At 33.2% G+C, this 138,319-nt stretch overlaps 18 protein-coding genes and 1 long non-coding RNA gene across 34 annotated transcripts in view; 10 read left to right on the top strand and 9 right to left on the bottom strand.

Moving 5' to 3' along the window:
- LOC100796737 (peroxidase 17) overlaps positions 1-3,298 on the bottom strand; it is a 3,455-nt gene extending 157 nt beyond the window's left edge. Inside the window, exons 1-3 of the mRNA XM_003540503.5 lie at positions 2,804-3,298; positions 2,545-2,736; positions 1-490 (exon numbers count right to left, since the gene is read on the bottom strand). The exon at positions 1-490 is cut by the window's left edge and continues 157 nt beyond it. Of these exons, the coding sequence (XP_003540551.1) occupies positions 1-490; positions 2,545-2,736; positions 2,804-3,010 (889 nt within the window). The 5' untranslated portion in view covers positions 3,011-3,298. The remainder of the gene's footprint in view (positions 491-2,544; positions 2,737-2,803) is intronic.
- Positions 3,299-8,684: 5,386 nt separating this feature from the next.
- On the top strand, positions 8,685-14,557 carry LOC100795340 (ethylene receptor). Of its 4 annotated transcripts, none has more exons than XM_006592921.4 (7): positions 8,685-8,815; positions 10,539-11,486; positions 12,504-12,872; positions 12,981-13,247; positions 13,348-13,472; positions 13,634-13,831; positions 13,984-14,557. In XM_006592921.4, the coding sequence occupies exons 2-7, from the start codon at positions 10,581-10,583 to the stop codon at positions 14,336-14,338; spliced, it is 2,220 nt and encodes a 739-aa protein (XP_006592984.1). In that variant the 5' UTR covers positions 8,685-8,815; positions 10,539-10,580; the 3' UTR covers positions 14,339-14,557. The 4 variants fall into 4 exon arrangements, with proteins under 4 accessions (XP_006592984.1, XP_006592983.1, XP_040863614.1 ...); XM_006592920.4 differs by lacking the exon at positions 8,685-8,815 and adding an exon at positions 8,835-8,968; XM_041007680.1 differs by lacking the exon at positions 8,685-8,815 and having other exon boundaries at positions 8,994-11,486; positions 13,634-13,677; positions 13,768-13,831.
- Positions 14,558-18,135: 3,578 nt separating this feature from the next.
- Positions 18,136-24,521, top strand: LOC100794290 (eukaryotic translation initiation factor 2D). Of its 2 annotated transcripts, none has more exons than XM_003540499.5 (8): positions 18,136-18,407; positions 18,476-18,587; positions 18,663-18,853; positions 19,194-19,288; positions 19,374-19,799; positions 20,353-20,461; positions 21,978-22,623; positions 24,134-24,521. In XM_003540499.5, the coding sequence occupies exons 1-8, from the start codon at positions 18,273-18,275 to the stop codon at positions 24,253-24,255; spliced, it is 1,836 nt and encodes a 611-aa protein (XP_003540547.1). In that variant the 5' UTR covers positions 18,136-18,272; the 3' UTR covers positions 24,256-24,521. The 2 variants fall into 2 exon arrangements, with proteins under 2 accessions (XP_003540547.1, XP_006592982.1); XM_006592919.3 differs by having other exon boundaries at positions 18,265-18,407; positions 18,489-18,587.
- A 574-nt stretch (positions 24,522-25,095) lies between these two features.
- On the top strand, positions 25,096-29,684 carry LOC102666833 (uncharacterized). The gene is made up of 12 exons (XM_006592918.3): positions 25,096-25,238; positions 25,329-25,415; positions 25,782-25,915; positions 26,449-26,507; positions 26,580-26,634; positions 27,308-27,358; positions 27,649-27,688; positions 28,207-28,247; positions 28,314-28,418; positions 28,658-28,705; positions 28,957-29,076; positions 29,282-29,684. Exons 1-12 carry the CDS (start codon positions 25,190-25,192, stop codon positions 29,342-29,344), a joined length of 852 nt encoding a protein of 283 aa, XP_006592981.1. The 5' UTR covers positions 25,096-25,189; the 3' UTR covers positions 29,345-29,684.
- A 3,465-nt stretch (positions 29,685-33,149) lies between these two features.
- On the top strand, positions 33,150-35,508 carry LOC121173231 (transcription factor DUO1). Its single transcript, XM_041007678.1, has 3 exons — positions 33,150-33,345; positions 33,651-33,879; positions 34,519-35,508. Exons 1-3 carry the CDS (start codon positions 33,155-33,157, stop codon positions 35,005-35,007), a joined length of 909 nt encoding a protein of 302 aa, XP_040863612.1. The 5' UTR covers positions 33,150-33,154; the 3' UTR covers positions 35,008-35,508.
- Positions 35,509-35,604: 96 nt separating this feature from the next.
- Positions 35,605-41,332, bottom strand: LOC100794806 (uncharacterized Rho GTPase-activating protein At5g61530). Of its 5 annotated transcripts, none has more exons than XM_003540500.5 (10): positions 41,207-41,332; positions 40,803-40,923; positions 39,878-40,140; positions 39,289-39,351; positions 39,186-39,204; positions 38,815-38,913; positions 38,645-38,722; positions 38,315-38,559; positions 36,913-37,078; positions 35,605-36,184 (listed from the first exon to the last, which is right to left on the bottom strand). In XM_003540500.5, exons 2-10 carry the CDS (start codon positions 40,861-40,863, stop codon positions 36,039-36,041), a joined length of 1,140 nt encoding a protein of 379 aa, XP_003540548.1. In that variant the 5' UTR covers positions 40,864-40,923; positions 41,207-41,332; the 3' UTR covers positions 35,605-36,038. The 5 variants fall into 5 exon arrangements, with proteins under 5 accessions (XP_003540548.1, XP_006592979.1, XP_040863610.1 ...); XM_006592916.3 differs by having other exon boundaries at positions 41,153-41,212; XM_041007676.1 differs by having other exon boundaries at positions 39,186-39,351; positions 41,153-41,209.
- Positions 41,333-47,085: 5,753 nt separating this feature from the next.
- On the top strand, positions 47,086-50,124 carry LOC100804522 (cation/H(+) antiporter 1). Its single transcript, XM_006593244.4, has 3 exons — positions 47,086-47,238; positions 47,367-48,363; positions 48,712-50,124. The coding sequence occupies exons 1-3, from the start codon at positions 47,086-47,088 to the stop codon at positions 49,899-49,901; spliced, it is 2,340 nt and encodes a 779-aa protein (XP_006593307.1). The 3' UTR covers positions 49,902-50,124.
- An 897-nt stretch (positions 50,125-51,021) lies between these two features.
- LOC100793768 (quinone oxidoreductase 1) lies at positions 51,022-55,648 on the top strand. Its single transcript, XM_003540498.5, has 5 exons — positions 51,022-51,287; positions 51,365-51,506; positions 52,495-52,721; positions 53,789-54,046; positions 55,195-55,648. The coding sequence occupies exons 1-5, from the start codon at positions 51,090-51,092 to the stop codon at positions 55,498-55,500; spliced, it is 1,131 nt and encodes a 376-aa protein (XP_003540546.1). The 5' UTR covers positions 51,022-51,089; the 3' UTR covers positions 55,501-55,648.
- Positions 55,649-57,356: 1,708 nt separating this feature from the next.
- On the top strand, positions 57,357-59,456 carry LOC102666371 (uncharacterized). Its single transcript, XR_001383989.3, has 3 exons — positions 57,357-57,529; positions 57,622-57,746; positions 58,966-59,456. It is a non-coding gene; the product is annotated as an uncharacterized lncRNA (long non-coding RNA).
- Positions 59,457-62,501: 3,045 nt separating this feature from the next.
- On the top strand, positions 62,502-63,738 carry IPK2 (inositol polyphosphate 6-/3-/5-kinase). Its single transcript, NM_001250522.2, has one exon. The coding sequence runs from the start codon at positions 62,612-62,614 to the stop codon at positions 63,449-63,451; it is 840 nt and encodes a 279-aa protein (NP_001237451.1). The 5' UTR covers positions 62,502-62,611; the 3' UTR covers positions 63,452-63,738.
- Positions 63,739-79,143: 15,405 nt separating this feature from the next.
- Positions 79,144-81,518, top strand: LOC100793230 (RING finger domain-containing protein). 4 transcript variants are annotated; one of them, XM_006592914.3, is made up of 2 exons: positions 79,144-79,368; positions 80,048-81,517. In XM_006592914.3, exons 1-2 carry the CDS (start codon positions 79,366-79,368, stop codon positions 81,254-81,256), a joined length of 1,212 nt encoding a protein of 403 aa, XP_006592977.2. In that variant the 5' UTR covers positions 79,144-79,365; the 3' UTR covers positions 81,257-81,517. The 4 variants fall into 4 exon arrangements, with proteins under 4 accessions (XP_006592977.2, XP_014620611.1, XP_014620610.1 ...); XM_014765125.2 differs by having other exon boundaries at positions 80,023-81,517; XM_014765124.2 differs by having other exon boundaries at positions 79,976-81,517.
- A 1,475-nt stretch (positions 81,519-82,993) lies between these two features.
- Positions 82,994-87,064, bottom strand: LOC100792707 (splicing factor 3B subunit 4). Its single transcript, XM_003540496.4, has 9 exons — positions 86,877-87,064; positions 86,756-86,804; positions 86,593-86,681; positions 86,463-86,519; positions 85,702-85,764; positions 85,543-85,608; positions 85,202-85,288; positions 83,797-83,890; positions 82,994-83,687 (listed from the first exon to the last, which is right to left on the bottom strand). The coding sequence occupies exons 1-9, from the start codon at positions 86,979-86,981 to the stop codon at positions 83,203-83,205; spliced, it is 1,095 nt and encodes a 364-aa protein (XP_003540544.1). The 5' UTR covers positions 86,982-87,064; the 3' UTR covers positions 82,994-83,202.
- Positions 87,065-88,244: 1,180 nt separating this feature from the next.
- Positions 88,245-91,989, bottom strand: LOC100792174 (60S ribosomal protein L3). The gene is made up of 6 exons (NM_001378561.1): positions 91,934-91,989; positions 91,698-91,800; positions 90,302-90,412; positions 89,397-89,701; positions 88,774-89,183; positions 88,245-88,691 (listed from the first exon to the last, which is right to left on the bottom strand). Exons 2-6 carry the CDS (start codon positions 91,780-91,782, stop codon positions 88,433-88,435), a joined length of 1,170 nt encoding a protein of 389 aa, NP_001365490.1. The 5' UTR covers positions 91,783-91,800; positions 91,934-91,989; the 3' UTR covers positions 88,245-88,432.
- Positions 91,990-94,204: 2,215 nt separating this feature from the next.
- On the bottom strand, positions 94,205-95,766 carry LOC121173230 (zeaxanthin epoxidase, chloroplastic-like). 2 transcript variants are annotated; one of them, XR_005887663.1, is made up of 3 exons: positions 94,727-95,762; positions 94,570-94,637; positions 94,205-94,465 (listed from the first exon to the last, which is right to left on the bottom strand). XR_005887663.1 is itself a non-coding variant. In XM_041007675.1 (3 exons), exons 1-3 carry the CDS (start codon positions 94,817-94,819, stop codon positions 94,388-94,390), a joined length of 246 nt encoding a protein of 81 aa, XP_040863609.1. In that variant the 5' UTR covers positions 94,820-95,766; the 3' UTR covers positions 94,205-94,387. The 2 variants fall into 2 exon arrangements, 1 of the variants encoding a protein (XP_040863609.1); XM_041007675.1 differs by having other exon boundaries at positions 94,563-94,637; positions 94,727-95,766.
- On the bottom strand, positions 95,763-98,729 carry LOC100803998 (zeaxanthin epoxidase, chloroplastic). Its single transcript, XM_041007674.1, has 3 exons — positions 97,967-98,729; positions 96,899-96,999; positions 95,763-96,801 (listed from the first exon to the last, which is right to left on the bottom strand). The coding sequence occupies exon 3, from the start codon at positions 96,294-96,296 to the stop codon at positions 95,763-95,765; it is 534 nt and encodes a 177-aa protein (XP_040863608.1). The 5' UTR covers positions 96,297-96,801; positions 96,899-96,999; positions 97,967-98,729.
- A 1,468-nt stretch (positions 98,730-100,197) lies between these two features.
- Positions 100,198-107,118, bottom strand: LOC100791651 (protein EMSY-LIKE 3). 2 transcript variants are annotated; one of them, XR_001383988.3, is made up of 11 exons: positions 106,792-107,118; positions 105,796-106,010; positions 105,595-105,704; positions 105,210-105,465; positions 104,897-105,103; positions 104,745-104,813; positions 103,144-103,386; positions 102,666-102,734; positions 102,494-102,557; positions 100,838-100,917; positions 100,382-100,524 (listed from the first exon to the last, which is right to left on the bottom strand). XR_001383988.3 is itself a non-coding variant. In XM_003540494.5 (10 exons), the coding sequence occupies exons 1-10, from the start codon at positions 106,817-106,819 to the stop codon at positions 100,475-100,477; spliced, it is 1,311 nt and encodes a 436-aa protein (XP_003540542.1). In that variant the 5' UTR covers positions 106,820-107,118; the 3' UTR covers positions 100,198-100,474. The 2 variants fall into 2 exon arrangements, 1 of the variants encoding a protein (XP_003540542.1); XM_003540494.5 differs by lacking the exon at positions 100,838-100,917 and having other exon boundaries at positions 100,198-100,524.
- A 4,954-nt stretch (positions 107,119-112,072) lies between these two features.
- On the bottom strand, positions 112,073-114,912 carry LOC100802928 (G-type lectin S-receptor-like serine/threonine-protein kinase LECRK3). Its single transcript, XM_003539608.4, has 2 exons — positions 114,052-114,912; positions 112,073-113,752 (listed from the first exon to the last, which is right to left on the bottom strand). The coding sequence occupies exons 1-2, from the start codon at positions 114,719-114,721 to the stop codon at positions 112,134-112,136; spliced, it is 2,289 nt and encodes a 762-aa protein (XP_003539656.2). The 5' UTR covers positions 114,722-114,912; the 3' UTR covers positions 112,073-112,133.
- Positions 114,913-124,531: 9,619 nt separating this feature from the next.
- On the bottom strand, positions 124,532-128,709 carry LOC100802408 (disease resistance protein RUN1). Of its 3 annotated transcripts, none has more exons than XM_014765122.3 (5): positions 128,294-128,709; positions 127,604-128,138; positions 126,309-127,410; positions 125,833-126,063; positions 124,532-125,751 (listed from the first exon to the last, which is right to left on the bottom strand). In XM_014765122.3, exons 2-5 carry the CDS (start codon positions 128,095-128,097, stop codon positions 124,579-124,581), a joined length of 3,000 nt encoding a protein of 999 aa, XP_014620608.1. In that variant the 5' UTR covers positions 128,098-128,138; positions 128,294-128,709; the 3' UTR covers positions 124,532-124,578. The 3 variants fall into 3 exon arrangements, with proteins under 3 accessions (XP_014620608.1, XP_003539655.1, XP_014620607.1); XM_003539607.5 differs by having other exon boundaries at positions 125,833-126,108; positions 128,294-128,708; XM_014765121.3 differs by having other exon boundaries at positions 125,833-126,108; positions 127,604-128,133; positions 128,294-128,708.
- A 1,596-nt stretch (positions 128,710-130,305) lies between these two features.
- On the top strand, positions 130,306-134,593 carry LOC100791121 (beta-glucosidase 13). The gene is made up of 13 exons (XM_003540493.5): positions 130,306-130,568; positions 130,676-130,745; positions 131,263-131,321; positions 131,437-131,512; positions 131,695-131,772; positions 131,866-131,953; positions 132,057-132,309; positions 132,433-132,548; positions 133,262-133,476; positions 133,571-133,602; positions 133,793-133,895; positions 134,008-134,104; positions 134,214-134,593. Exons 1-13 carry the CDS (start codon positions 130,443-130,445, stop codon positions 134,380-134,382), a joined length of 1,482 nt encoding a protein of 493 aa, XP_003540541.1. The 5' UTR covers positions 130,306-130,442; the 3' UTR covers positions 134,383-134,593.
- The last annotated feature ends 3,726 nt before the right edge of the window (positions 134,594-138,319 follow it).

Below are 138,319 nucleotides of genomic sequence, written 5' to 3'. Positions count from 1 at the left end.
CTTCCACAAATGCCTTGAAAAACTCAGTTTTGCGTCTACTAAATAACCTCACAAACTCCCTTGTGTGGGGGAATGTGAAGAGTGTTTGATCAGAATTGAGAAAGCCCCTCCTAGCAGCCAAGTCCTTGAAATATTGGTTATCAAAGACGAGAGGCGTGGAATCAAGGTTCCCTGTGACATTTTGGTCAACATCCAGTGGACATAGCCTGTTAAGGTATTGTCTATAGCTAGGGTCAATGGCAGGGTCAGGCCTTCCAGTTCCAGATTGATTGTATAGCCTAAACATGACGGAGAAACAACGACCTTGGCCAATAGAGTGAGATCCTGAGAGTGCTACTAGGTCTTTCACAGTAAGGTTATATTTCTGGAAGAGATCAATAAGAGAGCTTGCGTTGGCTCTTGGGCTTGGCATGATGTTGTTTGAGTCTTCTTGATTAGCACTCAAGCTGTCCAATCTTCCCAACCTCACCTCCCACTCAGGTCCACCTGTCTGCAATGCAAGTAAAAAACATTTAGCATATAGAATTACCACCAAAAGGCTTTTTTTTTTTTTTTATTTTCTGAAAAAAATTCATTTTAATTTTTTAAGATTTAGAAAACATGTATTGAGAAGAAAATACTCAAGGTATCACTGCGTTTTCACTTCTTCAAAATAAGCTCAAAACGATGATTTGTTTTCAGTTTTAATTCTATTTTTGAAAATATTTTTAGAGAAAATATTTTCTAAATTTCAAACAAACATATTTTTACACTTATTTTATGTTTTATTTGAAAATAGAAAACAAAAAACATTCAATCCAAGCATCATCTTTAACATTCTTAAGAAAAATGCTTATGACATTCTCTTTCTAAAACTCTATATTGGTTAAAATTTATTAGAAATCACTATTTTTATTATGTTTTTTATTATGTTTTGTTTCTCATTTAATAATTCTCTCTTAATTTATATTAAATGAAAAGTAAAACCTACCAAAATTAATATTTTCTAATAAATTCTAATCAAATATAGAATTTTCGAGAGAGAGAGTACAACAGCATTCCTCCATTCTTAATTATGAATTAGTTGTTAAAATGAGAAATAATCAAAAGGCTTAATTCCAAATTCAGAATCCCCAAATAAAGAAGACCACTTAACAATCTCAAATATAAATTGATTTAATTATAATGAGTTGTTAATGTTTTAAAAAATTAAACTGTCAATGCATTTAATATGTTAATAATTAATCCATTTAATGATGCAGTAACACCACAATAAATGCTCGTACAAACATTTGCGCTAACATTACATCACATTAAATTCTAAGGGGAAAAAAGTGGTATTTAAAATTGAATTTCGTTCAAATTTGCCATAATACATGTGCAGTGGACCTGGTTGACTCATTAATTGTTTACTTAATCCTTGTGCAATTACACAAAATTACATATGAAAAGAAACCGAAGAATGCTACTACTACATGGCATTAATATATGATTTAAAATAGTATCAGATACACTTTAAATAAATATGAAACTGCATTTAACCTGCATATACTTTCCATTCTTATTATCTACTTTTTTTACTGCCATTCTTATTATCTACTATTCATTTAGAATATTTTTTTTACATAGATTAAAAACTGTAATATATATCCTCGTTTATGTTAAAATTAATTTTAACGTCCTAATATCATCTCTATTATTTATTTTGGTCTAACCTATAATACATTGTATATTTTTTCTTTTAAAGGTAGAAAAATAAAAATAAATGGAAATAGTAATTATGGAAATAATTCTATATTGTCTTAAAGTAATATATTATTTTTACTAAACTTTTTGAAAAGTAAGAAATACATTTAATTTTTCATTTCATGTTTTCTTCACAAAATACTTAAGATACTTATTAAGCTAGGTAGGAATTTTTTAATTTTAGGAGATTCTTACGCAGGCAAGTTGGCTAATTTTGGGGCTAACTCGTGTTCTCTTTTTAGTTGGTGTGGGATCTTGATCCGTCTTTTATTTTGGAAGACTTCTTTCAGAACAGATCATATACCTAGTTGTAGGTTTTGCTAACCCATTTCTTGGTTATTAGTTATTATGAGTTTTGGTCTAATTCCTCCGTGCTTTGTTGGTTTTTTCTCTCTTTTATTTTAATGTTATTCGAGGTGCTGAGTGGTAGTCTAGGGGTGTCAAAATAGTTGGGGTGACTAGCCTATTGCTACTGTCCTTTTGCATTCCAAGCTTCATATAAAAAAATTATTTTATTTTTATATATGTTGCACAGTATTATTAAGTTTAAACAAATAATTTAATTAAAATATATTAATAATATAAAAGGTTTTTTTTATAGCAGTACTTTCTTCTACTTACGCGTTTGTAAGACAAATTTATTAACCTTTATAACAGTGTAAATTTACTTAATATTGTACTTAAAATGTATGATAAAGTTGTCATGTATTTTCTAAGTATGATTAAATTAAAATAGCTAATTTAGAAATTATTTAGTGGTGGAGATAGAGAGAGTGCAATTTAGGGTGAGAAGAAAAGAAATTGAAGGAAGGAAGGAACCAGAGAGACAGCATCTCTAGATGCCATAATTATGATGTCAGCACAGGAAACCACTCCGGGGCAGTCCTTCTCGAGCGCTTCCTTCACTTGATCGACAACTTCATACGATCTCAGCGAATTTATATTTGAGAGGGCCAATTTCTCCCCCAGCATCGTTGGTGTATCATCAAGCAACATAGAACCATCACACCCCTTCACAAAAGAGTAAAAGTAAAATTAAATTAAAGATACTAAATAAAATCAAATTACTAGTACGTACGTTGACAAAGCAATCATGGAACTGGAAGCGCATAACAGAGGCAACACTTCTGGGTTCCCTCATAAGGGCCTTCTTCATCACATCTCGGACTATGAGTTCCGCTTTTGGACATGTTTTTGAGTAAAACCCAGGTCGGAGATCCGACGATGCCACCCAAGCTATGTGCAGAAGAAGGAACATCAGAAACAGGGGCATGGCCATGGTCATGTATAACAAACAAAGATGGCACCTTGTTTTGATTTTCCACACTGGAGTGGAGAGTGATCGGAGGAGAGAGGGTGGCTATATATGGTTACTCACTTTGGAGTTTGGAGGAGGATAAAGTAATTGTTTTTAATTTTAATGAAAAATCATTTTTGGAATATCTACTGACAGGACACGATTACTCACTTTATAGGAATGAAATGATAAATATTTTTTTTGCAACTTGCCCATTTAATTTAAGGCTTTTGCTTCCCTCTCATGACTCATGGGTCATGGCCAGACAGATCCAAAACCCGTGTCCAAATCATGTTGCAGGATGCGTTTTTTCTGGAAGAGTCGGTATCTTATTATTTTTGCAATTTAGTCCTTTTCTTGTTGGGAAACACTAGTAGGATGCGTTTGTTTTCGGGGAAAAAAGTACATCAAAAGGAAGAAAAGGAAAGAAAAAGTGACAAGTTTTAGCTTGCAAGTAGGAGAGAAAATAAAAAATAAAAAGCATAAATACTCACATTTATTTTTGAATTTGTAAATCGCTGATAAATATCTTCTTAAAGAAAATATGAAATTTATTTCTCAAAAATATAAAAAATGTAATAAATATATTCGATTGTCAAATTTCGTCTGTTACTGTTAATAAAATAATTTATGTGACATAAAGAGACGAATTTATCACTAAAATGATTGTTAATGTGGTCATGAGACTAGATTGGACGAAAATATTAGTAAGATATCATTCTTGCACATAAATGTCAATCATTTTTTATTCGACAAAAATGTTAATGTTTTTTATGGGAGGAAAATGTCAATAATTTTGTTTTGAACCTAAATGTCAATACATCTTATATGACCAAAATGTCAATAAATTATTATTAAGGGTAAAATATAATTTTAAGATAAATTTTTATCATTTTTTATCGTTACAAGCATAATATTAAAATAATCACTTATAAAAATATATTGCCAAACATAATTTCAAATAAATATAATAATAACGATAATATTGATTATCAATCATAATTTATCTATCACAATAGAAATTATTCAAAATAAATATTGTAACAATATACCAACCATTACAAATTTTTTCAAATTATAATAATTAGTCACAATCTATTATAAATAAAAGATAAATATATTTCATATTTCACTTCTTCGAATCTTGACTATTTTATCAACGGTGATGGACAAAAGTTAACTTTTGGATATATTTGTCGCACTTTGTACATTTTTTGGGACTAAATTTTATATTTTTATCTTTTAGGAACGTATTTGTCAGCGAATTACACATTCAAGAACAAAAGTGACTATTTACATTATTAAGAGTGGGAAGACGAAAAATCAAAAAAATATTATATGTGACTATTATGTCCATATGTTAACAATTAGAGATGATAAAGTCGTTCCTCTATGCCACATAGATTATTTTATTAACGATGACGAACAAAAGTTAATGACCAAATATATTTATCACACTTTTATACTTTTAAAGATTAAATTTTGTATTTTTATTTTTCAGGAATGCATTTGTTAGTAAATTATACATTTAGGGACAAAAGTAACTATGTACTCAAATAAAAATTATAAAATTTTTCTTTTATCTTGGTTATTTATGTAAAAAGAAAAAAGAAAGAAAAATGTCTTGTACAATAACATAAATATTCCTAATTAAAAAATAAAGTTTGTAAAAATAAAGGTAAATTGATATTTTATTAACACAAAGACAAGCTTTCAACCGTTTTTAATCTAAATTGAACATATCTATAAAGTAATGGGTTTCACACGGTATTTTATGTTTTTTTTTTCTTTCCGACAGTATAAAAAAGGTGAAAAGATTACTTTCTAAAAAATCTCTTTCCATTGGCTTTTTCTGTAAAAGAATATCCAACTTTTGAAGTTTAAAGATATATCAAAGTTTTGACTTCAATAACCTTTGTTGAGAACAATTATTTTTTTTATAGTACTCTCTATAAAATAGTTTTTTTAGTAAAAGAAACATACAAAAATATTGTTGTATACTGCTTTAGAAGCTACTCAAGAAATGTTATACACAGGATAGGTCGAATCTAGTTTTATCTTTTAAGCATATAAGTAGGAGTTGTTTATGGAATTTGAAAACACTTTGAGAAATTTTCTAATAATTTTATATCAAAGATATAATCTTTTTAAAATTAAGTTTCTCAAAATAAAGATGCAAAAGCAACAAATTAAAACTAATAAGAAAGACAAAACACACACATGAACTACGCAGGTTCACCCACAATCTTGGGTTAAATCTAATCTCTACACTTGTAGAATTTTCACTAACACAAGCACCAATCATGATATTGTTTTTTTCTTGAAGCCTTCACAGGCTTCTACACCCATTATTCTCCTAGCCTCTTCAAGTTTCTCCTGAGTATTCTTTTAAAAAACCTTTTTAAATTTCACCTTAGTATTCTTTAAGCCTCTGCAACTTATCTACCTAAACATTTTTTCTAAAAATCTCTCCAGGCTTCAAATCCTTAGTATTACATGCTACTCAACTCACACAACAACTTGTTGTGCTCACACACTACCTTTGAAAGCAATAACCCCATACATCTCTCAGGAAAAAACTCATCAGTAGGCGCTCCTCCTGAGAAGATGTTTATAGACTCCTTATGGCTAGATAGATTTGGCCTTAAACTTCACCAAGATCCATGAAGACGCCACCCAAAATAACACAAATGAGAGCTTGTACAATTTCCCATTATGGGTCATCTCATGAAAGAAGAAAAAGGATAGAAAGAGAACTCTCCATCCAAGGAGTCACAAGCTCAATGAAGAAGAAAGAAAGAACACTTGCCTTGAAGGAAGGCTAGGTCTCATTCTTGAGAGAACTCCTAGTGGGTGGAGGAGAACATGAGAAAATAAGGGTTTTTGTGAAAAGAGGAGAAAAAAAGGGCTTTGAGCTTCATGAAAGGAAAAAGTGAGAATGCCTCCTAAGCCCTAAAAGATTAAAAAAAAAATAGAATGGAAAAGGAAAGTGTGCCCTTATTGGGTATTTATCAAATTCTATAACTTTTATGGTTGGGTCTATATTTGTTGATCATAAACTCTTACCTCTGACTTATCCCTTATATTCACTTACTACACCAATTCACCTTCACTAATATCTTGTGATTTATCCTTTAAACAAGAAGTTACTTTTATATCTCGCCCACAATAACTTTACTTTCCTTATTAGGGAAACCCTAAAAATTACAACTCAAGTATATGTGTAGATATTTATTCTATTTGAATAATTGTATGTTAGTGTTCTTTACAATTAATTGTTTGTAGAGTTATTTTAAAATGATTGATTTTTATGTGAGTTAATTGTCTTGTTTAACAATTGATTAAATTACTTGAGTTCTAAGTTTCTTCAACAATTTAGTACTAGGGAAATTTTACATGTAAATAAATTTTTACAGATAAAATTATAATTTATCAACTAGCATTATATTTTATTTTATGGCTAAAGTTTTATAAAGTTTAATCTCATCACAGTAAAATTAAACAATGTAAAATTACACAATTGAACTCTCTCCAAGTCACACCTTAAGGGACACATGTACTATCACATGAAGAGAGACACTTAGAAATAACTCACTTTCTCCCTCACCACAAACCCATGGCCACCCCTACACCCCACAAACACTCACACTTTTTTTTTACAATTCAAACTTGGTGGGCTATCCATTCTATCAATTATCTCTCATACATTCAGCCACTCTCACCAAAGAGAACAAAAAAACCCATCTACCTTCCTCCATAGCTGGTCTGGTTGTGAGCACAAGAAGGTGGAGAAGCAAAACTTTGTACCTTGCATTCTTGTTGGTGCCAAGTGTTAGAGCAAAAGGAAAGCTTGCCCTCACCTTTCCTCTTCTAATTTTCGGGTGAGATCACCTTGGATAAGTGGGGAGTTCTTTTTTATGGACTCAACCCTTGGTTATATTTGGGAGGAGGTAACCATGGCTGTAATGACCTCCATTTATCTTTCTTTCACAAAATTTTACTTTGAAGAGAAACTAGGTTTTCTAGAAAAAAAAATTGTTTTGGTGAAACTTGTCTTGAGAGCTGCTTGCATGCACATTTTTAATTCTTCTTTTGCTTTCTTTTTCCTTTGGGAGAGTTTCAAATACAAAGGATACTTTGTCCAATTTTTTCAAAACTTTTAGACAAGCTTCAAATTCGAAAATTTGAGCCACAATGAAAGAGACACTGGCTAAAAAATGGAGTTATTTAAACCAGTCTCAATGTTATGAACTTATCTCAAAATCTACCCTTTTTTCATGCAATTGGTGTTGTTTTAATCTAGACAAAATTTTCAACAACTTCTCTTTGCTAAATGAGGTCAAATTAGGCCTATTTGTGACATGCAAGGTAATTGCCCTATTGTGCAAATAAAGTCCGGAAGTGTGTGATTTTCTGTAATTTTGAGTCTACGTGGTTATCCACTTGAAATGGTGTTTGCACTTTATTAAAATAGAGAAAAAATTATTTTTAAGCATGTATATTAAAAAAATCATAGAGGTTACCTTCAAATTTTAAAGGGCAAGACAAAACAGAGTGATTGCTGGAAGGACCATTTGTGAAGTCTAGGAGAATGACTCGAAACAATTTTATTGCGAATGATAGAAAACAAATTAAGCATCCTGAACTTACGTGTCTACTCATATGTAATGTGATATATGCACTATACATCAAGTCAATTTAGTATCACAAGTCCGATCTTTGTTATAAATTAGCCATTTTCTTAGCAAAATGCTTAAGAACCCATCTAGAGTTTCATAAGCTGGATTAGACATTCTATACTATGAATCCTCACTGTCACACATCATCAATCCTCAAAAAATGTGAATTTCCTAACATAGTTCTATAATCCAATTATGACATTCTATAATCCTAATTTTTTCCTATGCACACCCCCTTCTACGCAACAAAAACCAATCCTCAAGACCTAAATATCATGAGTTTGAATAGTGGTTTAGGTTGTAAAAACAACAGTAAGGGACTAGTGTTTTTTTTTTTTTCTCATATGTCTCTTCCTTTAAAGGCAATCCTAATTGAAGCACGTCAGACACTAAATATGGGTGTCTCTCCTCGAAGTGGAGATTTAAACCTTGTTTCACTATGTTGTGAAAGACTAATCCCTTCTCTAAATCCAACCCCATTGGTAGGTACTAGTGTTTTAGTCTCATTATTACTGGTTCTTAATATTTTTAAATTATAAATTATTTTACCACATCTTTAATCCACATAAGTATCACATCATTTGTTCACATTAGTATGAAAATAACACATAATCAACTAAACAATGATCAATAGCCAACGAGACTAAAATTAAGTAATTTTAAAAATTGAATGAAATTAAAAATAAAGAAACTAAAATTAGGAATTAAAAATTATAGGAGGAAAAAAATTTAATTTAGCCTAATTCTAAAATGATTTATAATTGCATATTTTTTTACTAAATTTGGTTTATAATATTTCTATTCTTTAACCAATTTTTTTTTCAATACCTCCCTTTTAGAATAATTAAATTTATTTAAAGATAATTTTTTTTATAGAAATATACTGTTATATATTTTATTAAATTTTGTTTTGTAACAACATTTTTTATATTTTGTTGTCTTGAAAGTTTTGTCGGTTCAACTTTTGATTTGATATTTACAGTATTAATGTAAAATTGAATTAGAGGTGGTGGTGCAGTAAAATTAGAAAAAGGAAAGATATATTTGAGAATTAGGAAAGAGAGGCGAGGCTTGACTGTTTGCGACTTGCAGAGATCTGTCTACATCATATTTGGTAAGCTCCCCTTCCACACAACGCAATTCATTGAACTTGACCGCCATACATACCATAGGAATAAGAATATAATAATCAACTTGCTCTGCTGCTTTTCATTTCTTTTCCTCTCTCTCTCTCTCTGTTCTGCTCTTGTCCTGCTTTTCCATCCATGTGAGTTTCATTCACAACGACTATATTATATTTTATAATTTGCTTTAATTTTCTTAAGGGTTACCACATGTGTTTAAGAGCTAGGTGGTCGATTCAATCTGGATAACCTGTTTGTTGTTCTTAATTGTCCCAAGGGCAAGGTGTGTCCTTCAGAGGGCATCCCTTTTATGCTGAGGAAGACCATTGTTTGAACTCTCTATCTCTTCGTTTACATTCATTGTGGGATAGGATTGCCTTCATGCCTTTTCTATGCACAGGAATACACAACTTTTGTTCCATTTTTCATTCACAGATGGTTCCATGTTGCATTTATGCTCCATTTTAGTTTATGCCAGGAGACTATGTCTGACGTATAAGCTTTATCAAATACATGGGCCCTGCTTCATACATTGTTATGAGTTCTGCACCACATATTTGACTCTACTATATTGCCTTCTTAGGATCTTTGCATATAATGTTCACAACGTTGTTATTGTTGCGTGTTTGTCCTTAGGAATCATTTCTTAATTTATGTCTTGATTTGATATTGTAATAAATTTGAATTATGATCAGATCATAGGTGATAGATGATTTATTAATCTCTAATTTTTCTCCCTGATTGTGGCAGATTTAGTTTCCTCTTTGGGACTAATTCTGTCTATAAACCAGTGGCTGTCATTAAAAAAGAATAAGAGAAATTAAATTTTTCCTTTGCTATTCTTATAGTCATAAATAAGGAAAACAAAGCTTAACAAGTGGTTATCTAGAAGCTCTGAGTGAGTATCGGTGTTATGTCTTAGGCTGCATTTTAAACTAAAAATCCCAACAGTAGCCTAGAGTTGTATTAATTAAAATATATTTGTTTTCATTTCTCATATCTTTCTCTATGTTAAAATGATCTAGAGTTATATTATTCATCATGAATTTGGGCTTATTTTATTGATCATAAATCTTGTGATTCATGATACGATTCGATACATAGGCTTTCCGATACATATTTTGTGTTCCAATTCAACTACCATGATCCTAAGCCTCAAGAAATTCTTTCATTTGGTAAAGCCAAGGAGGTTGAAAGTTTTCAGCAGTGTGAAATATATGCAGTTATATGGTGTATTCAGTTGGTGAGGAATGATTGCATCTTTATGTTTCAGAACTTGTTTTGGAATGAGATTGTCTTCTAGCCTCTATCTTGTTCTCCTGTGGTTCTTTTGAGGGAGTTTTCATTTATCATATGGAGAGAGGCTGGAGAGCTGGACAGCTTTGCTGAATTTTTAATTTGTTTTGGAGGATATTTTATCCTCCCCTTGTTTCAGTTTGTCTTCTCTCATAAAATATCATTTTCTGTTTTAAGAAGACTTGAAACTTTTAATGTAGTATAACCAGTAGTACTCTGTCATGAATCAACTATCCTAAAAGCTTATACTATTAAGTGAACTTGAATGGTTTTATATTGCATCTCTGAAAGGCCCCTCACACAAGAGCCCTTTGGGATTAAAACTTGGATTATGCACAACTTTTCCATCTAGTTTGTTGTTTTCGTCTGTTCCATTCCCTTCTATCTGATGCTTGACTTTTCCATCTTTTGATGTAGTTATGTGAAAAAGGAAAAATTGCCTGAGGTGGTTCAATCACTATGGAATCCTGCAATTGTATTGACCCACAAGTGCCAGCTGATGACTTATTGATGAAATACCAATATATCTCTGATTTCTTCATTGCCCTTGCTTATTTCTCAATCCCTTTGGAGCTTATCTACTTTGTTAAGAAATCAGCAGTATTTCCATATAGATGGGTCCTTGTTCAGTTTGGTGCTTTTATAGTTTTATGTGGAGCAACACATCTAATTAATTTATGGACCTTTAGAATTCATTCAAGAACTGTGGCTGTTGTAATGACCACTGCTAAGGTTTTAACTGCTGTGGTATCATGTGCAACTGCCCTCATGCTGGTACATATTATTCCTGATTTATTAAGTGTTAAAACTAGGGAATTATTTTTGAAGAACAAGGCTGCAGAGCTTGATAGAGAAATGGGCCTGATTCGCACACAAGAAGAAACTGGTCGACATGTTAGGATGTTGACTCATGAGATTAGAAGCACTCTTGATAGACACACAATATTGAAAACGACTCTTGTTGAATTAGGTAGAACTTTGGCACTAGAGGAATGTGCGTTATGGATGCCAACACGAACTGGTTTGGAGCTTCAACTCTCTTACACATTGCGACAGCAGAACCCAGTTGGATACACAGTACCCATTCATCTTCCTGTTATCAATCAAGTATTTAGTAGCAACAGGGCAGTAAAAATTTCACCTAATTGTCCAGTTGCTAGATTACGACCTTATGCTGGAAAATACATGCCTGGGGCAGTAGTAGCTGTTCGAGTTCCTCTCCTACATCTTTCTAATTTCCAAATATATGATTGGCCTGAGGTTTCAACAAGAAGTTATGCTTTGATGGTTTTGATGCTTCCATCAGATAGTGCTAGACAATGGCATGTGCACGAGTTAGAACTGGTTGAGGTAGTTGCTGACCAGGTTAGCAATATTCCATTTTATTCAGTTGCCTTTCTAGCACATTTCATTTCCATCTTACATGTCTTTCTATTAGTCCCAATTATTTTACATAGATATATTTGTCATTCATTACTTTTTAGCTATGTTTCTAGATTTTTGAATTGTGACAAAGTGATTTTTTTTAAAATATTTTTATGTTACTATTTCTAATAGATGAGTGTAAGGTTTTTGATAGATTGTATTTTCATGTATGGTTCTCTGTTCAATGTGTTATGTTTATTCATTTTTATAAATGACTAAATTCTTTCTTTCTTGCAAATATAAAGTGATTTTTGATACATTTATTAAAAAATGAACTTTATTCTGTCTGTTCCATGTAAACAACATAGTTTTGTGAATTGAATTGTAAATTAACTTCCTAAAGATGGATTGCAAGTTGTGTTTGTTTTCTAAATTTAGATGAATGTGTACCACCTTTCAATGTTGAACAGGTATGGTAATTGAACTAATTTTTTTAAATAGCCTAATGTCATTGATTGATTCTGTCATGAGCCAACTCTCCCATAAGCTTTAGCTGTTAGGTGAAGGCATGTTAATGGTTTTCTATTATATTTTTAACACGCCCCTTCTCACGAGCCCTTTGGGCTTGAAGCATGGACAATGCACAGACCCAACTACCTTGTGCCTATTTTTTTATCTTAAATATGATTGCACAGCAAGGATTGAACTCTAGACTACTCATAGTAAAGAGATTCTGATACCATGTAATGAACTAACTCTCCCAAAACCTTTAGCAGTTAGGTGAATACACATGAACGGTTTTATATTATATTTCTAAATTATTCTGTAGCTAACCCAACCTAATTCATTATAAAAAGCTGGTGGTGGCTGTTGATTTAATTATTAAATGATGTTCTATGGCATAGTGAAACATTGGACATAAAAATATGTTTGTGGGAACCATCAGTATTTGTACTGCATTAGTCGATCATTTGAATATACCTTCAAATTACCCATGACAATTGTCTCCTACATTAGGTAGCTGTTGCTCTTTCACATGCTGCAATCTTAGAAGAGTCAATGAGGGCAAGGGATCAGCTCATCGAGCAGAATGTTGCATTAGATCTAGCAAGAAGAGAAGCAGAAACTGCAATTCGTGCTCGTAATGACTTTTTGGCAGTTATGAACCATGAGATGAGAACTCCCATGCATGCAGTTATTGCACTCTCTTCATTACTACAGGAAACAGATTTGACAGCTGAGCAACGACTGATGGTGGAGACAATATTGAAAAGCAGCAATTTGTTGGCTACCCTCATCAATGACGTTTTGGATCTTTCACGGCTTGAAGATGGCAGTCTTCAACTTGAAGCAGCAACATTTAACCTCCATTCTTTGTTCAGAGAGGTGAAATTTCATGCCAAATCCTGATATTTAATCATATTAGTCCGACTTCTAGCTAATGATCTTGAGTTTCTTTAAAAGCTTGATGTTGATCTGTTATCCTGATTGCAGGTCCTTAACTTGATTAAGCCTGTTGCATCTGTTAAAAAGTTATCACTCACTTCACATGTAGCCTCAGATTTGCCAATGTATGCCATTGGTGATGAAAAACGTCTCATGCAAACTATTCTGAATGTTGTTGGTAATGCTGTGAAGTTCTCAAAAGAGGGTTGCATTTCCATCACTGCTTTCGTTGCAAAGCCTGAATCCTTTAGAGATGCTAGAATTCCTGACTTTCTTCCAGTGCCAAGTGATAACCACTTTTATTTGCGAGTACAGGTTTGTTTCTTCAAGCTTAGTTAATAATCTTCTTCCTTGTGGTATTGTGTCCTCTGTTATCTGACTACAATGATGGAATTTAATTTTTTACTCATCATAGGTAAAAGATTCAGGATCAGGAATTAATCCACAAGATATCCCGAAGTTATTCACTAAGTTTGCACAAAACCAATCATTAACAAGAAATCCTGCTGGAAGTGGACTTGGCCTGGCAATTTGTAGGAGGTACTATATTCTTGTATGTTTACTGTCTTAACTAGGATGTGAAGCACAGTTATTTATATGCTATTCCTTGGAACATTGCAAAATTGGAATCAGGTTCTTTTTAGAATTCCTATTTGAGATTTTTCAGTTGATTATGTACTGTTTTCTTAAATTGTGAGCAGGTTCGTAAATCTTATGGAAGGGCATATTTGGGTTGAAAGCGAAGGTATTGGTAAAGGATGTACAGTCACTTTTATTGTAAAACTTGGAATCCCAGACCGATCAAATGAATTTAAGCTACCTTTTGTACCTAAAGTACCAGGAAATCATGGATCTACAAACTTTGCTGGGCTCAAAGTTCTTGTCATGGATGACAATGGGTCAGTTGCATAGGCTTTATTTTTGTACCTTCTGTTCTGATATATGTTTCTATATCATTTACTTACTAAGTAAAACATTAGAATTTTGGGATAGCATACAAAAGCAAACTTAGGTTGTTTACTTATAACTGATTGTGAAACTTGTACTGTAGGGTTAGCAGGACAGTAACAAAAGGACTTCTTATGCATTTAGGATGTGATGTAACAACTGCAAGCTCAAGTGAAGAATGTCTGCGTGTTGTTTCTCTGGAACATGAAGTGGTCTTCATGGATGTTTGTACAGGGTTAGATGGTTATGAACTTGCAGTCCGTATACATGAGAAGTTTACGAAGCATCAAGATAGACCACTGATAGTTGCTCTTACTGGAAACACCAAAAAGGTAACAAAAGAGAACTGTATGAGGGTTGGTATGGATGGCCTTATATTGAAACCTGTTTCTGTTGACAAAATGAGGGGTGTTTTATCAGAACTATTGGAGCGCCGAGTTCTGTTCGAAAGTGTTTAACCTGTTAGATTGTTGTACATAGCTATATCAAATTTGGAGAAGAGCACAAACTTATGAAGCAATGAGGCAATTGACATTAGTTGTCATCCTTTTTGCTGTTTTGAGATCCCGGCAAAAGGAACAACGATTGAGTCTGCGTTGTTAAATAATTTTTTGTGAACACAAGTTCGTATATGTTGTGTATTCTGCATTTTATAGCAGACTTTCGATGTTTTGCAATGGCGGTAAAATTGCATTTATACTGTCCTAGACTGTTTTGATTAATTGATTTAAGTTTAATTACTTGTTAGATCTCTATACCTGTATAGTCTTTGTTTTAGTCTCTACATTCAAAATATTTGGTTTAGCCCCTACGCATATGTACCTCCGTTCCTATGGATAAGACTTTTTTCATTTTAGTTTTTGTCCCTCTTTATAAGATTATCTTCTAAAAATTCAGTGCATTAATTATTTCTATCCTATAATATTCTTAATTAATTGCAATATTCTTTCTCCGAACATTAATTACTCAATGGTGAGAATTAATTAAGTGAAGAGAGAAATGAAGATAATTTTCAAAAAATAATATAAATAATTGATAAATTTAATGTGATTAATTAAATTATTTTTTTATAGGATGTGAATTAGTTAAAATAATTTTATATATAGAGATGGAGATAATCTTGAGAATCAAACTTTTTATTGTATAAAGAGTATTTTAAGAACCTTTGACTAATTACATGCATAGTAATAAAATTGAAGTAATAAATGCATAGTAATAAAATTGAAGTAATAAATACATTAATGATGATAGAGATTAAAGTAATAAAAATATTTTTAAAAAATAAAAGAAGTATCTTTCTTTAATATTAAGAGTAATTTTGAAAAAATATATAAATTTAGGATAAATTTAAAAACACTAACTAAATGGAAGTTATTGTGAACTAATAAAGTTTAACTTGAATAGAATATATGAGTTGTTATAAACATCTTGATACTAAAAAATCTTAGGGGAAAAATATTTAACTTGTTGTAAGATGCAACAAGGAAGAGGATTCTGAGCAAATCTACCGTGATTCATGATGGTCCACGACAAGCAAATCTGGCGGTAGCACCTGCAAGGATTACAATGATCAAGTCAGAATGTGTATGAAAGAATAATGAATGAGTGATGTTATCCATACATGATAAAAATTCTCATATTTATAGTTGTATTTGGCAGGAAAAGTCACTTAATCCATTAGGTTCCCTTGTAAGGTCTTGCGGCCGTGTGCGTTTGGGTATCCAATTACTTGAGTCTGGTTGTTATTCTAATTTCACGTTGAGTGCTGGTGCGGATTTTACCTTTTAAGTTTCATATTCCTTAGGTAGCTTAATTTTAGCTTGGGGTTAATAGGGAAAGTCGACATGATCTCCATAACATAACTATTTTTTTTTTTAAATCGTGATGAATTAGTCAATTTGATTTTATAAAAAGAACTGGATGAAGTATCTTTTGCTTGCCATGTTGAAGTGATGAAATCTCTAATTTTCCATAAATGCAGAAAACTAGCTTACTGTTCTTGTTTCTAACTTTCTAAACTTACATAAATTGATAATCTTGACCTATATTGATTGCTCTAATTACTAATCATCTCTATTTTTCTGTTTATGCTTTATTAACTAACTTAGAGCATATACAATAAGAGCTTAATGGGTTGTTTGAAAAAAAATAGATTATTTTATGTTATATGTGATTTTAAATGGTTTAAAATTGAAAAGAATTATATAAGCAATTATTATTTATGAGTTGTTTAACTTTGTATTAAATATAGAAGAAAGAAATAGAATATTTACAAGTTAAGCAACTTATTAATAAAAACATTCATAGACGAAAAAATTAATTAATTAAAAACTGATGTGACATAAAGGGGATTGCTTATATAAATACCATTGAATATGTTATTAATGATCTTGGCCTAGATTGTTTTAATTTATCTCCCGATTTTAGAAATTTCATATCTCCTCCATGGATGTGATTTTATTTTGTTTTTATATATATATTTTTAGTAAAAAATTTACTATAATTAAAATTTAAATGTTTGCTCAAATATTGTTGAATTCTGTTTCACTCTCAATTCCATCCCATTTTTTCTCTTTACTTTGTAAGTGGGTTTGATTTTAGAGTTTAATAATACTTATGTATTAGTGTCATTTAATCCTAAATTATTATTTTAATTAAATTTAATAATTTTCTTAAAAATTAACAAACTTATTATATATAATTAGGTGTGATCTGATGATTTTATAAAAAATTTTATACTAGTGTATAATTCTTTTTCTCTTGATTTTAACATTTGGAAACTAAATTTCAAAACTATTTGGAAACATCATACATGATTTTAGTATATTTTTAGATGTTTGATTTCATTTTATGAAATTGATTATGCATCTAAAATTAATTCTAAGTTGAAACAATTAAGATAACTTTTGAATAGAATAAAAAAAGTATACATTAAAGTGTTACTATTAATTTACTTTTATTATAAAAATATTATAAAAGTATTAAATTTTCTGCTTATATTATATGATTATGCAAAGGCTGGTTAATGTTGATTCTCTTGCGGTGTCTGGTGATTGGAATTCCATATGGAAACTTAATGTCCCTGCTCCAAGGGTGAAGATGTTTTTGTGGCGTGCTTGTAGAGGATGTCTCCCAACTAGAGTAAACTTACGTAGTCGTGGAGTAGATTGCTCAATAAGGTGATGTAAATGTGTGTGCTGATGAACTTGGAGTGTTGCAGCCACATAAATCTCAAATACAAAATTCTGATGTTGCGTTTGCGGAATTACTTTTCAAAATGATAGACTCAACAGAAGCCATATCAAAGGAGAGAGCTGCTATGGAGCCTATGTTGGAGGAGAATTCGGTTACTGACACCACGGTGGTTCATCATGACGGAGACATGTTTATCCAAGACTGGTCCAAAGCGAAAAATTTAGATCGTGACATAAACCAACCGCAGCAAAGGATACTTCAAGATCGCTGGTCTCCCCCACAAGAAGATAATTTTAAATTTAACATCGATGCTTCCTTTTATTCTGAGGAGAGAACTGCACTGCTATGGGTGCTTGCTTTCGAACAGTTTGGGTAGATTCACAGCTGCAATTTCTTGCAAAATTATTCCATGTCTTGGTGAAGCATAGACTCTTTGGAATGCTTTAAAGTAATAGATGTGATCTTTCAAATGGATAACTGTTCTGGACAGAATAGCTAAGACCTCACCAGATGAGTCATAAACCTTCAATTTAGGTCTTGTGAGGAAATTAATAAGGCAATGGTGTTGCTCCTGCTTCCAGTATCCCATAATTCTCACGTAAACAAACAAATACATTCCAACTAACATTCCACAATCAAAATCCGACACTTTTCAAGACAATGTTCCTGTATTTTTGTATTGATTCATCATTTAAAAAATTATAATGTTAAAAAATGATTTTAAAGAAGGTGAGTATTTTTTATAAATTAAAAGTATAATTATAATTATAATTTTTTAAAAAAATTATTCATCAATCTAATTTAACTATAATATTATTTAATAAATGTAAAAAAATTATTTATATGTTATATAAAATGAGTATTTTTTTTAGACTTAATTTAATTTAGAAGTTTATTAACGAAATTTTGTCGCATATGTTTTCAAATTGTAATATCACAATATACTATTAAATATATTAGTTGTGCTGTTTAATAGGACAAAATTTTGTATAAAAAATAAATTATATGACAAACATGTCACGGCAAATAGAGATGACCAGATTCACTATCATTTTGACAAATACTAAATTTAATTGTGTATTTTCATATGGCATTACATGTTCAGAAACAAAATAAGCAAAGAAAAATAAAAAAACAATGGGGAAAACTTAGCGTGTCCTCTGATGCACAGAAGACAGAAGAGAAGTGAGTGAGAGAATGTTTAAGAAGGCGGTGGAGGCGAAATCTCACCAGAGGTTGTCTGGTGCGGACAGGAAGAAGCTGAGACGAAGCATTAAGCAAAAATTCCAAAGGGTTTCTGATTCCGACTTAGATGCCTTGCTTCCTCCCAAGGTAAATAACTCATCGATTCATTCATGTTTCTTTGTTTTCATATACACACACACTGAAGAATTAAACAGGCTGAGATTACAGTAGCCAAGCTTCAAAACCGCGTCCATGTATATGCTGTGGAGGGAGGCTTTCCAATGTTTTTCGATGTTGATGGCCGCGGCTCAGACATTTTTCCTACAGGTTTTGCTTCCATTTCTTTTTGCTAAAAAATTATGACTGAGTTCTAATAATAATTAGTAAGATGATTGGATGCAGTTTATGCACTGTGGATGGTCCCTGAGCTACTGCCAGTTTTCGTGCTGAAGGGTGGCGAGGTATCCCGGTTCGTTATCGGAGGAGCAGACTTGATGTTCCCTGGTATAATTGTGCCTCCTGATGGTCTTCCTTCCTTTCGGGCTGGGGAACCTTGGGCCGCCAAGGTACCTGGAAATCCTGCTCCCATCGCAGTACGTAACGCACATTGCTTCTTCGTATTGTATCGAGTTTAATTTCTATGCATTGTCAACGTAAAGACAAATTTATATTGTTAACCAATCAGAAACCAATCGTCAGGTTTTTAAGGGAGCTATTGTAAAAGTTAACAAACTTACTATAGATGGCTGTTTGTGGTTGGATTTGATGGCAATATAAAAAATGCTTTACATTGTCAGTGCATGCACTATTTAATATTGGGTCTTGCTAACCAAGGGCACTGGTTAGCATTTGCCTTTAAAATTTGTATTTGTTTCTATCATCAAAATTTCCATAGGTTGCATGTCAGCTCAAAATTCATTGCTTCTCTTGAAGGTTGGGAGTACCACAATGAGCAGCGCTGAAGCATTAAAAGCTGGATTACGTGGAAAGGCACTGAGAATAACTCATTGCTATCGTGATTTGCTTTGGCAAGTTTAGCTAGAGACTGCCTGGTGATCCTTTTATTCAGTACAAGTAAACAAATTGAATCAATCTGCCTCATTGGATTTGCAGGGAAACTGCCGAGGGCCGTTGCGTGCCTAATGCAGGTTTTTTCGAAGATGTTGTCTTTGAGGATCCTTCTTTGTTACAAGCTTCTCATGATTCTGATTTGACTGAGGTTGCTGGTGAGACATCAATTGATCAGCAGAAAAACCCAAAAAGTGATGGATCGGAGGAATCTCTGGATGTAAATGAGTTGCAAACTGATTCTGCCCCTGCATTGGCAACACCAAATGGCGATGAAAATGATACCACAGCTGAAGTAACTGAAGGCGTGGCTGATTTGAAGTTACCGGATACTGTCTCTGCTAATGACCAAGATGACCAACTGACTCTATCAACTGCAGATGTAGATTCCTTGTTAGATAAGTGCCTTCTACAAGCTTTGCACACAACAGTGAAGGACAAAGACCTTCCCTTGCCTGGAAGCACGCTATGGTGGAATTTTCTCCCTCTTTTTCTCTTGGTTGACCTAGTTGAACCATTTGAAATAGATTGGCCAAAGAATCTAGCAAACCATGAATTTCAGTTGACAATTAAGTAGTGTAGCTTAGAGATTTAACAATGGCACCAAAATATGATCTCTGTGGAGTTCACTTTCAATTGGATGAGATCATGAAAACTTGGTAGTGATTTTTCAAGATCTCAATTTTTATTCTGAGCAGGGAATTTAAGCTAAATTTGAAAATTTAGCTCTGGGCATCAGTGCTGAAGAAATAAACAGTGAATATCTATTTGAAAAGATTTTAGCCGAGGGTCAAAAGTGTTAGTGTGTGAAAGAAAACTATTTCAATTAAGTTATAATAAATAACTTTCCATTTAATCAAGTTATTGTCATTTGAGGACAGCATAATATATTTGGTGATTATTCAAGTGCTTTGTCATTTGTATTCAACATTTTTTTCGGACTTAAATTCATTTCAGTTTGTATTAAATAATAATATACCAACTGACTTCAGGAATCTAATAATTATGTTTTTGGGCATTGCAGGTCAAACCATGTATTGCCATGTAGGCCTTCAGGAATCACTTTAAATATCAAGAAATCTTCCTACAAAAAGTTATCAAAGTGGTTACAAGCAAAATCCACCTCTGGCTTGGTTTGTCGGCTACTGCTTTCTTTTTACTTGGATGAGTATAATAGTAATAGAAGCTTGCTGATATTGACTGGAAAATCCTTAAATTGTTAAATGAATTATAAAATTAGAATCTAGAATGTGCCGAAGTAGGTCTCTGCCAGAGTGCATTGCCCTTATGTTTTCTTCTGTCAGGATGCACTCTTTAACGAAGCATTCTGACACTTTTTTTATCTCTTTAGATGAGTAACCTCTTAGCATGTTAGATATGTAAGCTGAGGCACTATGGTAAAGAAATAAGTTTGACAACATTTTTCTGTTGTAGATTTGTTTCATGAAGAATTGGAATGGAGATAGGAGATGCAAATATTAATTGGAAGTATATATAACAATCAGCATTATCCAAATTTATGACCATGAGCAGTGTTATTAATGTTGGATGGCGGAACATGGCAGAAGGCCGAAAATCCGCCATATAAGCATGCCATTGCACCTTATGGTGGGTTTTCCTTCATAAACTGCCTTTGGCGGTTGGCAAAAACTCTGCCACACCATTCCGCCATGGCCGCTATTTAACAACACTGACCATGAGAAAAGATTGGATAGAAAAATGGGGATTCAACATTCTAAATTTTCCTGTCTTACAAGCTTTTTTTTTTGAAGTTTTTGGTGAATGAATTGCTTTTGAAAGGGATCTCTGCTGAAATCAACTCAAGGAATGATTCTCAATTTGGGATGTTTCTTATAATGTTGCCTTTTTAATGTATTCAAGGTTGACTAGGCATTGGAAATTTTCAAGACTATTAATGTAGTTTATTAGGAAAAACCCAAGTCTCAAATACGACCAAGATAGAATATTTAAGTGAGGAGCAACCCTCACCCTATGAGCTAGTTGTTGGGGTTGAGTGGGCCAAAATCCATTTTCTAAGATAGTATCAGAGTCTATCCTAGATCCATTAACGGAACATCCACCAAGTCCAAAAGTGCTTGGATGTGAGGGGGTGTTTTGGGAAAAACTCAAATACCATATCGGCTAGAGATAGTGCCAAGATATAGTATATAAGTGGGGAGCAACCTTCACCCTATGAATTAACTTTTGGGGTTGAGTTAGGTTCAAACCCACATTCTAAGTTGGTATTAGAGCCTATCCTAGATCCATTTAAAGGACCACTAACCTTGTTATCCATGCACCAAGCCTAAAAGTGTTGGGCATAAAGGGTTGTATTGGAAAAAATCCAAATCCCACATTGGCTAGAGATATGACCAAGATAGTATATTTCAGTGAGGGGCAATTAGGCCTAAACCCACATTCTAAGATAGTGAAAGTTTATCCATGTATTCTTGTGAAATAAGTTGCATCATGGGGCAAACACAAGACTAAATTATGCATGATAATTATATGTCTATTTTATCATGAACAAAATGTATTGATGTTTTCAATTTTTACTGTGTGGTCCTTTTGATCATTTGTCTTCTACGAGTAAAACTTTCTGCAATGCTGTTTCTGATTCTTTTTTCATATATATTCATATTTGTACAGATATCAGTGAAAGAAGATAAGCACAAAGAGGAAGTAATGCTATTTTCAGTAAACCGAAAACATGCTGATTATTCATCCTTTAAGCCTGAAAAAAGGCGAGTGGAGAAAAGTGAGCAACACAGTGTTCAGTCTGCCAATGAAATTCGTTCATCCAAAACTCTTGAAGTGGCTGAAATCTACAAGCCAAGTGTACATGTCAATTCCATATTTTCACCTGTAGGAGCTGACACGGGGAAACTTTTTAGTGCTTCTGAAGCTACTGATATTGTCTTCAAATATGTTGAAAAAGAAAATCTTGTGAAACCAACAAATAAATCCGTTGTGGTTCTTGATGTAATATTATGTGATGCACTGTTCAAGGGGGCTATTAAAAAAGGAACAACATATCCTACAGAAATTCACAAGAAGGATTTAGGATCAACATTTGTGAGCCGTATGCAGCCTCACCATGTTGTGACAAGAGGGAATGAATCTGTAGTTTGTAAAGGTGCACTTAAAACAATTCAGTTATTGACAGAACGCCGGCAAGGCAACAAGAAGGTAACCAAACTCTCTGGTATGGAATCTTTTCTTATAGATGCTGAAGCATTGGCATCAGAACTGCAGAAGAAGTTTGCTTGCAGTACCACTGTTGCAGAACTACCAGGTATTTCTTGGTTGCATTGAAATTACAAGTTTTATTTTGGCGTGCGCTTTGTTATCCTCAAGAAATATGGGACTTACGAGCATATGAATGTCTTTGTTCCTAATGTCTGCTACATGTTGTTTTTCTTTGTTTAAACCCAATCTCATATTGTGGTGTCTGATTAATATATCTGCATTCATATAGAATATATGTTTTGATTTTATCTTTCCATGGTTGATAATAGAGAATATAGAACTACATTTTGGTCTCAAAGGTGGAAAGGGAAAGACATCAAATTTCTGTTGTTTAGTCTTCAGCATTCATATAGAATATATATTTTGGTTTTATCTCTCCGTGGTTGATAAAATGCCGATACCTGAAATTATAAAACTACATTTTGGTCTCAAAGGTGGAAAGAGAAAAGATATCAAATCTCTGATGTATAGTCCCCAGCTGTTAGATCTTCTTACTTTTCTTTATGTTGGTCTTGCCTTCTGATAAGTCAGATAGTCATTCTTTTTCACATTAACAAACATTTTAATGGTAATATGTATGAGCTAACATACTAATGAATAATGAGGAAACAAGGAAATAAAGGAATTATACCACCAAAGGATTTATTTATTTATAAAGAAACAAATTGAATTTTGATTAATATGAAAAATATAATTGATTGGGGAACTATTGCAAAGTGCGTTTTCCCTAAAACCTGGTTGTGTGGATTCTCATGTATCATAAATAATATTAAAATCATTGAAGTGGTACGGTCTGTATTTGCTTTGTAATCCCAGGTGGGTATATTTAATTCTATATATTTCATTACTCATTATCATATGGATTCTTGTAAATAAAGAAAAATGACAGTTTGAGGGTATTTATTTTCTGTTGCAAGCCGAAGTTGGCTATTGGAGGGTAGATAGTAAAGGCTCATATGGGAAACTAAACTGATTTAGTAATGGTACTTGTGGGGGGAGCTTATGCAGTAAGTGTGACCACTGACCACTATGATCTCTTTTGAGTTTATAGATCTATTTTGATAAATGTCAGTTTCCTTCTCAATGTAACAAACTCAACACAAAACCAGGGATTAGGCTTGCATGGGAAACTAAGCTGATTTAATATGGTATTTGTGGGGGAGCTTGTGCAGTAAGTGTGACCACTGACCATTATGATCTCTTCTGAGTTCATAGGTCTATTTTGATAAATGTGTCAGTTTCCTTCTGAATGTAACAAACTCAACACAAAACCAGGGATTAGGTTTGCTTGGGTAAAATCTTAATGTTCTTTTATTTGCTCTTACATATTCTTTTCATCCTTCTGTGTTAGCAGAGTAGGAATAAGGTGAACTAACAGCGAGTGTATACATTTCCTTGTTTATTTCATCAAAATTTTGGTTGGAAAATGGATTGGGGAAGATGTGACGACTACACCCTTCAACATTCATGGTTCTGACTTTCTAGTTAAAAATAATAAAATGATACTATAAGTTTATTATATTATCTATCTAAAATTCTAAAGCATTTGTTTGCAGGTAAGAAAGGGCATGAGGTTTTGGTTCAAGGAGGAGTTATCGATGACTTAGCTAGGCATTTGATTGAACAATATGGAGTTCCAAAGAGATACATTGAAGTTCTTGATAAAACCAAGAAATGAGCTACATACAATGTGTGTGTGTGTTTTTTTTATTATGTAACGCTGATGGGAGTGCTTTACTTAGATGCCGAGAGATGTGTATGTTCTGTACTTTTCTTACACTGGTTTATTGGGTTGAGTTGAATATAAAAGGAGTGAGCAATGAAAGGAATGGACAAAGCACAAAATGTTCTTTCCAATTCAAAAAATTGTTGTTTTCAAGTTTATTGTTAAACTCTGAATGGAGGAAATCACCATTCCGATCAGTTGAGGCAGCATTCACACTTTCTCACTATACGAAAGCAATAGACTCTATGATGCATGGATACGATGCGTCATTTCTTAAAAATATAGGATACGCATTTTGATTTCCGTGTTTGGTGATTATTCTATTTTTCTTTTGTTAGAGTTAAAACCTGATGAACTTAACTATCATATTTTAATTATTTGGTAATAGAATAATTGTTTTGTGGGAAAGGAAAATTTTCTACTGGAACCAAAACCTCGCGAGGTTATTAATTATCAATGACTAGTAAACATTTTAAATGAATACATATTTGTAATATAACTATTTACCCTTTTAAATTAACGCAATATATTTTTTTATAGGAACAAATCAAAATAAAGGATGGGTTTGCAATTTTTATATAAAACCTCAGAAGTTGGAATTTTTTTCACAGTAATTGATCAAATTAAAAGTATATTCTCTCTCGAAGTAAATTATACTTGAAAAGTGAGGTCGGAATCATGAAAAAAGTTTTCACTAACTATCATTTTTAATTTGATGATTAATTTCACAATTATGCTAATATATGTGTTAAAAAATAAAAATAAAAATGATTTTCATTAAATAACTTAATCCGAAAATGCTATAAACACCCTTTCCCCTCCAAAAACGCTTATATAAACGGTTTTCTTTTCAGCGCGAAATTCGTTTCTCTGATCGTGGAGGAAGATGGAGGAGTACTTGCAGCACATGAAGGCTCTGCGCTTTCAAATGAACGGTACTTGCGAGTTCATTTCACAGCCTCTTTATTTAAAATTTTCAATCGATCTGAATTCTGAAAACGCAAAATAACTGAACATGAATTCAGATGTGGAGGATGAAGCGGCGAAGATTTCGGTCGAAGAGGAAATGCAATTGACCAACATTCGCACTTTGGAAAACGACTTCCAATTTGGTCAGCTCTTGCCTTTAAGTTTTCATGTTATTTTATTTATTGATTTTAATTTCTATGCACTTTTTCAGTCAATAAAAAATCATTGATGACATGATTTTTAAGCTAACTACTAGTGCATATTAAAATTAAATTTCATTTTAAGGAGATTTAAATTTAAATTTATTCATAAATCATTTATACACATGAATGTATCATTGAATAGAAATTTGTTTTAGTGTGTGATTAAGTATAGATATGTTTATAAGTTGATAAAAGTACGATTGGATGACGGGATAATGTTTTTTTTAGTGTCATTACATACATTATTTACTCTTATTTATAAACTCTGAACTGAAGGACCTATGGCCATGCTTTTTAAATGTGCAGCAAAATCTGGAATTACGAAACTCAATGAAGACACCGAAAAGATGAAGGCGGCAAAGGGTGAGATTTGCTCAAAGATATTGGATAAACAGAAAAGGATTGCCACTTTGGAGTCTGACACAACCAAACTCTCCCAGGTCTAATTCAATTGGTTCCATAGCATGAAACTTTGCATCTGTAATTTCAAACTGACCACTGCAGCTTAAATGTGAATGCATTCGAACACATTTTTTTATAATTGAACTACCTCTTTAGTCTTTTCTCCGTTGTGATCAATGGTCTTGCTCTAGTGGAAAGCGTGATATGTTCATTGTTAATTTGTTATTATTGTACTACTAGTGATAATGTTATGCCTGCATAAATTTTATTTCATCTACATGTTAAGTGATACCCCGTTACACTTGCATGCATTAACTTTGTACACAAAACTCAAATGTGGTTGCTAGAAATGTATACTTGCAACAAAGTAGTAAAAATAATTTTAAATTGAAAGTTGCGCTTTCCAGATTAAGTCTAGAGTTAATGTGGGGATGTGAGGTGAAAACTTGATAAATCTATATGGGGCTTTAGGATTGGTTATGAAGAATTTAGACCTTGTTTCTTGTTTTGACACACACACTCCATATTTGATGCCTTGAGCTGTGTTGTTGTCCTTGATGCTCGATAACAGACTTTGGAGCTTATTCAGCAAGAGAGAGTTGGGTTAGCTGCCAAACTTTCAGAGAAGAGGTAACTGAAGATACTGGGAGAATAATCTTGCACATTTGATGGGTATTCATCTAAATTGTTTTACTCTTTCAGAGCCTACTATAACAAGGTTGCGGAGGACATGAATGCCAAATTACAGAAGCAACAGGTTTGCTTTCATTCTTCTTTGTTTTATTGGTGTGTGACCTTTGGAGCGCAGGCTCAATGCAGGAAGTGATATCTGTGAACAAGAGAACAATTAGCAACAAATGTTGACATCAGAGCGGTTGTTGTGTTTGGGAAATAATTCCATTTGAAATACATACATGTTCTGCATGGAAGAATGGCTTCTCTGTTTTTGACTCAAAATTACACTACACCCCTGAACAAGACAATCAACTACTCTAAATAGAGTTCCATTTGGGTGTTTCAGGTTGTAGGGTGAGGTAAAGTGTGCAAATAAATCAAAAAGTTTTTATTAAATAGAAAATGCACTGCTACACTTCCAATGGAAAACTTTCCACTTCAGCAAAAAAAAAAAAACATTCCATTTTTAATTCATTAAGGCACTAATTAGCATTTTCCTTAATGAAATCATCCCAAAAATATTATTTATTTAATTCAGATTTTATTTCCTATGATTCTTTTGATTCCCATGATGTTAGTTTATTTTTAATTATATTCAAATCCGGAGGGATTACTTTTTATTCACTGAGTAAATCTATTTTTCCAGCATCCTTGTCCCATTAATTCTATCCTGTTACCAGCTCTGCTTTCATTTTTCATGCGCGTTCTTTCATTCAGTTTGTTGCGACTTTGTACTGAAAATAAATCTTTGGCAGGAATGGAACAATTCTAAAAAGATTAGCAGGGAACGGAAAAAGCGTGATTTGGTATGCCTTTTCTTATTCGTACGAATAACTTTAAACCGTTTATCAGGAATACCCATATATATCCTTTAGTTCCTCTGAAAATAAGAGTCCTTCACTCCTTGGTATGCATTTGAAAAAACTTCTTGAGCTTAATTGTTTACTGGGAAATAATATAACTTTGTCCAATAAATTATTGACTAAAAGGAAGAATAAAGCAAAGAAAACTTCCTCTGATTCTCAGGTTTTATTTATTTAATTTATCTACTTTTGTGACAAGTCTTTCCTTGTCACTTCCATTTGAATTTATGCAGGTTACAGAAAAGGCTGCTGGGCAACGAAGTAAAGTTGAAGGCATGGCTCTAAACTTTAGTGTGATGTTTTACACACAGTCTTACTTAAAATGACTCCTTAAACTCTGCCAACGATTTCAGGAGGATCTATTTCTTTGCTTCCATTCATCAAAGCTAAATTAAAAAAAGAGAGTAATAACCATTTCAAATAACTTATCACGAATTTAATAGCAATGAATGATCAATACAATGTTTATGTATTTTAAGAGGCATTTGAGTTATGACTGTCTGTTGCATTGTTGGACTGGTTCCATGAGAATTAAGATAGCATGGCTTGATTTAATTTCTCAAATTGAGAACCAGGGGAATTTGGCACAGCCGTCTGAGTTCAACTAAAATCACCCCGTGAATGCTCACTGTAACAAAATCTGTAATGAGTACCTTGGTTTTGTCAAGGCTGAACACTGAATCAAAAGTCCATTTTTTATTTTTTGCTATTAAACTTGCAGACATTTTATAATCCATTTTGTAAAACTAAATTTGATATCCTAGCTTTCTTTTCATAATTTTAACTTGCAGGGAAGGATGGTGCAGATGGTAACCTTGTCATGGATAACATGGTAGACTACTTTCATCAATGTATATTACATGAAGTTGGAATCTGGTAATTTATCTTTGTTTGACAGGGGAGTGATGTAAGGAAGGATTTAATAATTGAATTGGATAATGCTAAAGCAACCCTTGATGGGATTCTTGCTCTGAAAGCCAAAGTTCTTACAGAGAACAACAAGGTCAGTTATCTGCATCATTTTTAGGTTGTGAAGTATAAATAACTCAAGTTTATGGTTGTTTAAGTTATTTTTGGTTTGTGTAATTTTTTTTATAGCATATAATGAAACATTTCATTCATTCTAGAAACTAAAATTCAGTATAATATGAATGGGAAGATTTAGATCTATAATACACTAATATATTTATATTTTCTGTATACTTTATTTGCTACTTACTATTATTTCTTTTTTGTCTCTAGATAAAACGGGCTATTGAGGATGTGAAGTGCAGAGAAAATGAGTTTAAGGTTGGTTGTTAGTTTGTTATTCTGAAAGAATTATTAAGAATTTTGTGATTATCATAATTTTCCTCTATTAGGATGGTTGAGTGGAAAACATTTCCATTTTATATATATGTATTTCCCTGTATATTGTTTTACATTAGATCTTTGATTGCAAGCTACTTTCTTTTCTCCTCTTAGTTGGACAAGCAATAAATTTGTGGCTTTTAATCAATGATTTTGTAAATTATTTTATTCTAATGAATGAGCTATGCTAGCCTGAGCTAAAAGCAGCAGATATAACTGCTCTTGAAGAGGAATGTACAGCCCTTATTTCAGACAAAGCAGGAGAAGCTGAATACTTGCAATCTCTAGAGAAACAAGTTGAGAAACTCGAGGTAAAATAAGTTAAATCCACAGGAAAATTTTACAAGGTACTTAAAATAGTTATCTGGAAATAGCATGGTGTCGCTATCAAATAGGAATAATCAAGAGACAATATTCAATTAAATTTATCAGTATCTTATATAAAAATCAAACCTATGTTTTAATTTTCCTCTAATTGTTTCCCTTGCACTCATGGATATGCCTCTGATTCTACAGCAAATTCGCCATGTGGTAAAATGTGCTTGTGGAGAGGAATACACAGTTGCAGTAAATATGTAATACTTACAACCATTCAATCCCAAAAGAAACATCTGTACAAAATGAGTTAGAGTTTTATATGGTAACATCCCCCCTCAAATTGATGCTGGTTAATCAAGAAGCATCAATTTGTGAACAAGAAACTGATGAAATTGTCTAGGGAGAGACTTGGTAGACATATCAGCCATTTGCAAAGTTGTGGAAACATGTGAAAGATAAATGACCCAAGTAGTATCTACAACTTGACAAATATAGTGATAATTCACTTCAATATGCTGGTACCATGGTTGATATTGGATGAGTAGCTATTTGAATGGCATTTGGATTTTGGAGACAATATACTGCTTATGTTTTTATGTGATATCAGAGTCTATATGAAATATGTTGTGATACCCTCTATTCTGATATCATATTTATATAATAAAATACATGAAAATATGAAATTACATAAAATAATTTTATTCAATAAACATAAAGGAGTTTACGTGGGTAATAGACTCATATTCACGTTTATCACCAAATTAAAAACTTATCAATTAAGGGTATGAAAACATATTCAGCTCAAAACAAAATCATCCAAAACTCTAGAGAATGAACTAAAGACTCAACATGTGAAACAAAAATGATAAAAATTACATGTCTAGAACTTCATACAATTAATATAGAAACTCATGTTCCAATATCACATCCTATCATAGCATTGTGTCCTAGTTTCTTTTAGAACGAATTTTTTTAAAAGTTATCCACCTAACCATCTGTTTTCATGATCATAAAGTTCGAGATCATCACATGATCCAAACACAAACAGTACACGGGAAATGAGTTATCACATTCATATTCCTAATAGAGAAAAACAAGACAACATATATATACATATCATATAAATGAAATAAAACTTAACTTAAACACAATTCACGTCATCCTATCACTTATCACGTAACATCACATCTCAACACTACTCGTCTAACATATTTTCACATCATTCACGTACTCAAGGATCAAAACACAATATCACTCCACCAATCAATATCAATCAATACACAAGCATTATGCAACAAATATACATGTCAGTGAAAAATCTCGTCAGACACTCAGGCGTACATGACAAGACAAACCACACATTGAAAAGTAAGTAAAGTCACTCTCATTAGGTAAAATCATAGGGAGACCAACTAGGGTCCCGCTGTTTTGCAAGAATGCTCCAACCATGTGGAATTGACATAGGCTTAAAAGAACACTCAAACCAAATGTATTTACCCCCTAAGGCATAGACTTTGAAGAGTCTGCCAGGGTTTCTTCTTCCTGATTCAGCTCCAACTCAAAAAACATTTTAACACACAGACTTTATCTATGAACTGTACAAAACACATGACTTCTTAATTTTTCTCAAAATGATTTTAACTCGTCGCGCCTCAATATGATTAAACTCGTCAGGTTCCCATAGTGAATTTCATCATAATACTCGTTTCGCATTAACTTGTCGCCCTTAAATGATCTTACAGTTGTGTGATTATACGGTTCATAGCTCCCAACTCAATGCACACATGTATCTTACAATTCATCACATATTCAATTTATCACTTACTCAAAATCTCAATCACAATTTCATGATCCCAATATAACAATTTATCACACTAATCTAGTAAATCTTCTCTAAAACGCAAACGAATTATACAAAAATGCTTCTCACAACATGGGGAGTAAAACCCCTAAACAATTTCACATAATCATATCAAAATCAAAATCATATGTTCAAAAACACAAAAAACACCAAGAGCACTCAATTTTATCAATCAATTCGCATCAGGATTTCAATTGACCCGTCAAACACAACAATCTCGTAATTATAATCATACAAAAAGAATTATAATACAATATACATCCTAAAATAAACTCCAATTTGATCGTCTAAAGATCCCTTCATGTGTTCATTCTAACCTCAATTGTGATAAACTTATCCCTTACCTCTAAATAGGATCATGTATGTATTCCGCCACTGATAAGTTCGTGTCTAGCGGTTTTCTAAGATTCTTCAAGCAAACCAAAGTCAAACAACATGACATTATTACTACTCCAAACACACCATAGGAGAAAATATCATTTTTCCTCCCCACAGATATAAAATATTAATAATTAGTATAAAATCATGTTCTAAATTTTTGTTTCTATATATATAATCAGATTATATATGAAGTTATTTTTTATATCTTAACTTTATTTAAAGAAACCAACTACTCTATTCACATAGATTAATAATTTATTTTTGAAGTAAAATAACTTTATTTTCATTTTAAAATATGAAGTTTAATAGATATGTACAATCAACTTAAATGTTTTTACATTATTATTTATTTTATGACTTTTAAGGTGTTATGAATAAAAGTTAATAAATTTATCATACATAATAATTTATAATTGAATAATAGACTAAAAATCCTTTATCTTATCCATTCATATATTATTTATTTAAATTTTTCAATTTTTTTTAATATATATACCTTAAAAGATATATCTATAAGTTAACATTAACAATGAATATTGTCTATACACTCTACTTTATATATATATATATGACAATGCAGAACTTTTTATATTGGTTATCCAAATACAAATTATTATATATAATAATAATAATTTTTATTAAATCTTATCATAATTATCTTAATCGTTACATCTACCATAATTTCTTATTTATTGAGTTGTGAAGACTTTTACACATAAAATTCTTAAAATATTTATTAACATTTTGTTTATCATCACGTTTATCATCATCTTGTTTTGGTGTATAATGATCACATTGAGGTTATAACATATGATCACATTTATACCACCACCTAATCACAAGTAACATATATGATAAATTTATTAATTTTACACTAATTATTTTAAATTTTATACCTATCATAAATTTTGATTGATTGCTAGTATAAAAGAATTTTATACCAAGCACATAAATTAAATTGAAGATATCATTCTTGATATAACTTTGAAAGTAATTATTATAAAAGTATAAAAAAAATCATATATGAAGATTTGTAATTAAATTATATGTATAAAAAAATATTTATATTATATATATATATATATATATATATATATATATATATATATATATATATATATATATATATATATATATATATATATTAAAAAGCTTAATTGGTTAAAGATGATTCATCAGATATTATAAACAACTCAGTGATGATCATTTCTATGTATAAAAATAAATTAACTTTCATATACAATGTAAGGATTTTAACACAATTAATTAATCAATTAAAATTTATTCTTCATATAAAGTTTTAAGTAATTATTAAAATGTTATAATTTTAATTAATTATTATAAAAATATTTTTTTATCACATTTAATAATTTATGATTTGATAATAGTATAAAAAAATTATAATATTGTATTGATGATCAATTTCTGTAGGATTTGTTCTTTAAGTAACATTCTGACCAACAAGTTAATAGTATTTATGAATGGTTTTAACTTAAATTTTAATCTTAATTCAAACGAGAAGAAATGGCGGGTTGTGCATGTTCCCCACTAACCGTCAAAACCGTCAGAAGTGCAAAGTGGGGAGCAACAATCCTCTGCATTGCGTCCACGTAGATCAAAACACAAATCAATCCACCTGCTGCCACGCCACAAACATGAGAAAACAAACATCGTAACGTTTCTCGCGTGCGCAGGTGCATGGCGTACCCATGAGTCTAACCACACAGGAGCAAAAGTACGTACCATCCATTTCAAATTTTCCATAGGAATCGATATATAGATGAAAATGGTGGGTTGAACGAAGGAAGAGGCATATTACTGAAATTGAAATGATGGAAAGAGAGTTACTAGAGATAAAGAAGGGACCATGGAGTAGTGATGAAGATGAGGTGCTGTTGAGACACGTCAGCAAATATGGTCCTCGGGAATGGAGCTCCATTCGATCCAAAGGCTTGTTGTCCAGAACAGGAAAATCTTGTCGCCTTAGATGGGTTAACAAACTTAGACCCAACTTGAAGACGTAATTCATTCATTCTATCTGTCACCTTTTTAATTAATTATGTTTATGTGCAACTAACGCACGTTCATTTTAATTTCTTGTGTTATCCTATGTTGTTGTTTTTTAAGAACATGTGAAGATAATAAATTTAGTACGTATATACTTCGGTTACTATGATAAGATGGTGGGTTGGATCCTCTCTATTTTACTAAATTTATCATTCTAATAAACTAACATTTGTCGATCTGATCGTTGGTGTTTGTACTACTACTACTTCTAATTTTGATTGTTTCTTAATTTTTATAACGAAATATTGTAATGTGTAGAGGATGCAAGTTTACAGCAGAGGAGGAAAGGTTGGTGGTAGAATTGCAGGCACAGTTTGGGAACAAATGGGCCAAAATTGCAACGTATTTGCAAGGGAGAACCGACAATGATGTGAAAAACTTCTGGAGCAGTAGGAGGAAAAGGTTGGAGAGGATGTTGCAGAAGCCACCTACGTCAAAGCCGCACAAAAACAACGGAAAAACTCATATTAATCAAGTGGAAGAAATGGTGAGGTTCATGATTATCCTTTTACTTTCAACATATTGTGTGCCAGCGCAAGTGTCTATACATTCTATACCCTTTACTAGAGACAATGTCTAACATAAAAGGATACCTGAGACCTAGGTTTTAGGGGAGTCCTTACAATTAAGTGGTAGGAGGAAATGGATCCAGTGTTTTGTAACCATTGGATGAAGATCGGATAACTCTATTTTATTTTGATAAATCAAATTTAAAAACACGCTTTTGAAATCTGAATGTATGTTTGGATTAAAGTTTATAAACTTAAGTTTGAATCAAACTGAGTTTGCAAAAACAACCCAAGTCTTCTACATAACTAAGTTTTCAAGTAAATTTTTTTATGTTCAAATGTAATTTTGAAGGTAACCAAACATGTCATCAAAATGAATTTACTCTCTAAACTAAGTTTGAAACTTCCCAATCAGAAAACCAAACATAAACTCATAGTTGTCCAATATTCATTCAACAGTAATTTACAAATAATGGGAAAGTGAAAAATGTTCTATCTTAAAGTTAGATGTCTCAACAATTTTGTTGTAGTAAGTTTTTTTTATATCTTTTAGAAAAGATTAATTAAATACATAAAAGATCACAAATTCATGAACTTGGTGACTATGTCTATTTCAGGTTCCTCCTTGCAGTTCCAATCAGGTGGAGGAAATTCTATCTTACTCTACTTCCTATATGGGAAACACTCAAGTGTTCGAGATGATCAACCTACCAGATTTGATAAAACCAAACTATCAACAATTGGAAAATGATTACCTGAGTGCAGTTGAGGTTGAGGCCACCCCACTTCACACAGTACCATCGTTTGAGTCTTCATTAGGGTACAACTTCCCTCTACTCCCTGAACCTGATCCACTGATGGACTGTCCACTGTTCCCAGAGTGCCAGGACCTTGTTCCTGAGCCCTTTGATCCAATTTTTGTTGACGGGTTCAAGGAGAAAAAATGTTCAGAATGTGTATGCAGCAGCCAGAAGCTTGGGACCAGGTTGCCAACTTTTGGATTGGAAGGAAATTCTCAAAGTGCAAGTTCAAATGGCTTTTTCAAGGACTTCCCGAGCGAGATTTTTGAATACTTTGAGCACATTCCAACCTCGTCAGATCAATGAACTGTTTATTTTTAATTAGACTGTCATGCCCAGTGATATCATTTTGCTCCTAGTTTACATGTACCATCCATCCATTTGATATGTAGTCAATACTAGATTGTTGTAACTCGCGTTTCCAATTTGCCAATGTATGAACTTATATCAGGTTACTTGATTTGATCAAGGAAAAACTCAAGCTGCACAATATCTAATTAGTTGAGAAACTTAATGCCTGCACATTTGAGTATTTCCCATATTTATTATATTTTGTATTTGTATTTTATATATACTTCGTTTTATCAACCAAAAACTAAATAGCAAATTAAAGCTAATCGGTGTTCCTCAGGTTATACCACACATGACATGGAACAGTCTTTAGAATCTTTTATTTCTTTATACTCTCGGTCCTATTGATTTGCAATACGAACAGAATAGCCTTTAAGATCCTCCAGTAATTAGGCACTGGGAGTACACTGAATTCTAAGGTCCTAAGAGTAAAATATAAATTATAAATATCCAAGTTTGAAAGAAAAAAATCATAGCATCTACTTGGGTAGCTCCTCCAATCAAGCTCACTCCACCCCTTTTCGTAGCATTCTTGCAAACAGGGACAAGATATAAATGACAAATTCTACTAGTAGGTGTACCAAGTGACCCTTATATGAATATGAATACATGACTCTACGTAAACTATAAACAAAGATCGCATTATCAATCCAAGCGAAAGACCACAATAACACAGCACATTAGTGACAAGTATTTCTGTAAGCAATACATAATCGGCTAATAGCTGTACAATACTGTCACTGTTTTTACCCCCTTTATGAAGTAAATTGGTCGCTTCCCTATAAGCACAAGACATCCAAAATCAGATAGGGATTATCACTAAAACTGGACCAATAATATCCAACATCTTTCTGCAGCGTGATGATTGTGGATAACTTCAAATATAGCTGCTAATAATGATCTTCATGACTGGATTGGTAAAAAAATTATTCCAAGTCCAATATATCCAAGTCAACCAATAAATACAGGACAAGGAATAAAGCAATTCATTTCCAGACTGTCTCATTTGCATCTGTGAAAATTGCATTATGATGTTCTATGAGCAACTGAACAACCTCAATTGCACCAAAGTCTACTGGCGTGCCATCATCCAAAGGAATAGGAGATGATGCATCTATGGCTTCACCATCATCTGCAGCAAAAGAAACAAGAAAAGAATCCAATCAGCACGAATCCTACAAATCTATAATCTGCATTATTTTCTGCAGACGAAACTTAGGTCATTAATTTTCAATGGTTTCTCTTACGGGGTGTGTGGTAGCCTGGTAGGGAGATTGAGTTTTCCACTATTCTTAGCTTTCTATGTTAGGTGTGAATTTTTAAAAAAGATTTCCAGTAAATTAATATTCCTGGGTGTTTTTTAAAACCATATTTCCCAACAAAACATTCCCAAGGGAGGAAGTGGAAATCCAAGATTTGAAGTTTGGATACCCATGAAACGTTGTCTAACCTTAAGAATATTCAGGCATACCAAACATATTTACAACATTTTCAAAAATTGAGATTCTTAAAGAAACAAGATTACTAGAAATATAAATCCAAGGAACAAAAGAAGACTAACCCATGGTCTTACTCTATCCCTATTCAACTAGTTATCTCTCATGCAATCAACTCCTCTTATTAGGCCTTTTATTGGTCCTCTCTTCACATGGCCAATATAAAAGCTTATGCTTAGTGAAGATTATTGCACATTGAACATTTTGACTTAGAAAATAACCATTGCCCAAGAGACTACATTATGATTTCATGGAATGTCCCACATGGTTATCATCCTTTTGGCCATAGTCAATAATAAATTTATATTTTAAGTTAATTTGGTTATCTTAAAAAATTTACGTGTTTTAGCATCATTTTGCCTACCAGCAAGCATGTCCCAGGCAGTATATGAACCAGGTGGTGGATCCACACTCTTTTTGGAAGGACTTTTCGACATCTGATTCCAATATTGATGATAAAATTCAGGTGTCCGTTCCTTTTGCCACATAATAACAGGTGCCATTTCCATAGCAAGGCACCGAGCATCCATCTAGAGAAAATCAACAATGTTGAGCATGCTACTCAAATCCAATTTGTATGTAGTAACAAGCAAGTAATGACTATGACATTGCTTTTATGGTCACCCAAGTGATGGGAAACCAAAAATAGCAAGCATGAAAATGATCATATTGCAGGGACAGAGGAAAGAAGCTAACTATAACAAAGCAAGGTATGCATCTACGAAAATATTGCTGTTTCCTTTCTACTTTTAGATTAAGAGGAGAAAATAGTGATATTAGCAGAAGAAAAAAATATTAGAAAAGGAGAAAAGAACAAGAAACTGACCACAGCAAATCCTTCAAGAAGTAAGCAAGAAGTACAGAAACATAAATATTTAAGCTCTCCAATCCTTCTCCAAATCATACAACAAAGTCAAACATAACCCTCAGCAGAAAGCCCAAAATAAGCTAGGAAACAATCTTATCCCAAAGAATATAAAAATATAAAATACACTAACTGAAAAGTGAAAAGACTGGCATTTTGCTGTAGCCAAATACACTTCATACTAGCTGATTAAGCACACACCCACAAAGCATTCAGTGCCTCTTTTCCTTATAGAAACTAAAGAGCCAAAAATATGGCCGATTAGAAGCCTCTGATAAATGTTCAATTTTAAAGGCTAGACCTCCTCTTTTAGGCAATACCTTTGATAGACATTCAAAGCCAAAAAGGGTTCCAGAATTTTGCTGACTATTCTTTTTCATATTCTATCTTTTTTCTTTTCTTGTTTTACTATGTGGATAGTTTACCCTGATGATTACTCTTGTTCCATTATGAATAATAAAATTTATCATTCCAATATAAGTATATTGGACAACAGTATGCTCCATTTACCTAGTGAACTATTGAACAATTTATTGACCAAACAACAAAATTAAAAACCAAACTTAAGAATACCCAGAATAAGAATATGAAGGTAAGTTGGGGTCTAAAAACAAATTTTAGAAAATAAAAAAAAAAGGGTTATAGATCGCTAATGAAGAAAAAAAAAAAAAACTCAACTGTCAAAAGCAATGCCTTTTAGTTAAATGCAAGGTTTAATATATGGACACAAATTAAATATCATAAAGGAAATCAACAACTTCAAATGATAATGACGTTAACAAAACAACAAATGAAATGCATAGATTCAATGAACAAATATAAGTGCTCATCAGGCATATGAAACCCAATCTCCCACCCACCCATCCCTACTTCGACTAAACCATGCAGAGAAGACTCCTACCTTATTGAGAAGTGACTTCTGGCTAACACGGAGTAGAAGTGCTGTTATAAACTCCAGAGTCATGTAGTTTACACTGGAAAGCCTCTTGAGTATGTTTCTCATGGAATATATACTGGATCGAGCACCTCTAATCTCATTATAAAGCTCTAATGTGGTTAGTGGCTCAGGAAGGCTAGCAAGATAATATTTTACAAGAGCTGCTACATCAACAGGAGTTGTTCCTTCTGGTACTGAAGCAGTAGAATCTGCAACATGCAATAATAGTAGCAAGTATATCATCATCCAAATATAATAAAAACATACCCATTACTGAAAGAATGATTGAATTACCTTGGTTGTATAGGGAAACCAACTGGTGAATAACCTTTTTATCCCCTTCAGATTTAAAAAGATGTGGCGAGTTCAATCCTGCTCAAATTAAATATAATGAAATTACTATTGGATCAAAATAAAACATAAACTGATCCATGGACGTGGAGCCTTACTCTAGAAACAGCTACCTGAAACTATAAGATAATCTGCACAATTGATTAATATCTGAGGAATAGGTTTGCAGCAATCTTGCCTTTGCACAGTAACCTCAATAGGAACTCCAAATACTGGGGTAAAGATAAGTGAATAATTAAGTACCATTATACAGGCATTAGGCAGGAAACAAATTTTAAATATCAAGTAAAAACCTGCATACAAACAAAGAATGCTACACTGCTATATAACTTAATAATCAACTAATAATTAAAGTATCAAAACGGAATTCATCCCAATATGTCCAGCAGGAACAATGGAAGTAATTCTACATAGCCCGCAAAAGACTGTGGTGTGTATGAAAAGAACTGTTCTCTTTCTCAGTCATGTAGTTTGAGAAACTTACCATCAGTGCTTGCAACTCCCTGCAAAAGAAAATTATAGTAAGAATTTTGCAGATGATGTATAGGGTAAAAAAATAGGTCAAAGTTAAGCCCAATGTCATTTACTTTTTGCCATCTTTCAATATCTGTCAAGATAGTCTTACTTTTTTGTGCTGTTATTTTTGCCACCTGAAACAAATGAACATGATGGTAAATCAGAAAGACAAGTAAAGAATATCAGCATCAAACTGGTGCAGCAAAAATACATTGTGAATGATAATGTGGCATTTGACTAGCAGATAAGATATAGAAAAAGGAAAAGGATACAAGAGACAAAAACCAAAAAAAAAAGAAAAAGAAAAATCCATTTACCAAGTCCAGAATAACAGTCTTAAACAACCTACAACCCAACCACAGGCTATCCAACATACAACTGACAGAATTATATAATCCAGAATCACTTTGGATAAGGCACCTCCTTTACCCAAATAAAATCCCCAGAATAAGACAGTGCTTATTTTTTTTTTTCGTTTCCATTTTTAGTTGATACATTTTTGCTATCATTTCCAAAAATGCCACATAGGGCTCATTCTGTTGCTTGTTTTCAAAATTTTGTGAACAAAATGGAGAAAACTATGAAACCTATTCATTACCCATTTATCCCTTTCTAAAAAGTTATCCATCACAATCTCAAATAATTTATCAACTACATTACCTCTTCAACCTTGGACTTTCCCACAACCACCTTATCCTTTGTCCCTGAGAAGCCTCTCCTCAGGAGTGTACCAGTTGTAGCAGCAGCTGATATGAAACGATCCTGCACAGCATGTCTTGTGGATGGCTGTTGAAGAAGTGCCCACCGACTCTTCACCATCGATCCAACTCGTCCTGCCACTTCAGCCACATTACTCTTTGTATCCTTTGTGACCTCACCAACGAATGTTCCTGCTGACTCCTTCGCTTCTTTAAGCTTGACCCCTACATCAAACTCATATTGGAACAAACAGAGACCGGAAAGGCTTTATTTGGATTAATTTCGCAATAAGCACTTATAGGAAAATAAAATGAATTAAGTTTCTCTCATAAGTTAAAATTAGCTTATGCATAAGCTAATTTATAGAAGTTTATCTCATTTAGCTTCTCCAGAAGCTGATTTAACTCATGCATAAGCTAATTTAACTTATGGGAGAAGCTTAATTCATTTTATCTTCCTATTAATTTCTTTTTTTGTAAGTGCTTATGGAGAATTTTATTCAAAAGAGTAGTGATACTTGGACACTCCATTGACACCTTTCAATTGTCTCTATCCCTCTTCTTGTCACATCAAATACCTATTACATCTATCACTTTTCTATATTGTTTTATTCTCTCTCTAAGTGACTTAAGGTTTTAAAAAACGGTCCGCAACCGTGATTTGGGCCACAACATCAAGGCCTTTTAACCGTCGGTGACCACAATTAGAATCATATCGGCCGCATTTATTTGTGATTTGCTGCGATATCAACAAACACGACGAAACAGCAACGTGACTGTGATCAATATTTAAAACCTCAGCATATTGGGTGTCCTAGAAACATTTCCCTATTCAAACAGTAGCAAAGTAAATAATAAAAAAAAAAAAGAGAAAAGCGCAGCAATACCAGAGGAAGAAAAGAAACCAGCAGCCTTGTCTTGCCACTGAGGTGACATGATTGAAGGCATCGAAGCAGAAGCTAAGAACTAAATCAAACTCAATGGAAAATAATCAGTTTTCACTTGATCCTGCATAAAAGACAAGTTTGGACACGACAGATCATCGATTTGTTGAAAAACAAAATCATCAATCAAACACAAAAATCTTTTATAAATAATTTGGTGAAATTACACCAACAATAAATAGTCTGTGTAGTAAAAGGCAAAGAAGAGAATCGATGAGGCCTCTACTCTAGGGGTTGAAAAAAACGAAAAGCAAACAAGAGAATCTGATGAAAAAAGGAAGAGATCGAAAAACCTTATATATTCCCGTAATGAATTAGAGAGAGAAGAGAATCAGATCAAAGTTTACCTTGCTGCTATTGAGAGAGAGAAGTTTGAGAAAAGACGGCAGCAAAAACAGCTGACAGAGATAGGAATGGGACTGCTCTGACCAAGTCCGAGGATCAACTTAACGTAGCTCCAAACTAGTATAACGGTACTTTTTTTTGTCATATCATATACTTATACTATTCTTTTATCATATAAGATTAATATTTATTTTGTATAACTAATAAATAAATATTTTTGAAATTATATTATAATTAATTTTTTTAACAAATTAATATTTTAAATAAATATATTATATTTTAGATTTACGATAAAAAATTATATTATATGATAGGGTTATTTTTAATTATTAATAATTTTAAAATTATTAAATTAAATTTAAAAATAAAGTTAAAAATGATAGATTAAAAAAGATAAATTGTTAAAAAATTTAAAAATGACCTCTTTAAAAATGTTCTTTTTGAAGAATAACTCTTAAAAGTACTGTTATTTAAAATATAGTTCTTCTTTCTTTGCAAAGTTTTAATATATATATATATATATATATATATATATATCTCGAAGAGGTTAATCGAATTACTTGATTAAATTAACTTGTTATCAATAATCAATATCAAGTATGAATTATCAATTTTTAAATCAATTTGATGAAAAATATATTCATTTCGATGGGGAGAACTTCATCCTTTCTCACTAGAACTTTTATAATTGAAATTATTTATTCTTAAATACTATAAGTTTATATATTCCTAAAAGATAAATTTTTATGATTCTTTTTAGTGAATAAACAGAGACTTCAATATGTTGGTGGCACTTATTTATTGCTAAACATGTACTATAGAACTACTTGATAATAAGTGTGTGTACCACTACGACACGAGCATAAACTACAGATTGAGGAGCATGACATGCATATGCATTCCGTTATAGGGTAATGAGTGAAATCATATATTATAAATCAATTATGAGTAAAACATATTTCTATTTCATGATTGTTAATATATTGGATGAGAATGTGAGAAGTGAATTGATGAGATCTCTATATTGTGAATAATTGATCATGTTACGAACTTGTATTATTCTAGTTTAATTTGATAGAGAATGTGATGTATGTCTAGTAATTAGACGAAAGATGTGTGTCATCAATTGAGAATGCCTTATGGTACCTTAGGGGTATGAGAGGGATTATAGCTTATAATAGTGTTGTAAGGTACTAGTTGGAAAATGATGGTCATGAATAAGAAAACAGCAGAAGGCCAGTAAGTCCTAATTTAATGTAAAAGGAGAGTTGAGGAATGGAATGCCATAAGTTGAGTGTATATATCTTAAAGCTTTAGTAGTCTTAGATCATAGTGGATAACTCTAAGTATAAGAGGAAAGAAATTTGGTAAAGTCTCAGCAAGAATAGTTTAGCCAACTAGAGGGGTTGTGGTAAAAAAGTATCCTAAGATAATAATGAGAGTTAAACTTATAACAGTGGTGAGAATGAGAGAGGAGTCTACGAGAAGTACTACCAATTGAGAGGTGAAGATCCGACCATTTGAATAACTGATTTGGTAGAGACCTGGGAGGGTAAAGCCATGAGATAAATAACATGGTTGCTTGGGTAGAAGAGTCGAATATCTGCAGATTCCTTAGAGCATTCACCAAGACATTATGCCTCATTCCTTTATTTTTTTTTTCAAGATATAGGTGGGAGTGCTTGCTGATGGAGCTCGAGGTCACAAACTGGAAGGACATAGCTTAGTTTCATATGTCCATGCCTTCATGAGAGTATTTGATGTAACTTTCCACAACACCATTATATGTTTTGTAATTGTTGTATTGAGAATTTAAAAGCCGTTAGATTAAGAACCTTTAATCATGTTTATAATATTCACCTAATGAACTCTGATTAGTTTGTTTTAAAATTTACACGTTCCTAAACATTTAGGTGTAGTTACGATAATGCCCTATAGAGTGTAGTATTTCATGGGGTCTTAAGATGTAAACATGTGAGGCATTTTCCAAGAAGGTTTATAAATTCCCACAATAAAGACTTTTGAAGGAGAATCAGAAGTAAAGCCGAAAGATAAAATGAACTTCAAAAGAAAAGCAAAGATATCTTCAAATCTCCAGAGCAAAGTACTTCGTACTTCCTTATGTATGCATCAAGCAATTTTTAGTATAATAAGTGGTAGATTGTGAAACTGCCAAGAAGATATGAGACACTTTGAAAGTGACTCATGAAAGGATTGAACAAGTCAAGGAGTCTATGTTGGAATTTTGTCAAGAGTACCAAATCACTTAAGTAACACATTAATAAGTATGTGTGCGATAAATAGGTAATTAAAAGTAAATTTAAGATGTTGTGTTTTTGATCAAGTCCAGGTAGATTCTTAGCAACTAATTGCTAGTAAGTTTTGATTTAAACTCTTAATAGTTAGTTATTGTGCTAGTTGCTAGAACAAGTCCGTACCTATGAGAATATGACAATGTGTATGTATGTATCCTGCTATAAAGGTTGTTTGATGAATGACAAGGCTATTAGAGCGCAGCAATGGCCTCCTCAACTTTACTCCATTCCTATTCTCCCATCTGTGTTTAGCGTTATTACTTCAAAGTCAAACTGTGATGTACGATTAAATTCCTCTCTAATCACTCCATGGACTTCACCTTCGGGAGTGTTTTATTCGAGAAGCAGGACCTTATCCCCGTGCTTGCTGTTTGGTTTGCCAATATGGTATGCAAAACCTGCAGGTTCCACAGCGAACCTGACAAGCAAAGGAATTGCAGTGTACAATCACAAGGGCCATAGGATGTGGCAACGTCCAGAACATAACACTATTGCCTCAGTATCATGTTGCCTGGTTAGAATCTGGCTAAGCCTAAAAGCTTCAGAGCCCGTCAATCTCACACAAGTTTTTATGATTGGCAGCCAGATGGCAATTTGGTTCTTTACTATGACAAAACTCCAAGACCTGAAGCATACTTTCGGAACGGAATCACAGCTCTACTTTGATGAACCTGGACACATGTACATAAAAATTGATTAGTGAAGTCCTAAACGGTGGATCAGAAGAAGAGTTCTTGTACACGGTCAGAACTGATCCTGATGGGCTTTTCAGACTATATGAAGCACCATGCTCATTTGCTTCACTGTAACTGACATGTATCAGTAAAGTCCAAGAACCATGTTCTTAATTTGGATTCTTAGAATTGCAATTATATATATTTATTATGTTTTATACATATCTAGATTCTTATCTTACAAAATTTAAGAATAATTGTATGGTTGTATTGTATCTATGCTTCATATATAGATGAGAACACAGTTGCTGATAGCCGCAGTTTGGGGCGGTGGAGTGTGGTGCAGCAGTATCCGCAAGATATTTGCCTTTCCTTGACGGCAAGGGGCTGGGGTGTCCGTGCTTCATAAGTTATAACAGCTACTGCATTACCATCAATGGGAAGCCTGAGTGTGAGTGCCCGGATCATTATTCCCCTTTCGAACACGACAATCTCACAGGTTGTAGACCAGATATTCCCCTGCCTAGCTGCAACAAAGACGGGTGGGAGCAGAATAAGGATCTTGTAGATTTCAAAGAGTATCGAAATTTGAACTGACCCCTCTCTGATTATGACAAGTTGGTTGGAATTGCAATGGACAAGGATATGTGTAAACAAAAGTGCCTTGAGGATTGCTTTTGTGCTGTAGCCATATATGGTGAGGGACAATGTTGGAAGAAGAAGTATCCTTTGAGCAATGGAAGGAAGCACCCTAATGTTACTAGAATAGCTCTTGTCAACGTACCTAAAAGAGATTTGGACAAGAGTGGGAGAGAACAAACTACACTTGTGCTTGTCATATCAATAGTGCTTGGGAGCTCAGTTTTCCTCAATGTGCTTCTATTTGTTGCCTTGTTTCATTTTCTACCACAAGAGGCCTTTGATTAATCCAAAATTGTCAGCTACAACCATAAGATATTTTACATACAAGGAGCTTGAAGAAGCAACCACGGGGTTCAAACAAATGTTGGGTCATGGTGCTTTTGGAACGGTATATAGAGGGGTGTTGACATCAGACACAAGCAGGTATGTTGCTGTGAAGAGGCTAGATAAGGAGGTGCCAGAAGGTCAGAAGGAGTTCAAAACAGAAGTGAATGTGATTGGACAAACCCACCACAGGAACTTGGTTAATGTGATGAAGGGGAGCATCCTCTTCTGGTGTATGAGTACATGCGCAATGGCTCCTTGTCTAGCTTTCTCTTTGGGATCTCAAGGCCTCATTGGTACCAAAGAGTGCAAATTGCGTTGGGAATTGCAAGAGATCTCACATATTTGCATGAAAGTGCAGCACTCAGATCATTCATTGTGACATAAAACCTCAAAATATTTATTGAGTCCATGAAGAAGGTTACCCAAATGCTTGAGGGCGTGATAACAGTTTCTGTGCCACCTCGCCCTTCCATGTTCAGTTCATCATTGTTTGAAACTTCATTCACTTTGTAACTACTGTTTCCTATGCTCGCAGTTCTAGGTTATTTCTTTTTTATTTGTCTATCTAAGAATATTTATTTTGTCCTGATATTCTTTGTGGTTTTAGTTCGCATGCTTGATTGAGTTTAATGAGTTTGTAAAAAATGTTTTCTTCAGAAGTATCAGTAGCAGTTGTTGTTGTTGTTGTTTACATAAAAAATCGTTACCTTGTGTTGAATTGTTTAACTTAACCTATAAACTTCTCATTCAATCTTCATCCCAGTCACTTGCATTTTTTATTAGATAAGCTTTCAATCACGTTGATAAATGCTAATTTGGAGGGGAATTATGATTTCTTTCAACAATGACCTATTTCATCATTATTGACTGACCTGTGAAATATGATAAGCTATTAATAGCATTATGCTTTTGTAATGCTATTCAACTACGTTATGAATTATGATTTTCTGGACACACAAATTCAAATTACCCCTTTTTTCCTTATGAAGTGTTAAACAAAAACAATGTACAGATCCTTTTATGCTTCTTTTCAAAATTCTGGGAAATAAAAGTCATTACACTTGGTAGCCGCCACTGCCAGTGAAGAAATCACACTCCCGTTAATTAATTTCTTTACAAACAACCTAGAAAATGATATCAATGCTTAATGTTAATGTCTGAGCTGAATAGATTATTTCTAGGAACCTCAAACACTGGAATAACGCATCACGAGTTGTACTAACAATCTTAAGGTCAAAGTTTAACATGAAAAAGTAGGTCATACTACTAATTACTAAATTTTAATTTTTGTAATCATATGAAAAAAATTCATTTTTGTTTACGTAAAAAAATTGCTATACATTTTGTATTTCAAGATGAAACTCTAATAGTATGATCCAAAAATAAATCCATAAAATTGCCGCAGAAAATACAATTTGTTACTGAATTTATTAATAACTAATAATAGTTGATTCGATCAAGGGCTGTAGTCAATATATTTAAATGGTTTAACGTTGACGATTTTTTCAAGGAACAAACTCAAATTATAAAATATTTTTTATTTTTATTTTACGTCGGGTTCTTTGTGTCTGCTATCGGTTGCAATGCAAGTTATTGCTTTGGTTCTCCAGTTAGTTCTAATTATAATAGATTACTTGATGTAATTTATAATGATCACAGTGGCTAAAGAAATAATTTATTTTGACTTATGTCAAAAATAATAATTAATTGTTAGCATCCGCTAAAGTAAAGGAAGAAAAAGTAAACGGGGCCTATGTTTTGTTACGTGTCTTCTACCAATAATTTAGGATCTGAAACACTGAATTCATCACCCCCCTTATGCAAAAAAATTGTTAGAACATAGAAAAACTCATATCAATTGCTTCTCTAAGTTTGATTCCTATTAAATATTGTTTTGAGTTTTGACAAAACACAGGAAACACAATGGATGCCACTCACTCCATGTTCTGTAACAATGATCTGGTTAACCCCCTAAGCTCAATGGGCATGCAAGTGTCCTGCATTCTTGTTGTGTCACACGTCTTCAACGTTGTGTTTAGGACAGTGGGCCAACCTGGACCAATTGCACAAATTCTGGTAATAATCAATAATCAATCACCTTAATTTTGTTAATGAATAATGATGTTTTTCTTTTTCTTTTTCTAAATTATTTGTATTGAATTGAAGTTTCATTATTAACTCTTGTTGCATTAATTGTTCAACAGGCTGGGTTAGTGCTAGGTCCAATGTCACATATAGAGTATATAAAGGCTACATTCTTTCCTGCCAGTTCAATAAATTACTATGAAGTTGTGAGCTACTTCTGTCGCATACATTTCATGTTTTTATTTGGGTTGGAGATGAATATTCACTACACCATGCGCAATCTACGTATAGTCAGCTTAGTAGCCTGTGGTGGTGCAATAATGGGTGGTGTGTTTGGTCTATCTGTCTCATTTTACTTGCATCAACAGCTAAACACCATTGACAATGCCCCCTTGTATTATTTTTGTATGATCATTATGCTAGTGGTGTCATACACAAGCTCGCCTATGGTGATTCGTTTGGCAGCAGAGTTAAGGTTTGCAGCATCAGATGTGGGGCGAATCGCAGTTTCTTCTGCATTGATAACAGAAATGGGGTGCTTGTTGTTGTTCAATGTGATGGTTAACTGGAGAAAACCAAATCACATTTCTGCTGGTTTCGGTTGCCTTGTAATTACTGCCTTGGTGGTTATCATAAACAGGTACTTAGCCGTTTGGTTAAACACAAGAAATACAAACCAGAAGTACCTCAAGGCTCCTGAGTTGATGCTCATTCTGCTCCTGCTCCTAACTTGCTCAATGATAATAGAAATTTGGGGTTACAACAGTATTATTAGTTGTTTCATCATTGGTTTGTTGTTTCCTAAGGAAGGTAAAACAGCTAGAACATTGCTGCATAAACTTGGTTATTCTATTTACAACTTTGTACTTCCAGTATATTTTGGGTACTTAGGCTTACAGTGTGATCTGATAAATGTCTTCAAGAGCCTGGAGAGGGCAATCAATATGGCCATATTGATATTGTTGAGCATTGGAAGCAAGCTTGGTGGTACTCTTATAGTTTGCCGCTACCTTAAAATTCCTACTAGTGAAGGAATTTTTCTTGGCTTCATATTGAACACTAGAGGTTATGCTGATCTTCTATTCATAGGTGCAGCAGCAAAGCAAGTAATTGTGAGTATATTTCTTGACTTGGTTGAATTAGACAGTATTTGGATAAACTTCTCTCCATAAGTACTTATAGAAGAAGAAAATAAGAAAGTAAATTGAATTAAGTTTATAGCATTAGCTAAAATCAACTTACGCACTTAACTTCTGTAGGAGCTATGTTTGATTAACTTGTCCAACAGTTAAGGTGCATAAGTTGATATTAGCTTATGGAGAAGCTTAATTCATTTTACCTTCTTTTTTTCCTTCGAGTATTTAAGGCAAAGTCAATCCAAACAGATCATTAATCAGAATAGGAATCTCAAATTGGTATACTAACTCAATGGCTCTTGTGTTGATTTACAGACTTTTGATTCAGAGGCGTACAATGTTTTGTTGGTATCAATAGTACTTAACACAATAATATCAGGAGTAATTGTGGCTTTTCTAGTAAGAGGGGAAGAAAAAATGTTTGCAAACAACCATACAGCAATTGAGCCACAGCAAATGGAGGACGAGCTTCGAATTCTGGCTTGTGTGTATGACCCTCGTCAGGTATCTGCCATACTTGCCACAGTACTAGCGATACATGGCTCTAGAGTATCACCATCTACCACTTACTTAATGCACCTAATAGAGCTTGTGAAGAAGATCAAGTCCAACCTGTTATACCATGAGAAAGAAAATGCTGACCTTAGCGACGACGAGGACTATGGAGGCAATGATGTGGTGGAAATTAACAATGCTTTGGATAACTTCACTGCAGAAACAAAGATTCTAGTCCAACAAAGAAGGGCAGTATCTCCTTTCCCATCTTTGTATGAAGATGTGTGCAATGAAGCAGAAGATCTCCAAGTGTCCATAATTCTACTCCCCTTCCACAAGCACCAACGCATTGATGGGAAATTAGAAAGTGGGAAAGAGGGTATAAGGATCACTAACCAGAAGGTGCTAAGACATGCCCCTTGTTCAGTTGGTATCATAGTAGAAAGAGGACTTGCAAGGGTACCAGGCTTCTCACAACTAGTAGCATCTGAAGCCATACAAAATGTTGCAACACTTTTCTTTGGTGGCCCTGACGACCGCGAGGCTATTGCGTGGAGCCTACGCATTTCAGGGAGTCCGCGTGTCAACTTGACAATCATTAGATTTCTGTTGAGTTCCTCATCACAGAATGAAATTATTGAGAGTGGAGAATCTGAGGACAAAGAGATCTTGATGTCATTGTCTGGGGAGGAGACGGTGAATGAGATTGACAACACCTTCATGGTTGATTTCTACAACAGGTACGTGACTTCTGGCCAAATAGGGTATGTGGAGAAGTTTGTGAAGGATGGTGCACAGACAGTGGAATCTCTGAAAGAGATAGGGGACATGTACTCTTTGTTTATAGTAGGAAAAGGTGGTAGAGGACAGAGTTCATTGACAATTGGGATGAGTGACTGGGAAGAGTGTCCAGAACTTGGAACAGTTGGTGATGTCTTGGCCTCTTCAGACTTTGATATTCATGGCTCAGTTTTGATCGTTCAACAACACAGAGATGCCAAGAAAGCCCTATTGCATGCTTAGTTATTGAAGTACAATAAAGTTAGACTTGTTCATATAACTTAGCTTTATGAACATAATGTGTACAAATGGAACAGTTTTTGCTTTTCAACAACAATGTGTTTAAAGAAAAAAATGCTCATCTTTTTTTGTTTAACTCTGTATATTTTTTTTCTTTTTTCTATTAATATTTTTTTATTATTATATTATTAATACAAAATATCTCCATGTTTTATCGATGATTAATCTTCATCTTTCGCTCTCAATCATTTTTTTCTATTTACAAAACTCAAATCAATACACATTAATTAAGAAAATAAGTTCGGTGTCACGGTAAAATTTTAAACAATACACATTAATTTATTTTCTATTTTCTAAACATTATTTTCTTTGTAGAGTATATCCTTTCAACTTGTCATCTCAAACTTGATTTTCTACATTAATTCCTTTATATAGTATATTCTTTTAATCATTAATCATTAGAAAAGTTGGTGAATGGTAAATATTTTTTATTAGTCATTTTCATGGGGAAAAAATAGCTTAAAAGAATGCAAAGTCATTCCTTACTACTTTACATCTTATTTAGTAATTAGTTATGAAATTTTCCAACTGTTCCATCACTGGTACCCTCATGCAATAAATTACTGACACTAAATATTTTTGGAAAACGAAAAAGGTAAAATATGAATTTTTTTATTCTAAAATTCTCAAAATTCAATTTTTAGTCTTTGTTAGGATGGGCATGGCGGGGCCCAAATAAAATTAAGGTGGTTAAAAGATTATATTAGATGGGAGTAAATATTTAATATTTATATGGTAGTGTTTATTTTATTTGTTTAAAATAATGTGATGGTGACACATGGGTAATTAATATTCATTGAATGATATCAATTAGGATTATATAAATGCATTTATGTATGAAAAATTCAAGCAATGAAAAAGAAATATAAAATTTAACTTATTCTCTTCAACTTTTTGATATAGTTTTAATGGTAGATTTTAGGAGCAGTGTAACATATAACTCTCATGAGAGAGTATAAAATTGCTTAGGGTTAGTGCATGACATCTAACTCTTAAAAATTAAAGTTATTGTAAATTGTAAATGAAAATCAAATGGCACAACGTGTTAAGAAAAAAATGGGCCAAAATTTGGCATAGAAAATCCTCGCCACATTTTTGCCCGACAAACAAACAATAGAAAAGCGAAAACAAATGTCATTTTCGAGGTTATTGAGAGTCCAGAATCCTGGTCTCTGTCTACTCTTCAATTATTCCCAACCTCTCACCTCTTCATCTTCTTCTTCCTTACCTTTGACCAGAGACAGAGCAGCACTCACATTCACAACGAAGGTTTCCTATTCATCAGACATGGTGAAGGCAATCAGAGTTCACGAACTCGGTGGCCCTCAAGTAAGTAAATCAATTCATTTCTCTTCTCTTTCACATACTCATCTTTGTTTTACTCATTATTTACAATTGTTGATCAGGTTCTGAAGTGGGAGGATGTGGAAATTGGAGATCCAAAAGAAGGCGAGGTCCGTGTGAGGAACAAAGCCATTGGGGTTAATTTCATTGATGTCTACTTTCGCAAAGGAGTTTACAAAGCCCCTTCTTTTCCCTTCACTCCAGGTTCCCCACTTACATTTCTCACTTTAACTGTAACTAAATTCATGTTGTATTATTGGCTAGACGACCCTTGCCATTGCACAATGCCAATTCCCACTCATTCCGTGTATCCATTTGCTTTCAAACCCTTTATTATGTCACTTTATGGATGCAAGGTAATGTTTTTTTGTAATTGAGATGGATTGATCTTCGCTATCGTGCGTGTCTACCGCTGCTGTTCCTTCTGGACCGACTAATATACTGTACATTTAAGAACAACTAAGGCATGAGGCATCAATACCGTGTTAAGACTTAAGAACCAATTGTCTCAAAGGCTTACACTGTTAAGTGTTAAGCTATGAAGCATGGATTCATGAATTATTTGTGTAATTGTCTCAAAATCTTTTTAAACCAACCTTCTATATTTTTTCAAGTGTATTAGTTGTGTAAATGTGACAGCTTAAGTGTTCAAGCCAACAAAAAGTAATTTTTGAACCAGACACTTAATAAGAAGTGTCAAAAAGGTGTCCAGGTGTGCCGGTGTCAGAAACGTCTCTGACACGGCGACACTTTGAACAAGAGAGATTTTCATGCTTCATAGGTGTTAAGTGAAGCCATGTGATATGAATCAATGACTCTATTACACCTCTTATCAATATATATCAAATGACTCTTCGAAAATTTCACCAAGCTGTTTGAATTCTCTTACTATAATTTAACACTGGTTTTTCATTGCTTCATACATTTTAAGCTCTAGAATTACTTCATCTACTATTGAATACATGCACTGATGATGACTTTCATAACTTTTCATTTAATGTTAATAAGTCTTCATTTTTTTAAACCATTGAATGTAATTGTGATAAATGTTCGAATTAATCTCAGCTATAAATTTTACATTGGAGTGTGTGTCACAGTGGAAAATTTGATTTTGTGTTTTCCAAATGGACAGTAAGTCGAATCCCAATGTAGAATGTGCTGAATTCTTTGCCCCTTTTAATATGGCTGGCAGGTATGGAAGCTGTTGGGGTTGTGACAGCTGTGGGTGCTGGACTCACTGGTAGGCAGGTTGGAGATCTTGTAGCTTATGCAGGTCAACCAATGGGTTCATATGCTGAAGAGCAGATACTTCCTGCAAATAAAGTAGTCCCTGTTCCTTCGTCAATTGACCCAGCTGTTGCAGCATCCATCATTCTCAAGGGCATGACAACTCAGTTTTTGCTTCGGCGCTGTTTCCAGGCAATGTACTATGATGTTACAATCATTTTAGCTGAAGCCATTTGCCTTTTTCTTTTACTTCTGTTAGCATACTAGACTAGACTGATTAGCATATGTAGCAGATGTTAATTAGAACTTAGAATATCGATTTTAGTTATTGAATAACTATTAATTAGCTTTGGGTTATTTAGTTCTCTGTTAGTTCATATATCTAGTCTTTGTTTTGATAAGCTTAGTTGGGCTTATCTGTGGCAATAAGTAATTACTCGTGAAGCATTTTTGTTCCATCTGAATGAGCATATTAAAACAGCTTTTGAGGCCCATGTATACAGTTAAGCAGTTATGGGCTTGGCTTTAAAAGCTAGAAATTGAAGCTATACAAACAATCCTTTGTGAAAGCTTAAAACAGCTATTGCAGTATTTGTTTTCATCCAAGCACTCATCAGTTTATTTTATCTAAAATCTCATGATTGCATTAACTACTTATTGAAGTGATGGTCCAAACTGCGTTTATCATATTTTAGATTGTCTACTCAAATGAATACTTATTTAAGCTTGTTTATCAAGGTAAAATTTTAATGTGGTCATGGTATAAGCATGTCAAGGACCAACTCTCCGAAAAATTTAAGCTGTATGGTATTGGCCCAATCATTGTTTATAACTCTAATATGCTGCCTCACATAAGAGCCCTTGGGCCTGAAATGTAGACGATGAACATACCACATTACCTTGTGTTGATTTAAAATGATGAATAGGGCAGGCAAGGATTGTTAACTCTGGTATTTTGTCAAGGATCAACTATCCTAAAAGCTTAATGGTGGCCCAAGAATGGTTTTATATCTCCAATGTTCAGTAGCTAGTGTTGTCTTCCTCCATCTGCTCTGCTTTCTTCCATTAGTGTTCTTTTTCTTCACTAGAACTTATAGCTTTCTCTGGCCTATTACTTCAGTATCATCTGTTTCTGTAGTGGACTATAGTATATTAACTGGTGAATTCATGCTTTATCCTGAAACCAATGCATTTTCTCATAATTTGTCCCTAGCTTGACAATTAACAGACTCATCACTCATGTACATATCATTTTACAGGTTGAACCCGGTCATACAATTCTTGTCCATGCAGCAGCTGGCGGAGTTGGATCCCTATTGTGTCAGTGGGCAAATGCTCTTGGTGCAACTGTTATAGGAACTGTATCCAATAAAGAGAAGGCAGCTCAAGCCAAGGAGGATGGCTGTCATCATGTTATAATCTACAAAGAAGAGGATTTTGTTGCCCGTGTCAATGAAATTACATCTGGCAATGGAGTTGAAGTAGTCTATGATTCTGTAGGAAAGGATACATTTGAGGTAGTACTTATTCTATGCTATTCTACACCCAAATAAAATTTCAAAATTAGATAATTGGTAATTGAGTGGAAAAATAAAATTATTAGGCTTAAATAGTATTTTAGTCCTTAAAATATACAACCTTGGTTTTAGTCCCTACAAAAGCTTCTTATTGATTTTAATCCCTAAAAAAAATAGCATTTTTTGCCTTTGGTCCTCGTTTGTTTTTAAATTTTTAATCCCTATATTATTTGGTCCATGTTGAATTAGTTCTTATAATATGCTTGTTATATTGACTTTAGTCCCTAAAATATGACATCAATTTTATTTTGCAAGGATTAATTCATCATGGATAATGGACCAAATAGTATATTTATGGGAACTAGAATCAAATAACGAGAACCAAAAGCAAACACTCTTATTTGTAGGGACTAAAACAGAAAATGGTATACACAACGGAGAATAAAAAGCTTTTTGAGCCAAAATTAATATTCTGTCATGAATGGTTGTATGATCCATTGGAAGTTGGTTACTTTTTTATTCTTTACTTGTTTCTTCTGTGATGACAATTGGGCATCTAGAAATATGATCAGGTTTATAAGTTATAATTCAATTTATCCTATATTGATCATTAATTAAAACTAAACATCGACGAACATCAACTAGATCCTAGATATAATGATTATTGTTCCTCATCAACCTATGAACTCATAGATCCTAATGAAGAACTCTACATAAAACTTCTTTCTAATTTAGAAATTCATATGTTGCATTTATCATTTGGTTGCTCAATGACTTTGCAAGTCGTGTGATAATGTGAAAGGAGATAATTGCATTTGTCAAGACTGATTATGATACTTCCTATTAATGGGTAAACTCAGAGGTCAAGACTTGATAGGCTGTGGATTTTTTATTCTATAGATTGGAGACCCAAAGTTTAAGTGTTACTCAGATTAATACAGTGTAAAAGCAAACTTAGCAACTTCATTGATGATTATCAAACTAATTTCTGCCTAATAAAAGCTTTTTGTCAGGATTTTTAGTTTCAATTTAGAAAATCAAACTTTGGGTTACTATATTTCAGGGTTTTTATTTTCATCAAACCAAAATTTAAGAGTGCTATGAGAAAAGTTCTTAATAAGGTCTGTGGTGTGCTGTGATTTGTCCAGGGATCTTTGGCATGCTTGAAGCTTAGGGGCTACATGGTAAGTTTTGGGCAGTCATCTGGTTCACCTGATCCGGTTCCATTATCTTCCCTGGCTGCAAAATCCCTTTTCTTGACTAGGCCTAGTCTAATGCAATATGTTGTCACTCGGGATGAGCTGTTGGAGGCTGCTGGAGAGGTGTTTGCTAACGTTGCTTCTGGTGTGTTGAAGGTCCGTGTTAATCATACTTACCCATTGTCTGAGGCTGCAAAAGCACACGAAGACCTGGAGAATCGAAAGACATCAGGATCTGTTGTGTTGATACCCTAAGACTCTCAGTTGTGTATGTGTTATACACCAAGTCCTTGTTTGCTTCCTCTTGAAAAGAACTCTTTATTATGAATGATATTGCTAATGTATGTTGTTTACCATGAATCATTGTACTTAAATAATGATTTCTCTGTTGACTTTGGTTAAAGAGTACTTTTCTCATCTTAGTATCTTGACATATTTCCTACATAACTATTTGTTTTGTTGTCTTTTTCATATCCTGCATGTTACTGTTATCATTTATCAAATATGAACACAATAAGGTAGCTGCAGCACGTGTTTGTAAATTGTAAATTGTGAATAGTATCTCATACCTAGTGAAATGGCCGTGTGAACTGTAAGATGGTCGACGAAGTTTAGTTTCTAACTGGAAGTGAAATGGAGAGAGAAAGAGAGTTGGAGGTGTAATATAGAAGCAGGGCTCTCCTTGTTCTTGAAGTTCATTGGTGTTGACCCCCCCCATCAATCCAATCTGCATTCGTACTATTTTCTCCACTTTTATAATCCAACTGCCATTTGAGAGCCAAAAAAATCAAAATTATTTAATAGATCGTGAGGTAACAAAGCTAAATGTAGGCATGCAACAGTCTAGAGTAAAATTACCATGGGTCTCAATCTCAAACCGTTATATCAAAAGGTGTGTTTTTACTTTTCGTTAATGTGATCTCATTCAATTAACGAGACATAGGGGGAACTGCCTAGTACAACATAAGTTGCCACAATATGAACAGCCAACACTAACTACTTAGTATATGTTTCACAAACACTTTGCAAACCTGAGAATGACGTTTCTCAATGGATTAGGAGGGTGTCTTTTGTGTTTGGCCATTCGATTTGTATGGGACGCATAATGAACAGCAACTCATAGTCTTAATAGCTATAACGTAAACTACCTTAGTAATCAAGTCATAAATAACATATTTATGTAAAAAAAAAAGAAAGGTGTAACCATGAAAAAGTAATGCTAACTTGCTGCATTTACATGATATAATTTTGTATTTGTTTTCTGATTAAAAAAATCAATGTGTTATTATTAGTGCTATTAAAATTGGCTATATAAGCCACAATATACTCGTGAAATGATTTTCTCATTTTGAATAAATACCATTTTTTAGTTTTATATTTTTTTTCTTTCTTTTCACTCCTTTGAACCATGGATTCTAACAAATAGTGCACACTTTTCTTCTTGAGAAAATTCAAAATTGTCCTAATGAAAATAAGGTTGATTTTTTGTCTATGACTTGAGAAAATTTAAAATCATTTTTTATTATAAAATTTAATCTGACTTAAGTTAAGTATTCACTCTAATAACTTTAGTATTGAAATAAATTTGTGTAATTTTTATTTATTTATATGACATTATAGGACTCATAAATTTAAGATAAGTAATTCCTTTAAGCAATTATGCATAATAAATACTCTTAAGCGCCCACTTTTCATAAAAAAAAATAGTATTATTTATTAATAAATTCCACTATGACCATTTAATATCAGTGCTAAATATGTTTTTATCAATGTAAGTTAGTATTTTTATTTTCCAAGGGTTTAACTCAACCGATTAAGTAAGGATATATGAGTTATTATAAATTCTTTAATAATATTTTCTTGATTCATAGGAATTAAAATTAAAAAAACACAAAACTTAAAATTAACAATAAATCTTACTGAAATCGAAATTGAAAAAACTTCAATTTTCGAGAACTAAAATTAAAAAAAAAATGAATTTATAAGGATTGAAAAAAAACATTAACTTCTGGAAACCAAAAAATATTTAAGTCTATTGTCGGTGTTACTTTTTTTATTTTTATTGAAAATTTACTTATAAATTTAAAAAATGTAATAGTATTTAATGTTATATCATTTTATTATCCTTTTCCCTTTTCTATATGATGGCGTTCCAAAGCAGTAGTACACTAGTACAGTGAACTCTTCTGTTCATTTTCTTTGCAACCACCACGAAAGCTTCGTTATCATCGGCAACTACAAGCATGGTGAAAGCTATCAGAGTTTACCACTTGGCGACCCTGAGGTTTCTTTTTTTATTTCACTCACTCACTCACTCACTCACTCACATAGTCCTTTGCTCTTTGAACACTGAATTGTGGAATTGATGAGTGACAGGTTCTGAAGTGGGAGGATGTGGAAATCGGAGAGCCGTGTGAGGAACAAAGCTGTTGGGGTTAATTTCATTGATGTCTACTTTCGCACTGGGGTTTATAAAGTCCCCTCCTTACCTTACACTCCAGGTACCATATTCTCTTACTGTTACCAAAACATTAATTAATATTTGGCTTAAATACTTTTTTCTTTTCTCCAATTTAAATTTTTTTTATTTTCTTAAAGTGTTTTAGATATTTAATCGTTGTAAAATATGTTTCTTTTATTTTTTATCTTTAAAGGGCTTTAGATAATACATTTTTTAGGACTTAAAAGTGTTTATTTTACTTTTCAAAGTATTGTTTAAAATTATTTAAGAACGAAAAAAAAAACACATTTTGCAGCCATAGAAAAATGAAGTTTTTCCTTCTCTTTTCTTTTTACTTTTTGTAGATATTTTTATTGATCAGTAAGTAATAGTAATGACACTAATTTTGATTTTTTTTATATAAATCTGAATTTACTTTAGAATTCTTGATTTTTTATTCAATCAAATTAATTCTTATAAATAATAAATAGAATCGATGCAATTTAAATTGATATAAAGTAGTCTATGATTCTGTGGGAAAGGATACCTTCGAGGTAGTACCTGTTATATTATTCCTATATAGAATTTCAAAATCAAATGATTGAGTATTCCATCAGTAGTTCATTTTTCTCATTCATGAAGTTCTCCTTCGCTTATGATAATTAAGTGTCCAGAAATGTAAATAGATTTGTGGATCAGTTGATCCTACATTGATAATTACTTAAAACTATAACATCAACAAAAACCAACCAGATCTTAGATGATAAACTCAACATTTATTATTGAATTCCCACACCCTATTAAAGAAGTCAAATTAAATACTTTTCTCATTTAGAAATGAATTCATAGTGTTTCATCCTTTAGTATTGGTTTTCTCAATTGGCTTTGCTAGAAATGTGATGATGTCAAAGTGAGTATTTGTATATATCAATATTATTAGTTACAAACACACGTAATGTTGATGGGCAAACCCAGAGGGCAAGAGTTGATAAGTAATAGATTCTAATCAGTAGACTAGAGCCCTGAAGTTCCAAGGTTACTAAAGTTCTATGGTTATTGTCTGATTAATGTAATATCTAGGACCATACTCATTAGCTTACTTCATTGATTATGACCTCACTGATATCGGCGAGGTTAAAGCATTTTTTTTTCATTTGTTGAGATTTGTGATTTCAGTTTTTCCTAATTTTATCATTTCAAAATTTCATGAGTATTTGTCAGAAAAATCCTTAACGATGTATATGCTGTAATTTGTACTGGGATCTTTGGCTTGCTTGAAGCCTCGAGGTTACATGGTAAGTTTTGGGCAGTCATCAGGTACACCTGATTCAGTTCCATTATCATCCCTGGCTACAAAGTCCTTGTTCACTTTAAAGCATTATAATGTCACTCGGGATGAGCTATTGGAGGCTGCTTGAGAGGTGTTTGCCAAGGTTGCTTCTGGAGTCTTAAAGGTGTGGGCTAATCGGACTTACCCATTGTCTGAGGCAGCAAAAGCACATGAAGACTTGGAGAATCAGAAGACCATGGGATCTGTTGTGTTGCTACCCTAAGGATATCAATTGTACATAGGTCTTAAACACCAAGTCCATGTTTGATTCCTCTTGAGAGGAACTATGGTTTGTGATACTATAACTATTGTATGCGGTATGCCGCTGAAAATCACAGGTCTTTGTTCTTAAAAAAATTGGTTTTTTTAACATCGTGCTCATGATATTCAACCATATGACTTTGTGTTGGTTAAATACTCTTCTCATAGTCTTATTTCCTATTTTTGTAGTTTTGTTGTCTTTTTCTTATATTTTTATATCCTCCCTTCGCCCTTGAAATCCAGGGTTTCGTGCTTTTACTTCTTTCCCTCTATCTATGTATCCCAAAATTATAGACATTTAGAAAGAAGGTTTTATTTATACAGTCGAACTTAGACTCTGGTTTCAATAACATTACAGTTAAATGCTAGGTTCTGTTTTATTTATACAGTCAACTTAGACTCTGTTTCAATAACATAACAGTTAAATGCCGTGGTTCTATGGATAGCTGAGAAATCGAGCATGATGCGTAGTATAAAGTTGCATTGTAGAGATCATTGTGCATGGCTGGTGCAGGAACTGGAAAAATATTGTATGGCTTTGGACTGTCAAGTATCCATCGCCCTAGTCAAATTCACCTTAGCTACTCTTCAAGTATAATTTGCCACGTCAACAAAACTGTGTCATTTTAAGTTTTAACTTTTTTTAATGATTTTTTTTAAAATAAAAAACTGTCTTTTTACCTTCCTAATTTTAATTTCATTCATTTTTGTTTTGTTGATCAAAAAGGGCTAAGCCCCAAAACACAGAACACTAACCAACTCTAGAACGAAAATTACAAGCAGCATCAGCTGCTAAAACTGAAGAAATATATGAAGGAACCACATCAAAAGTCTTCATGTTGGAACTCATAGCCAACCCATGCTTTGCAAGCAAATCAGCAGCCTCATTAGCAATTTATCCCTGAAAATATGTCTCCAACTCATACTTCCTTGGTATATACGTGGTTAATTTCATTCATTAACATTACCCCATGTATGATTACTTATTCTTGGTATATAAGTGATTAATGCATATCTCTCCTATTTTTTTTTATATCATTTTACTTGTAGTCCCCTGATTAGGCTAATCTCAAAATTTGCTGCAAAATTTCTTCCATTTCCTTCACAAAAGTCATTTCCCCTATTATACAAAAAAATGTCTGATCTTTCTTCAATAGGAGAGAAAATAATAGTTGAATTAACATTTTTTAAATGGTGTGCATATAATTATCATCTTTTTCATCATTTTCTTATCATTTAAGTAATCATATTAAAAATAATATTAGAGATATTTTAAGAATTATTGAAAACATGTTTTAATATAAATAGAGTTTAAAATTATTCTTAAATATTTTAATCCAACTACATATTCAAAGCTCGAAACTTCTAGTTAAGCTGAAATAATCCAATGTTAGTTTATCTATACACTAGTGGTGAATATTTTATCTTTTTGTATAAGAAGATTGAAGTTTATGTTATTCATAGTTAAAACTGAACAAAAGTATAGTTAAACAAATTTTTTCTTTTTATCATAAAAAAAATTGAAAAAAATTAATTAGTTCTTGAAAATAAAATACATTTCCCCTTTTAAAAATAAAGATAATCATATTTTTTATATGTTTTAGTAATTTATAATAGTACCGTTTATTTTTCTCAAATGATAGTTTATGTATATCATTAAATAGATTTTTCTATTTTAATTTGTTGTACCAATTTTTTTACATGTCTCTCTATCACTTTTTCTTTTAAATTACTAATTATAATATTAAAAAATTAAAATCCGCACAACGTGTGGGTATATAACTAGTTATTTATTCAATGATGAGAAATGCTTCTTCTTGGTCAACAATGTTGTGTAATGCTATAACGTTGAAGGTCTCGGAGCATTATTACATGACAAGCCACCAATCCAAGGATGGCATCCAAAGTGGCGCATCCAGTTCTATCATCCTAGAACAAGTTATACAAATTATTTAAGTCCACCATGCAATACCTTTTAGATTTAGGGACTTAAACAAGTTGGTTTAGGTTAGGTATCACAAAACTTATTATCTAATTTAATTAAATTTGAATGCATTAGTTTCTTAATATTTTTTTAAGAAAAATTAAATTCAATCAAAATTAATATGTTTGTAAATGATTTACATTGAATCTGATCCAAACATAAAAAAATATTCAACTCAAAACTGTTTAAATTTATTTAGATTAATTCAAATTTATGAGTCACTTACCCGCAAACACCCCATGTAGACTGGTGTGATTAATGTTGCCTCATTGCTTTTGGCCTTCAGCTTTCACAAATTTTGGAATGGAATAAACACACTATGTTATTCTTAAAAGTGTAGAGTAGTGTCAAGTAAGTCCCCGAATAAATAAAATTCTAAAATAGTCTCTAAAGGTATAAAAAAAAAAAAAATCAATCTGGTTGGTTCGTTTGTCTCAATTAACTTTTACTTTGGTTACAAGCACAAGACAGTAAAATACCGTATTTCAGTTCATAACTTTAAGAAATCATGGTGGATGTCCTCCTCGCATCCTAATGGCACAAAAGTAGCCAAAATTCAGCCACAATTCAAATCAAACCAAAGAGACATATCAATGATAATTGCCATTAGATTATCAGATAAAATGAACATAAAGAATTTATTCGCATTTTCAATCAATCAGCCGAATTATTTAAACAATTTAATTAGAATATATTTGTAATATGGTGTAATTTAATTAATAATTTTTTGTAAGCTTAATGCTTGTGCATTATGACATTATAACTAATAAAATCAGCCTTATGATTTGATGATGACGGTATAAGACTAATTTTATATACTATCGGTAAATAATTTTTTTTTCTTTTTTGTTGGGCAAATTTTATTTTTTTATTAGTATTTTGGTTGTGTTAATTTTACTTTCTTTCTTACATTTGATTAAAAATTATCAATTTTGATAAATCTTATGTTTAAATCATGAGAAAAAAATATTAATAATAAGTGAAATTCACCAAATTCCAACTAATCATAGAGATAAAGTTGAAAAGAGTGTAGCTGGAAGTGGGAGGCTAGGCACTTGTCTTGTATTATACCATCCTATGATCAAATGAGTGTATATTTAGATTTCAGTTGAAAATATTATACAGAAATTAAAAAATAAATTTAGTTTTGCAAAGTGAAAAGCGAAAATTGATTGAGACCAAGTTTAGGCTTGGCGCAAAACTTGCATTGCTTTGTGTAAGGCTAACTCTGCCTAACTCACGTGCTTCCGTTCATTCTTAGGTCTGTTGTGGCCGCATCCGTGATTTCAATTGCAGTTATATATATTAGATCTACTTGCCATTCTGAATTTCACACTATTCCATTATAAAAATGCTCAAGATCCCGGAGCACCAGGTGGCCGGGCACAAGGCCAAGGACGGAATCCTGGGCCCACTCGTCGACGATTTTGGAAAATTCTACAAGCCCCTCCAGACCAACAAAGACGACGACACCCGCGGCTCCACCGAACTCTCCTTTTACACCTCTCTCGCCGCCGCCGCCCACGACTACTCCATCCGCTCCTTCTTCCCCGCCTTTCACGGCACCCGCCTCCTGGACGCCTCCGACGGCTCCGGTCCCCACCCTCACCTGGTCCTGGAGGACCTCCTCTGCGGCTACTCCAAACCCTCCGTCATGGACGTAAAGATCGGCTCCAGAACCTGGCACCTGGGAGACTCCGAGGACTACATCTGCAAGTGCCTGAAGAAGGACAGAGAGTCCTCTAGCTTGCCCTTGGGTTTCAGAATCTCGGGAGTCAAGGACTCTATCTCCTCCTGGGAACCTACCAGGAAATCTCTCCAGTGTCTATCCGCCCATGGTGTTGCACTTGTTCTCAACAAGTTCGTTTCCTCTAATAATATCAACCATGATGATCATCATCCCGATTGCGCTTTCGCAACGGAGGTCTACGGCGCCGTTTTGGAGCGCTTGCAGAAGCTCAAGGACTGGTTCGAGGTTCAGACGGTGTATCACTTCTATTCTTGTTCTGTTCTTGTGGTGTACGAGAAGGATCTAGGGAAAGGGAAAGCTACCAACCCTCTGGTCAAACTCGTTGACTTTGCACACGTGGTGGACGGAAACGGTGTCATTGATCACAACTTCTTGGGTGGCCTTTGTTCCTTCATCAAGTTCCTCAAGGATATCCTAGCAGTAGCATGTCTTCACAAGTGACTGATTTTCATCGAGTTAATCTTATTCCTATCAGAAAATAATTATGCTTGAATTAGTGTCGCAGACTAACTGTTTGAAGTACTGTCAGAAACAAAATAATAATATGGACTGAGAGGCAATCTTGTTCTGCTAAACTCCCTTTCAAGTTGCTGTCAGATACTAGCCGTCCCTTTTCCTTTTTCATATTCTGTCAAAGTGAGTCATTTAATAATAATAACAATGTCCTTCAACTCCATTTGTTTCAGCCAACCTTTATGCTCCTACTACTTTTATGAATTCTTTTGCTCTATGTTACCATAGGCATCAATCTAACTTGGTTTTTATGGTGTTTCTGCTGATGGTCGAATTTTTCTACCTGCCGAGACTTTCTGATCTGCTCTTTAAATTTAGTGTGTAAATTTTTGTACTACATAAACTGCTTGTTGTCTCCTTTTTATTTTCAATCATAGAGGTGTGATTGGGACATCTCGTGTTCTAGTATATTAATTAAGCGAGTATGATATAGTACTTGTAACATTCTATTCTATTCTATCCTATTGCACGCAAAAATTATTGATGAAATGCCAGTTTTGGTCCTCCACAGTTTGTAGTTAGAGATTAATCTCTCCAATCAGTGAGAGGCTTATTAAATTAGCGTGCTACTTGTGCTGGAGGTTTCTAGGGGGGACATGGGGGGAATGGATCCTGGGATTTATGCAGAATTTGGGTCATCAATGTCATGATGGGGTGTTATTAGCTCTTGAAATTGCTAGGGCTGCAGACATTCTTAAATTTTGGTTAGAATGTGATTCTAAAGTTGTGGTCTACCTCGTGACTAGTGGTGTTAAAGCCTATTTGAATACACTCTAAAATGACTTTTAGGAGCTTCTCTATTGGCATAAGTTATTTTCTGTTTAGAAGCAGTGTTTGGATGGACAAGATTTTCAGCTTTTGTAAAAGCCACATAAGCTAGAATTTTGAGTTTATCCCAATTTCAACTTTTTGGAAAGTTATCTCATTTTTTATTGGACAAAAATACATTCATGGAATTTTGAAAATTACACTCATGGTCCACACTTTCTTTTTGCAACCACCCATCCCAATCTTTCTACCTCGTGTTCCTCTCTCTTCATTTTTCATTGTCTTTGTTTCTTGTCTTCGATCAAGGTTTGTTCTCCGTCCTTGATCATGGTTTGTTCCTCTCTTTTGTTCATAATCTCATTTTTTGTTTTGTTTTTAGGTTTGAATATGTCTTTAGTTCCTCAAATACGAAGTCTATTTTTTTAGTCCCTCAATGTCGAGAAATATATTTTTAGTCCTTTCGTCAAAATGTTGTTAACCAAACCTATGATATTCGATAATTTAATCTTAAAATATGATTTTTGGTGACTAAAAACGTACAAAATATATAAAAAGAAAACCTAGTTGACTTTCTCTCTCCATTGTGGTATAATTATTTCATTTGTTAAAAATCAAAAGGCCCAAACCTATTTGGGAGTCGGTTGCTCAATCCTCTCCTCCTCTCCTCTCCAATTTATCTCCTTCTTCTCCCTACTCTTCCCATCCTCTTTTCACTGCCACTCATCCAAAACCCTTACATTGCAAAGAGATTGGATGAAAGGAAAAATCAACCGATGAGATCTCATCCACCACTTCTCTCCCTCCACCCCCTCAACCCCTCCAATGCCATTGTGCTTTATGGTGTCCTCTTCATCTAGTTTCGTAACAACCTCCACATTTTTGCCCTTATTGCTTGAATCTACCCCCAAAACATGCAAAACTCTAAAACCCAACCCAAGGTCACTCACTAGTAGAGTTGGCAAAATGGATGAACTAACCCAATCGATTGGGTCAAGCATGAAAAATGGTCTAGGTCAACTCATATTCTATATGGGTCTTATTTTTTGAAATCCAGTTAGGCTCGGTTGCCCATCAGACCGGTCTATTTTGGCCCATTTTACTTTTTTTAGTGTAACTACAATTATATCATTTTTGTCAGCTTTTAAACTAACAAAGCTTATGAAAATGATAGGATTGTAGTGTTTTTAAAAAATTTAAGAATTTGATTGAGCTTTGTAATAATTGAGGGACTTAATTAAAATTATCAATTAAAATTTTTAATAATTGAGAGATTCAATCAGAATTTTAATCATGATTAAGAGACTAATTATATAATTAAGTTATTTTTTATTTAATTTTAGTCCATATAAATTCTCGATTTTTCAATTTTGATCTTTCTAAGTTTTTTTCTTCATTTTAGTCTTATTAAAAAGTATTATAACAATTAGATCTCTTGAAAAATCAGTAAAAATTTTGGTCTTGAAATGGTACCTTCCGGCCATGAGTTACATGCAAACGTGGATACTCGTTCAAAACATCATATACATGTTGTCCCACAATTTGCCAACTTTGTACATTAAATGAAACAAATTAAGAGGAAATAAATAATTACAATCATGTTAAAATATGAAATCGAGAGCAAGCTCTTGCGCCTTATTGGTGACGGATTGGTTACCTATTCGAATTCAGAAACAACTTTTTAATGTATGCAAAGGAAAGGTGGCGTATAATAATCCTCCCACGTACCTTTGCAAAGCAATGAGGTGCAGCAACCATTTCATCTTCCATCGGCATGATCTCTATTACTCTATAGTCTGCACAACATGTCGTGCTTAATTTCTCGCTGGAGATGACGCGGACACAAATATTTTGATACGATTAATGCCTAAAATATAAAATACAGGAACACTACGTATACACACAAGCAAAGATATTTTAATTAAATGAAATATGAGTAATATATAATAAAATATTTAAATTGATGGTATATTTATTTTTTAAAATTAACCTTTTATGTTTTTCAAATATATTAATTGTGTAAAAGTGACAATTACATGAGCCTAACGAATGTGAAAACATAAGTTTATGGAGATGCAAATGTGCCCCATTACATGGGCTTAACGAATTTCGCAGTATATAAAAACTGTAAATTGGTAATTACATGTGAATCAAACCAAGATTCAACATAGGAAAGCACTTGCCTGAATGGTTGATCTCTTCTTTGTATAGTTGTGTGCTGGAAATTAGGGGAGTTTTTAGGGGTAAAGCAACACATGCATGTTGCTAGTCATGTGTATGATAGAACAACTTTTAAATTCCGAGGAGTGGAGACGGACATAAGCTTCAATATAGAAAATAATTTTGTGGAGTTCTTTTTTATTGTTTTTGAAAGTTAAGATATAAGCATAATATGGAAAACTAGAAGAGTTGATTTTGTTCAGGTCCCAAAGCTTCAATTAAAAATGGCTTTAGAAATGGCCTTGACCTTGCCCAGTACTAGCTAGTGCTCTAAACTTGATAGTCTTATCATACCATTGGAAAGCTTCCCATAAGCAACGAGATATAATAATATCCTCAAATTAGTTTGTCAGCATAATATTATAGATTGAACCTTTTTCGGTGTTGAGAAGGGTCAGTTTAATCCGGCTTTGCCTTGAGAGGAAGCGTATGATATTCGTGCGTTGGTGGGTCTTCGAGTTGTGTGCTCTTGTCACCGAGCTCGGTGCCTGGCTTGGATATCACATAGATTTTGTTGCTCGGTGTGTGGTCTTTGAGAAATTTCTCTTGTGCTAGATGTGTACTTGTTCTCATCAAAACTTGAACTAGATACTTTTAGAATATGACCGTTCTCATAATCTCCAAATAAAAGATTAAAGTACAGGTGATATTGAGATAATGCGTGTACTTTAAAATGTATTGTTCATCCTGATACTACAAGAAATTTCCTGGATGTGTAAGATAATGTCGAAATAATATCCTTTTTTTATTTGAATTTTGATTCAACAAAAAGCCAAGGCAGCGTACAGCTTCAAAGATATCAACGAGACATGCATATTTATTTATCGCCATTCAGAATCATGTGATGATATTATAATGAAGGAATGTTGGATTAAATTAATATACCTATTGATTTTCAATCAAATTGGAATGCCAAAGAGATGATAGTCCAAGCCAAAGAGGATATTGTGTTCTTTTGTATAGAAAAATTAATAGGAAAGGTGATAATTATTTCAATAAGGATCGAATGATAATAACTTCCCTGGATTTCTTTGTTACGAAATTACTGTGCTCTTTGATCGATATGATAATCCATACAATAGCGGCTCCACCGAGGACTACATCAACAAGTACTCCAGCATCCCCTTGGGTTTCTCTCTCCTCCTGGGAACCTACCAGAAATCGCTCCAAGATCAAACGATGTCATTTATCATAACTTCTTGGGTGGCCTTTCTTCCTTGATCAAGTTACTCAAGGATATCCTACCATAAATTCATTTGGAGTACGTAAACTGTTGGATCTGTAATGTTTGTTTTCTTCTTTATGGATATTTCTATCTTAATATATTACCCGCAAAATTGACACTGTGTATTCTCCAACATATATATATCGTTTGAATTCGATTTGTGATTTCATTTCGTCCTTATGATGAATAACAAACGAATAATCCAAACTATCTTCTAAGTTGTGATGGCAATTTTTTTCGTTTCCATCGTTGTTTCGTTTCATCATGTACTACTATAAATAATGGTTTTGACATCATTAACATCAATTTTTGATAAAAATCAATGTTAACAAAAATGCAATAACATACTCATAAATACCATGAGTTTGTTAACATCAATTTTTTAGAAAATTGATGTTAAGATGAATTCATTAACATAGATTTTTTAAAAATCAATGTTAACATGAGTTCTTTAACATCAGTTTTTAAAAAGTCGATGTTAGCAGACTCGTGTTAACATCGATTTTCTGAAGAAGAAAAAATAATGTTATTAGAAGAACATAGGGAAAACTCAACAACGATGTTGAGTTACTTCATTAACATCGATTTTATTTAAAAGTCGATGTTATGAGATCTTTTATGATAATTTTTTTGCACTGAAAACCCTCAAGCTTCCTCACTTTGTCTTTCTGACTCTCACTTGAAATCTCTCGCTTTCGCACTCGTGGCACTAAAACTCCCTCACCACTGGCACTACAACGTTTCCTAGTGCCTCTCCGTCTCCATGTCGTCATTGCCTCTCGCACCTCCATTCTCTTTCTCTTCACCTATCTTCCACATAACACTCCAGCATTCGTCACTCGTGATGCAACGCCAAACTTCCTCACTGTTGTCGCACTGTTGTGTCGCCGCTAGACCTCGTGATTCCTCACTCAACCTCATATTCTCAGCACCTCACCAACGTCGTTAGAGATAATCCTTGTTGGACCTCAGGTTTTATTTTCTAGTTATGTTATGCTTTAATGACTACAAATACTAACAATTTGAAACTTTGAATATACTATTTCATATGGAATTTGTGCCAATAAGAGAATTCTATGTTTTGTTTATTTTCCAGAAATGATAAAGCAGTCAAATTTGTAGTTAATCTTATATTATGTGTCTTGTTTGTGTTCTTATAATGAGACTTTTTGCTAGTGTGAGAATTCTATCACAACCTTAGGCCCCCAATTTTTTTTTCCAATAGTTGATACGATTAGAGAGACAAAAAAATAATGAATAAAAATGTGTATACGTGAATAATAATGAATTTTCTTATATAATCAAATTATATGAAAGCAGATATCCATGTTAAATTGTCATAGACCCAAGATGATGTTAGGGTTTTTAACTTGACGCAAAAAAATGATACTTTGACAAAAGGAATATCATTCTTGATTTTCAAAAATGGATATATACATTGTGTCTTTCAACTTCATGGCATGCACTAGATCAATCTCATATCTCTTGGTTTACTACTAGTAGGTAGACATGCATATTTATTTTTAAGTAGTTCTAGCTTTTAAGCCAAAGGATAATTTTAGATTAGAGACTATACAATGTTGGATTAATAGTTGTTGACTGAACAAATTTAAGGCAAAATAAATGTTGTGGATTAATAGTAACTTTTATATTGTAAATGGAGTTTAGAAACGATGAATAAAGATAAAAAGAATTGGAATGAAATGGCTAAGACAATGATGGAAAATCAAAGGAAATGTTCAACACAGTTTATATTAAGGATCAGGTTAGGAATTTCAAGACTATTCTCAAAGAAACATAACATTATATAAAAGATCGGTATTGCTTGTATTAATTTACTTTAAATGTATCCTTATGGTGAAGTGAGTAGGTCCTTTGTTGTAAGTAAGATGGAAGGATCAACTAGAGCATACTTGGCATCTGCTAGACAATAATAGCAACATGCACTTTGTTACATACAACCAACATCTAGTGAACCCAACTATACTGATTGGATGGACAGAACTCAAAGATTTCTATGGATTCACAGGAAATCATCAAGTTACAATGACCCATTTCGGACAGAGTATTTTCTTCCTGACCATCTTCAAAAGCAACTCTGGACCAAAAGCTTATCCTAAATGACACTCCTTATACCACCAAATTTCTAAGTCAATCACTTTTAAAGTCCTGCTGAATGGGTACAAAGTGACTTGCAGCAATTTGATGAGTAACTCAACATTATATATAATTAGTACAAAAGCACTTATGTTCATCAAATTTTAAAATCATATACATATCTAAAATGAACTTAATGTTAATTTCAGGATGTGTCAAACATCATATACTCATTTATGAAATGTGTGGGATTCACCCATCTAAATTTGGAAGAGATTACGGAATGCAGGATTGTTTATAATCATTGGAGGAAGTTTACAAAAATTGGTTATGAATAGAAGACTTTTGCACAATCACAAAATTTGGAAGCTAAAACTCAAATTATATTTGAGTTCCTAGATGCAACATCTAACTTTGTTTTATTTTGGATTTGTTTGTAATTTAAATATATTATACTATACTAATATCTGTAAATTTTTGTTTATAACTCTTGGTGGTATATTTCGTAGGAAATGATGCTTGAAATGTTTCTGCTATGAATCTTTTTGTCAACTTATCGTTTTGTGGATAAATAGTTTATTATATAACATATAGAATATTTTAATTTTATTACATTAAGTTTCCATTTACTTCTTTTCAACTATGACTTATGTTTTTTTAAAGTGTTCACAACTTTGAATGACAAGTTGTGTTATGTATAATTATAGTTGGTAATTAAAAAAATAGGCACGATATTAAGAAAAATTCCAAAACAAACACCGATTTTTAGAAAAATCATTGTTGTTGCGCAAAACAACATCAATTTTTAGAAAAAATGATGTTGTTTGCCACAAAACAACTTCGATTTTCCTAAGAACTGATGTTGTGGTTTACTGACAACATCAGTTTTTTTAGAAAATTAATGTTGTGTAGTTTAGTTTAACATCGGTTTTTTAAAAACCAATATTAGCGTTGATACTTTTAATGCCAGTAGTTTCAACATCGATTAATAGGCAATGTTGAAAGTGCTAAAAAATCAATCTTAAAAGCATATTTTCTAGTAGTGATGATTAGTTAGCACCATAAAATTGATTAAAAGTAGGTGATCGATGAGGGATTAATCGCTATAAAATTAGTTTCTTTGACCATTTTTTCTCTATGCAAAAAATATCTCATTTGTGACTCCAAATATGCGTAACCTTGCACAAATATTGTTCTTTATATATGTTGACATTTGTAGTTTTTATTAAAAAGAGGTCTATTAATTAAAATTTCTTTAATAAATGGTAATAGTAATTCTCCATGTAAAAAGTCTCATTTCATAAATCCAAAACATGTAGTATTACACTAACTTAATTCATTTAAATACACTTATTTATGTAGTTTTTATTAAACATATATTTATTGAATGTGTAGATACAAAACATTTAGTTTCTTTAACAAATCTTTTTTATGTAAAAGCATTTGTTTTGAAAGTCCAAAATTTAGGGGTGACAAAATGGGTTGGACTTGTCCGGCCAACCCGTTTTGGCCTTTTTTTTTCTGGCCAAGTTCGAATTTTAAATCCATCAATTTGTTCGGTTTTGGCATGCTATAAACAAGTTGAGAGAAAAGTGGGGTGGATCAACCCGTCAAATCTTTTTCTATTAAAAAATGATTTAGTATCTATTTTGGTATATATATATATATATTATTAATTTGTTTATTTTTTGTCTAAATAAATTATTATTCAAAATTTAAAGTAATACTTTCGATTTTTTTAGTATGTATTTATTATTTATAAAAGGTAAAATCAATTAAAATATATTTATAATTTATTTTTTATTAATATTTTACAAACCAATCCAATAAAAATGGGATGGACTGACACTTTAAATCTATATATGAAATGCGGAGCGAAACATGTTGGTCCGTGTTTAGCGGGTTGGTGTCGAGGCAGACAAATCCAATTTGTCACCCCTACCAAAAATGTATTCTAGTTTCTTTTAAATATGGAGATATTGAACTTAATATCTTGGTCACTAGAAAATTCACTTATGTGGATTTCAAACTCCCATGTTATGCATAATACTCATAGATACAATGCACATATATTGAAACTAAATTTTGATAGTGTTTCGTGGTGAATTGGAAGCATCATATAGACTATCAGATAAGGCATAGACTAAGGTGGTGAAGACGGTAAATTTGTGTTTAGTGGTCAAAGAAAAAGTAACCAATTATATTAAGTCTTTCTTGTATTTTAATTTATTTTAATATTTATCACTTAACAGGGATTGACCATTTTGCCATTAATAAACCCTTCCTTAGCATAACAGAACACTCCCGTCCCTCTCCCATGACCCTCTAATGATTGATGACATCTCTGACAATCGATGTCGCCTTCAATGCCACTGTCTCCAATTTTACACAATTTTTAACTCTAGCATCATTTAAATTTGATTTGAATGATGTTTGTTGCTTGAGATTTTTGAATTGAGGTTTCGTTTAGTTAGATTAGAAAGTTGATTTTAAAAAATGTATTTTAATTTTGAAATATATAATAAAATTATTACTAAATATTAAAATAAAGAGATAATGTAACTTAATTATTATTGGTTAAAAAATCAACAATATCAAAATCAAGAAAGACTTAATATAATTGGTTGATGTACTATAGAAACTCTTTTTTTTTAATTGATGTTTGATGTCCTCTAAGTTAGAATCTTCCATGTTTTCCGCTAACTACCCAAAATCAAGAAGAAACAATTGTTTAGTTGAAAGTATTTTGCTAATCATAGATTATATTGGTTCAGTCAACCCAACTTATATCTTGTACTTAAGTTGCAACTTGAGATTTTCAATTAAGTACAACAACTACAGAGACCAAGCTAATTATATGTGTATCTTCAACTACCCTTCCAAGGGCACCCCTCTCTAAACCCTACACCTAGTCAACAAGCAACCTAACTAGGATGCCCTAGTTCTCAGACAAACCCTCAAGATCTAACACTTGAGTGACAACTTGCTAACTATGACTAATGACTCACTTAAGAACCTAGCATTCTTTTTTTCGCACTCTAGACACACATCAACGATTCCAGCTATTTGGCACATAGTTTTTGTATTTTTCTAGGCTTGGATACTATAACTTTTAGTTGAGCTTCTCTATATTTTATGTGTCTACTCAAGTGCACTAAGTTCAATGAATAAGACATTTATTTATAGTATGTATTGACATGGGCTTTCAAAAAATAGATTAAGGTTAGATTTATCTAAGATATATTTCAAACTTATCTTTGATTTGCTTTATATTTATCTCTTATTTGAAAAGTTGTTTGTTTTAGGAAATATCTCTACTACATTTATCTTTAAAGATAAGATTATATTCCTATGCAAAACAAGCTCATGTTTTCTTATAAATAGATAGATAATGACATAGAAAACTTTCCATTTTTGAAATCTCATTGGTCCAATTAATTATGGAAAGATTACTTTTGAAAAATAAGGAAAAATATTCAAATTTGGGTTGCCAAACTCGTGAAACTTGAGCTTCCCATCTAGGACTTGATTTTGGTCACCAAAGTTCAAGTTAGTTTTGGTTGCCAGGACTTAGTCTCAAATCTCAAACTCAAGTTTCCAACACCACCAGGCCCAAATTTGAGTTTTCAAGGTTCCAAGCCCATTATGTGTGTGAGGCTATGTGTAGTGGGTTCTAAGTGACCTAGATTAATTATTAGAACTATGATAAATGATGAAAGTTTACAAAGAGTCAAAATAATTATGTATAAAGTCTCTCCATATAAAACAAACAAGTAGGTGAAAGTTTAAAAAACTTCTTGTTACTAACTTTTAATTCCTCACCAAATTACTGTCAACACATAACTATCTCTATTACTAATATCTATATCTATTCCAAATCCGGATCATTAAAAAAATTAACTTACCTATTGTATTACTAATTAATGTATGTACAACAAAAATAAATAAATAAATAAATACATACGAAAGTTATAAAGATTATTTGTCTAACATGTTGATGCGTTGCATTTCTTTCTATCTTTTGCTTACTTTTCATACTTAGATTGGATGCATTTCATGGTGATTTATGTTTATATTCATGCATAATCTCTGAGTTTTTCCTTTTAGTACGTTGTTACGCTTTTTGGTGTGCTTTTGGTTGTAGGAATCTATCTTAGCATGGAAACCATGAAGTTCTTGCAATGAAAGAAGTAGATGCCACATGGGTGTGACAACTCCCTACAACAGTGTGGCTGCTACCTTCACATTACAGTTCTCAATCTCATAAGTCTCCTCTTAGTTTCATTCTTGGATCACTACTACATATGTGACCTTTAGCAACATTTTTTTTTATCTAACATTTAATAAAATATTGATAAAAGTCTTTGGCAACATTCAAAAAATATCATTAAATTATAAATAAATGTTACTAATATTTTTTGTGACATATAATCAAATGTTATGTATTGCCTATGTTGTTAAAGTCAAAAAAATGTCACTAAAAGGTTTTAGCAACACAAGTTATGCACAACATCTGATAAAATATCACCAAAACATGTGAGTAACATTTATTTGTAATTTGACCATATTTTTTTAATGTTACCAAATATTTTTAGCAATATTTTATTAAGTATTAGGTAAAAAAAAATGTTGTCAAAGATTACATGTGTAGAAGTGGGTGTTTGAAGGGAAACTTTCCCAATCATGTAAGTGTTGAGTGTCCCACCTATGATATGAACAAAATCATAGAAGTGAGCAATGGCTATGGAATTTGTCACTATAATTCACTTGTGTGGATTTCAAATTCCCATGTTTAACAGCGAAACAATGCACATATATTGAAACTAAATTTTGACAGTGTTTCGTAGTGAATTCGAAGCATAATATATACTATAAAAAATATATATATATATATATATATATACATATATATATATATATATATATATATATATATATATATATATATAAAAGTTTTGTTAAATAATTTTTTGCTTTGGTTTACTTTTATAATTTTAGTTTCTATAATATTTAATGTTTTACTTGAGGTAAATATGTTAGTTTTATAATATGATTAGTTCGTTTTTAATTTATTCTTTTTGTAAATATGATATTCATTTATTCTTTTGGTGTATATTGTTTATTTATTTTTTTGGAATTATAGTTAGTTGCCCTCTTAATTAGAATCTTTCATATATTTTTCCTAACTACACAAAATCAACAAGGAAAAATTAATTGTTAAGTGAAAACTATTTTGGCAATCACATATTATACCGGTTTAGTCAATCCAACCTACACCCAGTACTCAAGTTGCAACTTGAGATTTTCCACTAAGTATAGTCATTACAAAGACAAAGCTGATTATGTTGCATCTTTGACTACCCTTCCAAGGACACCCCTTTGTAAACCCTACACTTAGTTCTGAGACAACCCCTCAAGGTCTAATCCTTGAGTGACAACTTGTTGTGACTAACAACTCACTTAAGAACTCAGCATTCTCTTTTTCTCACTCTAGACACATCAATTATCCAAGCTATTTGGCATACAACTTCTCTATTTTTCTATGAATAAGACACCTATTTATAGTATGTATTGACTTGGACTTTTCAAAAGATAGATTAAGATCAGAATTATCTGAGATATATTTTAAATCTATCTTTGATTCGCTTTATATTTATCTCTTATTTGAAAAGTTGCTTGTTTTAGGAAATACCTCTCTACATTTATCTTTAAAGATCTGATTTTCTTCTTAGGCAAAACAAGCTCATATTTTCTTAGAAATAGATATATTATGTCATAGAAAACTTCCCATTTTTGAAATCCCATTAATCCAATTAATTATAGAAAAATTACTTTTGAAAAACAAGGAAAAATCTTCTATTTTGGGTTGTCAAACTCGTGAAATTTGAGTTTATCATCTGGGACTTGAGTCCAGCTAGTAAAACTCAAGTTCCGTTTGAGACTCGATTTTTGGTTGCTAGGGCTTTAGTTCCATATCTCATACTCAAGTTTCTAACACCACCAGGTCCAAATTTGAGTTTTCAAGGTTCTGAGGACATTTTGTGTGTGACATATTGACTTAGACCTTGGCTCTTTAATCTTGGTCTTGAACCTTGACATAGACCTTGGCTCTTTAATCTTGGTCTTGTGTGTGATATATTTCAGATCTCATACTTCTATCTTCTATTTTTTACTTTGGCTTGACTTGTTGATGGTGTTTTTAGTTGTTGGTTTTGTTTTCATTGAAACTTCATCATACACTTGTTGACAGGATGTCATTGGGTATTTATTTTGAATGCTCGAAAGTCGCCAATTCAAGAGTCATGCTTTTAGTGCTTCTCTTTAATGCTTACAAGAACGAGTATCAAATTAACAGTTATGTTAAAGCTTTGGCCTAAATATATTTTTTGTCCTCTAAATTTAAAGTTGATCTTTTGTCCTGTATTTAAAAAAAAACTTGATTTGGTCCCTTTATCCTAAACGTTGTTAGCAATTTCACTTACATAACTAACAAATTACAAGTTGATTACAAGGTAACCAACCCACTTTGATTTTGCATTCTTATTATCAAATATCCTATCCCATATGTGTTTTCCTTTCAAAAGTATTCATTTTGATGTTTGAACAGAAACACTAAAACAAGTTTTCTTTTTTTCAAATTACAAGCACTAAAAAGATTAATTTTAAATTTAGAAAACAAAAAACGAAATTACCCAAAATTTAAAAATTAAAACCATAGTTAAACTTAAAGCTTTTATACGGAGTTTAAAGATAAATACAAATATAGAAATAGAAAAGTCAAACTTCTCTCTTTTTAAAATGCATATCCCTTAAAATTGCTTGAGAAATAATAATGTTATTAAATAGTTATAGTTATGAAAAATTATTAAGGACAAAATTTAGATACCAATTGTTAAGTGCTTTTAGAGATTTATTTGAATAATTTGCATAATAAAATTTTATATTAAATATTACTCTTTTCGGTTCTATTTATAAGACTCAATTACTTAATTTAGTTAGATTAAGGAGAGTGATTAGTTTAGTTGATAATAAGAAATATGTTCAAGATCATATTCTTTTTTCTAAAACTACCATTGTCTAATAATATCATTTCTCTCACTTTTATTGTTTGTCATTATAATCTCTACTAACTATAAATATTTTTGTTTAAAAATAATTAATGTAAAGAGCATTATGAATTCATATCTTATAAAAGGAACAAACTCGTTGAGTCTTATAGATAGGACATGAGGAAGTAACATAGATTATGGGTTGTAATATTTCTTCCTGGTTCATGTATAAGTAAAAATAACTAATAAGTTAGTTGATATTATTTAAGTTTCCTACTCTTAAGTAAAAAAATAAGGTTATTTTTAAAATGGCATTCATTGAAACTATTTGTCATGAATAAAAAGGATTCATTGAAAATATAATTAGAATTAAATGAATGATATTTTATTAATGATAACATTAAATAAGAAAATCAATTACATTTGCTTTAAGTCGAACATACAAGATCTTTTTTTACTTATATATGTGTTATGAAAAATTGCATGAGAAATTGTCTTTAAATATAATCATTTAAGATAAATCATTTTGATTGAAATACTTGGTAATTTGTTCCCATTTAATACCTTCTCCTTTGACTAGGTGAAAATATAATAAAAATTAATACTTTGTTGAATTAACAAATAATTTTTTTTTAAATGTGAAAAAGTAAAACAATACTTTTTTTCAAAATCTAATACTACCTTCGTTCAAAGTGACGTAATATAAATCATCAACATAAAGAAAAGTAATGATCACATTTAATATTATCATAAATTTAAATACTCGATAATCTATTCCCATTTAATATCTTCTCCTTTTACTAAGTGAAAATATAATATAAATAATTAATAAAAATTAATACTTTGTTGAATTAACAATGTGAAAAAAATAAAGCAATATTCTTTTTCAAAATCTAATACTACCTTCAAAGTAACGTAATATAAATTATAAACATTAAAAAGAAAAGTAATGATCACATTGAATATTATCATAAATTTAAATACTCGGTAATTTATTCTCATTTAATACCTTTTCCTTTGACTAGGTAAAAATATAATAAAAATAATTAATAAAAATTAATACTTTGTTGAATTAACAATGTGAAAAAAATAAAGCAATACTCTTTTTCAAAATCTAATATTATCTTTGTTCAAAGTAACGTAATATAAATCATCAACATCAAAAAAATTAATAATCACATTGAATATTATCATAAATTTAAATACTCATAATTTATTCTCATTTAATACATTCTCCTTTGACTAGGTGAAAATATAATAAAAATAATTAATAAAAATTAATACTTTGTTGAATTAACAATGTGAAAAAAATAAAGCAATACTCTTTTTCAAAATCTAATATTATCTTTGTTCAAAGTAACCTAATATAGATCATCAACATCAAGAAAAATAATGATCACATTGAATATTATCATAAATTTAAATACTCAATCATTGATTCTCATTTAATACCTTCTCATTTGACTTGGTGAAAATATAATAGAAATAATTAATAAAAATTAATACTTTTTTGAATTAACAATGTGAAAGAAATAATACAATACTCTTTTTTAAAATCTAATACTACCTTTGTTCAAAGTAACGTAATATAAATCATCAACATCAAGAAAAGTAATGATAACATTTAATATTATCATAAATTTAAATACTCGGTAATTTATTCTCATTTAATACCTTCTCCTTTGACTAGGTAAAAATATAATAAAAATAATTAATAAAAATTAATACTTTGTTGAATTAACAGTGTGAAAAAATAAAGCAATACTTTTTTTCAAGATCTATACTACTTTCATTCAAAGTAACTTAATATAAATCATCAACATCAAGAAAAGTAACGATCACATTTAATATGATCATAAATTTAAATACTGGGTAATTTATTCTCATTTAATACCTTCTCCTTTGACTAGGTGAAAATATAATAAAAATAATTAATAAAAATTAATACTTTGTTGAATTAACAATATGAAAAAATAAAGTAATACTTTTTTTAAAGATCTAATACTACTTTTATTCAAAATAACTTAATATAAATCATCAACACCAAAAAAAATAATGACGACATTTAATATTATTATAAATTTAAATTTTATTTTAAAAGTATTCTTAAATTTAAATATTATAAGTGAAGCAATAGTCTAATTTAATGTTAATTCTTAAAGTTGAATGAGTGAGTATTTAATATATAGAATTAATAACAAATTAAGGATATTAAATCGATTATTGTTTATAATTAGACCAAAGAAAAATACTTTTTTGTTGCTTAGGTTGTATTAAATGCTCCTTCTTGTATTTAACAAGGGGGAAAGAAGCAAAACTGAAAGTGTATTGCAAATTGCAAAATCAAAACTTTAGAGAACCTAGCGATTAGGTATGTCTTCTTCCCATGTTTATTATGTGAATGGCGCTTTGGAATCATACAAATAAACCCCAACGTGTTTCATCATCGATTCACCCAAATTCAACGAAACAACATCCTCATATCAATGGTAATTCCTTACCCCTTTTCACTCAATTTCACTTTTCTGTTTTCATTCACAATTTTTATTCAATTAGAGTTTTTCCTCTTCCGATTCAGTTTAGTTTACCGTTATTATCATTGTTTTGGGTCATGAATTTTTGCATTTCGTTCAAAGTCACTTATGTCAAAGAATTAGTGCAAAATGAATTGTTGGGTATATGAGAAGTTGAGAATAATATATTTTTCTAGTGTTTTTGATGTTGGTGAATAACTGTATGTGTTTATTTCAATCCACGAGCATATCTGAGTTTATTTTTTTATTGTTTTTATTTTTCAAGATTTGAATTAGGCTCTTGATACATATGAAATGTGGTTGATGGCATAAACTTGGAAAAAGAACTCAGGGTATATGTGAAATGTGGTTGATTGCATAAACATGAAAAATGAACTGTATATGTTTAAGACTTAGTGGAATATAAATTTTTGGGTGATTGAGAAATGGAGAATAAGAGGTTCCTCTAGTTTGAGCAAGTCAGGAACTGAGTATTTTATGTCGGAGAATAACTGTTTATGTTTATTTGAATCCATGAGCATCTGAATTTGATTTTTTATTTTGTTTTTCAAAATTGTATTAGGGTCTTGATGCATATGAATTGTTGTTGATTGCATAATTTGAAAAAAGAACTCAAGGTGTATGTATAATGGAGCTTGATTTGAATCAGGAGCCATCGGATCCAACTCACGCTTCTCCAGATGAATTTGATTCTTTGTTGGAAGAACTAGAATCTGCCCATGAACATGTGCAGGACCGTATTAGGCGCCTTGAAGCGATAACTTCCAGAACCAGGCAGTATTCGAGTTGGCCGCTGTTTCACACTCCAATCCAAATAACCAACTCTACTGGACAAACCAGCGCGCTAGCTGATGCTCGTGAAGAAGAAATGCCGAGCCGGGAAGTTGAGGAAAGAGTCGTTGAAAGTGGGAGAGGGTTCAAAAGGAAAGGTGCCCATTTAGTAGCTAAGGCATTGGGGAGGATTGAAACAGATGCCAATAAGGAAGGGGGAAGCACTGGAAATTTCTATGATTGCAATATATGTTTAGACAGGGCAAGAGATCCTGTGTTGACCTGCTGTGGTCATTTGTTTTGTTGGCCATGCTTCTATCAGGTGCAAATTGTCTATTCAAATGCAAGGGAATGCCCTGTTTGTAAAGGAGAGGTCACTGAAACTGGCATTTTTCCGATTTATGGCAATTCAAGTGCCGATGGCAGTTGTGAGTCAGGATTGAAAGGAGCTGGTTTGAGAATTCCTCCTCGACCCGCTGCACCCAGAATTGAGAGTTTTAGGCAGCAGCTAATAAGTCAGGGAGCATCTTCTTCTGTAATCCTAAATATCCGGCGGTTTCATCACCTTATTGGTGGGTTAGGAGCTCGAGTTCAGTCACAAAACCCCAATGCTGCAACTGATAGGAATAATGGTTTGCTCGCTCAATCTCGCCCGCCATCAAGCAATGATCGAGGTACTGGTTCCTCTCAGACTCCAATTTCAACCTTGTTAGTGCAAGGAGCTGCTTCATTTTCATCCCTTTCATCAGCATTAAATTCTGCGATGGATTCTGCTGAAAGATTAGTTGAGGACCTTGAGTCATATTTTCATAATCACCAGACAAATGGTGTCAATACAAGTTCAACTCATAATGGGAATGTTGCTGCAACTGATTCCACACCTGCAGCTTCTACATCTCCTTTTAGTAGGAATGTTGACACCACTGCTAATATTGGCTCAGAAATTCAGACAACAGATAATAACATACAGACTGAGACTAGTACATTGGACCCTTCTTCATCTCGCAGAGGAAGCACTCGTGTTTCAACTTCAAGACAAGTTACAAATGATCGCAGAAGGAGGTCAAGATGAAGGTCTTTTATGTAAGGAGATGTAAGTCATATTGCCCGAATGTTCCCAGTTTATAGAAAGCTACAATTTGCTTTTCATAGAAAAATTTCTGTCTCTTTAAGCAATTGGTATGTATAAAAGAATAAACAAACATTTTAAGCATTTTGTGTGGTGTTAGCCAATTTTTATTCAATGGATGAGAGGATATTACAGCAAATCATCAGGATATCTCTCTTTTCCATTAAGGAGCTTATAATAGTGATTTGATTGATATGTTTGCAACAGTATGCTTACATCACACTATTTTCTTCTTTTTATTGTGAGATATAAATATAACATAAAAACGAATTGTCTGAAGTGTCTCTAATTTTGGTGGGGAAAATGGCACCAAAACTTTCTTTATCATATAAAAGATGCATAAATTATATTTTATATCTTAAAACTCTTCTCCTTAAAAAAAAGTAATAGGATAGGTAATGAATTCTTATAACTATAATGAACAATCATCAAACTTTTTACTACATATAAAAAATCGGAAGTTAACCATGTGACTTATTAGCTCAATGATTAGCAAGATTAAAAATCAAAGATATTGAAAGTTTTAATCATTGAGTTTTGGAAACTTAAGAAATTATTCATGTTCAGAAGTTAAGAGAATGAATGATATAATAGTAATTATTTTTTCTTTTGGACTCTTCAATCCCTAGGCCTTGAGTCGTCACCCCTTCAACCCACAAGGTTGGCTTTGGTTAGGTTAGCTCAAAAAATAAATGAGCTTGTGAAATATGTGGTATGCTTCTGCCCTATATTGGCTCGCTACTGGTTGACGGATTAACCTTACAGACCTAAATAAAATATTAAAAAATTGAAGAAAGAAAAGCTAAAAAAATCAACTAATAACGACATTTTTTCAACTATTAAATATAAATAATGAAGAAACTTTCATCATTTAAATTTCCAATAAAATAACAAAGATCAAAATTGTGTATCGTATCACACCATGTTAAAACCAAGTCAATTAAATACTACTACTATTACACTACTAAATAATAAGTATTTATATAGTGTCATCCCTAAAAAATGCATGATCCTAACTCCAGTCCTTTTTATAAGAAAAATGTTTGTGTAAAATTCTTATAAAAATTGATTGGAGGGAGTATTAGACAACTTTTAATACAATAATTGACAAATTAAACATAATACATAAAATCAAAGTTATGACCTCAATTATTTTTTCTCCTTTCTCTTTACTTGACGGGAAATAACTTTTCGTGAATCTCACTTTTTCAAAAATAAAATTCTCTATTTTCTCTCTTCATCCAAAAGTTAGAACACATTTTTCCATCCTATTTCTCTTCACTTATTTTCTATACAATTGATAGACATACTCTTCAAAGAAGGTTTCTAATGCCTTTATAAATAATAAATAGAAATAATAAATAAACACACTTCTGAAAATTTAGAAAAATATCTATCCAAGGAAAAAGTAATAAATTTTTTTCTTTTTCTTAAAACTATTCATGCATGCTTATTACATACTGACATTGCCAAAATTAGCCATGCACATTAATTTAATGTTTCCCGTATCAATGCCCTGTCTATGACAAGAACTTAAAGTCTGCAACTCAATAATCTCCATTATAGGCATTTGGTTGTTTCGTCCTGAACACATCAATTATCTTGTGCATCTCAGAGGGCAACCTACCAATCTAGAGGCCGACGTACAAGAAAACATGATAAAATGAGGATATCATGCGGTAAAGCCAAAACTCAAAAGTCTCTCTTTTCTAGGCAGGGATAATTTTATGATTGTTGACTCTCTAGGATGTTCATATTACAATCTACACTAGTTCACAAATATAACGCAATACAAATTAACAATAAATGGGCAAAAATCCCGATATTCAGATCAGAAACATTCCATACGATTTGCATTCCACCAATTCAAAGGCGGTGGCATAACAGGGTTACTGGGGAGGTGGTGGAGGCAGCATTGCAGACTGAGGGTATGGCAAAGGCCGTCCACCCTGCTGCTGAGGGGGTGGTGGTCGCCAAACAGGTGGTGGCTGACTTGCCATTACTGATGGTGGAGGAAGAGGCCTGGGTGGAGCTTGTGGAGGTGGTGGCATCTGCTGCATACCAGGGTGAGGTGGCCTGAACTGCTGGATTTGAGGTGGTGGCATCGCGGGTGATAACATTGTTTGACCTGGCTGTTGCTGATGCCACGCTGGTTGTCCAGGCACCGGCATAGGCTGGAATGCAGCAGCCTGAGGGGGTGGTGGACGGAGGGTAGGAATTGCAGCAGGAGCAACCCCATTAACAAAGGGTCGGGGAGGCACTGGAGCAACCCCATTAGCCTGAGGAGCACTGGGAAGTGTTGGAGGTCCACTGGCAAATAAAGTATGAGGCCTGCTCTTCTGTGTAGTTGGATTACTTGCAGCCAAAACTCTTTCTGCACCATAGAAGAAATATTAGCAGATAGCCAGATACTACAAAAACAAACAATATGCATGAATTAATCCCAAAAAGTAGATAGTACTAGTAGCAAGAAAGGACCTCACCTGCTGGGGTACCATGCCGTTCACCCTTAGTGTCTTTCTTATAAGCATATGACACTGTAATTTGACGATTGCAAAGATATTGTCCATTCATTGCCTACAAAATATAGAAAAATTCAATATCAGTGGCGTGGGAATGCTTTTATATTCTACTATTACGAATGATTTGAATACCCAGACAACAAAATTGAAACAGATAAATTTATTTTCACAAATACATTAATAAAAAATAAAACTCCCTCATTTATAACTTGGGCTGATTTTTCCATCCTAATTTATTAAATTATATTACTTTAATTTAACATTAATAATGTCAACTTCAACCCTTCCATCCAATTTAACCTTAAGAGTTAACAGAACAATATAAGCATGCTTCCCAATAGTCTTCATTCTTTAGAAGGGGCATTACAGCATTTGAATATACAAAGGGTTTGTGCTTCTGGTCACACAACCCTGTCCTACATAGATTAGAAGATCTCCTAAAGTTATATTCCTTGAAAAACTACATCGGCATAAAAAATTAAGTAATGGGGTTTCTAACTGTAGCTTTGAGTAGTCTTTTTCCTTTGGGCTTTGCCCCACATTACACCAAAAAGTAAAAATAAACATGGTATGTAATACAAATGAAAATACAAAATTATCTAACTTTTAATTTCTTTAAACTCTTCACTAGTGATGGGGTTGTTCCCTATTTCAGTTTCAAGATGCAGACAAAAAACAGTCTGTGACTTTTCCCTCATGTTGTTCCCTCTTCTGCAAGATTAAACTACACCATGTTTCTTTTCATTTTGATCCGTTTGAATTAGAGAAGACAAGAAATATTAGAATTTCAAACAGGAAATATTAGAAAGCTACCGTTGATGCAATGATACCAACAAATCATGAAGCATTGATGAGGAAGTCAGATATTAACTATTGGAACCTTGAATTTCGATGGATTCAATATATAGTTTGCTATCTTATTGTTACCATTTGTTTATGGCATGAAACATGAAAACAGTTGTAAATATTTCCTTTTGGGTATTGATGTTACACTTTATAATACAGGATCTTATATAGCCCCAATGGATTTTTTTCTCTTTTTGGTTTCCTATAGTATTCTCCCATACGGTAAAAGAGACACAAATCTCTCAAGGTACAGTCAAGCCCTAGAGGGTGAAACCCTCCCAACAATGCTTTCTACAAATGAATCCAAGACTACATACACCACAAGCTGGTCAATGAGTTTAAGATTTTATAAATGATTGCCAACCCATATATATTATTATTTGTTCTGGAGTGTTTATATATTTTAGTGAGTTAGTTCCAATTCAAGATCCACATGTGCTGAATAAGTATAACAAAAGAATGAAAGGTTGGCCTCACACTATATTCCTACAAATGACTCAAACACTAGACTGAGGCATACCTCAATGGCTGAATCAGATGCCTCAAATGAATCATAGCTAATGAAGCCAAAACCACGGGAATTTCCTGTCTCAGGATCTCTCATGATCTGCAACAAAAAGCCTTGAATATCAGATCATATACATAATGTTGAGTGAAATGAATCCTTTCAGGTGGTGGTTATTTTTAATTGTCATTGGCTTGATACCAAACATTTTTAAACAAAAATCGGTAAATGCTAATATAGAGAGATAAGAAAATGGCAAAGCATGAAAAGTATTAGCAACTGCTACTAGCTGGATACTGTTACTTAAGTGACACAAACATGATGAAATTAGATATATAATATTTAAAGAGAAAAACCTTTGGATTAGTAACAATAACTCCAAATGCACTGAAAGTATCATACAAGAGCTTCTCGTCTACATCCTGCAACAACATTAGGAACACTCATGTTTAAGTCTTGAATTCAATGCATAACTGCATGAGTCTGATTAACACTTGCATAATTTGGTTACTTACAGGATCAAGATTGCCAATGAAAAGATTTGCACCAACATCCAGGCTCTTTTTATCTTGGGATGCCTAGAACCAAAAAATCATAAAATCCATCAAACAGCATGAAAACTAAATGTTTTGTTAATCAAGTGACAAGGGTGTTGATACAACTACATTACTACAAGGAAGAAATATAGCAGAAATTGAACAGAGTACTACATAGTTTGTACAAACAAAATACAGATATGAAAAGAATAATCACTATGCAAAAAATAAGAGAGATTCAATTATAAAGAATGATTATCTGGGAATTGCATACGATATGGGTTGGTAAAATAAAAGTTCAATACTACCTAGCACCAAGGTTATCAAAGGCAGAATGCCAGAATTCTGTCACATAAGCACGCCATAGCGAGCCTCCCTTCACAAATTGCCTACGGCAGAGGTGTCGAAAAATGCCACATTATAGTGTTATGGTGGCACTATAATGGTTATGTAACAAAATTGCATGGCACGCATTGTCATTCTTGCATGCATCCCTTAAGTGGAAGGAGAAAGATAATCCCATTCTAAGGCTATGCATAAGCATCGAGTACTGAGATACAAGAGAACTAACATCCCTCAAGAAGAAGTGGTCATGGAGATTCACGGCAATCATGAATCGGTAAATGGCTGTTTGTTTTGATTAATACTTTGGATGACACATGCAAAAAATATTAAAAAGGAAGAAAATAAAAATTGAATTCAGAAGGGAAGCAAACACAGGAACAAGAACAATTTCATACCTTATTGACACGGATGGGTTTGCCATAAAGCTTAATCATGTTAAGCACCTTGATGGCCTGCAGAAAATGGAGAGAATGTGTTAGTTAGGGTTAGAGAGTGAGATGGAAAGAGAATAGAAGAGTAGCATACATAGTCAGCATCTTCTTCACTGCGGAATTCAACGAAACCATAACCCTGGTGTTGGTTGGTGACTCTATCCTTGGGAACATAGACATTAACTGAGAGAAATGAAAGTAAGAGTTTGTAGGAAACATAAAATGAAAGAAAGAAAGAAAAGAGAAAAAGAAATTACCGACAGGACCAGCCTGAACAAACAACTCCCATAGTAACTCCTCACATATCTGCAGCAGAAACCCTAGAACTTAGGAGAAGTGACAATAAAGAAATGAAGAGTGCGGAGAAAGAATAGTTACCTGAGGGTCGAGATTTCCGACATAAGCAGTGGCATCTTGATTCCTCTCGGCGGCATGTTGACCCAACAAATTGGCTCCCACACCGGGCGCGATTCGGGTCGTCATCGAATCAGAGAGGATTCAACTCCCAACTCTCAAATCAAATGAACCGCCGGAGCAAGATTTTTCTTTCAATATTTTTATATAATATATCACTTTCTCTAAGTATAATGTATATACATATCTGAATTTTATTTTTAGCAAAAATAATGTTTTACTAGTCTTCCAATTTGTTAGAGCTGAATCAGATGATTACGAAAAAAAAAATATATAACACATAGATTTGATGTTTGTTTGAAATATTAAATATTTCTTCATTAATTTTTGTAAATTATTAAAATAAGAACAAAACAAAATTTTAGTAGAATAAGTAGATGCAGAATGAATTGTATAGTTTGATATAATAACAACAATTCAAATGAAAAATTGTATATCTTCTAATTATTTATTATGTTCGTATGAGTACACTTTGAAAAATTAAATTTATATATTTTATATTAAATAAACTTATTTTAAATTTAAGAGACTAAAATATATATTTTACGTCTATAAATAATATATACACTAATAAGTAATAAAGGCAAAGACTTTCATCATCATACCATCACAAATAAATATATACATAAATTTAATGACTTTTATAATTATTATTATTATATGAATTACATCAACTTGAGAAATAGAGCATCACTATTAAAATATTCTTTATTTTATAAAAATTTGTTTGAGTTTGGTAGAGTTTGTATAGAAGCACATGTTGAGGGAAAAAATTAACTTATTTTATAGAAGAAACTATTTTTTTTAATATTATTAAATATAAAAATGCTATAATTTTGAATAAAAACTATACTTCTTAATTTATTTATATTTTTGGTCGAAGTTAATTATTAACTTTGGGGTCTCCCTCCCAGGTTTCATTTCACACTTATTTGAAGGAGGTTGCCTTGTTCAGTGTTCAATAGAATTTCAACGTTCCGAACCAACCTTCAAGAGCTTATGCACAGTCAAACTTACCATGATGCGAACAAGTGTTTAAAATTCTCTTTCTTTCATTTAACGAATCCATATGTTGTTCACTGCGTTAGAAGACTGATTGATTAAAATCAATTTTAAAACCAAGCCGGCTTTCACACTGATTTCAAACTGGTTCAAAAAATTTAAACCATTTTCAAAAACAATATAAACTGGATTTAAAATACAAACAAATTTTAATAGTTTGGTTGTTTAAACCATGGGCACAATGAAATTCTGATATATAGCTGCTTACACATGTACCACTCCACCATTTGATCAAATAGAAATTTAAAAAAGAAAATGAATGCAATATTAGCCATAATAAATTAGTTGATATTATAATAAAAGAGGGGAAAAAATACAACTGTTCAAAGCACAAACTAAAAGAAACACAACTCTGCGAATGTGTTGTACCCATTGTCTGACTCAACAAAAAACACCACTAAAATGTCTTGTTTTGCTGCAAAAATTTTCATCGCACAAGTTATCCGGAAAACAAGAATTTAAGCCTTCAAGCGACCATAAAACTTGTGTTTCTCCTGAGTGGTCTGGAAGCGGCCATGTCCAAACTTGGAGGAGGTGTCGATGAACTTGAGCTTGATCTCTTCCAGAGCCACCCGAGATGTCTGCTTGAGAAGCGACTGACGAAGAGTGATAACCCGCTTCTTCGGTCCAACACAGCATCCCTTCACCATAATATAATCATCCTTCACCACCCCATAATGAGGGAACCCACCCATAGGAGTAATATCCTTCTCAGTCCTGTCATTAGCAAACAAGATGATCAAATACTGCACAATCTGATATAATAATCACCAAAATAGAAACAAAAAAACACCTGTACCTGTCAAATTCAGTGATGGCTGAATGTGACTCTTGATCTGCCTTTGCAACCTTGTAGATCTTTTTATTCAGCTCGGTGCGATGATGATATCCATTCTGACCAGCCCTGGCAACAGTGAAAGAAACACGAGCAGGGTGCCAAGCTCCAATGCAAGCAACCTTCCTTAGACCTCTGTGAGTCTTGCGAGGAAGGCGAGTGACACCCCAACGAGTTACAACACCTTCATAACCTTTACCCTTAGTCACACCAATGATATCTATCATCTCATCTTTTTGGAAAACAGCATCCACTGGGATTTGCTTCTCGAAGAAGCTGTATGCATAGTCCACCTTCTGGTCTACTGTCCCACCATTAACTTGGATCTCCATCAAATGTGCTTTCTTCTGTTTCAGACCCTTCAACTTCCTTATCTTCAGAAAACAAAGAAAAACAATTTAATACCACGAAACCATTATATTAACATAACAAAACTGAACACGGACTATATTTAATATATTGGAACACTATAAGACTAAAAAATTATATCGTCAGATGTATGAACCAGAACCAAGCTTGCATGGTGGCAAAGAGACACATTCTGTGCTATGCTTCACTATGCCTGGCTAGAAAAACAATTCCTTTACCTGAGTATGAGCCAGAACACGAATGACAGTTGCATACTTCTTCAATTTCTCGAGCTGAGATTCAATATCTTTCTTTCCCTCCTCGGTTTCATATTTTTTTGAATATTTGGTAAAGGCCTTCTTTTTTGATTTGCACCAGTTTTTGTAAAATCGTCTCTTGACTTCTTCACTTAGATGCTGAGCCCAAATAGTATTGAGTGTGCGAAGGCCACGAGGTGTCTTAACATATCCCACAACTCCAACAACAACCAATGGAGGAGTTTCAATGATAGTAACAGCTTCACATGTCTCTTTCTTGTGAAGCTCTACAAACAGCATAAAATGTTATCACGTACAAAGCAAGAAACATACAAGCCACAAAGGTAAAAGAAAATAATAGCCCAAGAATTGATCAGATGGAGATATTAAAAAGAATGCTAAAACAGGAAATCAACAACATCCTTATAGAAGGCATCTCAAATATTAGATACATGTAATTTGCTGGTCATGGAATATAGATAAGTGAAAGATTAAAACCTAAATTATACAAAAAAATAAATTGAGAAAAAATCATTGGAAGTTGATTTCACTATGTTTAAAACATACAAAACACCTACAACTTAGATACTTTCAACTTAAAATAGTTTACCATCTTCACATTGAAACAAGAAAAATACTCAGAAATCTAAGATTTCCTAAGAGACATTAGTAATACAAAAAATTACAACAAAGTCATTTACATACATGAAAGCAAACTACCCAAGATAAGTGAGAGCATAAATAACAGAGTTTGGATCAAGTCTAATCACTAGGACTTTTACTAGCACACTTGTAAATCTTCTTTTCCAAAGCTATAGTTAAACAATTCAATGCAAATACAATTGTCTCTTCCCACCTTCAGGGAATTAAAAAAAAATCATGCTTACTTGATCCAGGTTTCTCAACCTCTCTAACAATGTGGGTCATTCCAGCTTTGTAGCCCACAAAGGCAGTCAACCTGCATGGTTGACTAGGATTGTCTTTTGGGAAAGCCTTCACTGCAGTAGCAAATTGAAAGACATGTCACAAGAATTATCAAACATAACATATTGACGGAAGCTTATTTCATGCAGTGTAGGGTATACAGACTGAGGAATTAGACAGCATGATTTTTAAAAGTTAAAACCCTTACAAGTGCTTACCTTGTACAAAGGTAGAAGAAAAACAATAGTGTATTTTAGAGATGGTGTACCATCCGTTAAGAAATAATATTTATAAAATTGACAAACCCCACCAAAGACAATCAACAACAAATATAATTGTTGGGATTATGTAATTACACAGTAAAGAAATTACATGTTAATGAATACAAAAATACAGAACACACAAACCAAAAACATGTGTTTGTGTCTGTGAATTGCAAAGCCCTACCCCCAAAGGGAATAAAATCATAACTCATTGCAATATGTTTGGATTAATTTATGTTTAACATATTTGATTCCAAACTGATTCAACGCCCAAATTGATTAAGTTGGATAATTTATACAAGTTTTTTATTACAAAGTACTTTTAGAATTAAAAAGTCCAAAAATAAATCACCACTTAAAAAAATCTTAACCCAAATCAATTTAATTCAAAATAAACATTGCAAACAAAACCCAAAACTTAAATAGATCAATAATATCATAAAAAATTTAAATACTTCATGAAGATTGAAGGGTACTTAAAACATGAATCAATCCTGTTACAATATTCAATTCAATAAATTAAATAGACAAAACTGTTTAATTTCCAAGTTTCAGTGCATAAATCATTAACACATATCAATATAATTCAAAATCAATATTTCAAACGACCACCCGAAACTTAAAAACCTCAATAATATTTAAAAAAATTCTATAGTATAGGATGAATACTGCAAACTCGTATAAATCCTGCTACAAAATTCAATTCAGTGAATTAAATAGAAAAAACTGTTAAAATTTCCACGTGTCAGTGCCAAATCCCGGTAGTGATGAAGAAATGCTTCCAAACCAAAGGCCTATGGCAAAATGTATGCCAATTCTCGAGCTCATATGTTTTCCATTCCAAAAACCTTTGATAGGATTTTGGCAAGACGAGCCGTTTCTGAGATTCCAGCCTTGATTAGTCACTTTTTTTACGGAAGCAATTTCATTCACTCAACACAAGGAAGTGACGATAACACGAATAAAAAAAAAACTTTCGAACGAACAAATCAGTTTAAATGTTTTTAGATCTGAAAAGAAAACCCTTAACAACATCATTTAAATCTGAAAGTAAACAACAGAAACGAACAAAACAAAACAAAAAAAAGAGGATCACCCTTTCCGCGATGACGAGAAGCTCGCTTCCTTGGGAGAAAGCCAAGGGAACCGTGTCTCGGGTGCTCGAACTTGCGGTGAGACATCTTGTTTTCCAAATTCAACTGTCAAATTCACTCAAAATATAAGCATGCATTCATTCATTCATAAGAAAAGCAAAACGGAAGAGAAAACACTAACGGATCTATCATAACCGAACAGAGCAGAACAGAACGCAGGAAATGGTTGGGAACATACCTGCTGCGCTACGCTACAACGAGAGATAGACAGAGAAAATGTTGAATGGGTGTTTCGCTTACACCCTTTGTCGTTATAACTTATATGTAAGCCACTCGCCGCGCCGCACTGCATTCTTTCCAACCCTAAAATAACTGGGCTTCAGATCCGAAAGCAAGCATATGGACTATTGGACTCTCCCTCTAATTGGGCCCAAAGCTAGTATATTTTTATTGGGGTTGTTATTGGTCCTATTGAATAATGTTCTTTCACAATTTTATTGAATAAAATGTATTATAGAATGATACTTTCACTACATAATCAAATTTGTCTCTCTTTCTCACAATGGAATCGTAATTTCATTATATATTATAAATGAAATCACGATTCTATTGTATATTTTTTTGCCTTAGACACAGTAATGAAATCATGGTTTCATTGTTATGTTTTTTGGCACTTCCTTATCTCAACGAAAACAAAATTTTGTTGTATAAGTTTTTTTTATCACAACATTTTGTTATTATTTGTTTTGGCACCCCCCTTATCATAACAGAATCACAATTCTATTGTTTAAGTTTTTTTATCATAATGGAATCGAGATTTCGTTGTTATTTTTGTTGGCACCCCCCTCATTACAATAGAATCATGATTTCGTTGTAATAAAAAAAAACTTAATCAATGAAATTGGGATTCTATTCTATTATTTTTTTAAAAATTGAATAAAAAAGAAAATGAATCACAAAATCTCGATTTGTGTTCTCCATTACCTCTAAAGCTACATTTGTCTAAGCTACCTATTGGTAAGAATGATAGTGGTGGCTTAGACAGAGGTGACTTTAGAGGTAAATTTCATTATGCATTCAATCCTGATTTTATTGTGTATTTTGTTGTGAAAAAATAAACAGAGAAGTAGTGTTCACAGGGAGAGAAAAAGCTTAATGATTAAATGAAATTTCATAAAAATGTCTACTATATAGTACATATTGAGATACATATCCATAAAATTAATTGGATACACATTGAACATTTAAAATTATTTCAATCCTTAGAAAGGTTTATTACATATTGAGATCTTCTAGCTAATTGAAATTGTATTGAGTTGAAAACTTGAATGTGTCTCATGCAAGGCTTTTGCTAAGAATGAACTTCGGGTGTGTAATATCTTTCTCCATAGTTGTACAATGGAAGGCAAGAGATAATTATCCCTTAAAAAAGCTACAATATCATACAAAAGACAAAGTTAGCAAATAAATCAATATTAGCTTACAAAAATAAATGGTATCTTTGGTGGATAATGTATACCTGCACAAAGTGATTTCCATTGACAAATTCAATCATGATCCTATTGTGTTAGATGAATTATTACACAATGAAATCACAATTTTATTGTGTTACATAAGGGTCGAATTTGTAACACAATGGAATCTCAACTTTGTTGTGTTACAAATGTGTTATTCAATGGAATCGTGATTTGATTGTAAATCCAAAAACATTGGAATCATGATTTCATTGTGTTTACAAAAAAAACCCTTCACCAACAAGTGAAGAGAGGGGAAAGAGGAAAGAGGGAGAGGAGAATGATGAATAAAGAAAGGAAAGGGAATGAAAAGGAAAGAGTTAATATTTTAGGTGAGTGAGGAAAACTATTTTGATAATTGTAAGAGTTAATATTTTAGGTGAGTGAGGAAAACTATTTTGATAATTGTTCTTTGCTGGTAAGGGCCAATAGTAATGCCCCTTTTATTTTAGGGGGTAGTTATTGGCTCCATTGAAATTGCTTTTGGCCGTTTTCAAGGGGCCAAAAGTTTTTTGTTTTTTTTATTCTAAAAATATCCTTTCCTTGAAATCATGATTTCGTTGAATAAAATACACAATGGAATCATAATTTCATTGCATAACCAAATTTGCACCCCTTGTCACAAAGAAATCGTGATTTCATTGTATATTATACTACAAAATCATGATGTTATTATATATTTTTTTATCGCCTCAGACATAATAATAAAATCACAATTCCATTGTTATTTTTTTGACACCCCTTTATCACAATAGAATCTATGGTCTATTGTTTAAGTTTTTTTTTTTGTTATTATTTTTTGTGACACCCCCTCACCACAAGGAAATCATAATTTTATTGGAATAAAAAAATTTAAACAAGATTCTACTGTACTATTTCTTTTAAATGAATAAAAGAAAAAAAATACATTTTACATGTTTTTTATTGATTAAACACTGCAACACTACATTAATTTACATGTTTTTTATTGATTAAACACTGCAACACTACATTAATTAACTGAACACTGCTTTGCCTGAAACCTATTGACTGAACATTGTTGTTTTTTGTTGATATGCATACCAATCATATTAAAAATAGATGCAGTCTAAGCGATTTATATTGTCGAACCAAAACCAGCGTGTTCTCCTCTACCCCGAAAACTTCTACCTCTAAAGCCACCTCTACCTGGTAACCACCTACTCCAATTCCCACCACCTATAGCATGTCAAACCCGAGTAATTTGCTTCTTGCCGCCCAAAGAGTTTCGAACGCACCTAAGAAAACAAAACATAATAGATTGAATGGCAAAAGCAAGGAAAAGAAGGAACTCATTTGTAAATAAAACTAGAAGGGAAGGATGATATATTTTACTTCTGACCATATTCCATCTGCTCCTATTAAAATATCACCATCATGGTGCTCTCCATTTTCAAGGATCACTCTAATCTGATGTGAATGAAAACATCATTAAAAATAGAAAACCACTAACATAAGTCTTAAGAAATCGGAAATTAGTTGTGCAGAGAAACTCAAACCTTGCTAGGCTCCTGAATAAAATCCACAACTTTAGATTTGTTTCTAAGTATGTTGGAACCAACTGCATTCACTAATATATCTTGCAGTGCCATTCTACATATGACTAGGGTAAGAGGAAGCCTTTTCCTTGAAGCAGGAGTGAAAAGATCAAACACACTGAACCTGAAGTGAAAAAAGAAAAAGAGAGTGACAATCAAAACACAATTTTTATATATCAAATCCCCTTAACCCAGCACCTTCCATATTGGAAATACGCAATATACAGAAAATTGCAATAAAATCCAAGACCTCACAAAAGACTTTCAACTAAAAGTCTTCAAAAGGCTCAGTTAACATAACAACTAACAAGTCCCCATAATTAATGTCAGGTATATGTGTTACAGTACAAAAGACTTCTTCAACTACAAGTCTTCAAAAGGCTCAAGTTGATTTGGTCACGGAAACTGATAAAGCATGTGAAGAACTGATATTTAATCATCTCAAACAGCTTTATCCCACTCACAAGGTGGATTCATATCTCCTTCAAACTGAACAAGCGTACATATAATAATTAATCAAGTTTGAGATGGGTGGCTATTTTTTTCTCAATTAACTAGACATGTATTTGTGCACATATATGTTTTTTGCTTAAGTTCTGCCTAGCTGAAACTTGTTGTCAACAATTACTCCGTTCCTTGATGATGTTTCACTCTGTCAATGAATGTTCAAGAAGTAAATTTCATCAGCAGATTCAATTGGGCAGTTTCTTCCAAGTTTTGTCCTATCAGGCCGACCCAATAGAAAATGAGGCTTAATGTAAAAATTGAGAGATATTTTCTTTACTCTAAAGAAAAGAGTGATATATGACACCTTTTAGTCAACAAGCTTAAACTTTAGTTGTTTTACCTTTGGGTCAGGTCTTGTGTCCTATATTAATGTAGTATATACCATTTTTTTTTTCTTTTTGAAGTTTCATGTTCTGCTTAAAACAAAGAATACCAACAAGTGACAAAAAAGTAGGAAATTAAAAGCAAACATGACAATAACATGCCACTCTCAAGATAGACCATCAGCAAGGCCATTAGTCCTATTGCCAGTAACACGGCCTGCCTCCATTATCTGCCTTGCAACCCTCTGATCGATGGCTTCCAACACAGCAAGGGCAATGCTCAAGAGTTGAATTGGGCCACGGTGCCTACCTTCTCCTCTAACAGCACTTAAATCCTTCTCAAATACCTTCACTTCATACCCTCTGTGCTTTGCAGCCAGAGCCAAAACAAGGCCACCAATGCCCCCACCATCCACCAACACTCTCAGTTTCTTCTTCTTCTCTTCCTCTAAATTTGGAAGAACCACCTCATTCCCACTTTCAACTACTCTGACAGAATAATACTTTTGCTTACTGATCTTGTCATGGTGATGGGGGTATCCATAATCATATCTATATCTAATTGAACCCTGGAGTTGAACCTGACTAGTGCATGCACACAGGATTTTGCACAGAAGCCATTGATCAATAACGGATTGGTAGAAGAAGTCATTAGCAGATGCTTGTGTGAGTGGAATTTGTAAAAAAACTTGAAACAACATTTATTATGGAATGAGGAGAATAATATTATATTTTACATTAATCATTATGGAATAAGGTCTTCCTACATCTAATGAAGCTGAAGCTTGTGCTATCAAGCTATGACTTAAATCAATGACAACTAGATGCAGAATGTTTGCTTTGAAGTTGATTGCAAGACCATGGTTGACACTTTTAATAGTTGTGCTAAAGGAATCTCTGATTTTTATGTCATTTTAAATAAATGTAGAGCACTTATTTCATCTATCCCAAACTCTAGAAGATGCTTTGATTAGGTTGCATTGGATGTGCCGCATCACCTAACAAAGTCACTCTCCCAATTCCCCAAGTGTTGATCATGCCTCTGTCACATATATCCCTCTGCAGAATCATGTGCTCTAGTGTTTCTGATATGAGTGCAATCACTTCATTGCACCAATTACCAAAGAGAGATCCAAAAGCCTCTTCTTCCCTTGGCTAACATCTGAAGCAACAAAGTACTGGTTCAAGCCCAAGAAAACCTTGTACCTTCAAGTTCAATCACCAAAACAGAAACTTTAAATAGTGGAATAGTTTATAAGTTATAACATTTTCCTAACATGTTATTTGGGAGTGAAATACCTACCCAATAGCATCAATATATGGAAGCACATAGTTTGTTATTCCACTGTAGCATGTGTAACCCGAGTACTTTGCTTCTTGCCTCCCAAACAGTTTCGAACGCACCTAAGAAAACAAACAGAATAAATTTAATGGCAAAAGCAAGGAGAAGAAACAAAACAACTAGGTGTATGTTTGGATTTCAGTTCAAATGCGGTGCACAAATTCCAAAGTAAATCTAATGGTGTACAAACTTAGTTTTGCAAAAGGAATGGTCTGGATGCTTCTGCAAACTTCATTTTGCTTCAAACGTCCGTTAATAAGTAACCAAGACAATTTATATACCTTCCATGAATGCCATAAGGAAAATACAATAAATTGGAAGAAACCAAGACATCAAAAGACTTCTTTAACTACAAGCCTTGGAAGACTCAGTTAATAAGTACCCATTAGGATAGAATAACTAGTTTTTAGTTAGCTTCAATTAGAACAGTGAAGATTCTGTTGCATTAGTTAGTTGGTTTTCTAGCTGAGTCAGCAACTCCCTTTTCTTGTATAAACAGCTTGTAACCTCGATTAGGAAAATCATAATACTACAATTTTTCACTTTTCCTTACACTCATGATCGTAATATATACTTAAAGTCTTGTCAGTTATGAGTTACAGTACAATATTTTCTTTCAATCATATATTCAAACACAAATTAATTAGAGTAATCTATTATGCATTGCATTGATTCTGATATAGACATTCTGATTTCTGAGACTATCAATGTCTAAATATAGGATAGTGGGATATAATACACAAATATAGATAGAGAAATAGAGGGATTAAGTTACTCTAAAGTAACTTTAAAAAATTATTTTTCATCTGTCTTTTAATCCAATGGTCAAAAAGACGAGTAATTCTAATGAAATCAAATGAGTAACATAACAAAAATAATTTGATGGTATGTTCATCTTTTTAAAAGTAACTTTTATGTGTCCAAGAAGATTTTTTTTTTAATTTGACAAGAAGTATCTAACATCAAACATGAGACATATCATTGCTTCATATATGGAGAGAGAGAGCAAAAGCAAACTTAATAACTTACCGGTCCCCAGATACACCATTAGCAAGGCCATTAGTCCTATTGGCAGTGACACTACCATCCTCCATTATCTGCCTTGCAACACTCTGGTCAATGGCTTCCAACACAGCAAGAGCACCACTCAAGGGCTGAATTGGGCCACGGTGCCTACCTTCCCCTCTGAAAGTACTTACATCCTTCTCAAATACCTTCACTTCATACCCTTTATGCTTTGCAGCCAGTGCCAAAACTAGGCCACCACCAATGCCCCCACCAGCTACTAACACTCAGCTTCCTCTAAATTTGGAAGAACTACTCTAACTGAATACAATTTCTTTTTACTATATCTTATGGAACCCTCATGTTGACCATGGCTAGTACATGAACACATGATCTGCACAGAGGCCATTGATCAATAATGTATTTCAAAGAAGAAGCCAATAGCAGATGCTTGGTCAGACTTGTAGTGTGAGTGGAATTTGTAATGACAGAAAGCTAAAACGTGAGTCTTTTACTATCATGTTTTGGATGCTATTTTCCACAATTTAGATGTAATTTTTCAGAAACTATTAATTACTGCTTCTACATTCCAAATTAACCTGATTCTTCCCTTCATAATAAGTTTCCAAGCAACACTTATAGGTGAATTTGGAAGCTACAACAAGAAGTAGCTTTTGTGTGGACGTGAATTGACGCCAAATATAGGCACGTTGCTACCAAACGCTACTGTTAACTGGCATAACTACGTACGCTACTAACTGACATTATGTGCTGTGCCAATGGTCCTATGAATATTTCTCTTTTAACACAAACAATTTATTTCATACACAAAGTCAGGATTTGATCTTGTACCACTTGATTAAGGAACTCACTACCACTTTGTGTTAACCATTAAAATAACATAAAAATATTAGAAAATTAAAACCATTAAAATATTTAAAATTAAAACCTTAGAAAACAAAGGTTAACACAGGTTGGCTCGACTATACCGGGTTAACTCGCCTCAAATCCTCAACCTACGTAGGTTCAGTCAAGTCAAATTAGCTTATGAAAGAATAAAACAATAATTTTGAAACCCATTTAGCCCGTAAATCGAATTGAATTGGTTGAATCAACCATAAGATTTGAAAACTTTGATAAATTGAACACAAATATTTCAGTGACCTTGAATAAAGATAGTCACTGTGACATCCCCTTATTTTTGTATAAGTTGACAACTTAATTAGTGATTTATATAAGTAGATATTAACTTAAATAAGTTTCTTTTTGTGTAAAAAGAATAAACTTAAATAAGTTGCTAACAACTTAATAAATTTTTTATGATAGTAATAATAACTTAATAAAAAATTAAGAACAAGTTATGGTGACTTTCCTCTTCAAAGTCACAGCTATTGCTTTCTGCATTTTTCATGTTATTTCCTGCAGTTCCTTTTTTTTTTCCCCGGAATGTTTATTCTAAAATGTAAAATTATATTTTGTGTTCCTACTAGAAATAGCGTTATTGTGATGTAGTCGGCGAAAACCATCCACCTCACCCTCTTCTTCTCTCCATCTTTCTCTTCACTGCATCACACCTTCTTGTGGTGGCGGAAGTCCAGCAAGATGGAAGGAGTTGAAGAACATGACCATTGTGAAATAAAAGTAGAGAATAGAAGTCAAGATCGAATTCAAAACTCATAATTCTAAATTGAGTAATCTAGAATACCTTGTATGTATTACGGATTATTCATTTCGTATACATTTGTATGTATTACAAATTGACAATTACCATATCAATGGTTCTAAGTGGATTAAAAAGTAAAGATCAGATCCTTTGGAGTGAATATCTTACTTTAGATAAAAGAAAGAAAAATAAATAAATACTACGTAATGCAAATCGTGAATGAAAAAATTATCAACAATTGATATTTATTACACAAGTATTAAAATATCAAACATTAATTTTCTCATTAATGACTACATATAACCTACTTTTTTTTTAAAGAACATACGATCTACTTTAACTTCACACTCTGTTCTCATTTATCAATACTACTAATTTCACACTGTTTAATTTAACATTTAAAATTAAATTTTACAAAATTTGATGGTTAGATTTATTTGCAACTGCACCATGGGAATGTAGAGGATCCGGATCCTACCAAGCGTCCCCCCACTCCAAAGAAAAGAACGTCATTTTTTCACATTAGGATTCATAGGTCAATTGGAAACATACTTGAGGAGTGGACACCAATTTGTGACATCAAATACAAGAATTTATACTCTACCACACATTAATCACTAATGAAACAGAATTATACAAGTATCATCAGCTGGTCCTGGGTCATCTTTCAAACCGAAATAAATAATTATTACCAAACTACAATATTTGCCATCCTACATAATGCCTAATCCACAAGAACCATGCCTACAGCTATAAACTGTTAGAGAGGGTAATAATCTTTATGTGATAATACAAGAGAAATACACCCTTTCCAGAATTATGCTATCATAATGCCTCCTCTGCTCATTGTACAAAGTAACAGGTCCTCATCACTCTCGATCCATTGATTGAGCATGTGAGAAATGGTGGCCAGCCCCATCTGTATAAACAATAAGAACATCAAGGTTGGTTTGATAAACGAGAGATGATTCCAGAATTGATCACTCTGTTTAATTTGAATAGTACAGAATGTTGTAAAACGCATTTGTTTTATGTTTTATTGACATTACTTTCATTTATTTTTTTAAAAGAACCAACCATCCTAAGAAACATCGATACTGCAAAAAGGTGGACGTCTCAGATCAATAATAACAAGATTGTGTATGCCAAAATGGTAGAAAATTGGGTGTAGTATGCCATGCTTTCATTTTCTACCCTGTATCATACTATCACATGCCATTGCATATCCTCACCTCAATTTTATTACCACTGAGCCACGCTTGTTTGAGATGGCACATGGGAAGGAGGGAAGTTTGAAATGAAAATCACCACACTGATGTAGAACAATTGAAGGTGAAGAGAAATGCGTTTACAAATCCAGAAATAAATTTTGAGCACTCCTACTACATAATGAAGTGAAAATAAAAACTTTACATCACACTACATTACCACAGGCCTTCCTATTTTCATGTCGTCAGTCGATACGTCCTTAGACATCTGTTAACAAACTAATTTTATACTTGTCAACATCTCTAACAGGACAGACTAACCATTCTAAGCGAACATTCCAAGTGAAAATCAAATCAAATTGCAAGCTCAGAAATGCAGTGTTGTACTTGTACCTTCCAATTTATTTATGAATGGGCAATCAAATAGGCATGTATTCAATACCAAAATAATGTCCCCTCTATTTAATTTAGAGCAGAGTGATTAATTGCAATGATTCATGATGTTAAGACACATTGCACCATAGCCTCTGGAAGCCACAGGTGAGACATCATATCTTGCCATCATGGCATAAGCATTAGATGCCCAGGATCTTATAAACAAACAGCCCACTACAGCAAACAGGAAAAATCTATGCCCTCTGACAAGGAGAAAGAGAAACCCCACAGCCCAGACATCTTTTAATCAAGCCCATCTGTGCCCTTTTTCCAGCCATGCCTGCTCTTCTACGGACAAGTCCCACTATGGCTGTTTAGCCCTGTTTTGACAGCAGCTTTATGAAAAAGCATTATCCCTCGTTCATTTTGAGGTGCTCATAACTCATAAGGTGCCCAAATGTGGCCTATCTTGTGTAATAAAATATTTGGTGGAAACTATGATTTCTATTTCAGAGAAATAGGGATAAAGCTCAACTAGAGGTCAGAATCATTCACAAAACAATAAAACAAAAGAGTGTAGATCATTGAGGGTCTGCAAACCTCCCTGCCCAGAGCCCCCAAAAAATCTAATCATCGGATGGATGTTCTCCCCCTACGTTTCCGGTTTTTCCTCCATTTTTGTTTTTGCTTCTACAGTTTCCTGTCTTTCCTACCCTCCTTGCCACATAGGCAAGGTTGTTACAACCCCAAATTCCTACAAACAAGATCTACACAAGAATGCCAAACATCACATTTTTTAAATTGAAAATTTATTCAACAAAGAAAAAGGCATCATTGTCCTTTTCTTTTGGAAATTCAAATCACCATCCTTTAGTGATACTCTTTCATGTTTGGTATTGGTTTTTTGGGGTTTTTCCTTTTCTCCAAAAGATGCTTAGGAAGCTTAGAAAAAAATATATTATTTCATCAAAATAAGTTAATCTAAACAGACACTTATTTGGTTATGATAACATGATGGATTTTTTCGGAGTATTGAAAGTTCATCAATGTTGTTCATTTGTTTATGGTACTAAATATAAACCTATTAGGATTCTTAGTTGTGTTTTTCACATTTTTCTAAGTATTTTCGTTCTAGAAGCTGCATTTGGTGGAACGGACACCCTAAGATCTGCTATACCACTGTAGCAATTTTGGAGTCGACAACTCCACACAGCTACCCACAATTAATTACTACCATTTAGAGGGCTATTTAGGAAAGGACAAAAATCAGAAGTACTGCAATGAGATACTGAAACTGAGATGTACCACTTTCACCGTCAGAAAGATCATTAAGTTTTGCAATTGCATCAATAAGAGCCTGCTCATGATCCTGCATTAAATGAAATAAAGATCAGGCATATACATTGCATTTGCAGGAAAATTAAATAAGTCAATAGCTTTAAGTACATATAATGGCAAAATCTAATTGTCCCCTTACCTTCAATACTTTCTTTGCTTTCTCAACTTCAAGGGGATCAGGGTGATTTGCACTGAATACCCTCTCCACCTGTCAAGTTCGCCAGAAACTTAATATATTGAATAAAGGATTGAAAGGAACTAATAAATAACTCTAATGAGAAGTCATGTATTTTTAGAATGTGATAGAAAATAACTTATCTTGCATTAACTGTTCCATATTAGTTCTGTATTAGAATTAAAAACTGCCTCTTTGAAGTTATTCATAGAAAATAACTGATAGCAGATATTTGTAATTAGGCAGAAGGTGTTGCAGTTTGCAGAAAGAGAATACTCTGTAGGAAACTTTTGTCTGACACAGCAAGTGAATTGCTATATTGTATGTGATTAGGGCTTGGCATTATATTTTATTGCTTTATCAATTTAAGCTATCAATTTAAGCTATCAAAGATCAAACTATCTAAATAAATGAATTTCCTGATTGAACTGTTTTCTATTACCTCCTTGATTAGTGTGTCTGTGTGAAGTATTTGTATATCATCATGCACCTTCTTTCCTAGGCCATTTTGTGATGACAAAAAATCTTTTCTGGATTGCCCCTTTGCAGCTCCTCTACCTCTTCCAGCTCCTGGAACACCATCTCGTCCAACAGACCTATTCATCCCATGACCAGGGCCCCCAAAACCCCCACGATGATTGATTCCAGGATCCTCACCTACCCACTGAATATCTTCAGGAGATATCTGCAGTTAAAATACTGCATCTGAATTAGTAAAAACAATATATTAACAAGTGTTAAACATATCAACAGCAAGACTAAATTTTTCAAAACCATGTTCTAGATTTTATTAAATGTTGAAAATACATAGGAAGATCAATCCTTCCATCTTACCAAAATCAAACCAAATTAAAATAGTTTGTTTCTGTCCACTCAGCATTTGGTATATTCCTGTTTCCTATTTCATTATATTAACCACTCATAATTTCCATCAAACACAATTTCAGCATTTAAAATGAAAATATTTCTAAAGATAACAAATTTGGTTCTTAATATGTCATTATGTCTTCACTATAAATTCAGCAATGAATTAAGTGCTGGAATTTCAGTCTAGCCAAACACACCTGAACTGCCAAATTAAAGATAGAAGTCTTGATAAGAAAAAAAAAATACTGTAGAAAAGCAGAGTCCTCAATCCTAGATGGATGTCTCATGCTGTTTCAGTGTAGCATCCATCACGTATATAGAATTTTTTTTTTTTTTTGGACAGATCACGTATATAGAATAGCTGCTATAGCAGACATGTTGGTCAGTGAATGGATGAAAACCCTAAATTACCCTTATTAAAAGGGTAAAGTGCACCTGGAAGACCCAAATTGGATGTTTTAAGTCTCTAGCTCATGTTTGAATTGATGGGGAAAAAATGAAATGAAATGTTAGGATGAATGGTATGGAATGATATTAGTTGTCATTGTTTGAAGTGTTGGGATGAAATGAAATGGAACCTAATGGAATGTACTGCATTCTCACTACATCCAATCCTCCTATTTTTCTTTCACCCAATTTGAGGGTAAGAAGCAATGGTATAATAAAAGCAATAACACTAATAGTAATAATAAAAATAAGGATTACCATTCCCATCCACTTCCCAAACAATGAAATAGAAACTTCACTACACTTTATCACAAACTATCCAAACAATGGTATAGAAATTTTAGTTCATAAGTTCATTCCATTCCACCGATCATTAGCTATCCACAGTCCAAAACATAGCCTTGGGATTTTCACAAATCTTCTTCAATACAGTACAGCTACCCTCTACTATTGCCCTCTATTTGGGTTTTCGTTAAGTTTTCAACCTATTGCAGCCAACCAGCATTTTTACACTCTTTAACTATACAGTATAGTGGACCATATAGCAGCCACAATAGCAAGGAATAAAAATACTCAATGTTTAAAACACAAAAAATACTCCAATTTATGTAACATTCATCATGCATCTTATATCAAGTGTTATAAAAAACTTAAAAAGTACCAACAAGTTTTAAAAAATAATCAATCGGCAGATTAAATGAGTTACCACCAAAAGGAGGACAGATATACCTCTGATAGATTAACCCATTCCCATGTTTCATTTGCACTCCCCATGTCATAGACCAAATTATGTCGTCCCTGAAAAGTTAGGAATAAAAGTAAACACTTAAGCTACATATTAATGGAAAACAAATTCCTAAGTATTTCAGGGCAGTAAATACATCGGCTGGATTGTAGTTCGTGATAACAGCTTCATAGAAGTTATTGTCGTCAGGCCACCTTGTCCGCACTCTCCTACCAACCAACGAATCAAATGATGCTCCCTCAGCATGCTCACCCATGACAGCTCTATTAGATACTTGATTCCTTCCACCTGGTCCTGATGAAGGATACTGCTTCATTGAAGAGACACCAGGTAATATTTGACCCTGGAAATGAAAGAACAAAACACAATAAGCTTGCCAAACCTAAATTCAGCGAACATATAAACAAAGAAAAGAAGAGCACTCCAAAGTATATATACAACCAACTTACAGGTTTGTGCTTCTTTCCCTTTGACCCAGGAGCAGATCCTCGTTTCGCTGCAGAAGAAGATGGTTGGTGGGGCGCAGTCACTGTTTGGGGGTGAAAAGGAGGAGAAGGCCCACCAAAAGATCGTGATGGTGGTACAGATGGTGTAATCTTCTGCTTTTTGCGAGAAGCAGAGACTGTGGGACTGGGAATTGAATCATGAAGACCTTGACCAGTACTAAGTACACCAGGCTGATGGCCACCTGCCTGTCTCCATTCCCTGTTATCATTATCAAGCAAAGCATTTATTAACAACATAATAACAGTGCATACGTGGAAAGTCATGACAAACTCATTTCGAAAACACAGATAGACCAACAAAAAACCTTGCTTCACTATTTTATCAGACCTTATCCTCCGTATCACATCATCTGCATTAACCCGACCTAGAAGTTCTCTGTGCTCCTCATTTGACAATCTAAGTTCTTTTCTCAGCTCTGTAATCAAACTTTCTTTCTCCTGAAGAAAATACATGTCAAGTAGCAGTCACTTACACCTAATAAAAGAATTCAAAAATACTATATTTGATGAAACAAGATATAAAACATACCCAAGTAATGGCATCGGCTTGAGCTTTAAAAGCTCTTAGAACTGAACTGTATGCTTCTTGCTCAAGCTGATGAATTTGGGTCTCCATATCAATTTCACCGTACATCCTTGGGTAAGGAATTGAAGCAACAGCAGATCTCCCATTCCCAGCCAGACGTCCTCCTCCTCCCCTGGAAATTCTATTTTGATGGGTTGGTGGAAGGTCATCATCAGTTCCTGCAATCATTACAACCAAGTCCAAACCTTGAATCTGTGAAGCAAATATCACCATTCAACAACACCTATATTTTTCAGTACTGGAGAAAAATCAAACTCATGCCCAGGAAACACATTGTAACTAATACTTCTCTGCATACAAAGTCGCAGTAGTAACAGCACAACACAACACAACCAACACAGCAAAACAATCAAATAGATGTTGCTTTTGCTTTTGCTAATGGGGAAAACTTAATAGCAGAAACCACCAACTTCTCACCATGTACGAATTATTCCAATGCATTAATTCAAGCAGTTGACCCATTAAAGAACGCATTCACACATGGTATCATTCTGAACTTGAATTCAAAGTTGGTTAATATCACTGTAAACCATTCAAAAGAACAGTGCGAAAAAGAGACAAGCGAGGATCTTGTGAGCACAAAACATTCAATTCATAGAAGTCAAAACTCAAAGCATAGTGTCCTTTCGTTTTTTCAATTAGCCCCCCCCCCCCCAATGTTAGGTCACAGCAGGCAAACGAGCAAGAACCAAAATAAGAGCTTATCTCAGTAGCGATTTATTGAAGAAAACCGAACACACAGAGAAAACACAAAGAAAGAAACAAAACTGTGGAACGAATCCATGGCAGTAAGTTGTTGTGGTTTCGTTAATTTCTCCGAAAGAGTTTCGATTCGGAAGAAAGAGAAAAAAAAACCTAAGGAATTGAAGAAAGAAAGAAAGAGAGAGAGAGAGAGAAACCCTATCCCTAAGTGGAACTGGAAAAGGAGAGAGGGGTTACCGCTACTGTCGTAGGGTTCGTAGTCCATAGCCAGTTTGCAGATCTCAGCAATGAGGTGAGGGATTGATCGATTCCGCTTCCGAAGAGAACACAACAAAGCAAAAGCAACAAAAAAAAAATAGGTTTGATTTTGTGGGTCGGAGAGAAGGAATGAGTGTATGAGATCGCAGCGAGTCGACTCGGACTCCGACTCGGATACTACCAGCCACCGTCAGACAACACAAAATTACAAAAATACTACTGGGCTCCAACTCCAATATCTCTCTCTATTTCGCTTTTTTCCTTTCCGCTCCCTATATAATAATATATTACTATTTTATTCAAGAAAATTATCATATGTACACACACGCATATACTCTATATATTTCTCTTCAATCTTATCTTTTTTCTTACTTTACCGTTTCTTTGTTTTTACTTTTTATTTATTTATTTTATTTTAAATTCAATTATTTTTCAGTTTTAGTTACAACTTAGAAAAAATGAATAAATTTTTTTAATAGAAAAAATTGAATATATCTTATTTTTATCTCTTTTGAATATTTTTAATTTTTTTATAAGAAATACAAATATATAATTAAAAAAATATGATATAAGAGAATTTGAATTAATATTTTAGTTTGTCCAATATAAATATTTATTTGATATAATTAAAATTTATAATAAATAATACTATTAGATATATCAATATATATTGTAACTAAAATTAATAATAATAAAAAATTTAAGTATATAAATTATATTTTACATTATGATAAATAACTAATTTTGTGATATAGAATTATTTGTAACTATTGACGATCCTCAAGCATGAATCCAACAAGGTCTTCCATCATAATTGGATACTTAAGAACAGATGCTTATACATTTGATCTTGTCAACTCCGTACCAAGTATGCAAGTGTACAAAGGTGTTGTTATAAAGACTCGTGATTTTCTTCATAAGAGGTACCCAATATCCTTTATCATTCCACCAATAGGTATATGTCTCATCTTTATTATAAGCAAATGGGATCCCTGTTGGTGAGCCAGTGCCGATGAAGTTCTATTGGTTAGCGGAGGTGGAGGCGGAGCATACATGCCAAAGGCCCCTTCTTAATGAGATATTTGATCTGGTGAATCAAAGCAAAACATTTTTAGAATCATGCTCGTAAGTCTTGTGAAATTCACACCATTTAGTTCGGTCAGGGCCCAATTATTATTCGGTTGCGCAGGATATATTATTAGGTTTGTATTGTACACCTATGTAATGAACAAAAATGATGAGATGGAAAATAGTACCTATATTGATTGAAATTAAAACTCACTTTCAGCTTGAGTTCTCCGGATGCAAATTCCGGGAATGAGACAGTATGAGAGAGAGAATAGAATCGAGATAATTCTCACAACTTGCATAAAAATAACAATACTATCAATTATTCTTTATATACTAGCTCAATTACTTACATAGTCCCTTAGTTTGGTGCTAGTCTTGTGATTCCTCATTCCTTTCCTTTGCCCCATCATTTCTGGATCAGTGATAACAAAATTATTTCCTTTGTCTCCATGTGGGTCCCCTTTAGCTGACTTGGTCGAGAATGTGTCTTCCCTATTTTCCTTCATTGCAACCTCCCTCAACATTTGCTCTTGTGGCATGGTCAAGGGTATTGGGTCAAGGATTTCTTCCTTCGTATGTGTCTTGTCTGGTCATGACCTCTACATCCTCCTCCTATGTCTCTTAGCAGTTCCCTCGAGGTCTTAGGAAATCTTTTCAATAGGGCTTAGTGCTCAATCCTAAACAAAGGAACGCGCTCGAGAGTGAATGTTTGTCATAGTGTCTGGCTGTTGACGGACTAGTGACTCATCGAATAGCCCTAGTCGCAATCCCTTGCAAAAAGTTGTCATAACCATCCTTTCATTCGGATTGGTCACTCAGACGACCACCCCATTGAATCTCGTTAGGAACTCCTTTAAAGATTACCCCGACTGCTTAGGTACATCGAAAAGGTTGACCGTCAGTAGTGTTTTCTCCTTGTTGGCCGCAAATTGTGCAACAAAAGCATAAGAAAAATGGTCAAAGCGTGCGATGTAGTTGTCCGAAAATCCACTAAACTAATCCAACACAAACATCGTCAGGGTTCCAACAAAGAGCTTGCACTTCACTTGATTAGTTCCTTCGATGATAACCATCTAGACACAAAAACTCTTTAGGTGTTGATTAGGGTTTGATGAACCGTTGAATAGTGGTATCCTTGGGATCAAAAGGTTCACTTCCGTGTTCAACATGGCCGTCATGAAGGGTTGAAATCCCTTGACTACTCCACTGCGACTTCCCCCTCCAAATGCCTGAGATTTTCCGCTTGAGCCTGGAGAGTTGCTTGGGCTTGGTTGGCCTTTTGTTGCATTTCCAGGTTCTATTGTCACAACGCGTTTTAGGCATAAAGGGCTTCATTCGCCACCCTCCTTGCCTTTGTGCTTTCTCTCCTAACTTCCACATTCTCCTTCTTTATATCCTGCATGAACTCCATCTCCCTCCTCATATCCTCCATCCATGCCATCACTTATTTGATCATCAGGGGCCGGCTCTCCTCCACTATTTCTCGATGTGCCTGTCATGTTTCTGGAAGGCATCGTCATTTAGATAAACAAGGTGAAACAAAGGGCGACAAGAAGTGTTTCATCGTGTCCCACGGTAGGCGTCAAAATATTCTTGTAACTAGGTCATGCCAAGGAAGGAGACCTAGCCCAAGATCATTCAAGTGTAAGTGTAATTTGTCCTTCTAGGTCAAGCATTAAGGCTTATATGGGAATGCATCACAACTGACCTATCCATATTCTTGCAAGAGTATATCGTGTGGTTTTATCCATTGCTTCGAGCTCCTCGAGCATGTATCGTGAGTGGTTAAAGTCGCTTAATAGCTAAGCAGCACAAAAAATGGGATGCTAAACTATCAATTAGGAGCTCCTTGGTTGATACCTGAGGGCATGGAGTAAAGGCAGCTCCAACCAAAGGGAGCTTAGTGATGAAATTCAATCGAAAGGGACTCAAGGGGTACATTGGTTTGCAATCTCAAGTGTATAAGCATAAAGAGACTAAGTATAGGAATTAGTTGTCCAAGAAACAACTGAGGGAGAGGGAATTGAGGGGGTACACTAAGTCTTCATTGACTCTATCTTTTTAGTTTGCAAATACAAATATTAGATCATTAATGGTTGTGTGATCTTAAAGTTTGAAATTTATGCAAATAGTCAATTTAGATCATATTTTACACCACTTAAATTTGAAAATATATAATCATTGTATAATTTGTTCTTATGTAAGATTTAGAGCATATTTTACAACACTTAAATTTGAAAAAAAATATTTTTAAATGTTCTCTTTCGAAGATGACAAAAAGAAATTATTTCTTCTTTGAAATTAGTCAAAACCAAAATCACACACAGTAATTTGCTTTCCTCCAGCAAATTTCATCTTATCTTTGCCATTGGTATAAATAGGAAACTTGTAGGAGTTGTGATTGTTCTTACCTATTATATTTATAGCCACTTTGGTGGGTTGGCTTGCTAACGAATAAGTTTACAAAGTTTCTCTATACTATATTTAGTATGCTTGAAGTTAGAAGCGTATAGATATTCCTAAAGTTAAAACTAAATGGTAACATTGGTTTTTGAAGAGCTTAAAGATGAAAATAGTTCAAAAGTAAATAAAAGTTAATTGACAATATTGGTTATTTGTGGCTTATTTATAATGTTGCCGGACATTGTTCTACAAAACAAAAGCCACTAAAACACTTCTGAGCACATTCTTGATCGGGAAAAAAAGGCTCACAACAACCATGTGCAGTGTTCAAGTGACAAAAAATTGTAATGAATGTATGATGTCCAAGAACCTCACAGAATCGAAGTGGCACAACAGACACACAAGTTACAATCTGGTATTTTTTATTTTTAACTTACCTCCAAAGTTACATCAGCAAAAGGAAAACAAATTAAGTAAGGCATTATTAACCATAGCATTTGGACTCTCTCATTTAAAGTGAGAATCTTGACAAATTAATGCCATCACTTAAAGTTTTCTTTATGAGATGGAAATCTATATTTTTCATACCAGGAAGGATAAAAGACTCACTAAAACAATTATGTAAAAATTTCAGGGTTTCCTAGATTAACAATTATAAAAAATAAATAAGATTTTGAAACCTATAATCTTCTCAAATAATAGATAAACAATGTGTACCTTTTTTTATAGTGAAACTTCTCTCTAGTGTACTTTGATTGTATTGAAAGAAGAGATGATAAAAACAAGAGTTTCGCTTCCTTGACTATTTTTTCTATCTTTTTGAACCTTCTTTCACATTAATGGGTATTAATCCATTTTATAATCACTATTTTCAAAAACTTCTCTTATTTAATCCAATTAAAATTTAGTCTCTAATTATTAATTATTTATTTATTAGTCCTTACATAAGTCACATGTCTTTCACATGAAACATTAATTCTAACAAATTATGCATCTATTTAAGTCTAATAGTAATACTACGTATATGTGAAATTATCATAACTCAGAAGCATAGGATTAATCCCCTTTTCCCCTATTTCGATTTTTTATCTTAGACAAAACAGGTCAATGCAGTCCAAAATAAGAATTTAAACTGTGACGAATATTGCCATATGCCTAAAACACATCTCAAAATAAAATGAAACCATTTGAAATCATTTGACACAAGTTGAAATGATTCGAGACACAGAAAACTGTCTCTAAACTAAACTTTAAAGCTAACTCCTCCATAACAATTGAATTTGTTAAACTTTGATGCCTTCTAAGATTAAAACTTGTCTAATATTTATTTAGATTTATAAGTACTTAAAAAATAAATTCCACCATACCAGCACTTTATAGTTTATACTGTCTTTTTCCTTTAAATTCTGCCTGTTATATCCCTGTACTGTGATATCCGCTTCTGCAATATTGTAGCATATCATCTAAACACCTTTGGACCTTATCTGATTACATTGATCTTCTTTCACTTTTAACAGAACACCACATCCAATACTTTTCCTGTCTCTTGAAAGTTCAAAGCCAACTTACATAAGATGAATCGAAGAAGGGCCAGACACAACTTTTGTTTCCTAAACTATACCAAATATACACCATAAGGAATTAAAATAAACCATTTACAAGTGACTAGAAACTTTCCATGAGTTCCAAATTGATCTTTCTCACATAAAAAATATGTTTGTTGGTTAGAGTTACCATGAAACTTCATCCAGTCAAGAATCAAAATACTGGAAACAAATTTCCACCGTCAACAAATAAAATAACTACAATATACATTATAAAAAAGGATCATAGAAAACACTAAGCAGTTACAAAGTAAATGATGTTTCAAACGATGATGAACTGAATATGGCAGGGCGAGGTGGCAAAGAAACTGTTGTCACACCCTCAAGCATTTGCGTAACTTTCTTCATGGAGGGTCTCAGCGAAGGATCCTCTTGAATGCACCAAATTGCTACCATCACATGCTTTTCCACCCTCTTTATGTCTTTCTTTGCCTCCTCATCATTTTCTACCAACTTAGCTACCTTCCCTTGGCTATAACAACGATACGCCCAATCTATAAGTGTCTCTTCTTCACTAGCCATTGCAAAGGAAACACTTGACTTGCAACATATGATCTCTAACAGCACCACTCCAAAGCTGTAAACATCTACTTTGGTTGTGATTGAAGCTTTCCTAAACCACTCAGGTGCAAAGTAACCAACAGTCCCTCTCAAACCCGTCTTAGTAGCTTTAGATTGTTCAGCCAGCAACAACTTAGCCAACCCAAAATCAGCAATCCTAGGCGTGAACAACTCGTCTAAGAGTATATTTTGAGGTTTTATGTCACAATGAATGATCTGAGTGCTGCATTCTTCATGCAAATATGTGAGACCTCTTGCAATCCCCAAAGCAATTTGCACTCTTTGGTTCCAATGAGGCCTTGAGATCCCAAAGAGAAAGCAAGCCAAGGAGCCATTGTTCATGTACTCATACACCAGAAGACGATGCTCCTCTTCATCACAGTAACCAAGTAAACGAACCAAGTTTCTGTGGTGGGTTTGTCCAATCACACTAACTTCTGTTTTGAACTCCTTCTCACCTTCTTGCACCACCTTATCTAGCCTCTTCACAGCAACATACCTGCTTGTGTCTGATTTCAACACCCCTTTATAGACTGTTCCAAAAGCACCGCGACCCAACATTTGTTTGAACCCTGTAGTTGCTTCTTCAAGCTCCTTGTACGTATAGTACCTTATTGTGGCAGCTGACAAGTTTGGACTATTCAAAAGCTTCTTGTGGTAGAAAATGTAAAAGGCAGCAAACAAAGCAACTAATAGAATGACATTGAGGAACACTGAGCTTCCAAGGAGTATTGATATGACAAGAACAATTGTAGACTGTTCTCTCCCATTCCCAAGACTCCCAGTCCCATCCTTGTTTAAACCTGTTTTAGGTATCTTGACAAGAGCTATTCTAGTAACATTAGGGTGCTTCCTTCCATTGCTCAAAGGATACTTCTTCTTCCAACATTGTCCCTCACCATATATGGCCACAGCACAAAAGCAATCTTCTAGGCACTTTTGTCTACACATATCTTTGTCCATTGCAGTTCCAACCAGCTTGTCATAATCAGAGAGAGGCCAGTCCAAATTTTGATACTCTTTGAAATCTACAAGATCCTTATTCTGCTCCCACCCGTCTTTGTTGCAGCTGGGCAGTGGAAAATCTGGTCTACAAGTTTTGAGATTATTGTCATGATCGAAAGAAGAAAAAATATCCGGGCACTCACAACTAGGATTCCCGTTGATGGTAATGCAGTAGCTGTTATAACCGCAGATAGCATTCCCAGTTTGCATCGTGATGGAAAGGCAAATATCTTTCGGATATCGATCCACCACACTCCACCATCCCGAACTGCAGCTATCAGCAATTGTGTCATCATCTATGATGCATAGATAGGATACATGTATCAGATATATGGTAATACAGTTATTCTAAAAATATATAAGATACAATACATGTAAGATACAAATCTAAATATCTAGTGAACATACAATTAAAGTTCTAAGAATCCAGATTAAGAACATACTTCTTGCACATTACTAAAAACATGTTTTTATATCTCATGTTCGTATGTCATTGATACATATCAGTGAAGTAACCATGAGTATCGGCATCACATACATATCTGATACTTATACGTAAGGCAAATGAAAATATTGGTGCTTCATAGGTTCTCACCTTTGCGGTGTCGATATAGTCTGAAAAGCCCATCAGGATCAATTCTAGCCATGTACAAGAACTCTTCTGATCCACCATATAAGACTTCACGGATCACTTTACCCGTGTTACTTCTTTTTATGTACATGTGTCCAGACTCATTGAAGACGAGCAGAGATTCATCATAGCTGTTAGTTTGAGTGGCCCAGTAAGCTTCACGTGTAACGCTTGATTGTGGTGAATAGTAAAGAACGAAATTGTAATCGCTCTGCCAAGCGAGTTCGAAACTCCCATCATAAAAACTTGTGTTAGAATGACGGGCTCTGAAGCTTTTAGGCTTAGCCAGAATCTGACCAGGCAAAAAGGTATCTGTGGGCTCTTCAAAGCTCTCCCAAACGTGTTTGCCAGTTTCATCCAGAAGCACAAAATTTCCACTGTCTAACATAGAAGCACATCTTACTAAGGCAATGCTGTTGTTTTTTGGACGGTGCCACATCTCTTGGCCATTTTGGTCATACAATACAATTCCTTTGTTTGTTAGCTTCACTGTGGAATCTGAAGGAAAAGCAAGACTTTTTTGCATACTGGAAACAGCGTGCATCGTACCAAGATCTGAAGTTTGTTTGTATTTTGCATACCATACTATGGTTCGGTGGGGGTCTTTGGGAAACCAAACTGCAAGCACGGACATGAATTCCTTGTTGGATAAAACATTTTGAAAACCAAAGGCAAAGAGGCCAGAGGGTGAATTCCATGTGTGATTGGTGACCAGAGTGGAATTTAAGTGTATACTATTAGCACTGCAGTTTGAAGAAGTAGCACTAAACACAGATGGGAGAAAGGGGAGAATAATTAGAAGAAGCAGAGAATAGGAATGAAGAAAAGTTGAAGAGGCCATGTTGGTGTTCTCTAACAACATTTTAATTCATCAAACATTATTTTATAGTAATTACACGACAATTTCTTTGCATAAATCTATAATGTTCGACCAAGTCTAGCTTAAATAGTAAATACAGTAGCAATGGCAGTTACATTGTGGATTAACGAAAAATTACTTTAATTAATGACGAATTGAAACTTTTTCTTATTATCTATATTAATTACAAGTAGATGCCTTCGGCATTCTGATCCCTCGATTGTATCATATTTTGTTGTTTTGCTCTTTCTCTTTGTTCTCATACACTACCAAGAAAGAAAAAAGAAAACTTTTCCTAATTATCCACATCCTTGTGAATCACCTTAGACACATCCTTGTGAATCACCTAAGACACGCTATACCATCTCCGCCAGATTGCATAGCATTTTGAAGAAAGATCACCTAACCATTAAAATCCATTACATGTTCTGACCTTTTTCTATCAACTCCCAATTTTTCTTAGAAAAATTCTTCCATGAATTAGTCTATATATATATAAAACCAAGGTCGACTGAATGTGGAACAATTTGAAAGCGAGTGGTCAAATGCCTAAAATAAATAAGCAATAATAATTGCTGTCCGGCTGCTAATTGTTTTATCAGCTTAACTTAGCTTGTTCTACTGAAAAATTTCTTGTTTTCATGGGTGATCTTATTTTATCTTGTTGGAGTGAAATTTGCGATTGGAAAACTTGGGAATGGCTGAGCACCAATGACTGATTCTTTTTTAAGTGATTGAGTTAAGAAAGGAATTCTTGTTTGATATTTTTATATGAGTCTACATACAACACTAAGTCATGTATTATATGTTATCTATAAGATTTTCTGTCCCTAATAAAGTGATCTTATAAGTATACAATTTTTTGGGATATATAACAACTCATTTGGTGTCACTACAGCAAAAATGATTTCTAATGGCAATTAATATTGCTTTTACCAGCAATAAAAATAGCACAAGGTGTTTTATTTGCAATGAGTTGTATCCAGGCTCAGTAAAACTATTGCCGTCAATTATTTATATTCTTATGATGGATGAAATAGACGTAAGAAATATTTAATAATTATAACTCTTCATGAAAGAGTATAAGGTTGAAAAGATAACTCTTCATGAAGGGTACTTGTTGACTATTATAAAAGGATTGTGATCCCTAAGTCATATGCAACTGTCTTTTTTTCTAACATCTCATCACTAGAGAAGATCAAGAGGAATTGTGAATAAAGACTTGGAAGATCATAGAATCCAATTATTTCTTCCTCAAATAATCATTCATGGATATGGGAATTAATGTTTTTTGCTTTAGTCTTACTTTCATATTCTTGATTATTTAATATAAAAGTTCATGTATGATGTTTATCATATTCTCATCTCCCATTTTCCAACAATTTTGTCTCTCAATTAGATTCCCAATTTATTCTAAAGAGTTTCCTAATAGTGAATAAGACTCAGAAGATCATAGAGTCCAATTATTTCTTCCTCAAATAATAATCATTCATGGATATGGGTATGCTTGTGCTTTGGTCTTACTTTTATATTATTGATTATTTAACATGAAATTTCATGTATGATTTTATCATAAACTAGTTTCTCATCTCTCATTTTCTAACAATTCTATCTCTTGATTAAATTCTCAATTTATTCTAAAGAGTTTTCCTAATAGTTGTGTGAATGATGTTTCTATATTAGACTACCGCTAATAGTAATTGTGATAAAGGAATTGGTAAACGACTAAAATTAAAGGGGAAAACTATAAATAATGAAATAAAGAAAAGTTGTAAATGATTTAAAGGATAAATTTGAATATTTAAAAGGGTTGTCAAGTGACATTCATTCCCAAGGAAAATAATAGGAGAAAATGGTTCAACATGCCTAAGTGCCATGAAGCTGCGCGCCTAGCAACTGCTCACACTATTCAAATTTCATGTTGTCCGATATGGGTTTGAAGACTTTGTTTCTTTTGCACTGCTCACTAGTTTTGGGATCCATCTACCTTTCAAGGGGCTATGAACACCCGGGAGAAAGATTGATGGGTTCTATGGTGGAGGAGATGGAGTTTCTGCATAAGAATCACGCATGGGAGTTAGTTGAGCTTCTGTTGATGAATTAGCAAGTGCATCAATTTATCCCAAGTAGTAAAGTTAAAACGGAAGTCCAAGTGTCGAATCCACATGAACTTTGTATGTACTTAGGTAAATAAATATTTGATTAATAAAATAAGTTAAAGAAAATTGATTTGAAAAGGGTATGAGAAAAACAATAATTTAAATTGAGAGAGAATTAAAATAAACATGAGAAAAAATTAAACAAATTTAAATTAATTTACTAAAACACAAAGATAAGAAAAACCATTTTTACTGTAGAAGTCAATTCAGAAGATGAGAATGTTGAGAATTTAGCCTATCAGAGCTACTCTTGATATAATATTAATGATTTTTTCATATTTATAATTATTCCAATTTACACATGCATCTACTAATATGCTCTAACCTAAATCCCTCTAGTGAAAGAGCCTAACTTATCTATCTTCTCTCTCAAGCCCCTTTGAAAATATAAAATAGTAAATTACATTTAGAATAGAGATATATAACAGGCTAAACAAAATCAATCTATTTCTAGTGATGACTTTAATTATATACCTTTTCTCAGTTCTTTTAGAAAATAATATTTTTCAATACTACCCCTAAAACTTACCATGCAAATGGGTGATCAAGCCACAATCAATAATGTTAAGCACAAGAAAGGATAATGCAAAAAATAATATTATCAAATAGACAGGAAGAGAAAATTATATCAAAAGTAGTTGGTTGCCAAATTCCTAACAAAGGAGTATTTATCCTCTCATTGTCATGAGATACGTTACAATTACAAGAGGAGAATATTTAGTAAGGGGGAATTCAGAGAAAGGGAATAGAGAAAATGAATGACTCTCAATACTTACTTTTTCTAACATTTGTCTTCTATAAGGAATTGTATTCTCTTGAATTTTTTGTGTATTTTTTTTCTTCTTCTCTCTCCTCCTTCTTTGTGCAGACCAACTTAGTTTTCACGCAACCTTCACGCTGAGCGTGCTTGTCGCGCTAAGCGTGACTCTTTCCTGATTTAGCCTTCTTTCCTTAATTAGTCCTATTGGCGCTAAGCTTATTGTTCCCACTAAGTCTATGCCTCACGCTGAGAGCCTGGATGAGCTAAGCATGCCTCTTCAGATTTCTAATTTTGCTCTTTTGGACTTTATTTTACTCATTAAGCATCATAAATTCATCAACTTTTAATGTTTTCTACGCAAAAACTTAAATGATATTAAAATAACAATTATTTGCACAAAAAAGAAGAAATAGGAGAGAAAAATTACAAATATAATTTAACCCCAAAATACACTCATAATTTAACCCCAAAATACACTCATAATTAGCAGTTATCAACTTCTTTCAGGCAAGAGAGTCATAGGGTGCAAATGAGTGTACAAGAGGAAACTTCCTTTATTAAAAAATAAGCGAGAAAATCAAGGATCGCCTAGTAGCGAAGGGGTAGTCACAACATAATGATTAGATTTTCTTTTCAATCACGAGGCATACTACTATTAGGGTAGCGATAGCCTTGGTAGTTAGCTCAAATATGCACTTGCAATAGATGAATGTGAAGACAACTTTTCTTCATGGTGATTTAGAGGAGCAGATTTACATGGAATAATGTTAGTCGTTATTCATGAGTTAGTTTTATGTTGAATATTTGCAAGGAAATAACGCCTTATCTCCAATTTATGGTTCTTTTTGTAGGAATTATACATATTTTTATGTTTAGTGTGATTTTATAGAGTAGATACTCTCATTCTGTGAATTAATGTTGAATCCAACTCAGTTTTAGGCCAAAGAAGAAAAGGTTTAAGTCGCTAATGACTCGTTCAGCAAGGCAGATCCGCTCAGCGAGTGACATCTGCTTAGCAAGGCATACAACTCGCTTAGCGGATTGGGAAACCCTAGAAGAGGATCAGTCAAAGATGTGTTCGCCTAGCGCACATCCAGGCCGCCCAACGAGGATATTGTCTCTTCTCGCGCTTAGTGCGCCCAGTCTCGCTAAGCCAAAATTCACTTACTCTCGCTTAGCAAGACTGTCTCGCTAAGCGAGCCTTCGGAAGCTAAAAAGTCCAAGAGCCTTTATAACACTAAGGTTAGCGGGAGTTTGAAGAGCACATTTTTTGAAGAACAGAAGACAGAAAGAGAGCAGCAGAGGGAGCTTAGGTTAGAAGGAGTGAAGTTTAGGGTTTAGAGGTTGTAGGAGACATCTTCAACCAACTTTTGCCATTTTCTTTCACTCGAAACTATTCCTTCCTTGTATTGTGAGATTGCATTGCTTGTAATGAAAGGCTAAGCCTTTTTGTTAGGAAGTTCTACTGAAAAAAGCTTGATGTAACACTCTTACTATCTATTTAATGTTATTTTTATGTGTTCATTGTTTCTATCTATGCTTATTTTACATGCTTGTGGCTTGATCATCCATTTGTATGTATAGTTAGGATTTTTAGCATTGGAAAATGCTTTAAAGACTTAGAACTTGGTAGAGCAAGTTAGAAATCTGTATGTCTAAGAATGGAGTGCAGTGATCTAGTCCATATTATGTTGTAGGCTTAATGCAACTCTTTTAAACTAAGTTTGTTGAGGGATCAAGGACGAAATTTAAAGAGAGTTAGGCTCATTCACTAGAGGGATCTTGGTTTGAGTAATTTCTCAGTATAACAACACTAGGATAATGTTAAATAGAGAAAAATACGTATTAAACATCAAGGGAAATTCAACAGAATGACCCAACGCTTTTTACTTAATAGTTTTCACCTTCATAATTTTGATATTTAATTTATGTTCAAATAAATTTTAGTACAGAATCCAACTTGATATTTACCTTGTTTTTAATCCATACAAATGTTTGCATACTGAATGTACAATGTCTGAGTGAAACAAATTCCCTAAGGATATGATACTCGGTCTTACCGTTTTATACTACTTGAGCGAATCGGTACACTTGTCGACCAACGAACAAATAACCATAGGGGTTTAGTAAAAGTGGATTGGACTAACAGGTTTGTAAGTTGAAGAGGTCTTTGGATGGATTGAGATAATGTCCAAGGTAGTGGTATAAGTAGTTAGATTCCTACATGCTTTGGATTGACTATAAACAATTTGAGTATGGTTGTCGTATTTATGTGAGAAGCCTTGATAATGTCTCTTTTATTTTTTTGCTATGTACTTTATATGGATGATTGATTGCTAGTAACCATTTGCATGATGTGAATGAGTTGAAATGCATGTTAGGCAAGGGTTTTGAAATGAAGGACTGTGACATGAATGACTTGGATCCTGCCAAGAATATTCTTGAAATGGAGATTCACAACAAGAGGTCCATTGTGGCTCTCATAGTAGGGCTATGTTGATAAGGTGTTGGACAGGTTTGGCATGACCAGTGCTAAGTCAGTGCATATTCCACTTCCAAACCACTTCAAGCTTTTTGTAGATCAATGTCTAAAGACAGATGAAAAGGTGAAACGTATGCCAAAGTTTCCCTATGCTAATGTAGTTGGTTGCTTGATATATGTTATGGTCTGCACTAGATGAAATAATACATCGTGAAATAAATTTTCTAATTGTAGTATATTCTTGAGGATTGCAGTATATTCTTTCTCTTATATGAATGATTGTACGTAAAGGAATTGATTATAGTTTAATCTGACTAGGTACCGATAATTTTCTAATTGTTTAGCATCTCCAACTTAGTAGACTCAACCAAACATGATGCAACACACGCATCATAAGCATACAAATAAAATATATACAACCAAGAACTATGATCAACATTTTAGTTACAAAGTAAATGAAGTTTCAAACGATGATGAACTGAATATGGAAGAGTGAGGTGGCGTAGAAACTGTTGTCACGCCCTCAAGCATTTGGGTAGCCTTCTTCATGGAGGGTCTCAACGACGGATCTTCTTGAATGCACCAAATTGCTACCATCACATACTTTTCCACTCTCTTTACGTCATTCTTTGCCTCCTCATCATTTTCGATCTACCAATTTAGCTACCTTCCCTTGGCTATAACAACGATATGCCCAGTCTATAAGTGCCTCTTTTTCACTAGCCATTGCAAAGGCAACACTTGATTTGCAACATATGATCTCTAACAACACGAGATTTAGGCCATGCATCACCAGTGCAGTTTTGGAAAGGAATATTGGAATTTCATGGTGTTAGAAGGTTACTGATCTAATCTGTTTTTGGTTTTTGTAAGGTTAAGGCTAAGTTATGTTGGGAAATGGATCATGAGGGGTGTTCTTTCCACTTTGTAACTTAGCATTAATTCTGTAGTCTGTTTCCTGTGTTGTACCTCCTGTACCTGTTTTTAGTAAAATTCTTTCTTTGCCGATATTTTTTTAAATAAACTTTGATTTGGTATGTGTTTAATTATTATACCTTCAAGGATAAAGAGATGGTTGCTGAACAGGTAGTAGATTCTGCGAAGGTTTTGGCTTGGAGTTGGCTGAGATCAAGGAAAAAGGGGTTTTGCTATTCTATTTGGTTAGCAAATCTCTTGGCATGTTTGAGTGTTACTGCAATATAAAGATGTTGGGGGTTAAGGACAATGTGAATATGGTGTGAGAGTGTATCGATTATGCAGATAATAAATTTTCATATGGTTGGTGGGGGCAAAATAACAAACATTGGAAGGTAATTTTTATATACCACGTATGAGATTTTATCACTGGATGTTTGATAGATTTGTTGTGTCACTTATTGGGGAGTTTGGATGATGTATATGTGCGGGGTACTGGAGTGTTAAGTAAAATGTGTAAAGGTTGTGATGATTAGTGCACTACGACAATGACTGATGAGAAGCAATCAACAATATATCAAATTTGTTGCAGCATATATAGAAGAGGGGCGTGGAAATTGATGTCAGGTACATTGAAGGAAGGTTAAGAAGCTGTCATGTAGATGGAATTACTCTATAAGGAATGGTGGACGTTTGGGTTGGGCCATTCATCAAACAGAAGGGGGGGCAGCAGAACTGGCAGGGTGAATAGGTGCATGAGGTTATGTTCTTTTAGACATTTGTAGTATCAAGAAACAGCAGAAACATATTTCTAAATTCAGCATTATGAAACATAACAGGTTTAAATATAACAACTTATATTTTTAATTCCTTAATCTTCCTCATTACTTGCAGGGATGTAAAACATGCATGCTATTAATGATATATTCACACGAGAGAAACCAAAATAAGTAACGAGGAAGATTACAGGAATTAAAAATACAAGTTGTTATATATAGACTTCAATTTCAAATATATTTTCTGTCATTCAGTAGTCTAATTCATTTATCTATCATTTCAATTACATGGGTATGAATAGAAAACAGGTACAAGCTAGAAGGTTTATACCAACTTCTATTTACATGTATGCTTTAATTTCTTTCAAACTTTTCGGTAAACTGATATGAATTTCACTTTAAGTGTTTTTTTAGATTAGCTTGAGAAACTACAACTAACAAACAAAATCCCTGCCTAATATAATCACTCGATCAAAAGGGGTTAGTACTGTATTTGTATTTTATTTAGCTCCTTAATTAGTCGAGTCAGTTAGTTGAAACAAAAAATGAGTTTTTTTTTTTGGCTTGTACACATGCAATCCAAACAAATAATGTGATAATCTTTACTTTCATTTTCATATAAACTATTATATTTTACACTTTATTGCGTGAATTAATTGCTTCTTTAATTGGTTTCTCAAATAGTGATGATCTTCCACCAATAATAAAATGTCACGCAATTGAAGTCTTGTTATTTCAAAGTATTCTCGGAAAGGCAACAACAATCAAAACCTTTTTCCTACATTTTTCTTTTTCATTTTTAAAATTTGCATGGTTCTTATTGGAAATAAACAAGAAGTTTAAAATGACAATAGGGAATTTGCTTCTGGTGAAGACAGCAACAGGAACATGCTTCCTCTTCTGAGCTGAATAGTTGAAAACTAGAAGTCAGATTAAGTAGCAATCCTATCCGCTTTTCAAACTTGACTAATTTGTTTATTCTTTATTACATCAACACGCCTATTGCCTACCTTATGATCCAGATTCTCATTAATCTTTATCTGTCGTTTACAAGTTTACTGTTAATTAAATAAACTTGACCGGTTTGTATGCCTTTTATATTGTTAAATATTGTGATACATAAACCTCTACACGTTAACTTGTCCCGCTAGAACAAGAAAGTATATATCATTGTTTCTAAAATTACTATAAATCTTAGGGACTATGAATTCATGACTTGAATTTTTTTTGTTTCCATGATATTGATATAGAGTATTTATCAAATTTTGTTGATCATTAATTTTTATCGGAAAACCTAATAGACTATCTTTAATAGAGTCTTTCATTCTAATTATTTTAATTTTATCTGTAAGATTTAAACTTAAGACTGATATTATTAACAAAGAAAAAGCAAACATAGCCGCATATATTGAGTTGGCTTGAATCTATTCTAGGCCATGCTTGTTGCACTTCTTTAACATTTCACCTTAAAATAGAAAAAGCAAACATGGCTGCATATATTGAGTTGGCTTGCTACAAAATTAAAATTAAAAGCATGCACTCAAGGGAAGCATATTCTGTACATTTAATTATATCTCTTTGAACCCAGGGAGAACTTAATCACCTTGATTCAGTTTATTAGATAATTATGAATTTGTGATATTTGAATCTTCCTTTTTACAAAATTTGTCTTCTTTTGTTCAAATTCAGTTTCTGGTTTTCATTGATTTTCTAATGTGAAACTGCTAATGAATTAAATTGATCTGTTGCATGCCTAAGTGTTGATACTTCTCTGACTTGAAAACTCGGTAAGGAATTTTGTTTAGCATATATAATGAATTCAGAGTGCTTTTGTTTAGTATAATGAGTTAAGAAAAATTACGGATAAAAAAAGAGTTAAAAATTATCATTCAAATACTCTTTAATTAATATAATGATTAATTATTATTTCTTGCATGCATCAGATGTAAAAAGTGAAGCTTCATCACCTATTAACACAAGAAGATCATAAGGGGAAAACAATCACATTTAGCTAGTGGCTAATGAATTGTTTCGGAATTATTTATCAAACTTGACTTCTGTAATTTTGAAGTTGTTGGAGTACTCGTACTACTTATTACATTGTAAGTACCTTTAATTATTGAACAAATGATTTCATTTTACAATTTTAATTTTTAAGTTGTTATATTTATAAACATTTTAGTATACAATAACAGCAATGAGGACTAAACCTAATTCTTTATACATACTACGTAAACATTTACCACTTGGCCGATCCCAGTGGATGTGTTATATTTATGTCTTGCTTCTTTTAAGGCCGTCATTTTATACAACCTATAAAATGATAATTAAAATGGTGGCTCATGATAAACCATCATTTCATACTGAATGACAGTGAATTATAGAGTTTTTGGAAACGCCATTCATGTAAAAGAAACGACAGTTATAACAGCCATTTAAAAAAAAGAAAGAAATTGCATTAATTTTTTTGTACTGAATTAATTGAACATAAAATGATTTCTGAATGCAAAATGTCTTAGACCGCAACTATAAAAGTCAAATTATACAACTTGATAATACAAGCAACCAGGTAAGGAGGACATAGGTTTTACACCAAAGAATGGAAAACTGAGCATGGAACTTTTGAATTCAACATCCTCCATATTGTTTCCCTCCTCATAGACATAAATTAGGGACCAGTTTAGACTTCCAATTTTGTTCCTTGCTGTGACCATAACCCTCTCGCCACATGGTATCGGGTATTTGACGTCACATAAAATCTCAACTTCATTCCATTCATGCTTAGAAAATACCCCCTCCTCTTTGCATTGTAGATCACACCAAAGAATTGGATTCCACTTACAAGTTATGTAGTTACATGAAGAACTGAATTGCTTAGTGCCATTGATGAGTAAAGTAAACTCAAAATCCAACACCCAACTGGCTCTATTAATGTAGGCTTCTACACTAAAACATAGAGCTATCTTGGGGAATTTCTTCCGGAACCAGAATTGCATTGATGATGTCCTGCTTCCTGGCTTGTACCAATTCAAGCTCCCAGCTTGAAGCAGTTTAAACAAGAAACCAAAATTATGACACTCAAGTGGATTGGGACTACATACTTCGATCACATTATGGAAGCTTATGTATGGAAAACACAAATCAAGGTAAATAAACGAACCTTCATTATAGTCAACCATGGCACTTGGAGATTTTTCTGAACTCACCTTTTCTTTGTCTTCATGGTATCCTTCAAATAATTGAAATCCCCTCTTACCATAATCTGTTATCACTTCAACATTAGGCAATATATGGATACTAATTGGTAGTTGATAAAGCTGTGTGCATTGCCTCAGGTACAATCGTTCAAGCCCAACAAGATTTCCAATTGAATGTGGCAATTTGGTTATCCCAGTCTTGTCTAAATAAACATCTTTTATTTTATCCATCTTTCCCACTACTTCTGGGAAGCTTTTAAGACGAAAGCACTCCGTGAGATCTAGAAACTCGAGAGATTCCAGCTTGATGCAGGGTACTAGAATTTCAAGCTGAGTGCATCCTATAGCACTCAAGAAGAGGAGATTGTCAAGAAACCCAACAGAATCATGAACTTTAATTAAATTGGTGCAGTTATCAAGAGAAAGATGTCTTAGGAATGGTACTTCACAGAGGCTATGTAATTCAGTTAGGAACTTGCAATCTTCAAAATTAACTGAAATCAAGGATTCAAACCTCTGCAACAAATAACAACAGATTACGCTAATTAGTAAGATGAAATTCACATTGAAACTAAAATCTTTGAAACTGATACATGCCTTGAGTGGTTGGAAGAATTCTAGGCAACTCTGAGGCATGTTGAGTATCTCAAGTTCTTTAGGATTGAAATCAGGTGGTAAAGATGGTGATGGATAAGAACTCCATTCCAGCACTCTCAAACTATTTGGCAGATGTTGGGGGATTGAAGAAAAGATTGCTTGCCCAATAATAACCAGAATTTTGAGGTTTTTCATTTTCTTGAAGGCTTTTCCACTCCACTGCACTTCTTTCTTGTCACGGACATTGAGCATAATGGCTTCAATTTTATCAGTTCCCTTTAGAAGGCAAAGTGTAATTTAACCATAAAAGTTTGGATAAATTTACAAATTCTAGATTTTAATGCTTTGCTAACAAATTTCATCAAACTTTGAAAATTAAGTGTGCTAAGAATTCAGAAATTAAGAATATTGGTCAAATTTTGTGAATAAAGGAATTGAAAAGAGAAGAAATAGCATGAAGTTTTAAGTTATCATACCTTATTTTCTTCCAAAACACGAACAATATCCTCATCAAGCCACAATCTACTGCGTTTTCTAGGCTTTAATTTTGATTCTTGCCTTACAATTTCCCTGCCCATGTGCTGAATTAAGTCATGCATTTTCACACAACCAGACTCATCAATCTTTATGAGAGATTTGTCAGACAACACTCTAATACCATCTTCTGCATGAAAACCACGAGCATGTAGCATTTGTTTGACAAACCGCATATTACAAGTATTGAAAAAGCAAGCAATGTCAAGGAAAATTCCCTTTTCATCTTCTTCCAAACCATCATAACTCACTTTAAGTATATCATGGATCCCTCTATGAGGAATTCTTTCATATTTATCTAATGCAGAATTACATTCATCTAAACTTTTCCCAAATAAGTGAGAACCTATCACTTCCAAAGCCAATGGAAGGCCACATGCATAAAAAACTGCACGGTTTAAAATATCCACATAACTTGGGTCAAATTTGTTTCTTTTAAAGGCATGCCAACTAAACAATTCAAAAGCTTTTTCATCATTTAACTGTTTAACCTCATGCAATTTTACAACCCCATGAGTAGCTAGCAACTTTTTGTCTCTTGTTGTGATTATAATCTTGCTGCCAGAGCCAAACCAACAGTATCCTCCAGCAAGTACCTGTAACTGCACCAATTTGTCAACATCATCCAAAATCAAAAGGACCTTCTTTTTTCGAAGCCTCCTTTCTATGATCGGAATTCCTCTACTGACATCTCCAACTTTGATATCCTTCTCCCCAAGTATATCAGAAAGTAGTGTTTCTTGGAGTTGTACAAGACGATGCTTGCTAATGGCTTTTTCTCTAATGTCAGCAAGAAAACACAAACCTTCAAATTGATCAGCAATCATGTTATATGCAGCACGAGCAACTGTGGTCTTACCTATTCCTCCAATACCATAAATACCAACCATGCTGACCTCGGACCCAGATCCTAGGAGAGACATCACTTCTAGCACTGAAGACTCTAGCCCAACTGGGTTATCAGCAACATGTAAAGGAGTGCGATTGATCTTCTTAGAGGCCTCATCAACAATCTTTTTAATAAACTTATATTCTGATTCAGACCTGCCCATCATAGAAATAAAGTACATGTGAATTGAAATTAAAGAATTGTGCTCATGTCTAGTATATTCACTTTGATCAAATTATTAACCACATAAAATTTAATCCCTCAATTCAGTAGTTTCCTTCAACCGGATTCATATGTTTTATTTTCCTTTCCTTTCTAACACACACACACAAGGATGGTATGATGTACCCGTGTTGGAAATGCCATCCTGATAGATTAGCTGCTTCGTGCAAAGCCTTCCTCCATTTTTGCACCTTGCCCTTGTCATCTTGAAACCTTTCTTTATGCTTTGCCAAAGCTTCTGCATAAGTCCCAGTCTGATACCGAACTTGTGACGGATCCACATCATAAAAAACCGGCCAAACCAATCGACCTTCAACCTTTAAGCACTCAAGGATCTCAACAAGTTCATCCAAACAATATGTTGAGGATGCATAGCTCTTGGAGAAAACAATGATGCCGATCCTAGATTCTCGGATGGCTTTGAGAAGAGTTGGTGTAATTTCCTCCCCTCTTCTAAGCCCTTCATCGTCAATGAAAGCATGGATTCCCCTTTGTTTAAGAGAATTGTAGAGATTGTCCGTGAAACTATGGCGAGTATCTATGCCACTAAAACTGAGGAACACATCATAAGTCCATCCACATGTGAAGGAACACAAGGATGGTGTTGGCTGCTTTATCATCACTTAGGAACTCGAAAATTGTAACAACCACAGGACCTAACCTATTTTAGAAGGTGAATTGCAAAAGGCCAAGCAAAACACAATTTAAGTTCCAAAAGAGCATAACCATTTCTCAATAGTCTTTGTGCATAAAATAATAACTACGAGTCGTTACAAAATTATAAAAGCTAAGAGTAAACTGTAAAAGTTAAATCACCTGAGTGAAGACTAGAGAGGAGATTTGTTGAGAATCTGAGCACTAGAGGCATTGCACAATTGAGTTTTTAGTACCTCTGTGGGTAGTGGTGATGGTTAGAAGGAAGGAGCATATGGAAAAGAGAGAACGAGAGTGAGAGAGAAAGAGAAACCATAACCTCCAAGTCCCAAAACCGAAATCTATCACCAACCAAACAAGTGTACAAGACTGATGATGAAGGAGTAACTGTTTATTCAAGGAGGACGTGGTTTTATATAATACATGTTACCCTATATGTAATTAAGATTGGACGGTTCATATTATTGAATTTTAATTTAGACACAAACCAAAGTCCAACAAAGAAAAACAAAACACAAAAGGACAAGGCTAGGATTCATTCTAGGAACATACGCGGTCGTTTGATGAGTAAATAGGAGAATTGAGTTGAAGATGAAGAATGAGAAGGGGAGTGAATGCATGTGCCATGGCTTTGGCAAATAGTGGAATCCATGCATTGTCAAGAAAAGAATTAGTATTAAGCGCGTCAACCTTATTTTATACGATAAATAAATTGAGAGAGATGCCCCATGCCATGTCATGTGTTCACATTCGATTTTTTTAAATCAGGGCTATTAGGGTATTGACTCTCCCATCTTGAGACTCTCAAATATTTGCATAAGTTTTTTTTTTTATTATTCACTATCTGAACTTTGTCTTTTTCAATGCATGTAAAGTGTAAACAGTAACAAATTTGAAAAATCAAATTAAAGAAAAGCAATAAATATATATTCAATTAGTATTTATGTACAATTTATAAATATAATTTTTTAATAAATATTTGATTTAGAGTGGTGGACAAATTTATATAAATATTACGTTATCCTTTTAAAGTAATAATTTTTTATATTTAAATTATATTTTACATAAATATCTAAGTATTCACATAAAGACGTTCAAACAATGAGTCTGCCATATATATATTAAAAGTGCATTATTCAAAGACGCATTGTTTACTTTACAATATTGATATTTGGAGCCAACGTGGTCATAATCACGATGTATCAAAATCATAATATGGCATAGATTGATAGTAGATTTATAGAAAGGGGGCACAATATGAGGAATTAATAAAATTGAACGGTTGAAAATTTTTCAACTGCATGACAAATTTGGCGTATAAAGAAAAAAAATTTAAAATAATAAAATAAAAATCCTGCTAATCAAAATCTTTAAAATATTAATTAAAAAATAAAAAAATTATTATATAAATGACAGGAAAACATAAGAAAAATTTTATCTTTCAATAAAAATATTTTTATTTTAACTCTTAACTACCTCGTACCTGATAATGATTAGCATTTGCCATAAATAAAAAGAACAACTTCTTTTCCACCAAAGTGAAAGGCAAAAAATTTCTTCCCCTTTTACTTTTAAGTTTTATGGCACCAAGACCATCGTGACGTCTCCACACGCTGTGTCGTTTTGGACTTTCTTCCTTCCGCACACTGACAACATCAGCTCAGACATTCAGACGCAGATAATGTTTTTAATTTTCAACGCGTGGAAACAGGAACTAAATTAACAAAATGGACTCGTTCAAGATGCAAACAAATTAACACATGGGTAGACTTTATCATAGTATGCTTTTAGAAGTAATTATTATAAAATTAATAAATTTATTATAGATAATAATTTATAGTTAGACGAGAGTATAAATATTAATACATATAGTATTATTATTTATTTTATTCTTAAAATAATGATTTTATTTCACCCTCCTTCAAAGGTTCCACCAACTTCCATGCATAAAAGGGAACACATTTTCATAGCTTTCACAACACAACTCGAATGATACGATGAAGACGCCATATGGTAGTTTTAAGCATGGAACCTATTTTCCCTTCTCAAGAATAATGGCATCTTTCATTTCAAGCACTTTAACGTATCATAACATCAAAGAAAACAATATAGTAATATAATATAATAAAGTTATCCCTTTTTCCTTGCATTTTTTCTGCCTTTTCACTTGCTAAAAGACAAAGAATCCTCCTTTTTTCGTCTTGGGGTTCATAAATATAAACTATAAATAAACAACTAAATATTAATAAACTTCTGTTTATGGGGGCAGCCCAACCAGAGTGTGAGAATTGAATTCATTCAGATTTGAACAATGTGGGTTAAGGTTGTTTTTATTCTCCTTGCAGCACTTTCTCTATTTCACTCAGCAGCAGCTTCTCTTAATCGTAGCAGTTTCCCAGCAGATTTCTTCTTTGGAACAGCTTCTTCAGCTTACCAGGTGTTGTTCTGTCCCCAACTTGTTTAAGTCTTTAGTCTTTCAATCTTTCTATGTAAAAGGTTGGATCTTATTTGCATTTCTGGGTTCTGTGTACTTGGGATATGAAGTATGAAGGTGCAGCACGTGAAGGTGGCAAGGGACCTAGTATATGGGACACCTTCACTCATAGCCACCCAGGTTTGCATCTCCTCTCTTCTTTATTTCTGTTATCTTTCTTTCTTCTTTTTTTCCACCTTATTTCTTTGTTTGTTCATCTTAAGTAGCAATGTTTCATGGTTATTTCCCTTTGTCAATATATTTTAAGTAGCAATTTTAACTGCTATTAAACCGATCAATAATACCCAAAGAGTTGAATGGGGCGAGCTTAAGTGAAAATAATAATAATAATAATAATAATAAGGATAATGCTAAAATATATATTGGGTTAGCATTGAAGAAGATTTACTTCAATGACCCCACATTTCATCTATTTGATTGACCGAATTGATTTTGGGGGGCTAATGTGTGGGAAGAGAAAAACAATGACTATCTCTGTCAACAATATAAGCAATGCTGCTTCTTGGCAAAGCGAATTTCATGGTATTTTTCTCATTTTGAAGTTGGTTTATACAAGGTACTTTAAGATAGAACAGAGTTGGTTTATTGGATAATGAAAAAAACTCAAAATATTGAGACATTTTTCTCGGTTGTGCAGACAGAATATCAGACCACAGTAATGGGGATGTTGCCATTGATTCATACCACCGCTACAAGGTACTTTCATTCTCTTGATTTGAATTTAGAGATCTAGATGAATTTCCTTAGCTTTTGAGATTTTGTTTCATCTCGATTGATGATATTGTTTGTTCACACACAAAAAAAAATTCAGGAAGATGTGGCCATGATGAAGGATATTGGATTCAATGCCTACAGGTTCTCCATCTCTTGGCCAAGAATACTACCTCGTGAGAAACTCTAATCATCCTTTAGTTATCCTCAGATTAGTTGTTTGATAAATTGTTATTTATTATTTTGGTTTTTGGATCATTAGTTTGCATTATTTAAAGGGAGTTATTAGCACTTTGAATTCCATTTAGATTTTGGTGTGTCCATAATGCAATTAAGCTTAAACCACCTTGAATTTTAGGTGGAAACCTGCAGGGAGGAGTTAACCGAGAAGGCATCACATATTACAACAATCTCATAAATGAACTGATAGCAAATGGTCAGAAGAAGTCAATTTTCTCTCTCTTTCAATCTCTCGTGATACTCAAAATCAAACTAAATTAGATGTACCTTTTTTGTTTACACTTTACAGGACAACAGCCCTTTATAACTCTATTTCACTCTGATTTCCCTCAAGCTCTTGAAGATGAATATGGTGGTTTTCTAAGTCCCAAAATTGAGTAAGCAATAGTGAAATATTTTATCTAGAATAGATTGAAATGGACGTGTCCTTATTATTCACTCCCAACTGATGAAGAATTGGTACTTTGATTTTGCAAACAGGCAAGATTTTGCAAATTATGCAGAAGTATGCTTTAGGGAATTTGGTGACAGGGTTAAGCACTGGATTACATTAAATGAGCCAGTGCTATATAGCACTGGAGGTTATGCAAGTGGTGGATCCCCACCCAATAGATGCTCCAAGTGGTTTGCTAACTGCACCGCTGGTGATTCTACTACTGAGCCCTATGTGGTTACACACCACCTCATACTTGCTCATGCTGCAGCGGTAAAAGTCTACAGGGAGAAGTTCCAGGTTAATGCATTATTATTATTATTTTAAATACAACAGTGAATAGAATTGGTTAGAATTTAAGACAAAAACCATTCATTATGTGGTTAGTACAAGATAAATTGACAGTGAATGATTTTCTAATAGGCTTCTCAGAAGGGTCAAATTGGGGTAACACTTAATTCTGCCTGGGTTGTGCCACTTTCTCAATCAAAAGAGGACAGAGAAGCCGCATATCGCGGTCTTGCTTTTATGTATGACTGGTAAGTGTCTTTGCCACTTAGAACCACTCTTCTTGTTTTCAGTTCTGTTAAATTTCACAAAAGTTTGTGATGCAGTACAAAAAGAGTGGGATTTCGTAGCAGATAATTAGCTTTTTCTTTGTCTCCTTTTTTATTGCATATTTTTTATTTTAAAAGGCTGAGGCTTTTGAGTCACTCAGGATTTATTCCTTTTATTAGGCATTATGTCATTGACCATTAGCATTAGGAATGTCGTAGATTTGATTTTGTCTAAGATCTGCTCTTGAAATTCCTTAACTTAATAGATAATAGAGACTTGAACTTCTATATAAGGTAATAAAAAAAAGACTTGGGGAGGGGAGGAAAAATAAAAAAAGTTTGAGAATTTTCTCAATTTATCGGTATCCTAACGAATCAAAGGGCTTTGGGATTGCAAGATCTGTTTTACGACATAAGCTGCATCAGTTTGTGTGTTGTTTTCGTTTTTGGGGTTTATTATGGTACCTTTATTTTATCCTGGGTTTTAGTACCTTGATGAATTATAAAGTATTTATTGGTTGCTGCTTAAACATTTAATGTGAGAACCAGGTGGAAATTGCAACCAATAAATGTTTTAACAGCTTATCACACTACCATTCTCCAGTTAACAAAATGAATACCATAACAACTAGCAGTTTTTTAATATTTTGTGGTGACACAGTCAGATCTAACTGGTGTTTTTGTGTTTATTGAAGGTTCATGGAACCACTTTACTCGGGAACATATCCTGCTGTAATGGTTAACAGAGTTGGAGGTCGTTTGCCAAAGTTTACCAGAAGGGAATACTTGATGGTTAAAGGGTCTTATGATTTTATAGGATTAAATTATTACACTTCAACTTATGCAACTAGTTCTCCTTGCCCACGCCAAAGGCCAACTGCCTTTACAGACGCTTGTGTTAGATTTACTAGTACGTCAAATTCATACATACTTTCCAATTAACTTGTATTGAATTTTCCTGTACACTTGCTTACTCATGATCCATTTTGTTGCTCTTGCATCAGCTGTGAGAAATGGGCTTCTCATTGGTCCAAAGGTACTTGCATCTGGAGATAGCTTTTACTCTGTTTAGATTCTTTTAGTGAATGACAATGATTAGTTATCACTTCATTAGTACTAGTTAGCCAAGAGTTCACTCTATTTACAAATAGTTGCACCTTATTTTTCACTAAACCTACTCCATAAGAATTTTTCAGAAATGAGTTGAGAAATGAATAATTTTGCAGGCAGCCTCAGACTGGCTCTACGTCTATCCACCAGGAATTCAAGGTCTACTAGAGTACACTAAGGAGAAATTTAACAACCCAATTATTTACATCACAGAAAATGGTAAAATTATCTGCAATGTTATGTCACTTTTTTTCTTCCTAAAATTGAATTTTACCATGGTAAAATACTCATTTTTCCGTATCGATGAATTGTGTTATTTGAATTTTTGCAGGAATTGACGAGGTTAATGACGGGAAAATGTTACTTAATGACAGAACAAGGATTGATTATATCAGTCACCATCTTTTGTATCTTCAAAGGGCCATAAGGTGAGTTTAAAGTGAACATTTTTAGATGAGTCTTATGAAATTTACTTTAGACCTCTTATTTTCTTGACTCAATAATTGTAAGCTAAGGCTAAAACTTTGAATCTGGTAGGAATGGAGTGAGGGTGAAAGGATACTTTGCATGGTCATTGTTGGACAATTTTGAATGGAATGCTGGGTACAGTCTTCGCTTTGGGCTCGTGTATGTGGATTACAAGAATGGATTGAAAAGACACCGCAAAAGATCAGCTTTGTGGTTCAAAATATTTCTTCACCAATGAAATGATCCTTTGTAGTGAAAGACAGAATTGATGGGGAAGAAATAAGAATATGTTGTTTCTTTCTTAATCCTAGTCATTTGCTTTAGGCCATTGTAAGATCTAAGCAGAGCTACTTTGATGATTTCTGATAGCCTGCCAATGGTGAGGCTTCATGGTTATCTGTATAACTTACTTTCATTAATAAGTTTATGTATTTGGTTTTCCTGTCCCAGCCCCAACACTCATATAACGACAACCAAGAACTCTCTAGGAACTCCAGCACGTTTTAATTATTTTAATTAGGCTTAATTATATTTTTATTCCTCTAGGTATTACATGTGTGTTTGATCTCTCAAATTTTAATTGCCTCAATTGGATTTCTAAATGTTCATTGCATTTAATCTCAATAATTGATTAACATCTAAACATTATGTTCAAAATGAAAACTTATGTTCAACATCATGATAATAAATTAATAATTGATCCATCCATTGTATAAGCCAAAAACGTAAGTTCAAGACACCTGATAAACTAGTGAAAATGTTTCTTACTATTCAATAGTTATATCATATTTTTTCCACCAAACATTTTAACATTATTTGGTCACTATTTGTGAACAGACAAATTTAAATTATCTATGCATTTTTGTGCGTCATTGACCAGAGTGAACTGCCACTGTTGCTATAGAATCCTTTAGACAGAGGGAGGTAGTTATTGGACTTGGATCCTGTTTAGGATACAAGTTCGGTATTATTGGGCCAAAAGAAAATAAACAGAAGGTTAAAGCAGTTATTGGTCCCAACATCATTGTTATTGGTCTCTATCAAGTGGTGGAAACTTTTTTTCCGGAAAATATCCTTCTTATGGAATCACGTTTCGGTCTAGTACAAGGGTGCAAACAAAATCTTAAAAATGGAATCATGATTTCATTTTAGATTTTGTATATGGAAATGTGTTTTTGTTTTATATTTTGTTTGGACCCCTGCATTACAATGGAACATGAAATTACGTTTTCATTATGTATTTGTTGGGATGTGGGGAAGGTGAAGGGGAAGAGAAGGGGTGTGGTGGGTTTGAAATAAAGGATAAAATGGTCTTTTCATGAATTTTAATAGAAATTCTTGTTGGGACTTGAGACCAATAGCAACTCCCAACAAGAGACCATGAATTTAAAATGTTAAGACATTATTAACTCACTCTCACTTTTTTTTGTCAACTTAATTTTTAAAAGCTTTCTCAACAAGCTGACAAATTAATTTTTTTTTTTTAATGAAAAAGTTGTATCTAATACAGAATGGCAGGTCCATAAGTTTCCAATCCCATGAGAGAGAGCAATGCCCATATAGATTATTTTCCACTGCACACTTCTGTCCGGTTGAACCTCTGCTGGCTTACTAACATGTCATTTACACCCATTCGGTGGTATTCAGGGTCTGTCTGTTCTACCAATTTTTCATAGAAAAACACACAATTATATTCAAAAGGAAAATTCAATATTAATTAACTAAAAATTGCTGTTGCAAATAGTCGGAAGAATTGTAACGGAACAACTAAAATTGTTTTAAAGTATTAGCTGATATTTAAATAAATGTATTTATGTATGTACAGCTGAATTCAAATAAATGTATTTATCTAAATTTGTAACTGAATATCAGCTAATATAAAGTTTGTGTATAATCTTGAGTTAGCATTTTCGATTCTCAAAGAATTGGGTTGTAAGCAATGTTTAATCAGTTTGATAAGTGATTTAATGATCAAAGTTTAATGACATTTATTGTAAGTGACTTTAATCTAATTTATAAAAAGTTAAGAATGACATCAATTTAATTCTCTAAAAAATCAAAACCAAATTCTGGAATAAACCCAATAAATATAACTTCATTGGATGCTGTGGTAGTGCAGAGACATAGTGTATTTAATCCCCCCACCCCCTTATTGCATATGTAATTGTTGGCCAACATGGCAACATCAATAATGTCTTGTTTTCTCTACCATCATGGATATATATAACTAATAACTAGACCTAGGGCCAACAAACATGCTCCTGCAAGCTTTTGAAAGCGGATTTTCATCTCCAAAATTTAGTAAAGAATGGAAATAGTAGGAAATAATTCCTTATCTCATCGAACTTAGAAATTCAAAGCAAAATTAAACTAATATAAAGTCTACAAGACTATAACAAATATAGAACTCTACTTATGCATTTTCCTTTTGGCTCATAGATCACTTCAAACCTAACCTATGCAACGTATTTACCTAAGATGTTACATATATTTCCTATTTTGTATAGAATCGCAATCATGGGTAGATATTCTACCTCCAATAATGCACAATGCTGAACCTCTCCTTGAGAATTTACATAAAGCACTTTATAAGATCAAAACAAGATGAAATGCTTGCTTAAGTAGACATGAGCTAAAAGAGGACTCAATAAATGCACATGGAAGAGGGACAATCCTCACATGTAAGAAACATGGTCCTCCACTGCTTTGCTTCCTGAATGCAAAGCATTTCCACTTTGGTTTCTTATGGTGCAGCCAATCACACCCCTTCTCCTTATCCCCTTTTGCCAAATTATTCACCCATCACTTTTGCCCCTGACAAATAGTTCAAAGTCTCAAATGGGCCCATCCTTTGCACAACTCAACTGTATAACTTGTCTGTTCTGACCAAAGCATGAAGGACCTTTCAATTTTCTTGCAAAAAGAGCCCTTCCATTAAAAAGGGACTTATACATAAAATTAGCATTAAACAAGAGTACATGGTAACTTAATTTACTTGTTAGAGTATTAGTTAGTGCCAAACTAGTAGGGAGTAGTGACCCACTTGCCACTTTGTTGTACAGTATTTTCCTATCGTATACTAATGATGAAGACGAAGCTATGATTGGTGTTCACCCAATAATGCAGCCTTAATTGCTCAGGTGCTTGTACTAATTGGTCGCTTTGCTTGTCCTCCAAGCTGGGTACAAACCATAAATGGGTTTGGAATAAGTTAACTTGTGGGTGTCATAGCCTGTGTTGGTGGAATTCAATCCATTTAACAAGGATACCAATGTAATTAATGGACTATATATCCTTCACACAAATACTGTGTCTTTTCTATGATTCAATATTCTTCTAGCCAAATAAACATTGTTTAATTTATGATTTTGTTAAACATGCACTTTTTTTAAGAGTTAAACATGCACTTGTGAACATATTTTAAGAACTAAAAAAATTGTTAAGTTTATATTAGGAAAGACATTTATTACAACTGTTTTTTTATTTGTCATTTTTTAAGAAAGTTTTTATTATACACTACTGTGTGATATCTCATTGAAAACTGTAATTTATCATATATTTATTAACTTTTATAATAATTATTTAAAATTAATATCAACTATAATTTTTAATTGTTATCCGTGTAAAATTGTTTGCTCTAACTGCATATGAAAATTAAACTTTTTTAACATTTGGAACAAATTATTATGTAGAACCCTATGGAAAATGCTCCTACTTCAACTCTTTCAATTTATATTTTACCTTGGGATTGGCATCTTCGCCTACGCAGACGCAGGATTGTGCCACAGACGGATTTTCATCCACTGAACACTTGGACACATTATTTTCTTGAATTTTACTCAAAGTGAACATATAAGATAGTAGGGTTATGACTCTACATATTCTTAACTAATATTATGATGTCTTGGAAAAAAGAGTAATTAATTAACTAGACCATATTTATACACTATCGAAAACGATAGTGCCATAAGTCATAGCCACACCACCTCAACAATCCAAATGGTTACTTGTTTGTGCAATATTCCTTGCTTAATAATAAAAAATTGAAAAGGTTTCAAAAACTTGAGTAGTTAATGGCGTAATTCAACCTTGTCTTGCAACCCTTCCTACCAGAGAAAACGTGCCATTAAACTATTAAATAAACTACCCCTTCTACAACTTCAGTTTGTTTCTAG

Source organism: Glycine max, chromosome 12 (assembly GCF_000004515.6).
Source record: "Glycine max cultivar Williams 82 chromosome 12, Glycine_max_v4.0, whole genome shotgun sequence".
In the NCBI taxonomy this organism is placed as follows: Eukaryota; Viridiplantae; Streptophyta; class Magnoliopsida; order Fabales; family Fabaceae; genus Glycine; species Glycine max.
This window is presented reverse-complemented; position numbering and strand designations above follow the sequence as displayed.

What these genes read in the sequence shown, in the direction of transcription:
- LOC100795340 (XM_006592921.4), top strand. Translation starts at nt 10,581, where the DNA reads ATGGAATCCTGCAATTGTATTGACCCACAAGTGCCAGCTGATGACTTA. An exon ending in ACTTTTATTTGCGAGTACAG is followed by an intron (nt 13,248 to 13,347) that starts GTTTGTTTCTTC and finishes TACTCATCATAG; the next exon opens with GTAAAAGATTCAGGATCAGG. An exon ending in GGCCTGGCAATTTGTAGGAG is followed by an intron (nt 13,473 to 13,633) that starts GTACTATATTCT and finishes AATTGTGAGCAG; the next exon opens with GTTCGTAAATCTTATGGAAG.
- LOC100794290 (XM_003540499.5), top strand. Translation starts at nt 18,273, where the DNA reads ATGTTTAAGAAGGCGGTGGAGGCGAAATCTCACCAGAGGTTGTCTGGT. An exon ending in TGCTATCGTGATTTGCTTTG is followed by an intron (nt 19,289 to 19,373) that starts GCAAGTTTAGCT and finishes TTGGATTTGCAG; the next exon opens with GGAAACTGCCGAGGGCCGTT. An exon ending in CAAAATCCACCTCTGGCTTG is followed by an intron (nt 20,462 to 21,977) that starts GTTTGTCGGCTA and finishes ATATTTGTACAG; the next exon opens with ATATCAGTGAAAGAAGATAA.
- LOC102666833 (XM_006592918.3), top strand. Translation starts at nt 25,190, where the DNA reads ATGGAGGAGTACTTGCAGCACATGAAGGCTCTGCGCTTTCAAATGAAC. An exon ending in AACGGAAAAAGCGTGATTTG is followed by an intron (nt 27,359 to 27,648) that starts GTATGCCTTTTC and finishes GAATTTATGCAG; the next exon opens with GTTACAGAAAAGGCTGCTGG. An exon ending in AACAAGTTGAGAAACTCGAG is followed by an intron (nt 29,077 to 29,281) that starts GTAAAATAAGTT and finishes CTGATTCTACAG; the next exon opens with CAAATTCGCCATGTGGTAAA.
- LOC121173231 (XM_041007678.1), top strand. Translation starts at nt 33,155, where the DNA reads ATGATGGAAAGAGAGTTACTAGAGATAAAGAAGGGACCATGGAGTAGT. An exon ending in CTTAGACCCAACTTGAAGAC is followed by an intron (nt 33,346 to 33,650) that starts GTAATTCATTCA and finishes TGTAATGTGTAG; the next exon opens with AGGATGCAAGTTTACAGCAG. An exon ending in TTAATCAAGTGGAAGAAATG is followed by an intron (nt 33,880 to 34,518) that starts GTGAGGTTCATG and finishes TGTCTATTTCAG; the next exon opens with GTTCCTCCTTGCAGTTCCAA.
- LOC100794806 (XM_041007676.1), bottom strand. Translation starts at nt 40,863, where the DNA reads ATGCCTTCAATCATGTCACCTCAGTGGCAAGACAAGGCTGCTGGTTTC. An exon ending in TGGTTTCTTTTCTTCCTCTG is followed by an intron (nt 40,141 to 40,802) that starts GTATTGCTGCGC and finishes AGTTTGATGTAG; the next exon opens with GGGTCAAGCTTAAAGAAGCG. An exon ending in TGCCTGGGACATGCTTGCTG is followed by an intron (nt 36,185 to 36,912) that starts GTAGGCAAAATG and finishes CTTTTGCTGCAG; the next exon opens with ATGATGGTGAAGCCATAGAT.
- LOC100804522 (XM_006593244.4), top strand. Translation starts at nt 47,086, where the DNA reads ATGGATGCCACTCACTCCATGTTCTGTAACAATGATCTGGTTAACCCC. An exon ending in GACCAATTGCACAAATTCTG is followed by an intron (nt 47,239 to 47,366) that starts GTAATAATCAAT and finishes ATTGTTCAACAG; the next exon opens with GCTGGGTTAGTGCTAGGTCC. An exon ending in AGCAAAGCAAGTAATTGTGA is followed by an intron (nt 48,364 to 48,711) that starts GTATATTTCTTG and finishes CTTTTGATTCAG; the next exon opens with AGGCGTACAATGTTTTGTTG.
- LOC100793768 (XM_003540498.5), top strand. Translation starts at nt 51,090, where the DNA reads ATGTCATTTTCGAGGTTATTGAGAGTCCAGAATCCTGGTCTCTGTCTA. An exon ending in ACGAACTCGGTGGCCCTCAA is followed by an intron (nt 51,288 to 51,364) that starts GTAAGTAAATCA and finishes ATTGTTGATCAG; the next exon opens with GTTCTGAAGTGGGAGGATGT. An exon ending in TGCTTCGGCGCTGTTTCCAG is followed by an intron (nt 52,722 to 53,788) that starts GCAATGTACTAT and finishes ATCATTTTACAG; the next exon opens with GTTGAACCCGGTCATACAAT.
- IPK2 (NM_001250522.2), top strand. Translation starts at nt 62,612, where the DNA reads ATGCTCAAGATCCCGGAGCACCAGGTGGCCGGGCACAAGGCCAAGGAC.
- LOC100793230 (XM_014765125.2), top strand. Translation starts at nt 80,042, where the DNA reads ATGGAGCTTGATTTGAATCAGGAGCCATCGGATCCAACTCACGCTTCT.
- LOC100792707 (XM_003540496.4), bottom strand. Translation starts at nt 86,981, where the DNA reads ATGACGACCCGAATCGCGCCCGGTGTGGGAGCCAATTTGTTGGGTCAA. An exon ending in GTGAAGAAGATGCTGACTAT is followed by an intron (nt 86,520 to 86,592) that starts GTATGCTACTCT and finishes CATTTTCTGCAG; the next exon opens with GCCATCAAGGTGCTTAACAT. An exon ending in TTATTGTTACTAATCCAAAG is followed by an intron (nt 85,289 to 85,542) that starts GTTTTTCTCTTT and finishes TTTTTGTTGCAG; the next exon opens with ATCATGAGAGATCCTGAGAC.
- LOC100792174 (NM_001378561.1), bottom strand. Translation starts at nt 91,782, where the DNA reads ATGTCTCACCGCAAGTTCGAGCACCCGAGACACGGTTCCCTTGGCTTT. An exon ending in TTCTCGTCATCGCGGAAAGG is followed by an intron (nt 90,413 to 91,697) that starts GTGATCCTCTTT and finishes TTGCTACTGCAG; the next exon opens with TGAAGGCTTTCCCAAAAGAC. An exon ending in GCCATCACTGAATTTGACAG is followed by an intron (nt 88,692 to 88,773) that starts GTACAGGTGTTT and finishes TGCTAATGACAG; the next exon opens with GACTGAGAAGGATATTACTC.
- LOC121173230 (XM_041007675.1), bottom strand. Translation starts at nt 94,819, where the DNA reads ATGGCACTGCAAGATATATTAGTGAATGCAGTTGGTTCCAACATACTT. An exon ending in TTATTCAGGAGCCTAGCAAG is followed by an intron (nt 94,638 to 94,726) that starts GTTTGAGTTTCT and finishes CATTCACATCAG; the next exon opens with ATTAGAGTGATCCTTGAAAA. An exon ending in CAGATGGAATATGGTCAGAA is followed by an intron (nt 94,466 to 94,562) that starts GTAAAATATATC and finishes TTGTTTTCTTAG; the next exon opens with GTGCGTTCGAAACTCTTTGG.
- LOC100803998 (XM_041007674.1), bottom strand. Translation starts at nt 96,296, where the DNA reads ATGTTGTTTCAAGTTTTTTTACAAATTCCACTCACACAAGCATCTGCT.
- LOC100791651 (XM_003540494.5), bottom strand. Translation starts at nt 106,819, where the DNA reads ATGGACTACGAACCCTACGACAGTAGCG. An exon ending in AAGCCGATGCCATTACTTGG is followed by an intron (nt 105,705 to 105,795) that starts GTATGTTTTATA and finishes TATTTTCTTCAG; the next exon opens with GAGAAAGAAAGTTTGATTAC. An exon ending in TCTTTCTGACGGTGAAAGTG is followed by an intron (nt 100,525 to 102,493) that starts GTACATCTCAGT and finishes TTGTTTATACAG; the next exon opens with ATGGGGCTGGCCACCATTTC.
- LOC100802928 (XM_003539608.4), bottom strand. Translation starts at nt 114,721, where the DNA reads ATGTCCGTGCTTGCAGTTTGGTTTCCCAAAGACCCCCACCGAACCATA. An exon ending in ACTATATCGACACCGCAAAG is followed by an intron (nt 113,753 to 114,051) that starts GTGAGAACCTAT and finishes TATGCATCATAG; the next exon opens with ATGATGACACAATTGCTGAT.
- LOC100802408 (XM_003539607.5), bottom strand. Translation starts at nt 128,097, where the DNA reads ATGATAAAGCAGCCAACACCATCCTTGTGTTCCTTCACATGTGGATGG. An exon ending in GGATGGCATTTCCAACACGG is followed by an intron (nt 127,411 to 127,603) that starts GTACATCATACC and finishes TATGATGGGCAG; the next exon opens with GTCTGAATCAGAATATAAGT. An exon ending in AATTCTTCCAACCACTCAAG is followed by an intron (nt 125,752 to 125,832) that starts GCATGTATCAGT and finishes TATTTGTTGCAG; the next exon opens with AGGTTTGAATCCTTGATTTC.
- LOC100791121 (XM_003540493.5), top strand. Translation starts at nt 130,443, where the DNA reads ATGTGGGTTAAGGTTGTTTTTATTCTCCTTGCAGCACTTTCTCTATTT. An exon ending in CTTCACTCATAGCCACCCAG is followed by an intron (nt 130,746 to 131,262) that starts GTTTGCATCTCC and finishes TCGGTTGTGCAG; the next exon opens with ACAGAATATCAGACCACAGT. An exon ending in TTTCTAAGTCCCAAAATTGA is followed by an intron (nt 131,954 to 132,056) that starts GTAAGCAATAGT and finishes TTTTGCAAACAG; the next exon opens with GCAAGATTTTGCAAATTATG.